Genomic DNA, 105,200 nt, shown 5'->3' on the forward strand with positions numbered 1-105,200 from the left:
CGGCTTTTTTATTGTTATTATTTATAATATTTCTCGTCGTCGTCGTCGTCGTCTGTGCGCATCACAGATACCGAGTTTTTTAAAGACAATAATAATAATAGTAATAATATTAGTAATAATAATAAAAAAAAAAAAAAACCATGACTTCCGGAGTGGCGGACGACGATCCGCTGCAGTCGCAGCGCTCTCCTTTGGCCACCGACGCGTGCAGCCAAAAGAAAATAAACGAAAACAATCGTCGGGTGAGTTGAATGGTTCAAAATATGGAAATTATAAAAATAATTATGAACACGTCGTGTTAAATACATTTCATAAATAAACCGTTATGTCACAGTGATGGGTTATATCACTTATATCGGTTGTTGTGTATAAAAAAAAAAAAATACGGTTTTTTTTCTACTTGGGAGACGATAAAGTTGTTTAGAATAATATTGAATTTTAAATATTTTTAAGACTTATAAATTGGTCATAGTAGTTAAGTATTAAAAAAAAAAAATAAATGTATTCTCAAGACGACGAATGCGAATATGCGATAAATATTATGCGATTTTACTACAATTAACTGCGAATCTGTCAATATAATTAATATTATGAGATATTCGAATAATAGCCAATAATAGCAATATTAATAAAAGTAATAATACCTAGCTACTAATAATTTTAATTGGTTACAACAACAATAATAATTATTATAGTCAATCGTAATTATTACTTTAGTATAAAGAAAATTGTTTTTCAAAACACATTTTTTTTTTATTATTAAATTATGTTTCAATTAAAATTACATCACTATTTTATTTCATGACTTTTTTATTTTAATTTTTTTATATTTATACGATATGTTTTACTATGTGGTTATAAACTATAAACGCCTTTTTTTTTTTACAATAATTGATATAATATTTTCAATGGTAGGCAATGAATTATATAAATTTGAATTAAATCTAATACTCAAAGGATCTATGTCATACCTTATACAATATTTAAATAATGAAACGGTCTCAAATTCAAAGAAAAACTTAAAAAGTCACTGTATTTTATATTAATTTATTGCATAAAAATAAAGTAATATCTACATTATTAATATTTTTTTAAAATTAATGTGTGGATTTTATATTTATGTTAATGTAAAAAATCACAATTTAAAATTATGTAAAATGTAAATACTTAATAGTTTATTAACATATTATTTGAAATTAAAAATATTTACTGAATTTAATTTTAATTAATATTAAATTTAATAACATGACTTATCAAATTATTTGAGGGTGACTAGGTTATTTGGGTGAAATAAGTAAATGTAAATAAATATTAAATCACTACTGTTATAAGAAATATAAGTTTTGATTTTCATATTTTATTTTTTGTAACGTAAAAATTAGATAGGTATAGGCAGCTTCTTATACATACGTGCCATTCGTTTTGTGGTTACAGTACACTTGTATATCGCAATCAACACTTAGAATTGAATTTTATTTATGCATATTAAGAAATAACAAACATATTTTTACTCTTTTTTCTTAACCGAATGATACAGGGTTCAATATGTCTTTTATCAAATTCTAAATATAACCATTCAAAATAGCCATTGATTAAATGAAAATAAACTTATAGTAACTATTTATTTTTTAGAGCAACAAACCAATAATGGAAAAGAAAAGAAGAGCAAGAATAAATAACTGTTTAAACGAATTAAAGACTTTGATCTTAGATGCGACTAAAAAAGATGTAAGTATAAATAAGAAAAAAATATGTATGTATATATATTAAATTGTTAATTGTATTTTATTTTATAGCCAGCTAGACATTCGAAATTGGAAAAAGCAGATATATTGGAAATGACTGTAAAACACTTGGAATCTATGCAAAGGCATAATGTAGCTTTAACTGCTGCCACAGAGTCTACAGTAGCCAATAAATTCAAAGCCGGATTTACAGAGTGTACAAATGAAGTAAACCGATTCCCTGGGCTTGAACCCCATGTTCGTAAACGTCTCATGCAGCACTTGAATACATACTTCAATAAAGAAAGTAGTAATAACAATCCCAAAATTCTCCCTACACCTCCAGAAAAATCAAATCTACAACTACACCTGGACTCTAACCAGAACGCTATATTATTGGGTACCACTGGTTCAGCTTGTGGAGTTCAATTAGTTCCTACAAGACTTTCCAATGGTGATATTGCTCTAGTTTTGCCTTCTAGATCTACTGAAACATCACCACCACCGCCCCTTTCTATGATTGCACCAACACCACCATCCACTCAATCTGATTCATCTGATACTGAGTCGCCTATGCCTGATAGACCTTTATCGTGCTATTCAATGGGTAGCACTGATAGTACAGATACATACAGTCAACCAGAACTTCCCCTTGCATTGGTTACCAAACACAGACGAGACGACGAACAGTCAGATCTAGAACAGCCCTGGCGACCGTGGTAGTAATAATTTATTTTCTGGTTTAACAGGATACTCTCATTAATTAAGTGTTTTTATTTTTAAATTCAAAATGTGTATGCATATTATTTGTATTCATTTACTTACATTGAAATATTTCTTTGTGCCATACATTCGAAATCGTGGAAATTGTTTATTAGAAGTAAAAGGCTGGTAGCGCATAACTATTTCATAAAACAGCTAACATTTATATTTTTGTTTTTACATCATAATTTGAAAAATCCAGTAAACAATTAATATTATTTTGTTAGGATTAAATTTAACGCTAAATTGTATAACAGTTGGTACCTCTATTTAGCAAGTTATTAAAACAAAACAGGGTTCGTGCAAATATTATATTAATATAAATTCAAGATCAAATATTAAAATTGCCGGGCATTAGTGCAACATATATTATCAATGTTAACGGTTAATTCTTATCCAATTATCGTACATGATTAATACATATTATAATAATTATATTTTTATTTTTTATGTTCAATTTTCTTTACATACCTACCTTGTACCTATAGTTACATGTGATTTATTTATCAATTATATTAAATGTTCATTCAACTTGTATTTATTTATATCATCTTATACATAGATTAAATAATTAGCTTAAAATTTTAATAATAAGAATGTAATATATTTATAAAAGTGTAAAGATTTTAAGTTAAATTACTTAAAATGCATAATCTATTTGTTTTTGTTAAATTATGTATGATTGTAATATCGTATTATGTATTATAAATCATAAATTTAAAAAAGTACCTATTCAACAATAATTGCATTGTCTTCCATTTGATTGTAACTTAATGGGCTTACCTGTTTTTTACATGTTACTTTATTTTAATATTGTGTTATTCAATTATATGAAATATATTGTAAGTATTTACTTGATGTTTAAGTAATACAATTATGTTATTAAATGAGAAAAACGTGCACATTTTTTCATTCTGATTATTAAGATGAAATATTAACACCCGTCATCCATTATCAATACATATAAAGGGCGCCAAATGCTTTAATAAATAAAATAAACCATTTATTCAAGTATAATAAACTAAGGTACGTTTAACATTATACCATTGTAACTATACTATAGTATGACAATATTTAATTAATAATTTTGAATGTCATGTTATGGATATTTACTATGTTTTACTAAATTTTAGTTAGTTTAATTAAATTTAATAATGTATATTAAATTGATAATAATGGAAAGCATTGCGTCGTAATTGACAACTTAATTATAACGAACCCAACAAACTTTTTTTTAAAGTGTTCCAATACTGATTTATAATGATCCTATAGACTGCTAAAGTCTATAGTTTTTACCTTGCAAACGATATTGACATACAGCCCTCCGTTAATTAATTAATATTCATTCAAACGGTAGGTACATAACAAGTGATTGTAAATTCGGCTCGAATAGATCCATTTAGTATATCACCTAGAAGACACCACAAAGAGGCGATTCTTAGTTCTTACTATCCTCTAAAAATTATTATGTTTTAATTTTATTTTCATATTATTATTTATAGTATGGAGTTCGTTATATAAATGTGAAATTGTAGTATAATAATTTAAATAAAATCTATATTTTAAGTAAAAAGCCATGAGTTTATCGTATTCTATCACCAATATTTCTTTATTTTTATATTTTTTAAATGTTATTTCTAAAAATTCCTTTTTTAAGTTTTTGAATTTTAAAATTTAAATGATGCATTTAGCATGTTTATTTTAATGCATATTTCTGTTTGTACTTCTTTTAATTTTGAAAAATAACAGAATATATAATTAGGATGAATTGAATTAAAATTTTAATTAAAATTCGCATGAAATAATTGGCATGTATTGTTGTTAATACGTTTCAACTGATGCACTGACCAACACATCAGGTAAAATTATAGCACTTCATCTATGTATGTATTAAATATTTATTGAATAAATAACCTACGAATTTAGTAACTCGATTATCATCCGGTTTTAATTCCATTAGGTTTAAAGTAAAAAAGTCTAAAACAATTTTCGGTTCTAAAAACACTAATCCATAACAATTAATCAACTATACGTATGCTTATTTCCGAATTTTATGTTTTGTAATTTATATTTAATCCATTTTGTTGTAAGTACATACCTACCTTCTTTTTTTCCTATTTAATTGACAGCAGAGAAGGCTCTGTTTGAAATATATACTACTCCTCTACTGCCATCATGTATTGATAAATACAATTTATATATACACTAATACACACAATATATAACATACAAATAACTAAAAAGTTACATCTCAAGCCAACCTATGTTCCCATTCTACTATTTACCCGAGGAGTGTTCAGTCATTTGGGGAGGCAACTCTTAAATTGCCTCTTACTTCAACCTTGACTAGCCTCTCTGCATAGTATGCCATCAACCATATCATAAACGAACTACTACATGGCACGCTTGAAGATTGTTGTATATACCTACACCTGCAAGCTAGTATTATGTGGAATTGGAATCCATATTTTTTAATGTTTGGCCAAACAAAATTACAAGCCCGATAGTTGGCTTTTTCAAAATTACTAATACATAGCCCTACATTTTTCACAAATATGTTTTAAAAATGAAATATATATATATCTATAGTTTTTCCGGCTAATAAACAAAAAATAAAAGCGGTATGTAATGACCGAGTTTATATGATCATATATTGTAAACATTTATTTAATAAACTTGGCATAGTATAAGATAGTTCCGTCAACGTATATTTTGATGTGCAAAGCATTCTTAAATTTTTATTGCAGCTAAAAATGATTATTGTTTTTTGTCCATCATTTCATTAATTAATAAAAATGTATATTTATATTTGTAACTATTCCATACTTTCTAATACCTCATGTACTTGATTGATTGATTTTGGTAGAACAGGAATTGACTTTCTTCTCGCGTTGTACATATTTATCTTAGTATATTGAATATCACTTACTTGTAAGTTGTAGATGTTGCGCATCAGGTACATTATTTACTGCACTACAAAAAATTTTATTTGACCTGGTGCAGGTATTTCACCACTTATAGGTTCGTGGTCATGATCGCCATTTTTATCTATAATATTATTACTTATTCCAAACTTTTTTTAATACACTTTCATATTTGCAGTTTATACATCGCCACTTTATTTCATCTAAAGCTAACGTACGATTTACTTTAGAATATTTAAAATTTTCCAAACTAACTGTAGGTGTTCCACGTTGTTTAAACACTAATGAAACATTGTTTCAAAATTCCAATACAAAAATCAAATCATTTGTCTCAATATTTAAATATATTTTACTTTCGTTAATAACGAATTGGTTACCATTAGATATAGTACGTTATTTATTATTTTCAGATTAAATTATGCCCCGTTTGTTATATATTATCGAGTTTACAGCAAAAAAAAATAATTTTGGAATCAGTTTATATTTGCTCTACAAAACAATACATATTTAAGTCTTATGTCCGATTCGTCCAAATGAACTACGCTCCTATATAATATAATATGATTTTAAAGAATTCGTCTGTATTGTTATGTTCTGATAACTATAAAATGTATATCAATACGTTATTTATATGCATAGCGTAGTACTGTCAATAAGGTATAACCAGTCTTATAAAGTACTTGAGTTGTCGAGCAAAGTATTCAAATACCTTTAGATTTTAAGTGGCGTGATGATAAATCATCGTGTAAAAATAATTATTCCGAATAGTTTGTCAGTCTATATAATACATTATATACAATGATATTTCACTTAAATATTTTAATGATATTATTCTTCTTCTATAGCTCTATCTCTTCACTCGACTATATGGAGAAGAGGGGACCACCCTTGTCCTACATCTACATATAGTACTTAGTTTCCCACCTTTAATTGACTCTCACCTACTATTTTTATTTTCTAGTTATTAATAATTTATTTTACAATACGTGCGGTTAATTTAACTATATTTACAAAAAATAAAAACAACAACTATCAAGTATTATATTATATAATTACAATAAATTAAAAATTTTATTAACTTATACAAAGTTTATAAATCAACATTTACCGATATGGTAACGCCCCATCATAGAATAATCACATGAATGAGTTCATTGTACATATAAACCAACTTAATATAAATAGTTTGAAAATTTCGTTGTATAGTAAGTAATTATTAATCTATAATAGGTATGTATCTAATTCTAAAAAGTTGAAATTTTGTAAATACTTATAATATTTTTAATATAATTATAATAATAACCATAAAACATATTTTCTTTTAATTACTTACTTAATCAAAACACTTCAACGCTATAAACCCTTCAGTTAAATAATTTTCATAATAACTGAGCTATATGCGAAATTAATCACCATGAAAAATATTTGTAGGTAAATGATTATTGTAACAAATGTGGTTTGTATAAGTTACTAAAACAGAATTATTAACCTAGCAACACAAATTTTAATGTAAAATTAATAATTATATTGAAATTATTAATTAATACCCACAAAATAATAATTATAATAATATTGCTATGAAAAAAAAAAAATGCATTATTATAATATTATAAAACCAGTGAACTAGTCCTTGTATCCAATTTTACATCTGAATCCTTCGATTATACATTCACAACCGTTTACTATTTGCAGATAATATGACAACATGGTATGAACGTACGATACTGTTTTGAGTTTTCCCAGTCATTCGGCTTACACCGGACACGCCAGACAGTTTAGTTACAAGAAATTGTCGTAAGTCTTCGTAAAGACGTTAACATGATTTCCTCTCGCTTTATGTTATTAATCATTTTTGTTTACGCCAAAGACACGATTGTTCGATCGAAACCATATGCAAAACCTAAGTCATCGTTCGGTAAGTTTTATTTATTTGAAAAAAATTATAGCTATCTATTGTTAATATTACTGAAGATTTCCTCGTTCATATTAAAATTCCTTTAATAGTTTTACAATTATTGGATAGTACTGATGTTCTATAGTCTTTTTGGCATCAATAAATAACTGAGTTACACCTTACCTCTCTTTTACTTATTATCTATAAGCAATCAATACAAGTGTGTTATTTTAAATATTTATTATAATTTTCAACTAGTCATTCATATTACATATTAAATATATATTTACATGTATATATATGTATATGTGTGAAACATGGATATTATGTAAATATGTAGATTCTCCATTTTTATATTAATACAATAGCTATACAATGCCATAACATAATATTTACTTAAATGGTTAAAAATAAGTTTAAAAAATACATATACATGTGTATATTATTACAGTAGATAATTCTATAATATTATTATATTATACACACGCAGGAATTCAAATTCCGATTTTATCACATCGTTATAGACAAATCTAAACTTATCTTTATTTACCTACATATTTATTTATTTATTTATTTATTTTTTTTTTATTCTTTGCTGGTATTGCAAATTACATAATTACATTTTCTTCACTGTTCTTAAATTTGTAGAATTTTTTAAAGAATACAGCCATACGATATATTATTATAAGTATATAATATTTTGCTATAAATATTTTTGTAAGGAAAATGTACAAATGTTTTCTATAAAAACTCTCCTGCGCCATTTCAGTTAAGGGAGAACAAACTTGTTCTTATTATTTCTTAAATGTCAACTTTTAAAATATTTTGTTCAAAATTAAAAATTTAGTTTAAGAAACATAACTCTTGTGAGGTCTTTTAAGAGATTTTTAGAGCACACACTTATTTTAATTTAAGAGGAAATATTTAATATTTTAGTGTGTTTACACGCATGTGATAATGTTTTATTTTATCGTTCAATGACGTTATATTATCTGTTTTACTATATATATTTGAATCTCAAGAATTATCATATTCATATCGAGTTCCATTCATATTTAAGTTCAATATATTACATTGTACACATTTCACATTAATATATCGTTTAAAAATTCAAAAATACAGTAGTATAGATTATTATTTTGCTATAAATAAAATTAAATATTTATTTATTTTTGAAATTATAAATATTATGTACGATGTGTCTATGCACTATGCATGCTTATTAAATTAATTATTTTTATAATAAGCTATCGTGATTGAATGTCACATTTTCATTTATATTAAATTAATAATAATACCACTTAGTTTTCACACTGTTGATAAGTTCTATATGGCATGATGTAATATGGTATTTTATATCTAATCGTTTTTTGTCTGGGTTTTAGATAAATCATAAACTATTTTCAGTTTTAATTTATAACTTAAAAGTATCACATTACAATTTTTAGATAATTTATGAATTGTTCACATATTTATTAAAAGGACTAAGTCGTACTCTGAACGTGTGTTGTCTCCCATCTTACTAACGCATAATACACCAAAATTAACGTTCAACAATCTTAATGCTATGTCGTTAGCTTAATTGACTGAGAGAATTAACCTATTACATACTTAAAAGTAAGAATATCATCTATGTATTCTCATGAGCATTTATCATTTGCCAATATTTAAATTGTTAAGCAAGATGTGAGTATTAAAGTAAGTAAACTATTATATTTTAAAAATTCCTGTAAGAAAAAACAGATAATATTTTCACCTTTAAGTTTGATAATAAGTCAATTCACTCTATATTATTAAACCGAATGACACAAAATTGGAACTACAGAACACACATTTTCTATGGTGCACATTCGTAAGATAGAGTCATTATAATTATTAAACATAATAGTTTTACTATTTATATAAAATGGTAATTTTAATTTTTACTCATCTAAATACGTTTTAGATATTCATAACTTGTTCCCTGAAATTTGTAAAAATGAATCTCTAAAAACAATAATAAATAATATTATTCACTTCATCAAATTTCGGAAAATTATAAAAATTTTAATAAATATAAAATAGTATAGTATTGAATTCGGTAATATTGGTATTAATATTAAAAGTATTTATACAAATAAAATCTAAAAAAAAAATCTTTTTAATTTCAGGAAATAAAAATTTTTAGTGAATAGTACAATTGTTAATATTACTGAAAATTTAAGTATTTAACTATACAATATATTAAATAGTGTACACTGAAGTTCTTTGAACTCGAAACATACCTATAGTGATTAGTGGGTTCCCCTTAATTCCATTTCCCGTGTGATTATCACATTTTGACAGCAGCAAGGTCGTCAAAATCGGTAGTCATTTACATTTCTTGATACGGTTCTATAATATCGCCTATGATTTTGCACCCATGACTGCATTAGGGGTCAATCGTTACATATCGATTGGCATAAGATTACGACATAGCCATATAGGTAGGTAGCTACCCACATCGGCATTGATGGGCGTTTCGCATCAATTGGTTCTATTTGATTTTCCAGATGATTATTTTGCGGACAAGGGACGACCTTTACAACAGACACGAGAATACGGTAAGTATAAATACTCCAAAAGACCACTTTATAACTATTAAAAATTTTAATGATCCTAGTCATGATTATCTTATAAATTACAATATTATGTCAGTAACTATACAAGCATATAAATTAAAAATATTTTTATGAATTAATACCTATACTGCTGCAGGCCACAGGGACATTATTCAATAAGTCATAAGTTATATACTTAGACGTTAGACAATTAGACTACACTTACACAGTTATGCTTTTACAGCTGTGTTTCGCTGTAAATATAATGTTACGTTTATTAACACATCAATTATATAAACGTCTACTAAGGATCATAATTTCAAACATACAATGTTTATGCAGTAAAACGTATGTCTTTAATCAAATAAAAGACTAGAACTGGTCTAGTCGTTTGTATGTTTATAGAAGCTCATATAAATATAATAAAATATTATTATTATTATTATTTAAGTATGTATTATATTATGTTATATTTAAATTAATTTTATACATTTCGTTTAAAAATAATATTATAATAATATAACCCATACACTTCTTACGGCCATCCCTATGCAACTTAAACTCAATGAAAATTAATGATACAGCATATTATTGCATGTACATTTTTAATTTTGTTTTTTAAATCGTTTCATAAAATTTGTCTATTTAAAAACAGAAACGATGCTCTTTGAAGATATCTATATAAGAGAGGTACTTACTAAGTATAGGGTATTCATATGTGGAACTACGCGATGGGACAACTGGGCCTTGGCCTTGATGAATCGCGTCCTGTATTAATGTATATAATACGAGTATATATATAATAATAAATGGACATAATAACATGTAATATTTTATAAAAAATAATAATGCACAATAATATCATATATAATATAAAATAATGTATTTGAAAATCAAAAAAACTATTCAAAATAAATATTATGATTTATTTCTTAGTACAACAATAATCAATTATAATTTAGCTGAAATTATTATCAGATGATTCAGAAATATCTAAAATTCTGAATATAGTATTTATTTTTATTTTGTTATCGCTTTTACTCAACTTAAATGGTCTTGGTTATAATGGTACAAGTACCAAGGTATACATGTTAAAACCAAGCTTTGTACCTCTATATGATACAGGGACGTCTAGCAATTTGATGTTTCCATATATGTTATGAATAGACCATGGAATAAAATATTAACATCGATAAAGCAATCAAATTTTTTTTTTTTAAATGATTCCATATGATCGTCGTTTAGTTTTATAAATATTTTTTGATCGTTTTAAAATATTTCTCTTTACTTCAATAATATTAAAATGTATTCATTATATAACTCTATAAAAATTATATTTCATTATTCGAATTTTAGTAATTTTTAAACTTAAACGATTTTTAAGTATAGAAATATAGAATACTATAAAAATATAACAACTTGTAAGTAATATGTTGAATCAAAGAAGTTTGATTTCTGACTTAAAACAGAGAAAATTATTAAATTGTAAGTACTCATATGTTATATGTATATATTATTAATTTTATTTTGAAACAAAACAATCATATAGATACTTAACACAAATGCATAAAAGTGTATGCAAATACACAAATAAGTTTAAAAAAAAAAAAAATATTAAGAATTTTTACCCCCTCTTGCCCACAATTTATAAGTACGTGTGTAAATTGATCAGGAAAAGTGGCCCAATCTAGTAAAAATCTCTGGTTTAGCCTATAAGGTTATTAATGAATATCACATCACATCATATCATATCACAATTCACAATACACAAATAATATAAGTAATAGGTATACAATATGTACACATATTAAGTTTTATTGTAGTATCTATTAGTAAAAAATAAATTTTATATCACTTAAATTCACTAATATGTATAAAGGTATACTGGTATACTCGTACATATTATATTCCTTCAATGATTAATAATTATTTTACTCAATTCGTAACACATTTATAACCTATGTAGATGCAAACTTTTGGATGAACCGAGGCATGTCCGACCTGGGGCGTCGGCTCAAACACCTAGAGAACCCGATCGTCGGTCGGGCAAAGAACATAGTGTTTTTCTTAGGCGACGGTATGTCTATAGCAACGGTGACCGCGGCCAGAGTACACATGGAACAGTTATCCGGCAAAGCGTTCCCTGACGGCAATGCTTCGTTGACGTTTGAAAACTTTCCGTACACTGGATTGGTCAGGGTATGGTATAATATTATATATTATATTATGTACTATGTGTATTATTATTCGTTCGTTTACGCTCGAACCCCCGAGGGAATAAAAAGGTGTGAATATAGTGGTAGCACAAATGTTGAGGACACGAGTCATTGGCATTAAAGGCGATATTATGATTATATACGTAAAACATGCGGGAGAAGAGTCTTTTTTGGACACGAAATCAAGCCTAAAACTACAAGTCTTTGACCTTAATTACATGAAAATTTCTGGATACCAAACTATGTTTCATCATAACGCTGTATTCTATTGAGTTCATAGTGTCGATAGCTAATAAAGCTAAATAAAAATAATAAGACCCTGCGATCGTATACATCTATGCCGAATGTACCTACTAACGATTAACTTATTCGTGGATTTAGTCGACATCCAACAAACAAATATATAATATTAACAATATAGAATGCCGAAATCATTTAATATACATTTCACTTGTACGATATAGATTATGTGTCATACCTGTTGTGATGGACTTCCATCTGAAGATTTTTAACATAATATATTTTACATGTGTACATTTCTGTTTTTCCATAAATCCATGTGTGTGTGTATGTATGTGTGTAAATACAGACATATTGTGTCGACAAACAAGTAGCCGATTCGGCATGCTCGTCGACTGCTTACATGACCGGTGTCAAGGCGAACTCTGGCACGTTAGGCGTATCGGGCGCCGTCAGAGAAAACGATTGCAAAGCGTCGTTAGATTCCAAAAACCAAGTCGATTCGATATTGCGATGGGCTCAGATGGCTGGCAAGTCAACTGGGATCGTCACTACTACGAGGTGAGTAAATCTGTTGTCTATGTTCTATGTAAGAACTCGTGCTATATCTCATTATGTACATGCATGCGTAAGACGTAAAAGTATTAAGTATACATATAATTGGATTCTATGAGCAGAATCGAAAAACGTTTAACAATAAAGCCACATCAAATTAATTTAGTTAGTTTATCTAAGAACATTTACTCTGAGGCTTAACTGTTTAGAGTTTTATAAAATATTTGTAATGTAAAAATTTAAGTACTTTTTTAAGGACATTAAGTTTTATATCAATTTAATAGCGCATACTAATGTAAAAATGTTTAGGCCCAGTGAACTACAAGTATATAACATATGACTATAGTAATACCAATAGAAACTATGTTATTATAAATCTATTAATAGTTGTGATATACATATATAACATAATACGTAATTGTCAATAAATCATGATGGTAAAAAGTTTAGATACATTTTCATAAATCAATAAATATTTTTTTAAATGTTAACTGTATAAGTCGTGTAGATTATAGTTTTTTTACTAATAAAATAATATTTGAGCTCATTAAGTTATAACAAACGTTTTTGAAGCAAATAAAAATACATTTTAATTTAATTATTCATTAATATTTTTTTTTTACATTCTCCTTATTTAATTGCATTTCTTTTTGCTAGTGCAAGACTCAGTCCAGTTTCAAGATGACTAAATTTTAAAATAAAGGTGGAATGAACATTTTTTTGACTATAGAACCAGGTATAAGACCACCCACCAGACGAAAAATACAATTATTACTATAATTATGCGGTCTACTCTGTTATTAGTACTATTATAAGCAATATAAGGTTATTACACGTGTTATTATTATTATTATTATTATTATTATTATTATTATATTACCTTTATTATATTATATATTAGCGGTCCATTAATGAGATAATATTATATAAACTCTTTATTATTGACCCATTCAAGATACATCTATATAAATGTTTATTATTTAATAATACTCCAACAATACAACATAATAATGAATGGGTTTATATTATAGTGCGTATATACACGCTCCACGACCCCCACGTGTACTATATAATACTTATATCGAATATAATTATTACCAGAAGCTATCTGATTTTGCAATTTCTGGATTTTATTTAATTAGCTTACTTTTTTTAAGTCGGAGAAGCGAAAAAAACAAATTTAAACCTGATACAGGTACATTATACATTAAATTGCTATTTAAGTATAATATTATACCTACTAAAAATACCATATTTTGTTAGATAACAGTAAGTTAGAAATTATAGATATGACCGTTTTTTCAATATTACTTAAAAATTTAAAGAAAACACTACCCAAAGACTTTGTCAGTAGTCTGATGAGTAACTTAATACGGTTTATATATTATAAACATCCGCTATTTACTGTTAAACCCTAAGGCAGCATATTTAGTAATCCACCAAACATGGTAATCCCCATTTTTCCTTTAGTAAAATTATGATATTTATAATTTTTAAGTATCTAATATATTTTATGAGGACTTTACTTTTAAATATTTACTTAAATTTTACAAATATACAATTTATAAGCATTCTGTGTACTTACTGACTTTTTTCAAATTAGAATTTTCCCTTTTCCATGCAAAAATGTTAATGAAATAATTTATTTTAAAAAACTTTATGATTCTAAATCTTAATTCAAACTTGTAGTTACCTACTGAATTAATAAAAATTGGTTGACATTTAAAAATAAGTTTATATTGCCGCAGGACGCTTCTTAAATTATATTAGTAATTTAAACATCTAAAAATGTGATCTTTATAGTGTATACGTAGAAGTACTTAACATTTAAAAAAATCTAAATTTAAGTAAATCAATTACTAAAAAAAAAAATGGAGATGAACACGCTTATACGGTGAATCACTCTGTGTATATATACATTTATGCATGATTGTTTGATAATTTTTTCCGGATGGACGATATAAAGACTTAATGATAATTATTTTGGTTTAGATTTAGTACCCTTCATTCACGATATCTATTGTTTTGTCGTCTTTAGAGTAACGCACGCGTCGCCGGCTGGCGGTTACGCTCATTCAGCGAACAGAGGTTGGGAAAGTAGCGCACCTGACGATTGTTTGGATATTGCTCAACAGTTGATCACTCAATCTCCCGGAATTGAGTTAGATGTACAAAGACAAAACGATTTTTTAGTCGGAATGAGGATTTTCCGATATTTTCAGTTATAATAATGTCTGAAACAATTTTTAGGTAATCTTGGGTGGAGGTCGACAAGAATTCTTACCGACAAATATGAACGGTAATCGAGAGGATGGCCGAGACTTGATCGCCGAGTGGAAAATGCACATGATGAAGAACCACCGAATGTACGAATATGTGAAAAACAAAACGGAACTGTCGGATGTGAATCTAAAAAACGTGGATAAACTGTTGGGTGACTAATAAATATATATAGTACATGCATACATAATATATATATTGTACGTTTATTACACATTAAATGTTAACTCAATAGTAACACATTCATTATTTTTACAAAATTTAGGATGCATAAAATTTTAAAATTGACTATTACATACTTTTATTTTTTTTCAATCTCATTTTCTCCTTGTTTATTTTTAAAACAACAATTTAAAAGATGTAGACTGCACTATATAAATATCGATATGCATATTTTATCATTTGAATTACACTGTTACCAATTCAACATGAATTATTGTAATTGAATAATAATAATTTAAGGTCTATTCTCCATGAGCCATATGTCTTACACGGGCACCAAAGAAATTGAAAGAGACGAGCCATCACTTAGCGAAATGACTATGGCGGCTATCGAAGTATTGCGGAAGAACAAAAACGGATACGTATTGTTCGTAGAGGGTGGCAGAATCGATCACGCACATCATCAGAATTTGGTAAGCACATTCGAAATTTCACGCGTGTAAAGTAGATATGTTTGTCCAAAACACACAGTATTTATAACGTCTAACCTAACCTGTCTTAGCTTATTATAAATTACTATAACGCTATATTAGCCGACTCTGGTCGGTTTTATTTTGCAAAAGTGAAACGCAAGATAAAATAGAATAATAATAAAAATAAGATCGTAAATAATCACAATTCGCAAGAATTAAATTTTAAAAGCTGTACGTTGATTGACGCTTTTTTTCATGTTGTTAGTAAAATATAGGTAAGTACTAACCACTAGGTACGTAAACACGTTTAAGTGTGCCTATATGGTTATACCCAAGAACAAACAACATATAATTTTTATAACATTATTTTTTTTATGAAAACAAAATCATATATTTATATCCAACCATGATAACTATTTTGTTTCCGTAGATAACTTATGTAGGGTGACCATACGTCCTGTTTTATATAGAATTATCCTTTATTTCAGCTTTATGTCCTGTTGTATTGATAATTTTTCTTTCAGGACGCTCTTTATCTTGTATTTTAAAGTCTATCCCGTATTAAACACGTTTTTTGACTTGCCCACTATTCATTTTTAACTTTTTAAATTAAAATAAATCATTTTTCACGATATTTTTGTTTGACATTATTGAATAAAATATAAGAATCTATACTTTTCAGTAGTATTTTAGATTCTTATTTTTACCATAATTATTGCTGAATCACATAGTTGTTGATGACATAAACCGTACGTATAATATAGTATTATATTTACCAACAAGCGCGACCGATCGCAGCTTCTTCTTTATAAAATGTTTATTATTATTATATTATTATTTTTTTATTTATAAATAAATATTTTATTAATTTAATTTAGATTTATTGATGATAAAATATGATATAATAACTTATAAGTTATAGCAATCTATAATGCTACTACTCAAAACCCAGCCCATGTACAACATTTTCTTACCCCTACTTCACACCCCTAGAAAAATTTTTTAGCACTGTCTCATGCACAGGCGTCATCTTATCGACAATCACACATATTTTGAAATGTTTGTATTACATTAGTCTCGTTACTACAATCTACATTTTTTTTTTTTTAAGTAAGATACCTACATGAATAAAATAAATTTTAAAAAGTATTAATTTAAATTAAATTATATTATTTTATGTTTTTCAAAATAATGTTTTTGTGTGCTTAAATTTTAATCTTTAATAATTTAAAAACATTATAATTATTATTTTTATCCTATTTTTAAATATGGTCCCCCTAAACTAATGGCAACCCTATATATTAAATGATTATTTTATCAAAAAACACTCATATAAAATAATAAGTGTTGTTTGTTAAAATAATCACTCTGTATAAAAAAAAATATTAAATTTTATTGAGCTGAAACGAAATTTACGAGTGAGCCAACATTTAGGAGTAAAATTCTGGGATACAAAATAGCCTATAACCTTCGAAAGATTTCCTACCAGAAACACAGAAAATAATACTTTCAAAATTAGACAGATAGATTTTAATATTACCCTGTATAAAACAATGCATTATTTCAGCTTTATACGTTATACATTGTACGAAGAAGTTTTATTTGTATACATGTATCACGTTAAACTATTCATTGTTTTTATTATCTCTGTCGATCTGTGTATTTGCTCAAACTTCTAAAATAAAAAAGAATACTAGGTATCTGAGTAGTTTGAAACAAAAATACAACACTATCTAAACGGTGTACCTACTATTAGGCACACATGGCATTAAGCGAGACGATTGCTTTTTCTCGGGCTGTGGATGTAGCCGACACTGTCACCGACCCAAAAGACACTTTGGTAGTGGTTACATCAGACCATTCGCACACGATGACTATAAATGGATATCCATCCAGGGTTGACAAGATCGTTGAGCGGGTGGAACGTGGCGACGAAAGTTATTCGATTTTGAGTTACGCCAACGGGCCGTCAGCCAAGTTCCACAAATACCAAAAACAGCCGTCCAAATACGGTAAGTGAAAATTTAATGTCGACGCAATCCGCAGCCGATATAATATATGCATAAGTGCCCCGCGCTTTTTATCCAATACGAATAACAGACATGTTTTTTTTCTCTTGCCACTCAACATATTCAAACTATGTAGGTAATAAATTCGATCTATACCCATCGTTGGTACCATTGTCCCTGGAAACACACGGCGGTGAAGACGTGGCCGTGTGGGCTCGAGGACCGTGGGCTCATCTGTTTGTCGGGAGCTTCGAACAGAACGTACTGCCTCTTATCATGTCATACGCGTCGTGCATAGGTCCCAGCAGAGGAAAGTGCTCAGATAGATGATAATGTATCCCTATGAATTATTATAAGCGATATTCTGCATTTTACAATAGGTATTAATATAAGCATGATTTTGTACATTACCGTTACCCGTTACTGTGATGTTTTTTTTAATTTTTGTACATATTTGTGCTCATTTTAAGCTGATAATTATCATTAAAATATTACTTTATAGCTTAACGTAATGTATTATTTATTTGTATTGACCTTTTTATCAATGATAATAAAAAATTAGATAGGGAACTACTTACAAAATTTAATTATTACTAATAATAATGCAATACAGTAGACGCCGCTTATAAGACTCACGAATATAAGGTTCAGTCGCTTATTAGACTCAAAATCGTCTGGAACGGTCCGGACGTATCCAAATACATAAAAAAAAAAATCGGTTTTAAGACTCAACACTTCGGTTATAAGACTCAAATTTCGTAAAATAAATAGTAGAAAATAAACTTTTTTGGTTATAATTTAGAAATAAATTGGTTTTGAAAAATGAAATAATATTCATGTTGATTATTTCTAGTTTCTGTTGGTACCTTATATATAACATATAATAATTTTTATCGCAGATAAAAGTTCACATTTATCGCAACGATAATTATAACGATTATAATTTTAGTTTTTTTTTATCGGGATTATTAAATTTATTCAATAATAAAGTATGTAATATGTAATATGTGTTAATGTATTAAAATCAAAGCAAAATATGTAGTAAAATAAAATTTATAAATACGTAATTAATTTTTTTTTTCCACTTTGCCTATAAGATTCATTCGGTTCTAAAACTCACTTTGTGCTGGTCCCAAAGTGAGTTTTATAAGCGGCGTCTACTGTTTAACTGTTTACAAAAATTAGCACAAGTTACATATTTATATTTATTAGGGTGTGAGGTTAGGTTAATCAAAATTATAATGAATCAAATAATGAAAAAATTAATTTTAAGTATTTTTAGTGCATTAAAATCCACGCCTTAATAATTTATTATATACTATGAATTAGTAAGCTATCTAAGAAAATAATTTCAAAAATAAATATACCACTTTAACTACAAATAATAAATTTATATTTATTAATATAAATTTGAATTAAATATAATTTCCATCTAAATATTAAAAATTATACATTAAAATAATTAAGTGCTTTAATTTTGCTACTGATTGAGAAATATATAAATGGATATAATGTGAACCCGTAGATAATATATATTTATAGCCATTATATAATACTTAAGATTGATTACTCAGAATCATCACCTAAATACTTTTTAAACCATAGAGCAGTGTTTATTGAACTATCCATATCTGCGGAAACAGTACTTAATGGATGGCAATCATTGTACATCAATACTCTACAATAAAAAAAAAAATTATGATAAACTAGAGCTAAATACAATTTTAACTAAACAGTAGAAAGTACTACTGTACTTATACTAGAATAAAATATTTACCTTGCTGTAACACCGTGCTTCTTAAGAAGATGATAATATGCCAGACCTTGAGAAGAGGGAACGCGTAAGTCTTTTTCACCAAGCAATAAAAGTGTAGGAGCTTGAACTTTGTGAGCATTTTTACATGGCGAACAATCTGCTAATTTCATTAAAATTTCTTTGGAATTTGCCAAACTATCTACTTCAGAGAAATTATAGCCAGCTTCAGTAATATCCCTGCAAAAATGTAATAATAAATAATTGCTTTCTTTTTTAAAAGTTAGAAGTGTGTAGCAAATGAAATTGTAAAAATGCCAGTTGATAAAAAATATTCTTACCAATCTGGTATATCAGAAGTAATAAAAAGTGACAGTAAATCAATACAAGGATTTCTCGTTGATACAGCTTTAAATATATTCTAAAATAAAACAAGCAACATGCTATAAATAACATACCAATCAGGAATATCTGTTGTGCCAAACATAGTTATAAGGTCTGTAACAGGATTCAGAGCACACACTGCTTTAAACGCAGACTGAAATAATATTATTTAAATATAAAATTATAACTGAAAGATATTTTCTTTGAACAAGAAATGTCAAATTAAATATTAATTGTTTCATGAGTATACAATATAAATATACAACTACTAAATATGTTGGTAGAAATATATACTCACTGGATACTGTCCACTTAAGTGAGTAACCAAAAAACCACCATGTGAACCACCAAATAACACCAATTTTCTATTTGACCATGAAGGATTAGATTGCACTGCATTATAGACATCTTTAACATCAGCATCACCTATGTTACCAAGTAATGATTCAACATAATCTTTACCGAGTCCTATTGATCCTCTGTAATTTATAAATAATACAGCAAAACCTAGAAACATTAATAAGCAGTTACTATAAACAAAAAAAAAAAAAAATTTAATTAAAATATTATTTAAATTTTTTATTACCTATTTGAATGAAGAATGCAGCATCAGCTATAAACGAGTCTAAAGACCCTGAATGAGGACCACCGTGAGGCCATACAATCAAAGGACAATTACTATTTTTTGGTCCATAGTAAATTGTAGTAGGTTTATCTATGAATTAAAGTAAATAATTATTTCAAATCTCTATAATTTATTTAGTTATTTAAGCCTTACTATGCAAAGTATAACCATGTTCAACAACAAAGTTGTCACTATTAGGTAGACTACGAGATGGTGAAATTTCATGAATAGAAATATTAGTATAGTCATACCCTTCAAGTGTAGAAGGTATTTTGATAGCAAATAATTGTCCAGGTTTATTAAGAGATGATTTATAACAAATTAAAACATCATTGCTAACATCTAATACACTAGCACATTCATGAAATGGTTTTGTAATTGGAAGATAATGGATATCTTTTGATTCTGGAATATTATTAAAATTTAGAATCTCAAAAATATTTTTATAATTTATAGATTGACTAATAAGTCAGTTAAACTATTACCAGTGTCAATAGCAAATGTATGTATCGAACCACCTTGAGGAGTGCTTAGCACAATAGTTTTATCATCATTCAGCCAACTTCTCCTTGGTATTGCTTGATTATACAAGCCATAGAATGACAGTTGTTCATTGTTGACTAGAAGTGTTTTATTGTCAAAGTCAACAACCGTAGTAATCTAAATATATAATAAATAATTGTATTTTTTCATAATATTAAACACAAGTTTTATAGAATTGGAAAATAAAATGTAAACAAAATAACCTCTTTTGTAGACCAATTACAACACATCAATTTAAAACATGAATGATGTGGACCATCTGCTAAGCGTTCTAACCATATAAGCTTTGTGCCACTCATATTAAATTTGGGACTTTTCACAGACAATTGATTTGAATTGGAACTCAATACATCTGAAATATTAAATAATGTAAAATAACAAGTAATAACTATAACAATTTTGAAAAAACCTATTTAGAGAGTTCTAAATGATTAACTTAGTGAAAAAATAAATGTATACTGTCATACCAACTACTACTTATAATAAATCTTCAATTATTTTCCATTATCTATAAAACCTTATAGTTATTAAGTAACATGACTAAATATATGTCAGCTATTGATTTATTTACATAAGTAAAGCAATCAAACTTTTTTAATATTTAAAATGAGATATTTTAGACATGAAGTATAAAATAAAACATAATTAAATAAATAACAATAACATTCATCAGTGCAGTATAAGTAAATAATTATACATTAAAATGATCATTTTTTTTTTCAAATATAAATAATATAAACTTACTATATTCGCCACTTAATGTAAGAGAAAATACATGACTAGGACGATTAGTACAGTAAATTAGACCCAATTTACGAGGTGTGATTGTATATCCAACTGCCACAACTCCTTTTCCATCAGGTGTCCATGTTGCAGTTGCAGGATTAACATCATTTGGAATATTTGGAAGAACATTAATACTATCTGTTTTTATATCACACACAACCAACACCGGAGTAATTTTTCCAACCAACTGTTCACCCCAATCTTGGCTCCAATCATATTCTTTACCCTACACATTTATCATTAAAATTAGATTTAAACATCTTAGACAGTTGTACAATTGTTGTCAGGTAGGTATACCGGCACAGTGTCATTGTTAACACCTTCTTTATCAGCAGATGCTTTAGATTTTTGTTTATAAAACGGTTCAGACTTGGGGACTTTTTTTTCAGCGATATAAACAATTTTTGTTTCATCGGGAGACCACTCTAAAGTTCCAAATTCAGCTAAAAAATAATAATCATGATACATAAAAAAACATTAAATTTAACCTATAATAATAAATTACCATCAGCATAAATTTTTCCATGCACATCTAAAGCGCTCAAATCATAATTTTTCACCAGAGAACAATCAGACCATACCTCTAAGTACTGTTGTTTGATTCCCTTTTCAGATTCCACTTCTCTGACCACACAAAAATACTTGTTTGATTTTGAGTGTGCACTTATCAACCTAAATGCATATAATTTATTTTATTTTTTAATTTTCTATTTTTTCATATATTTATGTATATTGTTACTATGATTTATGTGCAATTTATACTCGTTTGTTATATCAGTTGGTGGTGATGTTGAGGTATAAGTCTTAAAATCTGAAAAAACTGATTGCCTGAACCTAGTTTGTGCTTGTCTTTCCAAAACCCTTTGAACCCAAACAGACTGAACACTAACAGAAGTTTTTGAGCAATCAAGTATTCTAGCAGATAGTAATGCTGGAAATTGAGTTGCTATACGATACGCTGCTACAATTTTATCTAACTAAAATGTTACAAAATTAACAATGAAATTAATAACATTGACTTTTCGTAATATTTTAATTTCTTACTTGAGACATTTTTAAAAATATATTTCTATTTATTCGTAATAATTGAATAGTTCACTGATCAATAAATAAATCCGAATAAACTTCTAAGCGCTAACTACGCACAACCTCGACAGACGAGAATCGAATAGTTCAAACTTACGAAAATACGAAGTTTAAAGTTTTGAATTTTGAATTTTTGAGCACACAGCACAGTAAACAACCGTCAAAGTATCAACCGCAGTTTAAAATTTGAGGAGTTTGAACAATGAATACAAGCAAGTAATATGATAAGTATGGTTTTAACTTTTTAAGTGTTTGAACCAATGTTATAATTTGTAGATAAGAAGATGATTACAGAATGATTAGAGTTGCAATGAAACCATAGACCTTATATAATAGATAAGGTACTTTATAATTTATATAGATAAACCTTTATAAGGTGCCTTTATACTATTTTTTTATAATAGAATTTTACATCATGAGATACTCATAGAAAAGGTAGACTTTTAATAAGGAAGCAAAAACAGTGCTTTTATCACACATCCGCCATATTGCTGGTTAGAAAAAAAAACCACAGACTTTTATAGGTATTTTTTTTATAACGCAACGCATGGATATTAATTATATTTATATTTTAATAAAATTAATTATCAATTTTGTATATTATACTTACATACTGACTTTTATACTTCCTCTGTACAGACAAATCACAAAATTATTATTTTTTCCTTGTTATTACTGTTATTGGATAAAAAACAAAAAACTACAATATACATTATTTTTTTTTTTTTTAATTATAATTACATAATTTTTTTCTAATATTTGACAAACTTAGATGTTTACTTTAATAAAACGTATAACAACAATGAAATTATTAATATAATTAGTGCTGAATGCTGATGTTTAAAAATAATTTATGTAGTGAATAAACGCTTTTTACTAACATTACAAATCGTTTTTAAATTACTAGAGTGATGTAAACGTATTTTTATGTATTATTTTGAAATTAAGGTTACTAAATTTAATTTGTGGTTTTCTAAAAACATTATCATTTAAACAATTCAATTTTTTTTAAATATTACCAAAAATCAAAATACACAAATTTTACAACTAGAGTAATTTTGTTTTGCGTAAGTCTGATGTATTTAATTTACTAAGACTTAAAGTTAATTGAACTAAGGTATTTTCTATAAATTTAATTATTTGAATTATATTTAAAGAACTTTCAATTAATCCACCTCTATTTTTGTCATCAACTAATATAAAGTGAGAATATTTATGGTTATAATTATGTTCAGAGAATGTTTCCAACATGCTGTTAACACAAGTTTGACAATCAATTTTTTTAAATAACTCCATAGGTAAACATTTAACAATAAAACCTTATATATAATATAAAATTTTGTCTTTATAATATCATCTAATTTATTATTTAAACTAGGAAATAAATCTAATATTTCTTTTATTCCTTCTAAGTTTTTAGTTTTTCTTTTTGCTCAATGAATTTTAAACTCACTTTCCGAATTTATGTTGTCCATTGTTTTACAATTAGCAGCATAATGAAGATTTTAAGGAGTTTTTCAACGGTATTTGTTTCATTAGCAATGTTTAATACAAGGGCATTAGGATTTTTTATGATTTCCAAAACATTGTCTGACTTTTGAAAAAAAAATTTCTAGATGATCTTGTGAAAATTGTTATGTTAAGATGTAATTATACTTTATACTGATTACTATTAAAAAGATGATTTACTAAACTGCACATAGGCTTAACTGCTATCGCAAACCCTATTATGGAATTTAATATATATCTACACATACATCTTGAAAATATTTTATATAATTATAGTTTTTTATTTTTATTAATTATTATTATTAATATTAGTGTAGGTATAACTTGCATTCATTTTTGTTATTGCTATTATTATCTATATTTTTTTTACCATCTCCGTCCAACACCACTAATATAAACTCCATATTTTAGGTAAAAATGTATAACAATGTATTAAATCAAAAATTTTGTATTATGTAAAAATTTTAAAATTTATTTTTAAACATTGCGCCAACATCAGCAACATTTGCTGTCTACGTATACAGACGTATAGTGTGATATAGCCACGGAAACACCATCTGTTCGTTTATAGTCAGAACTATAGTGATAAATTGATTGGTTTATGTACTCTGGACTCTGATATTCAACATGATTTAAAATATTATTTTTATTAAATTATATACAGAATGATTCACCAAACAGTAAGCTTATCTCCATGTTTTTCCTTTAATGTTTAATTTATTCAAATTCTTATTAATGGAATTTTAAAGATAGGTACTCAAATACCATGTATTCAATTTATTGATATTTTAGGACTTTGAGTACTACTGAATGAGTAATAAGTAATAACTGTCTTGTGGCGATAAAAAATTTTGTTTTTAATATTTAAGCCCCATTTTTATTGTAAATTATACAGTGGATAATTTTATTAAACATTTAATATTATTAGGTACCTCGTTTAAAATTCGAACGAGTGTATGTATAATTCAGTTATTGAAATGTACTAAGCATAATAGTACTTAAAAATGGTTTTACAAACATTTAAAATAGATATAATAGGTAGGTAGGTATATTGAATCTTTTATCATTTAAAAAAATTATAAATGTCAATAGATTATTATTAATTATTCACATTTAAAATATCACCAAATTCCCCACATGATCATATCCTTCAAACGCATAATAATAGACCTACTATTCTTAGTGCACTAATTTAAAAAACTTAAAAACTGCTCGTCCAAATTTCGAATTTGATACGTCAACATATTTAGAGAAATTATTAGCTAAATAATTTAGTGATTTACACTAGAAAATAAGAATTTTCATTTAAAATGTAGAATTTAGTATCTCCAGAGGACTCAATTATTATTATAAACATGTCCTAATAGGTACCTATACTTAAAAAATCCAAGAATCAAATTTTAAATAATCATACTGCTGAAGAAAATAAAGTCAGCGAACGAGGTTGGTGCTAATCACTTCATACGATTATAATAATTATTTAGATAGTACCTAATGTCAATAAGACAATAACAACAATTTATGACGTATACAATAATTTAATAATACGCAATAAATTAATAATCGATTATCAAATACACACTTTTTCTAATTTGTATAGACACGTTATTACTTTCAGAGTTAAAAAGATATAGACCTGGTTTTTGAATTCCTGGTTGGTAGTTTTTCTTAACGTATTTATCTTTTATAAATATGTAATTGCCAATAGGAATAATTGGATCACCTTTCATAAACAGGAAAAGTGGCTGGTGGACGAAGAAGATAGTCAATTTTTTAGATGTTAAATGTAAAAATATTCAAACCGTTTTAAAATAATCAGGGCAAAAACACAAAATAAAAGCAAATTTACAATAAATAATTTCAACGATTTTGATTTTATTTTTTTTTAAGCTTTAACCAAACATTCATATTAGGATTAGCCATTAGGTAACGAATAAAAGACCTTGAAAAATTTTACAAAGTTCTTTGTAAGTTTTTATTAACCATAAATAAAAAATATATAAAATATATATTTTGGAGAATTTATAAGATTCTCAATAACAATGAAAGTAATTAAAAAATGATTTAATCTTCAAATATGTGAGGGTAATTTCTGATAAAAAAATTTAATCTATTTTGTACTTTTGAGAGATCAAAATAAAAATATTTAATACTTCACTAAATAATCGGAAAAAAACAAATAATTAAAAACCAAAAAAAAAAAATCAGAAATTTTTACATAAACCCAGTTTTTAACAAAATTTATTTTGCATAGTCACAGTGATACTTTCAAAATATTTAGATTAATTTTTAGCTATTCCCTATTTATTCACATACTAAAATATCAGTAATAATAGTCAATAATAATATCTATACTATATTAATATATATATTATTATTTATTATACAAATATAATTAGTGTAAGTATTATAAATATTATATTTTTTGCAAAATTTAATTCAACCGATCGTAGTATTTAGTAATATTAGCTTTCAGACCGTCTCAGTTCAGAATTGGTTTTCGTACAAAGGAGGATTTAGAGGAGGAGGGGTTCCCGCATATTTTTATTAAAAATTTCTAATAATTCACCGAGTAGCGAATTTTTGGTATAGGCTACCAGAACAAAAAATTAAATTATATTAAATTGTATTGTTATATACTTACCTAATCATTAAAAAATAATACATGCTAAATTGCTTATAATTTTTATATTACTTAATTATGTAATAAATCCAAAATTGAAAATACATGCACAATGCAAGACTAGTTTTATTAATTAAGTTTAATTAAGATTAAACGTAACCTATAATCAATGGCTTGGCCAACAATAATTTCAGAAAAAATTGCCTTTGAATTTTTTTTTAAATATGGGTTAGGGATAGTCAGATGGTCTATAGTCCTCTAATTGTAAGCATAATACGATACTCAATAGGTAGTCAATACTTATCTAAAATAAAAATAATTGTGTAAATTATATAAATTTATGTACCTAACCTCCCTTTATTTTTCGTGTTTATAATGGTGGGTGGGTCCTTACTCCTTGTTTCATTTTTCTTTGCCTCTGGAAAATTTTTAATTCATCATACCCCACTGCTTTAAATTAATCTGAATCATAACCTACGAAATATTACTCTGTAATTATAATATGACAAACAAAAAATATAAAAATGTAAGTTAAACATTATATTATTGTTTTAAGTATAAGGTTCCTATATTTTACAGTAGAATACAACACCACTGAAATAACATAAGTAAGTGCCTGTTCGTGGGGCCATAGCAACAAATAGTAACAACAAATATTTTACAAGTTTTCATCAGAAGCACATATAAGCATATAGCAATAACTTAACTACTAGTGCTAAGTATTATATTATACGTTAAATATATATAAGTATACCTAATAATATTAATAAATATTAATATGTCTTACAAGGACTTGTTTAGTAAGTACTTCATTAAAATGTTTATTATAAGTAGGCAGTAACTAATAATGATAATAACATAACAATTTATCTACTTCTCTAAAACGTTGGCCGTTACAATATACTTTTACAGAATTCACTGAAGTCATGAGATCATTAGGATATCATCAACAAATACCTATGGATAGCTTTCATAGTCCAAATTTTAGTTTAGTGTCTGACATTTTATTTTGGTTGGCTCAGCGTTTTGAACCTGACACTAATTTACCACAAGAAATTGAAACATCTGAACAGCGAGTTTATTTCATTCGTTCGATTGTAGAATTTTTTGTAAACATAGATTTAATTATATGCATAATTAAGACGGCCAACAAAACAAAATATTATTTTTATAGGTTCTTAAGACCAATATAAAGTTAAATGTAAAGAAACTGTATCAAGCTGATCGAAATGCAGTGGGTGAACTATTAAAAATAACTGATTTGCTTAACGATGCATTAAATAGAAAAAAAATTTACGAGGATGAAGGTTTTACCAAATTGGAAACTAACTTAACATACAAAGTATTGTATTTCAAATTTAATTTGAATAATTGATGAAGTTTATCATTAATATTATGTTAGGCCAATGAACTAAAAACGACAAGAGAATTGGCATCTAAAATTACTCAAAAAGGTGCCGAATTATTTCGTTCTTTAGAAGAAGAAAGCGAACTACGGCCAGTCAGAGATAGCCGAGTTAATGCCGCATTGGATATTAATGAAGTCGAACAAAGCCTTAAGACACTAATTCAGAAAACAAAAAAAGAAACTGAACATACTAGAGAGTTGATAAAAAACATATCAGCAACTGAAGCCAATCTGGATGCAAAAATTACAAAACGACGAGAAGATTTAGAAAGAAATTCAAAGAGACTTCAAACTTTGAAACAAGTGAGGTACGTGTTTAGGAAATATATGCACACAATTAATAATATAAAATATAAATATTCAATATTCTTTTAAGATCAATAATTGTTAAAAAATAATTTGTAGATTATAGATTATAGTATACGATACCTACCTAGCTATACTAAATATTTTGTTTAAAGGCCAGCATTCTTAGAAGAATTTGAAGATTTAGAATCTGAACTCAGAAACTTATATCAAGAATATATTACAAGACAAAGATGTATAAGTTACTTAGAACATCAACAAGAACAGGTTGCTCAGGCAGAATTAATACACATACAAGAACAACAAGTAAATTATATTTAATGGTGCCTAGGAGATTGAAATATGAGTTAATGTTTTTTTTTTTTTTTTTATTTACACAAGGAATTAGCAAAAAAGATTATTGAAAATAATAAACAAGATGATGATTTAAAATTATTGGAAGAAGTTAATAACGAACCATACAATAACCAATTTTTAGAAAATACAGCAGATATCAATATTAAAGGAAGAGGTAAGTATAATAAAATATTATACTCAATGTTGGTTAAAATATTCAAAACTTATCAACTGCTCATAATAAATAATAACAATAATAACATCTAATAATACTTGTAACAAAAATTAGATTAAATTATAAAATACCCTTTATATATTTAACTAAATTAAAATTAAAAATGTTCATATTATTCATAATAATATATTTTTTTCAATGTTTTGAGCAATTTTTAAAAATATATATAGTAAGGTAGATTAGTAAAATATTTAAAAAAAAAATGTTTATTTATATTTTTTAGTTAGTAGTGCAGCTACAAGTAGAAATCGGGGTATGTTTGGCCGCTTATCAGATAGTGAAACAGATTCTGATTTAATGTTGGATGATGAAGAAGATTCCAATATAATGGCATCTGATGGAGAACTATCAACTTCCAGAGCTGAAAAACTTGGAAGTATTCACAGTGATAGTGTCGATAGTAACAACTAATAAGATAGATGATTTAAAAATATATATTTGTTTTAATATTATAAATCTAAAATTTATAAGATACATATTTACTCGTATATATTATTTACAATCAACACGATGCTACTATGTCATATGTCATCATCTTCTAGTTCATAGTTTTTACTCTTTTTCAATTTTTAGAGTCAATAAACAATCCCAAAACAAACCATTAACCATAAACATTGAAATTCATTAAAATTATAGAAAAATAATTGTATTATATACAAGTTACTATTTGGTGTACATATTATTTGTTAATAGTATGATGATTTAAAAGTATCTTTTGAAATATATAACAACAGTTTTTGAAACTTTTCCTTTTATTATAAAAAAAAAAAAGTTAGAAATTGGTAATCTGGTAATATTGCTCCAGACTTATTGTATTTTTTATACAAGCACAACCATTTGTTTGATAATTGCTTTAGATTGACCATATTTATTTAAATAAAAAACAAAATAAACATTGAAAAAAAATTGTACTGGTAGTTTTATTTTTTTATTTTTAATGATATTTTGGAAGTAATGTTAACCAGTTTTAATGTTTTAATATGTGGTAAAGGTTGACTATTAGGGGGGTACAGACTCATAAGTTTAATATGCAAATAATAGGATAAAAAAGAGGCACAATCTTATTTCAGAGTGATGTATGATAATCCTAAATTACTTACCAATACTTATAAATACCTACATATATTAATTGAAAATAAGTACTTATGTACTTATTTAAAAAAATAAATATCAAATATTTCACGATTAATAAGGTATAATAATTTATTTAGTTAATTTATTTTTCAGAATCAATGTTTAAATATTTGATAAACCATAATGCCGCATTTATTAAACTATCCATGTCAGCGGTAACAGTACTTAATGGATGATAATCATTGTACATCAACACTCTGTAATAAAAATATAATAATAACCAAAAATATAAGTTAATCTATAGAAATTAATAAAGTAAGTTCACCTAGCTTTAACACCGTGCTTCTTAAGAAGATGGTAATAAGCCAGACCTTGAGAAGAGGGAACACGTAAGTCTTTTTCACCAAGCAATAAAAGTGTAGGAGCTTGAACTTTGTGAGCATTTTTACATGGCGAACAATCTGCTAATTTCAATAAAATTTCTTCAGAATTTGCCAAACTATCTACTTCAGAAAAATTATAGCCAGCTTCAGTAATAACCCTGCAACAAAAAAAAAACAAAAAAATAATAACTAATAAGTAATAAGTAATCATTTTTCTTTATTAAAAGTTTAAAGAATAATTAAAAAGTAATTAATATATTTTTAAATTAAAACTAAATAATAAGGCTTGCATGAAAAACTTTGCTACAAATTTATAAATACAAAAATACAACATACCAATCAGGAGTATCAGTTATCCCAAACATAGAAATCAAATCGGTAACAGGATTCAATGCACATATTGCTTTAAATGCAGACTGTAATTAAATTTTTTAATAAATTAAAATATAATTTAAAAGGTTTTTTATACATTTAAAACATATATCTTTTATAAGGGTTACATTAATATATAGCTCATTAATCACAGTACAAATTAGCACTTACTGGATATTGTCCACTTAAATGTGTAACCAAAAATCCACCGTGTGAACCACCAAATAACACCAATTCTCTATTAGACCACAAAGGGTTAGATTTTACTGCATTATAGATGTCTTTAACATCAGCATCACCTATTTTACCAAGTAATGATTCTACATAATCTTTACCTAATCCTGCCGATCCTCTAAAATTGACTAATAACACAGCAAAACCTAGTAATATCAATAACAAATAAATAGTAACTATAATAATAATAAAAGAAACTGTTATTAAAACATTATTTTAAATTGTCATTACCTATCTGAACAAAGAATGCAATATCCGCTCTAAAAGATTCTAAAGATGATAAATGAGGTCCACCATGAGGCCATATAATCAAAGGACAATTATTATTTTTTGGTCCATAGTAAATTGTAGTAGGTTTATCTATAAATTGAATTAAATACTTATTACAGATATTTGTAACTAATTTAATTACTTAACTTACTGTAAAGAGTATAACCATGGTCAACAACAAAGTTATCACAATTAGGGAGACTTCGAGATGGCGAAATTTCATGAATAGAAATATTAGTAAAATCATATCCTTCGAGTATAGAAGGTATTTTGATAGCAAATAGTTGTCCAGGTTTATTAAGCGATGATTTATAACAAATTAAAACATCATTGAGAACATCTATCACACTAACACTTTCATGAAACGGTTTGGTGATTGGAAGATAACGAATATATTTGGACTCTAAAAATAGTTAAAAATTAAGGTTTTATTTCAAAAATATTTATTTTTTAATATTATATTTTATTTATTAACAAATTAGGCTGAATAACTATTACCGGTGTCAATAGCGAATGTATGTATCGAACCACCTTGAGGAGTGCTCAATACAATAGTTTTATCATCATTCAACCAACTTCTGTTTGGTATTGCCTGATCATAAAGGCCATAGAATGGTAAATTTTCATTGTTAAATTGAAGTATTTTATTGTCAAAATCAACAACCGTATTAATCTAAATATATAATAAATAATTGTATTTATTCATACTATTAAGCACAATTCTTATAGAATTAAAAAATAAAATGTAAACAAAATAACCTCTTTTGTAGACCAATTACAACACATCAATTTAAAACATGAACTATGTGGTCCACCTGCTAAGCGTTCTAACCATACAAGCTTTGTACCATTCAAATTGAACCTAGGATATCTCACACACAATTGTTTTGAATCAGAACTCAACATATCTATTATAACACAATGAAAACTAGGTATTATTATCAGTAAAATATATATAATAGCTAATGTGAAAATACTTATAAATTTGGTTCTAATTACACTTTCTAATTTAAAACAAGTAAAAGAATTAATATTCTTCAACCAATCACTAACTACTGCATAAAATAATAATATTAACAGATAGAATTTTTAGATAGATTATAATAATTATTAACTTAATTTTATAATATTTTAACTTGACCATTAGAAACTACAGGTACTTTAAATGAAAGATTTTTAACTCACAATATATTATATAATAAAAAATTAAACTAAAAAAAAAATTGTATTCATCAATTTAGTAAATCTAGTAGCCTATATAGGAAGCTAAACAAATACAATTAATTAAAAAATAGTAATTTTTTTTTTTATATAAAATTTCAATAAAAAAATGTAATTTATTTGACATAATATAAATATAAATTTACTAACCATATTGTCCATCTAATGTGAGAGAAAACACATGACTAGGACTATTATTACAGTAAATTAAACCTAATTTACGAGGTGTGATTGAATGTCCAATTGCCACAACTCCTTTTCCATCAGGTGTCCATGTTGCAGTTGCAGGATTAACATCATTTGGAATATTTGGAAGAACATTAATACTATCTGTTTTTATATCACACACAACCAACACAGGAGTAATTTTTCCAACCAACTGTTCACCCCAATCTTGGCTCCAATCATATTCTTTACCCTACACATTCATCATTAAAATAAGATTTAAATATCTTAGACAGTTGTACATTTGTTGTCAGGTAGGTATACCGGCACAGTGTCATTGTTAACACCTTCTTTATCAGCAGATGCTTTAGATTTTTGTTTATAAAACGGTTCAGACTTGGGGACTTTTTTTTCAGCGATATAAACAATTTTTGTTTCATCGGGAGACCACTCTAAAGTTCCAAATTCAGCTAAAAAATAATAATCATGATACATAAAAAAACATTAAATTTAACCTATAATAATAAATTACCATCAGCATAAATTTTTCCGTGCACATCTAAAGCGCTCAAATCATAATTTTTCACCAGAGAACAATCAGACCATACCTCTAAGTACTGTTGTTTGATTCCCTTTTCAGATTCCACTTCTCTGACCACACAAAAATACTTGTTTGATTTTGAGTGTGCACTTATCAACCTAAATGCATATAATTTATTTTATTTTTTAATTTTCTATTTTTTCATATATTTATGTATATTGTTACTATGATTTATGTGCAATTTATACTCGTTTGTTATATCAGTTGGTGGTGATGTTGAGGTATAAGTCTTATAATCTGAAAAGACAGTTTGCCGGAACCTGATCTCTGCTTGCCTTTCCAAAACCTTTTGTGTCCAAACAGACTGAACACTAACAGAAGTTTTTGAGGAATCAAGTATTCTAGAAGATAATAATTCCGGATATTGTGCAGTCACGCAATATGATGCCACAATTTTGTCTAACTGGAAATTAGAATATCATTAATTTAACATTGATATTACATAATATGTACATATCTTTAGGTGTATTATATATTCTTACTTGAGCCATTACAAAAAAATTATATTTATTTTTGTATACTATAACTTATATTCCTATATTTAAAGTCGTACTATTTAAATAAGTAATGATTAGATACCCACTTATTTCACTGAACAATAATTTAATCTCAAATCTTAATAAACTGTTCTACTACCTAACTGATAAATATTTATAATCAATGTACAAGCTTAGTTTGGTCTCTGAACTTTAGTAGTTCAAAATGTTTGTACTTTGGATTTCATACCTATTCATTAAGTAGGTACCTATTACGTGAGTCTTTAGGTTTTCAATATCTAATTATTATATTTTTATCAAATAACCAATGATGAAAACAGTTAGAAGTTGAGTACTGAGTAGTAGATTTTCATAGTCCAGACAGTCTAAAGTTATATGACCAAGACTCAGATATTAAATTAAATTCATAACTAGGTAATTATTATTCTATTATTTCAAATGTGTTAATCGTGAATTAAGATTTTAGTTCGTGGTTTTATTTATGCTTTAAAACGACGCCTCAAATTTCAAATGATTTTTCTTATTAAAAAGATGTCGTTACTCAGGCATGTGTAAATGTATTAGGATTTACGACTTACAAGCGTACAAATGTAGAGTTGCTGAAGAGCAGTGCCGTGCCTAGCATTATTAGTACCAGGTGCCAAAAATTATTTTTAATGCTTTTATCCCTCTACCATATATGTATGTTTATAGGTACTAAGGTACCTTTAAAGAGATAACATAAGAAAAGGTCAGAGAAATTTGTTAGATTTACCTTTTTTTGCACATTTCTAACATCATAGATTAGTAATATAATATCTAAACTGTATACGTAGAATAAAAAATATTAATAGATAGATACCTAAGCCGGTATCATTTATTTACGAATCAAATTTGTTCGATTGCATAAAAAATAACTTATCTTCAAATAAATGCAAATAAAAAAATAATTTTGTATCTACTTCCGCAATGAATGGTGTGAACATTATCATAGATAGGTTCAAAGTAAAATTGTACAACTTGTTTCAGTCGAAATTCTATTATTAAATTATTAATTACATAAAATAACAATAATAATGCAGTATACATATATTTATAGTATATTATTGTTATTGACGATGAACAGGTATTTTTACATAATTGTTTACAAATTTACAATACATTTTAAAACGTTATCTCATCGTCGGTCAAAATAATGAATCGACACCGCCGATCAGGATGATATTATTATATTGAAACCGTTAAAAAATATAAATTAATATGGTTAACTTTCATATATCCTATCAGTAATATTACTTAGATTATAAAAAGGTGTTTTGGCGCCCGGTGCATACGCACCTCTCGCACCCCCCTAAGCACTGCTGAGCAACAAGTAACTTATGTTTAAAATAGAACTAATTTTGTCAGTTTCAGTATTGTATTATTGCCTACCGTGAATTTACCAATTATAAAATTTGAAAGTAAAAAGGAATAAAGTATAATAGGTACCTACCTAATCTTAATTTTTAATTGCCTTTTTTCTACGTGTTTAGCGAGTCACTATTATGGGCATGTTAAAAATTAACTCAATGTAGAAAAAATAATATATTGAGCGGAAACTGTCATGTATACTGCGTCACTGCATCAGCCTATAATATCACCAAATATATTTCGTGATGTCTTTTTAAGACTTATAGCTAATCAAATCATTTATTTTACTTTTAGATTTGTTTATAGATTAGACTATTCTATAATAAATGTTTTTAATATTACGGTACGTTAATAATTAATATACATAAATACATTTATACCTATGTTATAAAAATGTAAATAACTTGAAATTTAATATTATCTTTCTATAATTACCGTGAAACTGCAAAAACAGATTCATGAAATAAATTAAACTATTAATGTAATTGTGTATAGTAAAATTACTAAAATTCATAATAATGCAATATACCTACGTAAGTTGTAAGTTTCCACGAACAATGTTTTAAAATTTTAATGTAATAATTAACATCTTTATTTATTGTTTAAAAATGTAATTTTGACTAAAATTGAACTTAAAATACCTATACAAAATCGTTTTTATATTTTTTTAAGATTTTATAATTTCATTATAATCTATCTACCAATGGTGAATCTTACATTAAATTTTCAAGAATTTTGACACAATGAATAATTTTTTATTATATTTAATATTTATATATATGAAAAAACCTGAAAGAATGGAAAATCTTACATGCCTATAAACAGCTAGAAACGAGTTAAAAAATTGAAAATTTGATCAGATAATGAAAATGCTAATATAATCATTTTGCGAAATTTTAAGTATCTACTGTCTTTCGAATATGAAACATAAGAAAAACAAAAAACATTTGGAAAGAAATAGACAATAGTTAATAGTTATCAAGCGTGTGTTTTCTCATAAAAAAATAATTTGGCTTTCTGGTATTTTTTTTTTTTTTTTTTTAATATAGGTAAATAAATATGTAAGAACCTTGTATTCAATTTTCTAACATTTAAAGTTTTTATCCATTCATACATTTTTTCGTAACATTTATAAAAACAAAAAATTTAAAAGTTGAAAAATCCAATTGCCTGTAATTAACTCAAAATAGTCAAAATATTTTGAAAATTATACTACACTACTAAAGAAAAAGGATATTATAAATACTTGGTGAAAAATTCAAGTTTTTGTTTGTAGTTATTTGTTTTTGAATTACAAAAAAATAAAAATAAATAGTTTAATCAAAATTAGCGTAAAAATTTGTTTTTCCGATTATAAAAGAAAGTACTAGCAATTTTTAATTTTTATCTCTCTAAAGCACTTACTAGATCCAATTTTCTATCCAAATCCTTAAAGTTAAAAATCGAAGTATTTTGTCAATAGCTTTTCGTTTACTCGAAAACAACTCACATACACACATCATTGTAAAATCAATATATTTAACGTTCTGCTCAGAATCTAGAATGTAAAAGATAATACATTAACACATAACTACAAAAACTGAAATTTATTTTGACTACCTAGCTTTAAACTGTACCTGATTAATAAATAATGATATACCAATATATACCATAAGAAATCAAAACGCGAATAAGTGAATATCATTCACTTAATTGTAGATTTAAAAATCTTTATAGTGTAAACTTTCTGTTTATAAGAAATAAAATATAGGTAAAATTAATTGAATATGTACAGGTACTTCGTTCAAAATCGTTGTCAGATATCTAGGCACGGTTTTTAAATTCTCGACAAATGTCTAACAGGTTCTGCTTCCACACTACTACTACGTATTGATTACATATTACCTGTACGACATTATCAAATTGTATTTATTTTTTAATAAACTATTACTTGTCAGTCAATTTGGGGTATTTAAAACATTGAAAATCACTGTTAAACCGTTTTGACACTATCACCTACATGGACAGTGCATAGAGTTCTGTTGTACCTACAACATGTCAACATACAAGCATTAGTTTGTGATGGGCATATAAATGTGCAATGGATAATTATAAACATACATATTAATTGAAAGTTTGCAATTATTTTAATTTTGTTGAGTATTTTGAGTAATTTATTATTATAGGTTAAATTTAATGTTTTTTTATGTATCATGATTATTATTTTTTAGCTGAATTTGGAACTTTAGAGTGGTCTCCCGATGAAACAAAAATTGTTTATATTGTTACATCAAGTATTACATAAGTAATTACATGAGCACTATATAAAATATTTTTCTCATATTCTTAAAGCATAAGATTATAATATTATTGACGACATTCAATATTAGTTTATCGATTAGTAAAATAATAACTAATTAATATAAAAAAATTCAATAACTCAAAATTGCCTTCATGTTATATTATTAAAAAATAGATATTTATAACTTTATTATATACTTATATAGGTTTTAGGTTAATTTTTTTAATAAAAAAGTGAAGTAAAGTCATGTATTAAAACTTGATTTGGAAATATTTTAGTTAAGTTCTATAATTTTATTACAGTACTACATATTGATTACAAGTGATGGATTTTAGGTGGCATATTGACATGTATTAAAACAAATGCTGCTCTTCACCTAGATTTTCACACTGGATTTATCTCGCCACATATGATATTATATAAAGATGTAAGATTATTAATGATAATTATATTTTATAGCAAGAATTTAAAATGTAAGTAAATATTTTTAACATTAACTTTTTAAAATTTATCTTCATTCATAACTAACATAAGGAATTAATAAATAAGTTATTGAAAATAATTAGTTAATTTAAAACTATTGGAAGAAGTTAATAATAAATAATTTAACAAACAATATTTAGAAAATATTCCAGATATTAGTATTAAACGAAGCAGTGAGCATAATAAAATATTAAATTTAATATTGTTTAAAGTATTTAAAACTTACTAGTAGTATACAAAAAATCATACAATTTAATAGTATTTATCATGTAAGTTAAATTTAAGTATGAAATTTCTTTTTTATTTATTAAATTCAACTAAGAATATTCATATTAATGTATTTTTTTCCAATGTTTTGAGTAGGTTATATTAAAAATATATATGACTGGTAGATAAATAAAATATTTAACTGTACTTTTTTATTAGAAGTGTAATCATAAGTAAAACTTGTGATATGTTATGTCGCTTATCAGACAGTGAAACAAAATTTGATTTAATGCTGAATGAAGAACATTTTTGTAGAATGGCTTTGATGGAGAACTATTATCTTCTAGAGCTGAATACCTAATAAGTATTTAGAGACAGTGATAATATAGACGATTACAAAAAAATAACGAATTTTATTATTGTTAAATTAAAAATATGTACTAGACATATTATATTTATATTTTTTTCACAATCTGCACAACGTCTTCATCTTCAAGTATATGATCTTTTCCAACTTTTTGAGGTACATGCTTAACAGATGATCCCCAAACCAGAGCACTAAACAATTACATACATAATAAATTAATAGAAAAATAATTTTTAATGATGTTGACTTACTATTTAAATTCTTTGGCTATGGTACGATGAAGTTTATTACAAAAATCTTCAATACTTTTCCTTTCATTATGCAAAACAATTGGAGATCCGTAATCTGGTAACTGTCCTTTGGGCTTGGTGTAACTATATAATTATATACATAATAAATACATTTTTTATAAACAATATTATTATGTTTAATTATGTCAGATATTTGTCAAATATTGTTTTTAAAGTGAAGGAGCATAGTATAATATATTATTTATTTTAATCAAATAAATACATTTTCTCAATTAATGTTTGCTTTTATAATTTCTAAAATTATATTTATAGAAAAAAAATTTTTTTTTTTATATTTTAAATGGTAAACTAGAATTTATATTTAAGAATAGAATATTTTTGTTTAATTATTATACCAACGGTATAAATTTTTATATATTACTCACATCCTAACTAATTTCAAGTATTCCCACATTTTTTCTAAAAGGTCATCAAAATTCCATTTATGGTGAGCACTTATAGGCACTGTATGAGGTATCTTATAAATAATATCCAATTCTTCTATGCTTATTTGATCTATAATCAAACAAAAATAAAAATAATTACAAAATTTAATACTGTTTCAGTGATTTAATTGTTAATAAATCAATATTAAAGAAAAAAAAATACAAACCAATTTTGTTAAGTATATAAATACAAGGTAAATAAATACGGTTTCCTTCAACAACATCAATAAGATCATCAGACGTAGCATCATATCTAAGAGTAATATCAGCATTGTGAATTCTATACTCTGATAATATAGTTCTTACAGTGTCTAAATCCAATTCACTTTGTGGTACCTGTTAAATAATAAAAAAAATGCAAAATTTGAAATCTAAGTATAAATTGCTTTGAAAAATATCAATTACCATAGTTTGTAAATTTATTCCACCCTTATCCTTTCGACGATACACTATATTTGGAGGTGATTTGTTCAGTCTTAATCCAAATCCTTCCAATTCATGTTCAATTAATTTTTTATGTTTTAATGGTTTAAGAACATCCAAAACAATAAAAATTAATGAACATGTGCGAGCCACTGCAATTACTTGTCTTCCACGACCTTTACCATCCTTTGCACCTTCAATGATACCAGGTAAATCTAAAAGCTATCAATAAATATACGATAGAAGTCAATATTTTTCAAAATAGTCATGTATAGTATTATTAAATAAAACTATTTAAGTTTAAATAACACTCAATAAATTGACATTAATTTTTTTTAGTAAAAATTGATATTAATTTAATTGAATAAACATTTTTTAGTTTTTCAAAGAATAATTTTAAACATATTTATTTATTAATTACCATTAGAATACAGAATTTTATGTAAATACATAATTTTATTAAATGCAGATTCTTAATTTAAATTAAAAATAAGTATGTTTCATAATATCTTGAATAAAATACAATTTTTTATCTAACACATTTTTATGTAAATACATGTTTTTAAATATTTTACCAGTAAGTACACATTTTTATATACAGGTACAATGTAGACATATTAACAATAAACATTATTATGTTAGAAATTTTGTTCAGCTTGTAATAATAGAAGTCACAATGTTGTAATAAATAAGATAATATAGATTACAATTTTAGATATCACTATACTGCCGTCTGCCACATTAGTCAGACAGCTTAGTTTCTGGTAGATATACACACTAATATACAATTATTTTCATTTGTTTGATGTTAAGTGATTTTGTGTTAATTAAATTTCTATTTTGTATATATTATATTAATTCAATTTGTAATCATGTTGAAATCCCCACAAAAAAAGCAAGTTGCTTATTAATCATTTACTTTTAAAATTTCCTATTGAAACTTTAAAGTGACGGCCACACGTTACATTATGTAGCTTATGAAAAATTTGTTTTGTTTGTAATTCCTTTAGTAAGTTAGCATTTAAATAAACAACAAAGCATGAAGAAAATAAAAAAAAGAAAATTAAATTTACTAGGAGTTTTGTAACTTCAAAGTTAACATGTTACCATCTTTGAAAAGCAAGTAAATTTTTAATACTGCCACATATTAAGTCAGATATTCCATTAACTAAATAAAAATAGCTAACTTGCATTCGTCAAAAAAATTCCTTGTAATTATTTACAATGAAACACTTTGTATTGTGGTATTGAAAGGAGTCCTATTTGGGCCTCAGTTGATGAAACTACAGATGCTGATAATTGCTATGTGGCCAATACTACAATAAGAAAAGTGAGTAAGTAACCTTCCAAACCAATTTTTATAAGCCACAGGAAACTAAACAAGTAGAATCATTAAAAACTTGCAATATTTTTTGATGATACGATGAGTTTATGTAAAATACAAGAACATTTTTTTTATTCTTAACAGATAGTGTTCTGATTAAGTTTAAAATATTTTATCCAAAAATGTTAAATTTCATAAGTGCAGAGCATGAATTTCACCATATAGCTCAGAGTATAGTTTCTCTTAGTCAATGTATTAAACACAATTGCAAACAAAGTGTTTTTAAAAGCTCTTAGTAAAATACTAAAATTTAAGGAGTTATATTCTAATATTTATGAAATAAGTAGATTCTATCTTTTCTGCTCACATTATGTTCATTCTACAATAAAAATTAAAGTTTAAACTATTAATTACTTGGATTTTAGCTCCTTTATATTTAATACATCCAGGAACGGTGGTCAAAGTTGTAAACTCATATGCAGCAACTTCCGAATAAACGCCAGCTAAATTACTCAACAATGTTGATTTACCAACAGAAGGAAACCCTAAAGAGATAAATGTAATAAAATGTTCATCTATAAAATAATTATTTAATCTTACCTACAAAACCAATCCTAGCATCTCCAGTTTTAGCTACATCAAAACCTTCTCCAGTGCCTCCACCGCCACCTTTAGGAGTTATGAGTTCTCGTCGAAGTTTAGCAATACGAGCTTTTAGTAAACCTAAATGCCCAGCTGTTGCTTTGTTCTTTTGAGTTCTGGCCATCTAAATTACAATGTTGTTAATTTTGTTATATAGATTTAAAAAATTAGTTATGCTTACCTCAGCTTCGATGGCCGAAATCCTTTCTAGTATCGTCGACATATTTAAGAACTATTTCAATTTGGATGGAATTAAATATTTTCAAAATAAAAAGAAATATAAATGAATAATGTAATAACGACTAATGTATCAATATTTTATATTCTTATCCTGAAAAGGACTACCCCTGACTCTGAGTACCACATCCAAATTCCATACACACACAAGATTACAAGAATAGTAATGTATTATATTATATTAATATCCAAGTATCCAACTGGCAACTACCCGAGATTCGAGAATTGTCTAATTCAAGTATTGTACAATAACCTCAAATGATGATACATGGAAAGATCAATTTTTTTGGTTAAAGGCGCTTTATTTTTCTACCCACGATATAGTGATTATTTCTTATCAATATCTTTATATCATAACATAAATAAAGTCTATTATCAATATTGTATATATTTTGAATGAGACGACAATTTTTCTCTTAGTCCTTTGTATCAGCTGGAATAAATAAATAAAAACATTAAAAACTTTTTTAAATGCTCCAATAAAAATATAAAATAAATTGAAATTTTAATTAAATTCAGCATTTATATCATTTAATTTAATGTTAAAACAAAAAAAAAAAGATCAAATATAAAAGAATGTTTTGTGGTTACAGCGGTTAGTTATGGTTTATTATGTTTAATAACAATAGAATTGAAAATGTTATAAACCTAACAAATATTGATCTTATATCTATATCAAAAATATATTTCAATTCATGTTATTCCTACATTACTACAATTACAAATCCTAATTCGTCCCTGTTGCATTCGATATTTCCGTTTTCAAATTTCTATCAACCTATCAATTATCATAGATCATAATTCATAGACCATTGTGTCATAGTGAATAAGTGTAAGCCATAAGGCAATTTAAACAATTATTTTATTGGTTGCAATTATCAAGTGAAAAATTACGCCGACTTGTTTATTTGTATATTTTATCGTGGACTTTAGTGTTAACTTAATCTGAAAGTTACAAAATGGTACCATTCATTTATTTTGTATTTAAGTTTCTCGCTTTTATTAAATGAGGAATATTAATATAATTGTCATGTTGTATTTTATTACAGTCGCACACTATATTGTTGATCCAACCCGGTAACAAACCGGAAACAAGAACATATTCCGATTACGAGTCTGTTAACGATTGCATGGAAGGTAACGAAATGCTTTTTGCTTTGATGAATAAACATTTGATGTTTTATTGTTTTAGGGGTTTGTAAGATCTACGAAGAACATCTGAAGAAATTAAATCCAAAGTCTGTGTCTATTACATATGACATAACTCAGCTGTTTGAATTTGTTGACCATTTAGCAGATCTTTCATGTCTTGTGTATGTTAATTATATTCTATTACATTACAAGTTAAGTACTTCTACTAGTATAAATTTTAAATTATGTTTAGGTATCAAAAGAGTACCATGACATATGCTCCATATAACAAAGACTGGATAAAGGAAAAGATATATGTCCTACTCAGATGTCAAGCCAATCAACGTCAATAAACAGTATGAATTTAATGGAATGTTTTATTGAAATATTATGAGGCTGTTTTTTCCTTGTTGACCATTTAGTAGGTATAATTGTATAAATACACCCAACTATAAAGTAATAATGTAGGTTGACCATAAGCAGTATACAAGTTATTCATAGCGATTTAACAAATATTCATGATCCTCAGAACTTCCTTTACTTAATAAAAATAATATTTAAATATGTAATTTAATTTTTATTATTTGTGACTTTTCGTGTTAACTAATTTTGTTTAATGTTTTTCTTCAATCTCATTATAATAACAGTTTTGGAATATACCAAGAAATTGTTGTATGTACTATGTACCTAAATTGCTACAAGTTTTTTTTTTTATTAAACAAGAGAATATTACATGAATATTACATTGTATCGTTGAATTTATTTGAAAATTATTATTTTTCAATTTTAATACCTCGTGTTTAATATTTTTATAAACAGTGATTAGTAACTATAATTTGATAAAAAATAATTGATGTTAACAAATTCACAATACTATGGATAAATAATAGTATATCTTATTGGCTATTGTTATTCCAGATACTATTATAGAATTCTATAATCAAGGGTATTGGTTTTGAATAGCTATAGAATAAAAACTATTGAACTTACAGAAATAAAGTTTGTATTTTTCGATTCAGTAGTGTATTTAGTTATTTATGTTGTTTTAAAGATAACATTTTTAAAATGTAGAAAACTACTAGAATTGCCTACAAAAGTACATCACTACTAATGGCTGTTATCTTTAAAACTCAATGTAAAAAACTAAAAACACTACTGAATCGAAAAATATAAACTTTATTTTTGTAAGTTCAATGATTTTTATTCTATAGCCTTTCAAAACCGATAAATATCTAATTCCTCATTTTATAAATGATTAGGTTAATAGTTGAAGAAATTAATTTTAATATTATAACCCTTTAATTAATGACTCCATGTCAATAACAAATGGTATTGTATATAAATAAAATTTGAGTTGGAAGGTAGTAGAAAAAAGTGAATTTGTTGTACTAAAATACGTGACAAATTTGATGTTCTTATATTCTATTATAGTGAAAACGGTAATGCAAACCTTGAATCAAACTGTAAACTATCCAATAAGGAATTTTTCTACGATCCTGACATGTTCCTATAGTTTTATATAGATGTTAAACCTCAATAAAACGGAATGATTTTGTAGGTCTCATGCAAGTAAAACCTTTGCCTAAGCTGAAAATATGACACGTGTCACATTACGTTGAAATGAATATGTAATTTGTATTTTTGGTTATTGTATCTGCGATACAAACTTATCCCATATGTTTAACAGTGATACAGTTATGCACCAACAATCTACACTGAACAGTTTGCTTGTACATACAAAGTAACAGTCATTCAAATACGTATAAAAATGTCAAAGTAAACGTATCTATCATTAAATGTAAAATATCAACTTATCGATATAAGCAAAAAACGACATTCAGTAAAACAATTGTAAAAGCCTCATTGAGATAAAAAATCTACAACAGTTTGCTATTGAGTAATATAATATTTAATATATTGAGTATTGTAGTTTTATCTCCTGTAGTTAGTTTATTATAAATAGGTACCTGTGTTATTTGTAAATTTTATAAGTGCACAGTGTGAATGTGCAGATTATGCTAAAATTGCATTAAGAGACTTGATGGACTTTTCAACAGCTTATCTGTGTGAACAAACAAGCTTTTTCTACTTTAATTTTTTTTTTTTTTAATAAATATAGAAATAAACTCAATGTTGAGAGTGATTTAAGGCTAAAACTATCCAGTTTTAATTCAGATATTGACTATCATGGGGAACAAGCAATGTTAAAAATCACATTAAATTGTTTAATTTGTGATTAAATTAAATAAAGTTTTTTTTGAATAAACAATTATTTGTTAATTATTTTATTTTTAATAAATAATAAATATATATAATATGCATACGTTTATAGGTGTGCTATTAGTGGGGTCTCTAAGATTTTTTTAGAAAATCAGTGGTCTGCATAATTAAAAAGGTTGGGTACCACTACTCTAATAGGTTCATTTCTCTGTTGATTAGGAATCAGTTGCTCATGACAGTCTTATTTATATATACAGATTAATTGAATATTTTTTTAAAGATTTTCATTTAATAGAACAATTATTGAGATGATAAAAAAGATGTTAACAAATAGTTTTTTAAGTTTTCTTGGTTTGTATAAACTGTTTTTATAAATAATTTTGTAATCGCATAACTATTACTTATTACTTATTAGTATAACTGATACAAGTTATTACTACTAATCATACGTAATATTTATTACTGGTATACTTTTTTATCATTAAATTTCAATTTTGAAATATTTTATAACTAATAAGCTTACTTGTAGAAAATATTTTATTTTAAATCATTTAAGAAGACATAATTTCTTAAATGATGCTTGAATTCAGGCACAAATTCAAGGGGATGTGTGCTTCACACTCCCTGCCGTCTAAGTCATCAACAAAATACATTTTTATTATAAACAACATAATTTGTGTTATTTTTTAAAATAAAAATAATAATAATATTAATGGTGTTTTCCACTGTTGTTGTCACTTATTGCGATATTTGAAAAAAGTTAACATTAATTAATCAAATAGAAAATAGAAAGGTGTAACAATATTTATTTTTTTTTGAGTACCCCTGTTAAAATTTTTTTGGATCCGCATCTGCTTGTGCTGTTCATAAATCATCATATTTAATAACAACTTCATAAAAATTAACAGTAGTTAAAAATAAATTATATATACATAATTTTTAGATCATATTCATTAATTTACATATGATGTTTTTAGAACTGAGATTGATCAGATGATTCTTTTTGGCGTGTAATTAACTTGTAATAATATTTCTTTTTAGCTTTTAGTTCTTCGTGATTACCTTGCTCAACAATTTTACCATTGTGAACTACAGCAATAGAATCAGCTAATTGAATTGTAGAAAGACAATGAGTAATAATAATGCAAGTGCGATCTTTACGAACTGCCTCTAATATGTCTTGCATAATCTGGAAACATTAAATTGCGATAGAAATTATTATATTTAGTGCCTACTCTATATAATATATCAATTCACTACTTCATTTTCAGTATCCAATGCTGTTGTAACTTCATCTATTAAAAGTATTTTAGGATTCCTAATTAATGCACGTGCAATTGCTATTTGTTGTTTTTGTCCATCAGACAATTGACTTCCATTATCCTCAATCAGTGTTTTATAACCCTAAAAACAGAAATTTAATTTAAGATATAAAAATGAATTTCTTTCAAAATATTGACTATCGTTTACTTCAGCTAAAGTTTTTATAAAATTATGAATATTTGCTTTTTTTGCCACATCAATTATTTCATTTATGGAGACGTCTCTGTTGACTACACCATATGCTATATTATCTCTTATTGAACTGTTAAATAACATAGGCTTTTGAGTAACAATTCCAATATTTTGCCTTAAATGGCATAAATTCATTGTTCGTATATCATGATTATCAACTTCCTAAATAAAATTTGTACTTCAATAAATAGTACGTCTAGGTATCATAACTATTTTAATATTGATAATAATTTAGTATAAATTTAATAAATCATATAAATTATTATTTATAAATCAAACAACATACAATCATTCCTTTTGATGGATCATAGAACCGTTCAAGTAAAGATACTATAGTGCTTTTACCACATCCAGATTCACCAACTATTGCCAATGTCTTACCAGGTTCAACTATAAAGTTAATACCTTGCAATACATGTACATTGGGTTCGGAAGGATACTGAAATATGACATCTTTAAATTGGACTTTGCCTTTAATTGTCTGTATGGTAAATTAAATACATTAAATATAATATTATTGACATATTATGATAATTTTATTATGTAATATGGTTTTACTGGTTTGGATCCTGAAGTTGATAGAGGGTCAATTTCTGATTGTCTCCAAATTAGTTGAAAAATGAGTGATGCTGCATTCTTAGCTCTAGAACTCCCTTGCAGATAAGCTGACGTTTGACCAACAGAAGCAGCACAAAATGCTAATGCAAAAAACACCCTAAGAAATAAATTTAAATAGAGAAAGCAATAATATACATTTAACATGTATCTATTTCAGTATTACCTATAAATATCTGTAGCTGACATATCTCCAATTTCTACAAGATATGCTCCATATCTAAATGAAACTGAATACATTCCATATATAACGGCTTGAGAAACAGCATACATAATTGCAAATGAAAATGCTTGTTTTTTAGCAGTTTTAAATGGATCTATCAAACTACTTTCATACAGTGAAACAAACATTAACTCTTGTGCTAAACTTTGAACTGTTTTTATACTTGAAATAGTTTCAGATGAAATCTATAATTAGTTTATGAACTTTGTATGTAAGACAGATTCATAAAAATAAGGCCTTAAAAGTTAAATAAATTCAAAAATATATTTATTATACCATACACTATACAGGTACTATATATTACATGATTTGCATATTAGCTGGTATACTCAATCATAGTACCTTGTACTTATGTAAAATATTGATCTATAATTGATATAAAAGTTGTAATTACTAATTTTTTTACCTCGTTAGCTTTAGCCATAAATTCAAAATCTCGTTTTTGACTTTTTTGAACCATCATTAATTGTTTATAAGCAGCACCAGCAATTATTGGTACACCAATGACTAATACTATAGCAAATTTCCAGCCAAACACGAAAGAGATAATAATTGCAGATGACAGTGTTACAAATGCTGATATTATTTGAGCCACTCTTAAACTACCAGCCTAAAATAATAAAAATCTTAGATATTTTTAAATGTTTGTTTGTTAACTATACTTGCAGATTTCACGAGTGGAGCTTCTCTATCTAGTCTGTTGATAATAACACTAGGTGATGAACTTTTAAAATCAAACCAGAATACAGGTTGACGTAATACATTTTCAAACGCATATATTCTCATACGCATAATAAGCTTTTCACAAGCGTGGGTAAATCCAAAGGTCTTTAAAAAATAATTTATTAAAAACAATACCTATAGTAATATTGTAATTTTAACTTTTTACCTGCATCCACCATGCTAATCCAGATAGTAAAGCTAATATAATAAACATTTTAGACCAAAAAGCTGCTTCTTGTAATAGATCATTGCCTTTAAGTGTGAATGTCTTAAAAAAATAATAATAAATAATAATAATATAATTATTGGACTATTGATCAATTTTATACTAACAGCAAACACTTGGCCATAAAAAACAGAAAACACTGGCATTATGGCACCGGTTAAAACACAACCTATAAAACCCATCACTAACCATGGCCATTCTGGATAATTGAATCTAAGTATATCCACCGTACAAACATTTTCAATTTCAGGCTGAAATAATAATTTATAAAATATATGTATAATTATTTAATAAATCCTAATAATTTTTAAATATTTTAATTTTTCACATAGAAAATTATACAATCTGTACCTACTCTTATATGGCATAATAACCATAAGTGAATATGATAGAAATAAAAAACAATAGGTACTACTAATTATTAATAATCAAAGTATTTACAAGTAATTTTTACTTATATTTATAACACTAATATTATTTTGCATGAAAAGTACATGATTTGAAGACACCATCCAGCGATAGTACTTCGGCGGGAATATACATTTTCAAATATAAAGTTTATTTTACCTAGACAAAGTTGGACATTAATGTGTTGAAAAGTTTTAATGTTACAAGGAATGTAAATAAATAAAACTTTATACGCATTTCCATAGAAAATTTCAACCTTTCCAAACAAAATATTAATTTCAAATCTTTCAACAATAACATTACCTACTAGATAACCCAGTTCAGCATTTAAAAATATACTAATGTTATGATATATTAAAAAGTTACTTTCTTTAAACTTAACTTATAAGTTATAGGTTAAAAATTAGATTAACTTAACTTTAAAGAGTTAGAAAAATTAATGAACTTACCCAATTTTATACATTATTAAATACTAACATAAAATAAATACATAATTTTTAGTAAAAATTACCAAAATATTTTGTTTGTTAATGTATTGATAACCATTTTTAGAAGTCAAAGAAAATTCTGTATTTTGATTAAATTCTATATCTGATGTTTCCCATCTAATATAATATTTAGAATGAATTGATTATTAAAATCTTAAAGCTTATGTATGCAAAGTAGACTCTTACTGAGAATAATCATCAAATTGACTCATTGATCTTATTGAGGTACTTCCTTTGTAATTATTTGGACGATTATCACTTGATTCTAATTCACTATCTGTACTTCCCTATATATTTAAAACTGTTAGAAATTAATAATTTATTTTAAATTTTAACAAAAGTTACATACTTGTTCTAAATAGATGATACGTTTTACTTTACGTGAAGATATTTTTCTAGTAACATTTACAATAAAGCCATCACTATTTTCAGTAAAAAAATTATCTGTGACTACATTTTCAGGTTCAATAAATTTTTCTAAAACTGATGTCTTTCTTGTTGTTATGATTTCAGTATTATCACTATCAATTATAGCTTGATTTCTAAAATAAATTAATTAAAATTAAAAAAAAAAATAATTATAAACAATTTAAATTATTACTAATGTATTACTATTTATTACATACTCAATATTTTCATTGGCTACAGCATCATCAACTTTGGAATGAGATTTAAGTTCTGGATTCTAATTTAAAATTTAAGAAAAACAAGAATAATTGAGTTTCTAAGAAGTACAAAGTTAAATGCTTATATCTACTTGCCTATTGTATTTAATTAAACTTACTTTTAAACTAATTTGTTTGTTCTCAGGTTGACTTGTTGATGGTGTAACATATTCTACATTCATACTTTTATTATCTGATGTAGACTCATCTATTATATCTCCATCAGATTCTAAAGAATCCTCTCCATTACTTTTATTATTTTCTTGTTTCACTTGGGTGTTAAATAAATTTGTATATAGGCCATTCCTTGACATCAAAATGTCATGTGTCCCAGACTCTACTATATGTCCATCCTACACAATTAAATTTATAACAATAATTGTATCAACAAAATTTATAAATATTTATGTGATTTAGAGTTATACTTGTAAAACAAAAATAATATCAATATTTCGTAATGTGGACAGTCTATGAGTAAGAATAATAGTACTTCTATCTTGTTGAGCTTTATCCAAGGCTTCTTGTACAATTTCTTCACTTTGTGCATCTAGCCCTAAAGTAGCTTCGTCCAATAATAATATTTTTGGATCTTTGACTAAAGCTCTTGCAATATTAATTCTCTGTTTTTGATCACCGGAAAGTTGAAAACCTTTGTCCCCAATTAATGTATCATAACCCTGTACACATTTTATTTATATGTCCAGATTTTTCAAAAAGTAAGATTATTAGATTAATATAAACAATATTTAACCTTAGGTAATTTTATGATAAAACTATGGGCATTAGCTGTCATTGCAGCAGCTATAATATCTTGTCGAGTACAATCTGATTGACCATATCTGATGTTTTCAGCAATGGAAACACTAAATAATACTGGTGCTTGAGTTATAACTCCAATGTTTTGACGAAGCCAATGTACATTTAAATATTTTAAATCAAAATTATCCAACAATACCTAAAGAAAATAATTTATCATTATTACTTTAAATTATCATTATTACAAGGGCCTATTATAGTATGTTTTAGAGCACAAAATGTGCACTCTAGTTTTTCAATGTTTGCCTTAAAAAAATTAATTTCAGCTAAATAAAATAATATACTACTATACATAATATACATTTCTCTGTCTACTTTCAGTGGTAAGGGTTAAGTCCTAATTTTATTACTTTTTAGAAACTGGCTTATGCTAAAAAGAATACAATTGTCAATTTTACTTACTTGACCTTCTGTAGGATCATAGAAACGTAATAATAAACTTCCAATTGTACTTTTACCACTTCCATTAGAACCGACCAATGCTACAGTTTGCCCAGATTCAATTGTTAATGATAAGTTATTCAAAATCTTTATTTAAACAATTAACAATATTTTACTTTCTATTATTGTAGCAATTGTATCTATGATACAAATAGTATAGCTTACTGATGTAGAACATTTTGTTGGATAGGTAAAGTAAACATTTTTAAATTCAATTTTTCCTTGAATTTTATTAATTTTTTTTCCTTGTGATGAATAAGGATCAATTTTGGGTTTATTATCAATTATATCAAATATATTTGATGCTGCTCCAATAGCTATGCTTACTAAATTTATAAATGGTAAAGCATTTCCCACAGAAAAAGCTCCAGCCATTACACTAAAAAATACCTGAGGTACATTAATTATAGTATTAAAATTTAAATTATGTAATCATTTTTGAATCAGGTAGGTACCGTGAAAATGCTCCCAGGCGATGAAATTTTATTAACAATTAAATTAGATCCATACCAGAATCCTATTCCATATGCTGAATATATGATCACAAATATAGAACCCAACAATATTGAGAACACATAGTATTTTTTCATAACTAATTTTCGACCTTCTTCTATAGCTATCTTATATCTATAACATTGGTTTGTATTTATATTTTAACAAGAATATTTCTTTGACGTCATATTTAATCTACCTTTTAGATTCTCTAAGTTCTCCTCCAAATGCTGCTACTGTCCGGATATTTAATAAGACCTCTTTAGCTATACTTCCAGCAAAGCCATATTTGATTTGCTCTCTAACGGCTGTACTTGCTGAAACCTGTAACAAAATAAAATAAATTTTCATATAGCACTATTTTAGATCAAACATTTTACTATAGCTAGTGCTCCAGAAATGGCAACTAAAAATGGTGTGATACAAAGTATGACTGAAGTTAATCTCCAATTGACATAAATTCCAATTAGTATACCAGTGAAAAGAGTGCTTATGTATTGTGTAATCATACTGAATTTACTGCTAATACCTTCACGAAATTTTTCCAGATCGCTAAAAAATAAAAATACATTCTTATAGAACTAAATTTTGAATAAAAGTTAATAATTTTGAATAAAAATTATCACTCATAATTTCATACTCTGATAACTTTGTTGTTAAATCTCCATCATCACTTAAGTCATACCAACTAATTTCTTGTCTAAGGATTTGGCTATAAAATTCCTTATGCAATCGATGAACTTGTCTTTCACAAGCAATCTCCCAACAATAAGTCTAAAAAGGATAATTGTAGTAATTTATGATTTCATAATTAGTATTAGGAAGTACCTTCTATTATAAAAAATTTATAATTACTTTCAGTTCTTATTTAATATTTATAAACCAGGTACTTAATCAATTACACTAATTCTATAATTATTGAAATTTGTCTTACTTGTATGAATGCAGCAAGTAATACTATGCATCCTATATATAAGTAATATAAAGAATACTTAGTCATATAGTTATAAAATTCTTCAGGGCTTAACATGTCATAACTAGATTGACTTGGAATGTCTGTTGTTTGTCTAAAATTAAAAAATGTGTTGAAATAATAATAATAAAATTGATAAATAATTAATAAGTTATTATTGGTACCTTAATTCACTCACCTCGAATTAATTTCTGTAATAGTTTTAACAGTACTCATTCTTTCCATTTCAGACATAAAGAATGCTCCAAGTGTAGAACTTTCAACATTTAAAGGTGAATCCTAATAAGATTATAAGATATATTGTCCTGTGACTTGTGAGTTATTTTCAGTAGATATAGATAATATTGGTAAAACATAAAGATTATCTATACCAAGTAAAATGTACCTACATGGTATAAAAAATGGCCATAACCAATTACTTTCAATTATGAGATACCGCATTTCTCTATTGTTTACTAAAAAAAAAATCTTGAGTATTTTACTCCATTATTAAAATAAAATATTGTCATACTCTAATTAATTTAAATAGGTAGGTACTTTTCATCTTTTGGTCAAGATATTATTGTTAGTACGCCTATAGGTAAATATCAAATAACATATAAATAAAAAATAAAAACTATTGTGGTTAAATATAGAAAGTTATTACACTTTTAAAATTTAGACAATTTAGTATTACAATAAACAAATAATCGTTATTAAATTAAATTTTTTAATTATCGATATATTATTAGTAAAAAGAATATTATATAAATATATATATATAATCTTCCTTATAAAATATGCGATGATTAAAAAACAATTAAGTTATTTATGTCATAATTTCATAAAATATATGAAAAATCGATTACATACCTAATCTTTATACTTGGAGGAAAATAGATATCTATGATTCTAATTAAAAAACGTGTGAAGAAAAATTAAAAGTACCTAACTTGGGCATTTTTAGGGTTGCGGGGAAATGAAAAGTAGTAGAAAACGGTATCTCATTTTTTGATTAAAATGATCCAGCCCAAAAATATGTACTATACGTTTATAGCCACAATTTGGGATTCGATAGAATCTCTTTGGTAACAATGGTAACCATATTTTAGTAGGTACCTATTCTTAATAATTATTTTTATCAAATATAAAACTATCTTTAAAAATGTAAGCATATCTGAAAAACCTAAACAATACTATTCTTCTATATTAATTTAAAAAATACACACATTATTTTAGATGTCTTACTAATTTTATCAACTTAAGATTTTTATATATTACCATATTCTGTGATATTACGTACCGATGCTTGTTTGATAAATACATTGGTCATTTGACCAAATACCAATGCCAGGATAGGAAAGCTCGATCCATGAATGACCGAGCATAAGATGCCAATGGACATAAGTACCACATCAGCTTTGCTAGCATATCGAAACTAAAAAATTAACTTAAATCAGTTAAGTTAAAATTAATTAGTTAATAATTAATGTACAATAAAGTATTTAAATCTAAGAATTAAAAATTAAAATTAATATATAAGTAAATATATGTATAGTTATATAAAAGTTATAACTTTTAATATTATAATATTTGATGAATAATTTATGATTTGTATACCATATTATATTATTGTTGTGAGTTCTTAACTTTTGAGTTGAAATCACATCGTCATAAAAAGTATGAAGGTTTAAAGTATAAATAAATAAAATCTAAATATTTTGAAATTAGCATTGCGTATAATTAAATATATAAAATAAATAAAATTTTTGAGTTCCGACGAATAATATTTGAATAATAACAAAATAATTAATATAGTTTTTCATACTTAAAATATGTAATTTTGTTCAAATATCTGTAGTGAAGTTAAGAATTGTGATTGTTTATTTTTAAATTTTATTGTTCCATTATTAGTTACTTAAGCGGAACATTTTATTAAACTTTCAAATCATGGCTATAAAAATCGAAGATTTAATAAATTTTATATTACAAAATATTTAATTTGTAAATTTTTAGAATTTGAAGAATATTTTAAATATTTTTACTTGTATTTAAAAAAATGTTCTTATCTATATATTTTAAATATTTTTTTTATAGTTGTTAGAAATAACTTCTATAGGGTCTTGTATTCAATTTTCAAGAATTTTGACTCAACAAATAACCTTTTATCGTTATTAATTTTTTTTTCAAATTTCAAGTGCCTATACCTAAATAGTGCATAATCTATATAATTTAAATTTGCCGATTTAATGTTGTTATTTGACCTTTAAATTATTTAGCACCTCATGCCCGTATTTACCAGTCCATACCTGATGTTTTTATTAACATTTAAATAAAAAAAAAATTAAAAATTGAAAATGTCTCAAATAGCTCAAAAAAAAAAAAAAAAAAAATAAAAATATTTTGAGAAATATTCTATGTATAGGAATATTAACAATCTACGAAAATTTCAAGTATTTGATCTTATTTGTTTTTAATTAAACAAAATTAATTTTTACAAAAACTGATTTGAGAAAAAATTCTTCTTTTTTCTTAATAGTTGGTTTATTTTTCATGATTATTTTGAAAAATATTGAGAATTCTTGATTTTGACCTGTTTAAAATACAAACTAGATGCATTTTTTTTCATCCAAAATCACTTTTAAAGTTGAAATCAAACATTTGTTTCTTCTATTTATTGTGCATACAGACAAAAACCACACATTTTGTAAAATAAATACATTAATCTCCACTATAGGCGTAGGGTGGTCAAATTTTTTGGGAGGACTGTAACCATCTTAGGAGTACACATGTACTGACTCGAGGAAGGCTTCGTTTGCATTTGGGGAAGGGCTATTTTTCAAATTGGTGGGCTAAGCTCCCCAACTACGCCTATGATCTCCATTCAGAATCTAATTATCCAAAATATAATGTAGAGCTTCTTTTATGTATGTTTTTTTTTAATATAAGGGCTCTAGATAATATTCTCACCTTTTTCTAAAATTGAAAATAATGAATTCAATCAAGTATTAAAAATATTAGATTTAAATGAATCATTCGAAATGTAAAATGTATATGAATATGAATAATATGATGTATGACTGAAGCAATACAGGTGCCTACGAATTATGACATAACATCTAAACTCTTAACTGATTAACCGATAAAATTTAACGTTGATAGTCTAAAAATTAAACAACTAAAATAGTTTAATATTAGCTGTGCTGATTACAATAACAAGTAAATTTAAATTACGTAATAATTTTTACTATTATTAATATTTATTAATTAATACCTATATCAAGGTATATCATATGATATTTCTTGAATATATAATTTTAATGTAAAATATAATTAAACTCTATATCCGGCATAAAAATTTGATTATACGTTAGGTATGTTATACCTACATTCACGGACCTATTAGATCCATTATCTCAATACATCTTCTAACTTGATACTTGTATTATTAATTTCGAGGTTAGGAAGATCAAGTTGCATTTTGTATTATTGTCATGATAACCGGCGATGATTGTGTAGTTATATAGTTAATATATTATATATTATAATATAAACAAATTTCACTAAAACCCGTTTTTTAAATTCTTACTATACCTATTTGTGCGTGATCGGTGACCAGTGAGTGGAGAGGGCACAACACCACAACTGCATATACTGTCTTATAATGATGAGATTTGAAACATGAGTAGGAAGATTAAAATTCTGATAGTCTACATCTATATGTTTTTACTATCTTACATTTTTACATACTACATTACTAAGTACTCTAAAAACATAACTTGATCTAATTAAGTATATTATTATTAATATAAAACTAATGGATGAAAAAGAATTACAATTTTAGTAATTTAAGAATAAATCGTACATTTAAAAAGAGATATTTGAATTCTTGAAAACATTTTAAAATAATTAAAAAGTAGTTCAAATTTCAAAAAATATATTTTTTGTAAATGGATGATAATTACAATTTTTTTTTTTAAACATTTATTAAATTTGATTAGTACTTACCAAGCTACGAATAGTATGTTTTTTCTTTTCATTTTTTTCTACAGTTCTAAAACAATACAATTTATAAATACAAAAAGAATACACATGTATTTTATAAATTATTACTTGAAATGAGTATAATGATAAATTTGTGATATAAATAAATAAATTCAGTATGATCTAAAAATTGATCTACATATTTTGAATATTTCATTGCGTAAAATAAAATAAATAAATTTTAGATTTTTGGTTTTAGTTATTATTAGAATTATTTACGAGTTTAGCAACCTTATATTAAACTATTAACCCTTAGTTATAAAAATGTAATGTTTTACAACATTTTTAACTATAAAATAATTAATTGTAATTTAATCAAGCTATGTGGTTTATTTAGACATTCATTACAACAATACAATTTTTGAAATATAAAATATATGAATATAATTTATCAAAATCTTCAAATGTATAACAATTAATAACATACTATACGATTTTCAACTATCTTACGAGTCAGCGGCGTGTAGAACATTTTTTGTGTGTGAGGCCCCATGCATTTTTATTTTTACTACTACTACCACCGTTACAACCAATACAGTACCTCCTTTTAAAAATGTAATAAAATATTTTTAGGAATAATTTTTAAAGATGTGTCCAAGTATTTAAATCAATACGAATTACGAGCAATATATAAATATATAATCAAGACAAACGTTGTAATATATTTATATTTATAAATTTATTTGTATTATATTACATTGTAATATTGTATAACTATGCACGGGACTATGCATCATTTGAAAATTAATGCTTTTTTTAGTACTTCCGACGAATTTCCAAAAGCATTAATTGCAACGGTTTGTTATTTGTTAACATTTAATTATCTATTATGACAAGTCAGTCTCATATTATTCTCATAATCTCATGGCCATTGGCCTCACATCAGTATACCCCACTACCCACCCTTTTATGTCGAGGCACAGGCCTCAACAAATTATCTTCACCACGCCACTGTTACGAGTTGAGAAAGAGGAAATAAATGCCTAACTCTTACAGGCTACAGTATAAACCTTATCCATCCTTTAAATTTGTATATTAAAAGTTTTAATACAAACCTATATTTATATTTTATAACATTATTATTCTATTTAAAGGTTTATTAGATAAATAATAATGTACCTATAGATTATTTGTAAAATGTTTATTGTCTAATAGCAAACGTAGATATCAAAATATAAAATAGTTGTGGTTATACACAAACGTCACTTACAAATCACATCACATATATACACAATAATCTTTTTATTTTTAACCTTACATTTTATAGGTTATCACTTATCAGTTTTATTCTAAAGATCAAATACTAAACTATATAATATAATATATAATGCATATTGAAGCTAATACTGAGTACTGATATGTTAGTATGTTATTGTTAAGCAGTTATATCATTTATCTAATATCTGAAATAAACATGATTTTTAAAACAAAATTTCTATTATTATAATAGGAATAAATCTACAATAGTTTAATACGATTTGGCTAGTAAATTGTGATACTTTTAATTTATATTTGATATTGGTAGGGCCAGTAGGAAAGTAAACCAACTTGTTTTGGCTTCATTGGAGTCTTACTTACTCTTATAATTTATTCGTCAATATTCAATAATTGTTATCATAACCAAGAAAATTTTCAATTAAAAGATTAAAGTATTTAAAATTTTATTTCACTTATTTGTTGTACGGAAATGTTGTTTTGTAAAATAAAAATAGTTTTTTTATAATTCGATTAGTTTATTAGAAACGATACTATTATTAAGTATACCCACCTATACTTGCACAGATTTATATTGATTATATTATGAATATTTTTAAAATAAAATAAAACATAAAATTGGAAATTTTTTACCTTACGGCAAACAGAATTTGCTAAGTCATAACTCACATTACAGATTGAAGTACAATACAAAAAAAACATCAAACATTTACACGTATACATGGTATGAAATTATTTAACAAGACAAAAGTAAAACAATTGAAATGTATAGGTAGAGAAATGAATAGATGGGGTTTTTATTAGTTATTAGCGATCCTTATCGTACGCGCGGTTGAAAAGAAAATTTAACAAGTAATTTGAGGGAGAAAATGTCACATACATAGTCATATTACGTCACATTATGACATATTAAAAGGACATCACACTTGTATGTGATTTCTCTGTCTTGCAAACATTTAAGACAAGTAACAACAAATTAATGTTCAGCATTTCCAATTTTATCTTGTAACTTTTACCAATAAAATATATAGACATATTATCGATTTTAAGATTAAAATCACACACTTACATAATAAAATCTGTGTTTTCATTTAAATTTTAAGAAAATTATGATTATACAAGATATTACAATTTAAAAATTCCCGTATCTTGCTTAAAAATTAAAACATCGTTAAAAAACAAATAATATTCTTACCTTAAAGTTTGATAATAGGTCAAATCAATTCACTTTAATATTAAGGTTATTTCATATAATTGGAACTGCTAAAAACAAATTGTCTTAAGCTTAAGTTATATATGTTTATAAAACAAAGACATTAGTAAGTAAGCCAGGTAAGATATCATTTAATGGAATAATAAAAATCATTATAATAATAACATTGGTTATAAATTTAATAGTATTAATAGAAGGTACTTAATAATTTTTCTCAAAAATCTGCATTAGTGTTACTTCACTGGTAGACTAATATTTATGTTAGATCGAACTATCTGCCTAACTAGGTAATCAACACTATAGACTATAAGTTATAGGTACCTAGGTATTTTATAATTAGAATTATAGACAATATTATAATTAACTTACCCATATTTGGTATTCCTGTCTAGTTTATTAGCTGAAACTTTTAATAATCCGACAGTTTCTTCATTTTTTTTACCGAACATGGCAATTCAACTGAATAAAATTTAAATTTAAACCAAATAAAAAAAATTCACAAAATTCACACTCTTTTTTAAACGTTTAACACATAAATTATATTAATTTTAATAAAAATTAAATTATATAAGTATGTGGATAGGTCAATGCTAATTTTATTAAAAGTATAATTTACCCAATAAATAACAAGTAGGTACCTACTTATCTAATGAACGAATAATTGTGAACAGTAAGATGCGAACGACAAACGATGTGTCGTATCGTTGTCTGATGATAAACTGAGTTAGTATTCCTATTTCGATTATTCCAAGACTTGAACACACGTGTTATGGTAGATGGCATATGATGTTGTATAAGTATGTTCAACTTATAGTGTGATTGGTTACATTTTCTTTCATAGTTCCACTTCCTATATACCTAGCACCTATAACCTACTGACAACTCGTTCTTATGCTGGAATCAACAATATTCTATTTTATATTTAGTATATAATATTTTATTATATAATTTATTTGTTCATAAATTCAATCAGAATGATTGTAAATAAATATATATATATATATTATATACTACCATAATCCCATATTCCCTAATTACATACTAATATAAATTAGGTAATACATAGGTATCTTAGTATCTATAATATGTTTAAAATGTCAAAATGCCAGTATGTCAATAATGATAATTACATTTTGAATAATTATTTATTATTATAGTAATTTAGTGGTTATAAATTTATTGGTAACTTTTCCACTCAATTATTTCGAAGCAAGCATAAAAATATACCTTTAGACTATAATAAATAATAATAGTGAATGGCATATCTTTTATTCATAAATTATTAAATAGTATAAAAAAATTGTTCTGAAATACTTGAAAAAATAAATAGGGATGTTCCTGTTTTTATTACTCATTCTGCGACTTTTTTTTATGTACCTTTTTATTTTTAATTAAAAAGCTTTAATGAGCCTCTAAAATTTAGAGGATTAATTAGAGTCTAAATCCTCTATGTTAAAAGGGAATTCCTTGATTTTTGACTTTTATTTTGATAACTAAATTAAACTTTACTGTTTATGTCTAGGTTTTAAATAAGTAACTGAATTTAAAACTTAATTTTAATAAGCATTTTATAACAACTGTTATTTTCTGTTCATTTTGTAAATTATTTTGGCCCAAATAGACTATAATTAATAAAATAAATAAATAATTAAGAACCTGTTGTTGATATTGTCAACCATTAAAGTGTTAAGATATTAAATATTCGTGTGATAGCTGTCCAACTGTTTGCTTTTAATATTGTTTCAAAGAGCACATCAAATGGTCCATTCAATTCTCATAACGTAAACTTATCGTAAATATATTCATAAAGAAATCATGCAGAATATTACTACTGATGACTGATGTCAAGTCGAGAACTCCCCAGTTTGATAAACATAAAATATATTAGTTATATGCTAAACATCAACATTTTAACTACGAGCTGTGATGGTGATAGAGTTGAGCCCGTCGCAGTCTCGAACAACAGACTAAACAAAAACACCCTCCGCAAAATGCTCATCGCCAATTCTGTTAGCAAACTATGCGGAACCGCAGATGAAGCGTATGATTGTTATAGTAAATGCAGCAGTGAGGACTTCAACCGCAGAAGTTAAAATCCAATCACCTCGTCGTCATTGCAGCAGGTTTCAGATGAAACTAGCAAAGGCCCGTCGGAATAGGATGTGGGAGAAAAAAACAGCAAATACAGGGATCATGCCCATGGTATACAAAGCTAAAAATACACGACGTAAGACGTTCCTTTTGGAAATGAATAAAAAGGCATTTTCGCCGTTTATTATTCTGTGCAGTGTGCATAATGCAGCTTGTTACATATTGTTTACTTATAATTGTGCGGATTTATATATGCATTAAAAACCAAGCAAATATTATGCGCAAAAAAATCTTAAATATATGCATAAATATTTGCACTAAAAATAAAATACGCATAAAATACTTATTTTTTGATCAATAGTGAAATAATATAAATATTCAATCATGATTGTAATCGATATTTTCTTATGTAGGTATAAGTATTTTATTTCTCTGATTATTGATCTTAGGTCATAATTGGAAAAACCGTCTTTAACTAACAATTTATTTTGATATTAATCGAAATTATAAAAATATAATATTTTTTTTTCTTATAATAGACTGCAACAGTATATATTTAAAATATATTTAAAAAAAAAACATCAATATATGCACAAAAAAATGAAATAGGTATGTAGGTAATTAAAATTGAAAAATGTCAAAATATGTAAAATATGCTCTAAAAAGTTTCATTTTTTAAATCGTTGTGTCATGAAACAAATTTTGTGCTCATTTAGCATATATGATCAATCAGAATAAATATACAAATACATACAAATTCGCGCTTTACTTATAAGTTATAAGTAATTATGTTAGCTACCTACTAAAAATTGTGTTTGGAGTAAATAAACGTATTTAATGTATCGTCATTATTAATTAATATCAAAATACAATTGTAAAATTCATAACTTATAATAACTATAATAGGTAACTAATATTATATCGAATAATATTATAATTAATATTGTATACAATAATGTACAATAGTATAAATAGTATAATACACATGTTCTCGTAAAAATTAGTTTAACCTATATCGCGATTATTAAAAGATAAACCATAAATACATAGTAATTAAAATCTCCTAAGGAATATTATAGATAGGTTGATTAGAAACTGTCATAATATGCTCAGAATCGTTTATTGAATTTTCTTATGTAAATATGTAATTATTAAATAATTAATATGTATGATTAATCGATAATCCTTAAATTCATAAATAACAAATCCTTAATAAGTAGTCACCTATATAAATAACGATAGTTAAACTTGACACTTTCTTTATAACAGAGCTATAGATCCCCAAGTTATATTTATATGATTGCTTTGTATGAATAAGCAAATAAGATGGCAATTTTTTTAGATTACAATTTTATTTACATAACAAATTGGATCCCTGATATTGAAATAAATGATTTAAAAGTAGAATTTTTTTAATTTTCCAACCATAATTGGAATTAGAAGTGGACGATGGAAACGAAAACAGTAGGTGCGTAGGTAGGTACATAACAATCAGTGACATAGTGAACATAAGGTTGATATTATATGAATTATGAGATATTCTAATATTCCACCTAAGTATCCATTCAAAACATAATAAAGGCATTAACTGTTTTTATTTTTATTTGAAACTATACCTATATCTTACATATCGTTGTAAAATATTAGTTTATAACAAATTATTATCCGTTATTTATTACCCACCCACTAGCTCTCTACCCTTGGAAAAAACTTAGAGTTGGCCTTTTTTTTATTTTTCCTTTACCTTGTCACTGAGATTAATCTATATTTTAAGGTATAGATTCTTAGGATAAAAATTTTTTGACCAAACAAGTCCATGATCTTACACCCCCAGAAATCACGCATTCACGCCAATATATTGCAGTCAGTATTTATTTCAGATCTCCTAACCGCGGGGTGAGGGCGTATCATACATTTTCAAGGGGGTACAATGAGATAAGAGCAGGAGAGAAGTAAATTAAATTTAAATTACTTACAAAATTATTTTTGTAGTTTTTGTTCACATAATTAATGACAAACAAAATTTAACCTCTGTCATAATATTTATTTTATTTTACTATTAGTTGATGTAGTAAGTCTTACATTTTTCTGAGGTGTAAACATTTTTCTCCGAGGAAATAATAATCCCCGCGATCACTTCCTAAAATAAATATTGACAATATAAGTAATTGTATAAATTTACATTAAATTTCATAGTTATTTCATATAAATTGTTATTCCCGGTTGTTTAAATTGGCGGGATATTCAGACAAGCGATATCTAAGACCTCTTTGCTATCAGATGTTCATCATATCTTTGGTTTGTCCGTTACATTTTGTCACAACGGTGATTAAACAATACGACCAATGAGAACACGATAATTCGACAATCGATTGCATTCGGGATTTCGGAATAATAATAATATGCGTAATGCTATTTCTTTTTTCTAGTTCTTAAAATATATGCGTTTGGTGTTTACTTTTCTTGCTTTATTTGCAATTGTCGAGTCCTTAAATTGTTGCATCAAGCTGTATATTATTATTTTGAATTCTAGTCTGAAATTCGACTATAGTAAATTCACCTATTACTCTTAGTATTTATTTGTGTATGTTGTGATATTTTTAGTAAATTACGATTTATCAACGTGTTTTTTTTTCTTTTGGAATCGCAACATAACCGTCTATCTCACACTATTATTTGTATTATTGTTCTGCAGCCTTTGGTTTCATATTTTTATTAAACGATGGCTCAGAACGTTAATCCAAGACTCGAAGGAAGTTCGTCAAACTCTCCAAAACGTAGTGAAGATATGAATGACAGAATAGAATCGAATAAAGTCGTTCAAAGGTAATATTCATGATGTTAATTTAAAATTAACTATACTTAATACTCACCCTTTAATTTGATTTTGATAAATGTATTAATATTTATTTTTTTTTTTTAGATTACAAAAGGAATTAATGAGTTTAATGGTAAGTTAAATAATAGATTTTTTTTTATTATTGTTTTGTGTTCTCTGTGTACCTTGGTATACAATGTTTTTATCAAGAAACAAAAGTAACTTAATCTAAATGTATAATTGTATATCTATATATAATTTATTATATCGTATGAATTGTATGGAGTCCAGATTGAATAAATATTTGGAACTTCAAAAAATTATCTTAATATTTCTTAAATAACCACAATTCATATAGGTAAACATAGGTGTGGATAGACTTCTGTGTCAGGTATGGCTAAATTCAATCTGACCCCCCCCCCCCCCCCTCATGGTCACACAAGAAAAAATTTATAGGTGTTATAGTAGGTATATCTATGATTTTGTGATTTATTTTGTTATACATTTTTTTATGGCTTTAACACCTTATTACTTAGGCACAAATTACCCACCCACGTATACAAAAAGGCTCAAGTGAGGCTAAAGCCCAATCAGCTTTACCCATGTTCATGCCTATGTCGGTAAACTACAACACAAGTAAATCAATAAATTAACTATTTATAGGGAATAGTTATTATTATATGCATTTTAAAAAATAAAACTATTTAGTTTTATCTAGTAGGCCAGAACATAAAAAGCAAAAAAAAATATGCATTATAATTAGCATTTATTTTGTTTATAATGTGAATTTTGAACTTAAATTTTGTATGTTGAATTTAAAAATATAACACGGGTCAGATAAAAAATATTAGCGGGCCACTAGTTGCCCATCCCTGCTATATAGGACATTTAGGATCAATTCTTAATAATTTGGTAAAAAACTATCTTTAGTATTTTTATTATGCTACTTGTTACTCGTACCTTATATGAGTCACATAAATCCTCGAAGACTAGAGTATAGACTATTAGATTAATAGGTGTTTCACTATTTGCTATGCATTAATAAGTAGGTAAGTAACTAGATAATGGTAACAGGATATCTAGAACGTTAATATATTCAATTTTATATTTTCACACAGTAAATTGTAAATTGTTATTTAATTTTAAAGAGTAGAATCTACCTGTTTAACTTTGTAGTCTTCATAAATTTATGATTATTATTTAATAATTATGAGTATACAATACCTTAATATTTTAATTTTAATAAAATATGTTTAATTATAATTTTAACGGGATATGACTCATGTATTAGAAACTGATATTGGTCTTATGATCTGTTATTATAAATTAATTATATTATGATGGAATAATGGGTTTTCCATTGATCCTATTTTAAAATATTAATTACTATTAATTTATTTGAGTGTGCTAAATATTTACATTGTTGATTAGTAAATATTAAATAATCAGTTCTGAAGCCTTATTAGTAATTTTAAATAATTTAAATTACAACATTTTAGATGTCATGTGATGGATCAGTGTCAGCTTTTCCAGATGGTGATAATCTTTTTAGATGGGTTGCTACAATAGTTGGACCAAAAGATACTGTAAGTTTATATTTATTATTAAAAATGTAAAAAAGAAAATATCTTCAATATATCATGTATTTTTAATGTTTTTAGGTATATGAAAATTTAAAATACAAATTAAGCATGGAATTTCCCCGTGGCTATCCATATAAACCACCTACTGTTACATTTTTAACTCCTTGTTTTCATCCTAATGTAGACTTTGCAACTGGCTCCATATGCTTGGATATTTTAAAAGAAAAATGGTCTGCTATGTATGATGTTAAAGCAATTCTTATATCATTACAGTCTCTTCTTGGAGGTAAAAATTTTATTTTATCAATAAAGTACCTAATATTTTATTTATTATGTATAAATATGTAATATTTTATAAAGTAGAGTTTTTAAGAAGTTTTAACTCGTGTGTGTAATCTCCGTCTCATAAATTTAAAATTTAGTAAAAACAGATTCATGCAGGCAAAACAAAGGTTAAGGTTTTAAAAAAGAATTTTGAATCAATAGATCTTTTTGATTAATAACATAGTGATGATTAAAGAGAAGGAGGGTTTAGGTTAGCTCCCCCTCAAAAATAAAAAAAAAATTGAACATTTTTCAAAGTATTAAATAGGTAACAATGCAAAGTAAGATTTAAGCCTCCCCTAAAATTCAATAATGATTATAATATGGTTATTTAATTTTGACTACAGCCTGAGTGGTTTTTGTCAGCTTGACACAGTTTCTATTTGTTATACATTTATAAGATGGTGAAGTGTTCTCTTAAGTATAATGAGAAGTCATTTTGAATATAACATTATTAACAATTCTTAATATTGATATATTAGTGATAAGTGATTTAATAGCTAGTATATTATTCTACTTTATTTTACAATATTGTTTATTTATATTTAATCTTAGAATTTGATTAAGAAACTACTGAAATTAATTAAATAATTAAAATAATTCTATTTTAATTCTATTATACATAAATATCAGAAAGTATCATCTATTAGTTGCACTCTCGTGTGTTAATAGAAATATTGGCTTGTACATTTTGTTTCATATCATTTTTAATGTTCTTTTAATATTTTCTATATTTTCTACCTTTAAAGAACAACAGTCAACAGTTAATTATATTGTAAGATATATTATATTTATAATGTATTATAGCTTTCCATATTTTAAGTTCAATATTGATGAGGTTAATTTAAAAATAGTTTTAAGATGTTGAAAGATAAATATTAAATATATTATATTTGTATATATAAATTAAAATAGAAACTCAAATATTTATCACCCTCTCTGATTATTTTTAACTCTTATAATGTGTAGAGTTAAGTTAGTTATTGTTTTTTGTTAGTTTTTTCAAATCCCTGAACACTTAAAACACTTATAGTACATTTTTGTTTTAAATGCATATTAACTATTTTACAGAGCCAAATAATGAAAGCCCTTTAAATGTTAAAGCAGCCCAACTATGGCCAAGACAAGAAGTTTTTAAAGCAACTTTGTTAAGCACATACAAAGAGTCTGAATCAACCTAATAAATTGTGTAATATAGAACTAATTTAAACGACTAAATTGTTTATTGTTCAACTTATTTTTTTTTTATATTCTCTTAGATTATTACGGTAAACTACTTTAATCAGACGTCAGATAAATTTAATAATTTTCTGTAGTTTATTATACAATTTTATTCTCATATTATATTGCGCTTTGGTTTATATAAAAATATGTACTTTTTACTTAACTTATCCTTTTTCTTACTATATTAGATGTATAATCATATTCCTGCTTATTATTTAGCTGTGGATTAAAACTACTTTATATTTAATTTATGACATGTAGATTGGTTTTAAATTATTTTTATTATTCATACTCCTACTTTTTCTGTTATCAATGTGTAATATGTATTGTTTATTCTGGGTTCAATAAAACTAATTTTGGAATTTATTGAATATACATATTCAGATAAGTTAATAGTATACATTTTTGTCTAAAATATTTTCATGAATATTATAAATTAATTTAAAATGTTCATCAAAGTTTACCCTCAACATTTAAATGAATGAATGCTATTTTTTGAAATGAGCTTTTGTAATATAGTCAATGGTCATATTAAACTAATTTTTAAGCAATACAAATAAAGTAAATTTTTTACTTTAAAAAAAAAAATCATAAAATATCTTTTGTCTTATGTATACTGAATAAGTTTCATCTAATAGAATATATAAAAATAAGTCATGTATTAAAAGATAAGTTATTTATTGGCCATTTCCAAAATTACCAATCAGTTTTGGCCTTTTAAATGACTGATATAGTGCTCCCTTGTCTAAAAACGAAAGTCATTGATTTTATAATCATTTTTGATTTTTCTTCATCAATGATATCCATGAGACTAAAATAGCATGCATTCTTAGAAATTTCTTTTTTAAGAAGTGATTCAACTGTCCAGCCTTTAATTGGCACTATATTAAAATAGTTTTTACATTTAATAGTTATTTTCTGATTAAAAAATATCTTGCTAGGAAAGCTGTTGTTTTGACTTCTTTAAATTTTAAATAATGTAGAAACATCTATAATTTTCCTACTATGAATTTAATTGTAGATATTCCTGAGTGAATGTTGTTTATTCATTGGACTTTATTTCAGTAAAATTAAATTTTATAATTTCCATAGAACGTGTTCTATATAATATTTTTAGACATATTATGTATCAACATAAATTTGTTCAGTAATTTTTTTTCTCAAAGTTAAACCGACTTTAAAAATAAAATTTTTGTTATAATATGTGAGTACTTTTTCAATATCGATTGTCATTTATGTACAATCACATGTAAAATGTGTTTCGGTCTAACACATCAGTTATGAATCTGAATAGGCTGAATTAAACCGCTCAAAAACTACGGCAAAATATAGTTGTCGCTATGGGATGCTGAAAAGAGTGGAAAGTATTGGAAACCGAAAAATATTCCTATTTATGATTCTTCGGGTACTCAAAAAACGTCCAAGGACGTTAAACAGCGCGGCGATCTCATACAAGGTCCCTGGATGTTGCTGTGGGTAATGATTTTTACAGATGATACTGTGAAACTCTGCCCGGCGCGGCGCTTCGATTGAGTGGGGATATCGGTGTAGTGTGTGAACTCATCGTACAAGCCGCAAACCTGAGATTTCAGACTACAGTTAATTGAGTCGTTACTCGTTCGCGCTGTTGTCCGTTGGCTCAATTTCGACGTCTTGTACTATCGAGTACTCGTCGACTCTTTTCGTGATCGGAGCCGAAGACGCAACATGTGCTTTTGGCATTATCGATCGAGCAATTATTACGTCGTAAACAATAGCTTTTTTTGAAATAATAAAATCTACTTTAACCTCACCGAAGTAAGTACCTAATAGAAAATAGTAAATTTATTTTTCACCGTTTTTTTATGTTTATGCATTGGACTTAATTTATAATACACTAAACATTTGTCGCTATAGCTGGACTTTGTGTGATATAATTGTTGAGCTCGTCGCTATTATCATAGCCATTTAAATGTTATTTTTATTTTGTGTTGACACTAGGTATCGAGCTTGAGTTTTTCTAATATACGCTCTCACATATTATATACGTTTAATTTGTTGAAAAATGGAACACATTAAACACTCGCAGACCAACGGCTACTTGCCAAGTATGTATTAAAACGTTATTCATAAATTAATTATTGTTTATTTTTTACTAAAAAAAGAATAATAAACAAATAAAATTATATTTTTTAAAAAGGTACTTTCTTGCTAGTGGCAACTTTATTATATAATAATTATTTTCTTCTATATAAATAATTGGAACCAGAAATAATCAATAACGAATATTTGACAGAATGCATGAGTGTTGAATTCTGAGTTAAAAAGTATCTAGTCTACATCCTAATCTATATTGTTCATTGTAAAAATCTCTACCTATCTGTCAAAATCATTTAAGTTGTTAGTTTACTAATTTAGCCTAGTTTGGTATAGACACTTATATTTTATTTATTTGTGTAAATAGGTTAATAAAGAAATAATTAGAATTATAGAATAATAAAAAATGTAATATTATAGTTAATAAAAAGTACATTTGACTTAAAGAATTAAAATTGTGTATGGGTATTAATGTATTTACCTAGTTATAATATATATGTTACGGGTAAAGTATATAATTTGGGCATTTTCTCCAACGCCCGGGTTTTATATAAAATGGTCATTTTATATTGGGCAATATAGGTAATATGATATTTAATAGTAAATTATTGTCAAAATATTAGTGCCAGATTAAGCACTGATTATTATTTGTAGATTTGGATTAGCTAGTGTGTTTTTTCATTTATTCTTATCGGTTTTAAAGGAATGTTTTAAAAAGTTGAAAAATCCATTTATTTATAATAGTTAAGCAATTATTTTTAGAAACTGTACAAAAAAAAATCAGATACCTGGTAATTTTATAATAAATAAGTAATTTATTTATTTAATTGAATGCTATATCTAACTTAGCTATAATGTAACAGTTTAACATTTTTATTGAATATTACTATAAACTAAAAAAAAAAAAATAAATAAAATAATTGTTAATTTGATATCTATTAAAATTTATTATTTCATAATTTAGAGCAGTACATACATCAATATGCTTGAAAGTTCTTGGGTGTTTAAAATGTATATCATGAGTGAAACCGCTTATGATACTAAAGTAGGCTTTTTTGTGGCAATTATCTAAGACTGGGTAATGGGTGGGTGGATAACAAACAATAGATTTAATGTAATCAAAAGTTTTTAATATTAATATTTATTCTACTAAGTATTAAAAATTAAAAATTAAGATTTAAATTTTTAAGTGCATAAGTAATCAAATGGTAGTTTGTCTCTCGGGGGTTTGACAATTGTTTAGTATACTACTGAGTGAAACTCAACTATTATTTTTTATTACACTACTATCAAATTGATTAACTTATTTATTTTTTATTAACATAATTATTTAATAACTAAATCCTTGCATAACTTAAAATATATAAAAATAATGTTGTATAAGCCTATAACCTACCATAATTCCCACTGTTTCTGATATCACATTTACTTGTCGCATGAGGTAAAAGTTTATCCCATGATTATTTATTATTATTTTGTACTATAATAAATAATAATTAAACATTTTTATTATGATCTGATCAAAATTTAGTTTATTAACTGTTCTATTTATTTTTCTTTTATTTTAACTTTTTTTCAGAAACAATTGTTTATAGTTAAGTATGTTATTTTAAGCTATTGTTGTCGAATAATGAATTTTAAAGTAATGCAATTTTCTTCATATCAAGCAACACTTTTAGATTCTAAGTTATTGCTTTGCATAAGTAAAATAACATAATTGGTTTTATCAGTTTTGATATTTTAAAAACGCCAAAACTCATACTTAACTAAAGATAGAAATAAGATCATAAAGTGTTATGAACCTTATTTTATGAACATAAATCATACATGATAATTTTCATTTATAATTACTATTTTTTTTTAAATTTAATTTTATTGACAAAGATTAGACAATATTAATTATTTATAAGTTTCGTTGAAATAATCAATTTTATCTCAAAACAATAATTGTATGTTAAATTTAATAATTTCTACTTTAAACATATTATTTGGTATAACAGCATTATAATCACACTAAATTAATGATAAAAATAATAAAATATGAGACTTATTAAACCCTAAAAGTGTTAATTAAAAATCAAGTATTTACTAAAGTCTAAATCAACAGAATATTCTAATATTTGAATATTTGTAATTTTAATCAGATTTGTACCATAAATCATTATAATAATGTAAAATAAACTATAATAATTAATAATTATTTTTGAATTTATTTTTTTTATATACATTATTATTAAATTAATTTCTCTGTAATTAAAATATTTTGTTTTAGTTTTAATACTTTTAAAATTTTATTACCTAATGAAGTATGAGTTATATTTTATGGTTTAATAAAATTAACTATGTTTAATGTACCTATTATAGGTAATCTGAATTACATACATTCTATGATATTTTTAGAAATTATAGTAATACAAATTTTTTATTTAGTAAATGTTATAAATTTTAATGGTATTTATAAAATACATTTCAATAAAAATACTGTCTAATAATTTAATATGTATTATAATTTATAATAATCTAGGATTGTTAGACTTGTGATATTGCTCTTGTTGAATAAGCATATCAATTAATTTAAAATACTACTGTGACCTTAATAATATTTCTAATAATTATTACACGAAATCTTTCTTCTCTGATGTTATGTTATCGTATACCACCAATTATAAACTGTGCCTATTAATTCAAACCTTGAAGAGTGTTTGTGAACAGTATTTCATAATTTAGTTAAGGTGTCTTAATAATTTGCATCATAATTTGTTGAAACTTATCAATTTGTAGCATGCTTCTGTAATACATTTAAACGGGATAGATTACATATTAGTAAGTTACTTCTATTATAGTAGGTATCCATTTGAAATTTTTTTATAAGTATATAGCCTAGGTACTTCCACAGTTAATTTTTCATTTAAATTCAACACAAGAATTTAGAATTTATTATTTTGTATAATAATATGATGAATCACGATCACCATTCACCATATCAAATATATTTCCTATGTGGTTATATCTTTTTTCCTCGGCTTATACTGTTTGGTATATATATCTATTAATAATTAAAAGTCATTCCAATTGTGTATTTAAATGTTAATCCAAAATAGTAAAATCGGAACAAATTTTCACTGCACAGTGCACTCCTACTTCGTTTCGTTAAAAATAGACAGGAATTCTGGAGCCTCTCTGTGTAAACTATTATTATTATCATTTTTTTTTTTATTCTTTTAAGAATTTGCTAAGCTATCAATTTTCTGTCCAGCAATATTTCCCCTCAATTAATTTTTTCTTGTATTTATCATTTGTATAGATTTTTTCTATAATAATTAAATTATATTAAGCCGGACCCACAATATTGGTGTCTTAAGCATATTTTGAATAATTTAATCCTTCTTTTCTTTGACATATTTATAAATATCTACAATATCGGAGTAAATGCATAAATGCACCTACACAGTTGACGAATAATCGCCGACTACATATATACAAATACCGATTATATATACCGATATACAATATTATATAATATTAGGATAATGTAAAAATATTCTATTTAAATAGTATTGTGTTTATAGAACTATTTTTGGAATAAAATGTCCAATTATTAAATTAGGTGATGAATAACTACCATCATCTTTTATTGTATTCGTTAATTATCTATATAATAAAACTATTGTCTCTTAACATTTTGAACTTTTATATATTATTTATCATCGTAAATGGTGTAGTTGATACTAAACATCTAAACTAGGTTACATACATTATTTTGTGTGTAATTTCTTTAATGTATTATGGCTTAGAACGTAGATATTTTCTATTGTTAAATATTTTTAATTGTTATGATGTGTTCGTCTGCTCTTAACTAAAAATATTAGGATTCCTTGTTGTCTATAATGCGATGCAACATTAAAAATGTTTAATATTGTAGTTTAGTGTATTATACAATAAATTGACCTGTAGACTATTTTAGTATTATCTAATAATTTAAAATTAAGAACATTATATTTTTGAGCCTTTTATTTTTTAATGTTATACTATAAAAAAAAATATATATATACATATATATTATTTAGTTGTAAATATTAAACATATTACATAATATTAATTAGATGTAATTACTAATTAATATTGATTGTGTACTGATATACGAAATTTTTATTTAGCAACATACACTATTACTTTTAATGTATAATCTATAACGTATGCATATTAAGTTTTCTAAATTGTATAAGAATAATAGTCGCTAATAAGATGTTACTGCATTTTATTAACCCGTATTCTGTAGGTGTTTATTTACTTTTAAGAAATCTAAAAATATACACTTGGTATTTTTATGATAATTTTATTGTTGAATTCTTGAGTATTTTTTTTTAGACAATAAATATTATGTAATAGATAATATTATGTTCAAAATGGTAGATTTGTTTTGTTTGAGTACGTCATTTGAAAATCAATAAAACGTTTACATACTCGTACATAAGCATAAAATAAATATATATATTATTTATTTAAACTAGTCACGATATTTAGATACAAGGTCAATATTTAATAAGAAGATAAAAAGTAAATAAGTAAATCCAATATGTTATATATTACGTAGGGTTTAAGACTCTAAGGAAAAGGGACAAGTCAATTTGTGCACCTCATCTATCGTTTAAATCAAGGTTATTCTCTTTACCCTACCCCACTTCTAGTTTTTTTTTTGTTGTAGCGCTTCTATCAAATCAATTCATCAACCCTTGTATAGTCGTATATTGGCGTCATCAAAGTAGAGTTAACATTTTAAAATAAATAGTCGGGTCGTTATGGTATCATATTTTTCACATCAACAAACTTAATGCAATAATTTGTTGTTGTGACTTATGATGCATTATAGAATGTAATTTTATCATGTTAAGAAATACATTTTCGATATTTTTTCAGTTTTTGTTTAAAAGTAGATTTCTTTGTTATATTTTAATTTTATAAATAGTGTACAATTATTGAGTTACATTTGTAGTAGTTATCTTTAAAAGTTTTCAAGAGCCCTTGATATTTGTTTTTCAACTTATGATACCTATCTCATAGTTATAATAGCTAATTCATCGTCTATTGTATCATTTTTTTTTTTTTTAATTTTAATGTAATTTTGCAATATATCTGTAGGTATATCTAACATACAATATAATATAAACATAAATTATCAACTATGAATATTTTGTTTTCGTGACTAAAATAATTTTATCTTTATTTAAATATTAATAGGTGAATATTTTCATTTAGGAAGTTTAATAAATTATTATTTTTTTCAAATAAATTTAAAAAATATTAAAATCTTTAAAATATTTATTTTGAAAATAAGTTATAATTTATATTAGTTATATAAATAAATAAAAATTATTATATTGGTTTAAATTGTTTGAATTTCAGATGGGCATAATAACATAAATAATATAGAAAAAGTTGCAGCAGGCAAAAATATGAGTCCTGATTTAAATGGTTGTGATACAGGAGCTATGTTTGTGATGGAAGATGAAGATCATCAAACGGTTTTACTAAGTACACTTAACATGATGCGGAAAAGTCGAACATTTTGTGATGTTATACTAAATGTAAGTTAAATCATTGATTATGATTGTTTAAATTATCGGGCCTTTTTAAGTTTATTATACATTTAATTAAAATTTGAGTATTTTAGATTGACATAATTTATGCAAAAAAGAATAAATTATAAAATTAGACTAGTTAAAATTAAAAGATTGGCTTACTGAAAATTTGACATGGGAATTTTTATTTTCATTTTTATTGAATAAACTATTTTGTTAATTTGTGGGTTGGATGGGAAGTGTTGACTATTTTGAAACGTAGACCGACCACCATGAGTGTGTGTAGGTGGGCAATTGCGAGTTACATGGTCACCGTGCTGTGTTGGCCAGCTCGAGTCGATTTCTGATGGAGATGTTTAGCACTGATGATGAAGAAAAGAAAGGTTCACAACGAGAAGCAATAACAACATATACACTGAATGCCACTGGTCCACTCAGCGATTGTTCTGCTGTTGAGAAGCTCATCGAATACACCTACACATCTCGGTAACGCATTGTCGCTACCATTTATTTATCTAACTCTAACAGCATTACTTTCTTAATGTCTAAGTTAAAACATTAAAAAAACATGCAAATTTCTAGTGATCTAAATTATTTTATAAAAATGAATCATCAGTACTTATATTTTTGGTTTAATAACTTATTCTATTTTGATTCTTGGCAAAAATAAATATTAGATAGTACAAAACTATTTATAAAAGCTATAGTATTCCTATTCATTTTTTAAACCCTACAGTATAAAATATTGAATAGTCTTGTTACTAAATAATAAATAATTGTGTGCAATACATACAATTAGTGAGTAATCTATTCCTATAATCAGACTATACCAATGTGAATAAAAAACTTTTATTTTTATCTAAAATAAATTTTCTTTCTTTTTTATTATTTTATTTAGTTAAAAATATAAGTATCAAAATCATAAATACTTTGTGTTATTTTATTTTTTGATTTAAATAATAAACTTTCTTTTATTGATCTAAATAAATAATAATATTTAACCATTTGAAATATAAAGCCATGGGAGGGAGATGCATGTTTTAATACATTAATTAAATTATTTCTCTGAATTAAAATTATTTAAATGTTCTTATTTAATAACATAACTTTCCAATGCTATAAACAAATCTATGCTTGGGTATCTTTCACTGTCCTGTATTTAAAATTATGGTCGATGTTTATATTTTTTTTTCATTAAACTTTTTATAGTATTAAAAATAATATTAGGAATGTATTTTTATTTGATTGTTTGTTTTATTTTTCAGTCTGGAAGCAAATGTTTATCAAGTAAAATCAATATTTCAAGCAGCCTGCTACTTAAAAATGGACCGTATTGCAAAAGAATTATCTCGCTTCATGCTGAAATACTTAAGTGTCGATAATTGTATTGAAATACGTTCACTTCCTTGTATATCAACAAACATATCTTTTATTAACCAAGTGAACTCATTTATATCAGCACATGTAAGCTTAATAATACTAATAAAAAGAAAACTATAATTATTTTTATATCTCTAACTTAAAATTTTAGATGAAAGAAATTGCTGAAACTTCAGCTTTCCTTTCATTACCATGCATACAAATCGAAATTTTAAGCCAAACAAAACAAGAAATGTCTTTGAGTACAGGTGATTCTGTATCTCAGTTAGTGTTAGATTGGATTAAACGTTGTTATGATGAGAATGAACCAGCTACATTCTTTAATGGTCTTATGGAAAAAGTAAAATGTTAAAAACAAATAATTGTATTCATTTTAAATAAATGATTTGTTTGTTTAGACATATATGTTATACTTGGCGCTAGATAACATATTGCAGGATTGTTCGGAACTTCCATCTGGAGAGTTAAGTGATACTGAAATTGTACAGGATTATAAAAAACTATCCAAGAAATCAACATCTATTCCTAAGGTACATATAAATATTAAATATGTTATTTGTAAAAATAATTGTTATATTTGTATATTTTAGAATAGACGTAAAGGTCAAATACAACCAGCTAAATCAAGAGTTTTGATATGTAACCGTGAAATGCATGAACGAAGAGAAAGTTTTATTGATAGTGATTGGACTATACTTGGTGTTACTTGTGTTGGAGGTACCTATTTATTCTTGATTTTATAATCATTAAATCTTATTGTTATTTTTTTGTGTTTAGAACATACTTTTTCTGCTTTGGGTTCACTAAAAGGTCAATTATGTTCTTTGAGCATAAAATTAAAACTTAATATATCTATGTTATCAAATCCACCTTCTACTCAACCATCTCCATTGCATAGCCGAGCTGAATCCCAAGAATCATTGCCTGATCTATATTGTGCTTTAGCTCACATGACATCGGGGAAATGTGCTATTGGTTGTGCCAATCTTAACAACAGTCTATTAGTATGTGGAGGTTATGATCGAATTGAATGTATTAAGAACGTAGAGTCTTATGATCCCGAACAAAATGTTTGGGAAACTTTTGAACCCATGTGTGAAGCACGTGGGCGGTTTAATATAGCAGTATTGAATAACAAGGTATATGCAGTTGGAGGATGCAATGGAACAACTGAATTATCTACAGTTGAATGTTACGACATGATTAAAAAAAAGTGGATTCCTGTGACTTCTTTACCGCTTGCTCGATCAAACACTGGTAAATAACATTTAATGATGGACTTAAACTAATAACGTTTTAAAGCTATCTTTTCTATATTATGTTTATAATTTTTCAGGTGTTTGTGAACTAAATGGTAAAATATATTGCATTGGTGGATGGAACGGTCAAGTTGGAATTAAACAAAGTGATGTCTATGATCCAAACACAAATAAATGGACTAGTATTGCTCCATTGCAAACAGGTATGATTGACTAAAATATAGTTTTTAATTAAAAAAAAAAAACTAAAATAAATATTTAAACCAATTAGGAAGAAACCAAGCAGGTGTATGTGCAATGAATGGTAAAGTGTATGTTGTGGGTGGTTGTGATACTTGGAATTGTTTAAATACTGTTGAGTGTTATGATCCTGATACAAATTCTTGGTCATTTATTAAGCCTATTATTACACCTCGACGTGGTTGTGGACTTGCGCATATCAAAGGTTTACATTTTTTTATAAAGTTTACACTTACTAACAAAATTATATAATGACATATTTGTTATGTTTTTATAGGAAAATTATATGTTGTGGGTGGTTCTGACGGAACTCAATCACTAGATACAACTGAAATATATGATCCAAATGAAAAAATGTGGAGTCCAGGTCCGAACATGACTACACCTCGTGCAAATGTAGGAGTTGCTGTGGTTGGGAATAGACTGTATGCTGTTGGGGGATTTTCCGGTAAAAACTAATTCTTAGTTTCATCTATAATTTATTTATAATTATAATATAAATATTTATTTTTTAAGGTAAAAAATTCTTAAATAGTATTGAATTTTTGGATGAATCTATGGATGAATGGACCCGATTTAGTCCAAGAAATAATTGTTCGAAATCAGCATCTCCACTACCAACAACTGATACAGTCTGTACTTTTAATGATTGTGAATTATTAAATGGTGTCTCAGAGTAAAAAAAAAAGAAAATCATCTTTTTTATACATGCATACATATTATTTATTTTTCAATATTTTATATTTAAATAATATTTTTACAACGTTCACATTAAATTCTCTACCTGACCCTTCATTTGGGATATCTGGAAAAATTATATATAATATTCACTATCGATATTTTCTATTGAAAAAATAAATTATTTTCTTAATTTTTTTACAGATCAAATAATATATAATCTTTTGATTATACTTAATAAATCTATAAAATATAGTATTTAAATAATCATTATGTAAAACAATTACATTACATAAAAAAGAATTCAACAATTACTTAAATTAATTAATTAAAAGTTTTTAATCAATGAAAGTTGTTTTTAAATTCTATTCCAATGTCCCATTATTAATAATACCATGTGTAATCACATGGATATGCAATAATATGTAAATTCATGCCTGGTTAATGCCAATTTGTATTAGTCAAAAAAGTTATTACATTTTTTAATATGGAATCTATGAATAGTAAATAATGTATATGTGTGAGAGCGTGGAATAATTATGGACGTTTAGTTATAAGTAATTAATATATTTGAAAACTTCAGTTTCAACTATTGGCTATTTACCAAATATGAAATAAATAATAATAATAAACCAGAAATTTAAAAAATGAATTTATTTATACTATTTATGACCGAGGTACTTGTTTTAAGTAACAAATGTTGTATGATTTAATTCTTAATCTTGAAAATAATTTCTTAGGTAACAATCCTTCCTTATTTCAAGAAAAAAAATGTAAATCTTTTAAGGTTCATGTACGTTTTAAATGCTAGTGCTTTAAGAATGTACTAGGCATTTCATAATTTATTGTAATAGATTTAGAAAATACATTTATAATAAATTAAACACAAGTATTGTTATTAACTAAGTAACAAATAAAAAATAATCTCTGATTTATTAATTATTGGAAAACATCACTTGATTTAGTTCCTGAATGTATTTTATTATTTAAAAAATAGTTCGTTATAATTTATAAGCAATAATTATAAAACGGAATTTTCTTTGTTTAATGATTGTCAAACAATTGTACATTTTTATTTATTTGATTGTTTTTAAAAACTATAAAAATTGAGAATAAAATGAAATGTGTTTAATTATTATTCATCTGTTCTATTATGAAAATTATAAATATAAAAAATATAATTTAGCATTTTTCTTTGGTTTTTTGAAGGTAACATTAAGATAATATGCTACTTAATGAAGTTATCATACTTCGCCTAGAATTTTTATTGGTGCTGATTATTTACAAGAAACAAACTTATGCAAGTAATAAGTCAATAAAAATTCAACAATATAACTGATTTATAAACATCAAAAATACTCTGTATTGTGGTAACAGATTCTGGAATAGTTCATATTTTAAGTCTTACAAAGTGTTTAACTAATAACTTATAAATTTAAAAATAATATACTATTTGACGAAAAAATAAATAAAATATATGCTTATACATACATAAGTAATTTTAAGTTATACAAAAGTACTATTGCTATTATAAAATGTTGATACATTAAGAGATTGTTTTAGAACCATGGTTTGGATACACAAATGTAATATAAATTTAAATACAATGAATAATATTTGTTATATTTTAAAGATAAATATAATTCTGTAAAAGATGTATATTACTTAATTAGTTTATTTGTATATGTGTCAAAAAAATATGAGACTTGCTGCATTTACTAATAAAATATATTTTCGTGTGACATTTTGTTTGAGATCATAAATCGCACTTTTAAAATTTTATATTAAAGTATCTAATTAAGTAGTTAAAACTAAATTAATAAATATTAAAATAAAATTAATAGATAGAAAATAATAAATAACTAAGTAAATTAGACAGTGGTAATTAAAATTGTCAAGTTTCTATATAAATAAATAAATAAATATGATTTTAATACATTAAAATAACTGCACAAAATGTGTTAACATGTTTAAATAAATATAATATTAAGAACACTTTAGACAAAGATTTATAGCAAGAAAAATATATTGCTATGTATATTGTATGTACATAAAATAATATTTAAAATTAAGAACTACTGAACACGATTTTTTTTTTCCCCGAATAATTAGGAATAACAATATACTAACATTTTTTTTTTTTTTTTATGAAATTACTTCATACTTATTATAACTAATTGAATAAGACCATACAAATTATGTTTTAGTCAAAAACCAAATATGCCTTTATATGTGTATACATATAAGTATAATATATAAAATAAATATATTAAAATTAATTTTTTTTTTTTTTTTTTGTACATGATTAGGTATGCAATAACTTTTTTTTAATTTTTAAATACTGTTAGTCATGGTATGGGACTGATTGATTATAAAAACACATAAAGGCCACTGGGTAAGATGTGGCGACCAATTTTTGTCATACATCGTCTTCAATATCATTTTTATAAAATGTTATCGAAGCAATATGTTGATTTTGCATGACTTCAAACACCATATCTTGGTAACCATAGCAAAACGTTGATCCAAATGGATTGGTGGAGTTTTCAGACGATCCACGATTTAACACAACAGGTCTTTCACTATGTTTTAGTCTTTCAGATATCTCGTCCCATTTAGTAAATGTATTCACAATAATTGGTTTTGATTTTTTATCATACTTTTTACAATCATTAGACAGATTGTATTTTGATTTTTCTGAAGTTAAAGCAATGTAGAATTCACATCTATGATAACTGTATGAAAAAAAAGCCACCAATAGTTCATCACAAATATAATATTTTAAAATTTAAATACTTACATATTGAAATTATAATGACCAGGAAAATTGGTATGAACTATAAATTTCTTAATTTTGTGCGTTTTGGCATCAAAAAGAATATCCTGTGAATCATTTCCATAAATATTAAATTAATATTTTAAATTAAGTGTTATACTAGATAGATACTTACAAAACCCAAAGTAAAATAATTGAAAAAGTAATCTGATCTTCTAGGAACAGATATGTGTCTATGAACATTTGGTGAATGTATTTTCATTTTGTCCTCTGATTTATAAAAAATCTGTGAAGGGGTACCTAACATAGAGGTAACATCTTGACATGACATTCCAAAATAAATTTCACGATTATAAGTGACTTTTCGACCACGGTTTGAACCTAAATTAATCAGTTTATTTCAAATTAATGACTATTCAAATAATTAATAATTTTTGAACATTACCAGATCCTTCCAAGTATAATTGTATCATAAATCCTTTGGTATTTTTAAGATCTCTTTGTACCTCTAATCGTTCTAAGTAAGATAGCCCTTTGTAGCAAGACAAAGGATGTGATGGAATATTTAGAATATCTTGACCAGGAACTGGACTTCCAGAGAATATAATAACACGACTGACATTCGGAGATGTTCCACTAGCAAATTGTAATGATCCAAGTCCACACTGAGCGCTGCCAGCCTTAAAAATAAAATAATACTGTTAATAAAAGTATAAAAATTTATCATAATAGTTTAAAAATATTATAAATATACCTGAAATTTAGAATCCACATTAAAACAAAATGAAATTCCTCGAAAGTTTAATGTAAATGTTTGTTTTTCAGCATCAAAAACACCAGGATGAGTAGCACCAAAAGTATGTTCAACTTGTTGAATGGTGGGCATCACTTCTGGAGCATTAAACACCATACCACTATGGAATAATAAAAATAAATAAAATATAATGAAAGGGAATTAATTATGGTGTTTGTAAGTTGAACATAAATAATTATAATTATCGGGGTGCTGTTGAATACTTGCCAATATTTTAGTTTTATGTTTTTCAGGTTAACAATTTCAATCATCTGAAAAAATTATAACGCTAAATTGGCTAGTGTTATATTATTAAGACAAAATAGATTTGTTTACCTTTAAACGTTGAAATACAGGATGAAATATAAATCGAATACCATCTTGAGGAAGGTCTAATATGAGATCAATATCTAAAGGGTTCTGTAAAATTTTAAGAATATATTATAAAAGTTAAACTATAATATTAATAGAAAATTAGTTACCTTATCGCTATATAAAACTTGAACCCCTTTTATAATGCCAACTTGAGATTGAATTATTGCTACAGCTTGACAAAAATGCATACCTAATATCAAAAACATATTAAAATAGTTATTTTATCATCGTGTTTTAAAAATCTAATATACTTTTTTATTTTTTTATGATTTATTAATTGTTGAAATAAACCAGTGACTTAGTTATTAAAACCTATTGCATTTCAAATTTTTAAATAAAAACAAAATATTATAACTTAGAATGAAAAAAAAAATAATTATAGGCAGTTGTATCACTTGATTTAATTTGAATGCCAATAAAATATTAAAATATTAAATAAATCTTTTAAGAATTAAAATTAAAATAATATTATATAATAGGTACTCATCATTGGAAATGCAAGTACTTACTTTCTAGAAATTATTGAAAAATTTAATTTTCCAGTAGTAAATAGTAAACAAATACATTGTTTGACCAAACAATTTATAGCCTGATGTAATAATAAATACTTCTATGTCAACAAGTTATCATGCAATACCATGTAGATGTCTACACAGTCTTTTGTTCAGTAATAACCTTCTAAATGGTATCCTGTATTAAAACTTCATAACTTTGGAAAAATGAAACGCAACTGCAGGTATTGTTTTTAAAAATTACAATAAACCATAAACTCATTAACTAACTAACTGTCCCATGATCTGTGCGAAAATATCAACCCTGGACGGACTGAACGGTTTTAGAGGACTTTGTAGCGTTATCTGGACGAAACTAATACAATATCATTGTTAATACTCACCCAGGACGAACTCCCATTGTTCACATCCCAGAGATCTTTCGGGCACGACGTCTAGCGTTAACATTTTTCTCTCGCGACTAAATTACCTAATACTGTAGGTAAATAAAAAAATTCATAAACGCTATAACACTGTAATGTCAGCTACGACTGTGCTAAAAACGCGTCAGTCTCTGGGAGAGAGAGTTATGGCAATGGCATAGGCGCATAGCCGTCGATGTCCGTTCGTGGCCCAACAACAAAAATTAATTGTGAAAAAAAAAAAGAATTGTGCAAACCCGATTGGCCTTTGAACGACGAAACGATAATAATTTTTAATTACGACAGCGCGAAAATTCACGTTCACAAACCGAGCGTATATTTTACGGTTCTATCAAGTATAAATAAATCAGCTGCTGCTAACTGCGAAATAGCCTATTGGAGATTACTGAATAAGTAACAACCACCACTACACCACTACACCTCTGTGGTACTATTACGGCGGGGCATAATATATATATGTATATATATATACCATATACGTACTATATAATATTATACAACTCGGTCGCGTAATCATTCTATGTTTGTCGGTAATCAGCTGACGCGGAACATAAACACGGCGTAGATGTGCGGCTCAGTGGACGTACCAGCTACGGTTCGCGGAGGAGGGGGCCACGGTTGTAAATGTTGTTATTGTTACTCTGTGTTATTGTTTGTAATCAAGGTGTACTACTATAACAGTTGTCACTAATATTGTCAGTCGGCTACTATAAGATCAGTGTATAGTAGTAGATAGGTAGTACTACGACTATAATAATATTACAGTACACTCACTTTATCGTGTAATCATTATAAATTACAATCATCGTAATAAATGTATACATATCATATTAATATTTAATATTCACTTTGTTGCATTGCATTTTGTTATATAGCTTATATTAGTAATCACGACGTATGTGATGTGTTCCAGTGGGATGCACTGCGTCGCGGTCACAGCGAAGTAGTAGGTACCGCCTTATGATCTACTTTAAACTTTTCAAATTTAAACATATTTTATCGTGGGCGCAGACTCGCGGTCATCAGTTGTTTTGTAGTTCTGTTGTCAGGGTCGTCCTTCGTTCTAGGTCGGTCGCCACTCGTCCATTCATCAGTGAATGTTTCTATTGGTAAAACAGTTCCAAAAGTTCGACGCACAAGCGTGATCTGATGACTGACAGAAGGGTCTTAGGTATCTCATCATTCTCATCTATTTAGTATCACCAGTTTTTATATTAGCGTACCTACATGATTTATCCAATTTGTGGTAAATTTTTTCTTGCCATATGTTATATTATTATCAGTATTAATGTGCAAAGAGTATCTAATACCTATCAAATATTATGTGATGATTGAACAGTACGAGAGTGGGAGTTAATTTGCTCATCGTGATCACTGATCACAAACCGCCAGAATTTAAGTAGGTAGTGGGTACCGCTCTGCAGTCTGCAGTACCTACATTAAATAGGTTATTATTCTACGTGTGTTAAATTATTTAGTACTTATGTAATCAATCATACGAAATACCATTATAAAATGTACCTACTTGAAATATTGTCAAAATATTATTTTAAATTATTACCTAGTAAGTAGTAAGTAACATGGAAAATTGTACATGAATTGGGAATAAACAGATTGATCACTGTGTATTACCCTATTATTCTTATAGTCTTGTATTCGAAAAAGTTTTTTGAAAAAAATGTTGTTAGTTATAAATTATAATTGATTGAATGTGGAGATCGTTATGCAACGTTTCATTGGAAATATATAGTCATTACAATATGGCTTTAAAAAGTATGAGTGATGAATAGAAAAAATATATTTAAAAATATTTATAAATTAGCGTAATTTTAAGAAGAATGATTTCAATTGTGAATATTTTTTATCAAATTTTAAATATCTTGGTTTTATAAAAATATGTATTTACACAAAAATCTGTTCTCTAAATTAATGACTAAGAAAGACTCCAAGTCAAGATCTCCAGGATTCGTGGTCACAAAAAAAAAAAGACTGGATCGTTCACTACATTGGTTGGCCAAAAAGAGAAAAATCTGAAAACTAAATATAAGGACAGCAAAAATCTTAAAATTAGTGTTACTTACAAGCAAGCTATTAACCTAGCGGTAACGTATTTACGTATAATAAATAATAATCTTATCGTATTGGACAGGCGAATGTGCGTACGATGTAGATAATTGAAGGGTAGGCGGAAATAACGTGCTATGTAAATTTTTTCAATTTTCATGTTTTTGCGGAATAACGTGCTATGAAGCAATCTCGACATATTTTAATAATCAAGAAATTCCCAAAATGTTTTTATCGTACACAATCATCGTGTTTTAACTTAGAAACTGGCGATTAGTTGACTAATAAAACGTGCTATGTGCGTTAAACGTTTACTACGTTATTCACAGTAAGTCAACGCGACGTGAGACGTGTGGATATCACGATGACGATTGTGTTACCTATTTAACTATGACAAGTCTAAATAATTTATCTAGTAGTGATTTTAACCGTCCAAGTGGTGGACGAAAACGGAAAATCAATATGACAGATTGGAAAAATGTAAAAAACAAAACTTTTCGAAATAGGGGGAAAGACATACATCTCAGAGTAAAAAACTTGTACCAGGTAAAACATCTCCAACCGTGGTTAGTAAAAATGTTATGAATGTAGTAAAATAAACATAATGTAGAAAAATATTTTATACACATTTTTAAACATTGTAGGATCAAGTTTGTGACCCGAGTTCATGTCCTTGGCAACAATGACTTTAGCAAGAAAACTTGTATTATTTAATGAATCTTATAAGTTAACGTATGATGAACAATCAGCTTTTTTGTATAAGTGTATAAAAGTAAATGCTCCTATGAGAAGACGACCAGGAAAAACAGATGCTACATCACGACGATTTTGTTCATTTAAATATTACATAGATGATTTACAGGTATGCAAAAATACGCTTTTAAATACGTTTTGTATTACAATAGAAGACGTGTTATGACGTTACAAGATAAAATAAAATTAGGTATTATGACACCTAGGGATAACCGTGGAAAACATTTAAATAGACCTCATGCTATTGATGTCCCTGTATGAGATTTAATTAGACAACACATAAATAGTTTACCTCGTCAACCGTCTCATTACAGCCGTATCGCTACAGATAACCTGCAATGTTTGAGTTTAGACTTAAATTTTTGTGTAAGCTTTATCGATCTTTTAAAAATAAATATCCTGATAAAAATGCCAGTAAACATATCTATAGAAATATTTTTCGGACAGACTTTAAATTACGTTTCGGCTATCCGCGTTCAGAATGTTCAGATACATGCAAACAGTGTAATTTTTTTATAATAAATTAGTAGCAGTTGATACAGAGGAAGATAGAAAAAAAAATAGAAATTGATAGTAAGTTGCATCATTCTAAAGCTGAGCAATCGTATGATGCCCTTAAAAAAGATACAGATATCGGTAAACTCAATAGATCTATTGTTGTGTTTTGCGTTGATCTACAGCAAGTATAATTTTGCCCAAGCCCAACTCTTACACATTCTAACATGTTTTATCAGAGAAAACTTTCCAACTATAATTTAGCAATTCATAACGTAGGTAATAATGAAGTTTTTATGCATTTGTGGTATGAATGTATCGCTAAAAAATAGCTTCGTGTATTTTAAATTATATCGAGAATAATAATAATTATTTATTAAATTTATCTACATCGTGCATTACAGTATCATATCACGAACCAAATTTGAATATCACACTATCACACTTATTATCAGTTATCAGTTTATCATCTATAGTCTATTCAGCTTATTCAAAAGTCAAAACGACAATGTCGAATGGTTTGCGAAAAATTTTCGGTCGGCACCGGCTCCCCTTTGCCTCGACCGTTCTCACGAATTATTTGCGACAAACTAACGAACCACCGTGGACATCATTTTTTGTTAAATACACTTCGGTTGTCGACGACCAACGAGGCTGGTCGCACTTCAATTGGAAAACTGGTGACTCCAACTATCACGTTTTACGTTCCGGCTGTTTCCCGTACATAAAGTACCATTGCACCAAAAGGCCGTACCAAGATCTGCGAGTAGACGACAGATTGTTTAGAATTTTAAAAATTATCAACTTGGGTGAGCAACCGACAGTTTAAAGAACTAAGGGTATAGGTCCTAACATACGGTGTTTTTGAGATTTAAGATTAGGATTTGCAAATAATCTAATACGTTATTTCTTGAGAATAGACAATTTAATTAACAGTTTGAATATTAACACCATAATATTTACGTAATATATCAATATCAATGTTAAAGTTATTTTTAAAAATTTTAACTTATGATTTATATGAAAATAAATCAGAAGTCCAACAGGTTTTTATCCAATTTAAGCATTACTTTTGTGAAATTATTCATTGTGTTCTATTTAAACATCATAAATCATAAATCGTAATAAGCATAATACAATATCGTGGATTATGCTTAATGATTAGGTAACATTCATTGGTTAATGGTTATGACTTATGAGTAAGTTTTATATAAATTAATGTTTTGCCATTTTTATCCAATAAATTACCTTCATTCAAAATTGAAATTAAATTAATTATTTGAAGATAATGTTTATCAATTGGACTTAAATCACTAAATTATTTTACTGAAATTACAATAAATAATATCTTAATTCATATTAATTCCTCAGATATATTTTTTAATTTGCTTATTTAATACATTTTACTATTTAAAGATGAGTTGTGATCTTAAGTTTTTCTAGCAATCAACCATGAATTTAATATGCACTTATGCGTAACTAATTAATTCAAAATTTTGATTAAATATGTGCAACGTGTGTATTCTAGAAATTATTATTTGAAAATTAATCCATAATATTGATTTATGTACCTATAATATTTAATGTAATGGTTTTTGGACACTATTATTATTAAATAATGTAATTTTTTCAGGTATACCATTGCTTTTGTATGGTTTATCTGCTGTTTTTATGATTTCATATAAAGAAATAGTGAAGACACCTAAAGGAGATGTTTATATTTATTTTCTTTTAAAAGAAGACAAAGGTTCAACACATTAAAATATTTTCAAAATTAAATATAGGAGTAGTATGTTTTAGATGAAACTGAATTGAATTTTGTACATTTATAAATTATTTAGAGTTATTTAATCTAAAGTATTAAAAATATTATAATTAATGTTTATAAAATTATGTAAAATATCATAAAAAAAAATTAATTGTAATGAGATTATTATAGTTCTGTGTTGTTAAAAGTTACAATGTAATTTTAAAAATATCAAGTTAAAATGTATTCTTTCATATAAACATACCTTTAATGATATTACAAATAATATAAAATATTTATTCTCTGATAAACAATTTAAAGAAACTAAAAAAAAAAAATATATTAAGCTATTAAATTAAAAGAAAAAAACATTATAAATTTATTTGATAAAAATAAATTTCATGTATTTTTTAAAAATATATACCAATAACCAACAATATTTCTAACAATTCAAATACAGTATAACATTGTATAAACTATAAAGTATTAATAATATAATTCATAGTGCCTATGTTAATTTAATTGATAGCAATATATTACAAAGTTTTACTCAAACTTTGTTGTTTAAGACGCAACATTAAAAAATTTAATTATAATAAAACACCTATTACAATTATTTACTATAAAATTATTCTTTTTTGTAATAAATAAACTATTTTTACTATAAAAATGATAATTACAACAAAGTTTCATACTTATAAGTTAGGTAAACTAGTCAGGAAAACTATTTTAATCATTTTCTGGTACTATCATGGCACGTCCAGTTTCTTTAACAGTAGATTTGATGATATTTTTTGGACCAAACTCTTTCACACTTCTAGTGAATCGTAATCCATGGCCAACTGTTTCAAATGTGTCCTGAGTGACTTCACTAACATGATTGCCAAATCTATAAAATATGTTTTCAAATTAAAAAGCTTCTAACACTGTAATAATAATATATAATACATTAACAATTAGCTTACTTATGATTAACTATAAGCACTGTGTTGTTTGAAATACTTTTACCCAGCATTATTCCAGATTTTTCAAGTCCATCATAGACGATGCTTAAACCTTCAATAGCACCTGCTGTTATATCAAATACATTTGTCATTTTCTCGGAAGCTTCATTTTGGTTCATATTAGTAATACCCGTCAAAATCTTAGTTCCACCTTTATGAACATGTGGAGCTAGGAATTTTCCAACAACACATGATGCTGTACCTATTTTTCCAGCTGAATAAAAAGAACATGTTCATATTAATTTAAAATTAAATAACTTGATTTTATATCATATCATACCAACATAGCATGTTACATCTGCAGCAGTAGATGTCACATTTTTAGCAACTTTAACTCCTTTTTTCATGGGAGAGCAAACATATGTATCGCTTTGAGAAGGGTTAATATAGTTCAGTAAACCAGGAGTAGAGTTGTTCATGAAATTTGATGTTTTTTCAGCACCCTTCACTAATCCATTTGATAAAAAAGTAGCTCCTTTAACGATGTGTGATGAAATTTTGTGACCTTTTTGTCGGGCTGTTCCAGATTGTTTTCTCAATGATTTCTTAAGTATATCTTCTAATACATCTGTGAAAAGTTCCAAATTTTCTGGAAGAACTAACACACCAATAGCTGAATTTCTGTTTTCAATATCTGGAAATAAAAATGCTCCATATTCTGTTCGAAGACATGGTGAACTATTTGCGACAAGAGGATAGTAAATATCTTCAATACAAAGGAAATGCCGCTGTGTGCTTTCTGAATTTGTACCTAAGCAAAAAAGTTTTATTATATTCTTAAATAAGTTATAATATTTATAAAGTTGAATAAAATTTAATTATTTAGTTACCTTCAAGCATAAAAATTTTAACATTTGATTTCTCTGATGGCGATGTTACTTGACCATCATCAGCAATGAAAAATACTTGTGAATTGTCACAGCTAACTAATAGAATTGCCATTGAACTCTGCTCGATGTCAACACGTAAATCATTGAGCATAGCTGATAACTGGTTATATGAAACTGGAGGTTCTAATGTTTCAGAAGTATGAGATTGTCCTTCGTCAGAACGTGTAGCTTCTTGATATGATGGTGGACTTTGTAAAGGTCTACATTCTATAGCCATATTTGAACCACTATCTCTTTGCAACTCAACAATACGGCTTAAAATCTCTTTTCTGAAATAAACGTGTTAATACAGACTTACAATAAAATATAAATTACAATAACAGCAGGGCTGATGCTAAAAATTGCGAGGCCCCGTGCAAAATAATTTAAATAAAATAATATACAATTTATTTTTAATATATTATATTCTTTACTTTTTAGTTCAAATAAATTAAATAAATGTGTACAATAATATATATTTTAGACAAATTAGAAGAGCACAAGTGAGATACTTAGATCCCAAAATTATATTATCGGCATGACAACATTTGATGTAATCTACTTATACTCTTTGGTTCATCACTCTACTATCGATACAAAGAAAATGCCCATAAAGCCATAAATATTTATGGTGAACAAATACTATCAACCATAATATTATAAGTTTTATAATTTATTTATAAATTAATATTAATATGTTATTATGTTAATCACCAGTATTAACATAAATACAGTACATTAGTACTATTGTCTTGAATATTACTAAACTATTATTTCAACTGTAGTTTGTAAGACATAATATTATTGATAATAATGTAATCTTTTCTAAAGTATAATATTTTATCAGTTAATAATTTCTAATGATTTGTTTTTCTGGAGTAAGCTTCGCTTACTAGTGACCTCAGATTTGTACGGGGCCTTGTGCATGTACAGCGGTTGCACTGCCCTTGCATCAGCTCTACAGACTACAACATAACAGTGTACACTTACTTTTCAGTTTTCAAGTACTGTAGTATGTTTTCAACCTCTGTCCATTCAAGACTCAGGTCAGTTGGACGTGTCAGTGGAACTGAGAAGACATTATCAATGATATTAAGACACTGTTCGTACTCCAGCAAAGCCTACAAATGAACGATACCAGTAAGTATAGTTGGTATAGTTCAATAATATTTGAATAACGACGGACTCACCAAATTTGTTTTGCCTTGGGTTTCGAGACTTTTTGCTTCGCGTAGAATGTTGAAAAACTTGTCCGTGGCAGATTTCACGCGACCGTACAATTCGGCGGTTTCGCTTTGACCGGCCATATCTCCGAGAATCTGATTGTAAGATCAAGCACAAAGCAAAATTCAAAAAAAATCGGCGTCGAATGCAAATAAAATTTAAAAGCGTAAATTCGCGATAAATAATATTCAAGACGACTGTTTTCCAACTGTGATGATGTGAAATATGAAAGTGAAGTTATCCTAAATTAAATATTGTGAAATGTTTTGTAATGATTCAGACTGCGTTCTTTGACCTCGCTCTGACGGAAAACGCTGAAAATCGAAATTTAAAATATATGTTCTGATCAGTGATAACACGCGAATAACGACCAAACGTGTACATAATTCGTAGAACACTGAACACAGTAAACACTCATTGTTGTGATTGTAGTGAGATGACTATCAATGAATATTTAATGATGATATTATTTTTGTTGTATGACTCGTCATCTATGTCAATTTTACACGTTGGTAATAAAAAAAAAGTTGTTTTATCGTTAAAAACTCAACATATACTAATTAATAATAGTTATTAATATGTATTTTTAAGTTTATAACTACAGATATACATTCTACAGTTTAATAACATATAACTAATATAACTTAGTAACCATATAAACTTAGTAATGTAAAGATAAATCCATTCAATATTTATATATAGTGGTGGAACTAAAAGTTTGTTCACGTGGGATAGCGGGGCAGCATTTTTAAAAATAATATAAATCAATAAATTGATAATTAATTTATCATAATGAATTATAAATATAGGTACGTACTAATGACTAAAAGAGTTAAAATATAACGGAGTATATAGCCATATAGGTGTTTACTGTTCAGTATTAAATTAAAAATATTTGTACATAACAAAAATTATATTCATCTAAGACCTACAAGTGTCAGGTAATAAGTACTAATATTATGAACGCGTAGAATGTTGTTTTGTAAACATATCTATTGCGTCTTTTGGTTTCATAATGAATATTTAATAATGTTAACTAATTTAAATTATTATTTCCCATCGTCGTTCTTACTTCTTAATCTTGAATTAATTATTTTTAAAAACGAAAAAGTTACTTGTAAGGTTTACTTCACAATTTTAATAGTATAGTTGTATAGGTATTAAAAAATGATGGTTTAGGCGTTTAGGTACTAATAATTAATTGGAGTTTGGTAAATCCCGCACAAAATACGGCTAATAATTTGTTACATTGGTTTATTGATAAGTTCTAATTCCGCTTTATTTAGAACAGAAATTAAATTTGAACCGAGTTCGAAATACATTCGAAATTGTGTCCTCTCCGTCGCAAATATCGTCGACATGCGTTTGACGCGTTCACTCAAAATTATCGCCGTCATCGGACGCGATTGTTTGTAACACGCGTTGGGATAAGGCATACAATTAACGCTGTACCATTAATTATAATCAATGGCTGTACGTAACGATGTTCAACTCGTATAGCCATGTGCGATAAGTTCGTCGTGTGGTGACAATCGTCATTAAACATGTTGGAATTTATGATAGGTATCCAGGCAAAATTAATATTTGTCTATACATCTTACAAATGTCGATTGTAAAAACGTATTTGGGCACTAGAAATCTCGTCAAAATGTCGACTATACCCGGTTTGTAATTTAGGACCGGTTAACAGTTATTCAATGACGGTCCGCGGTTACTTTGTGCGGAAGCGTCGAACACGACGCGTATTTTGTGTTGGTCAATCGCCGGACGATACGGTCGCCACGTGATGAATAAAATAACGTCCCGGGGATTTTGCAACAGACATGTGACCTAGCGATTTTTATTCCGACATGAACTGGAAATAAATCATAACTTATTGTTTTCAACGGAGAGTTCGTAGCTAATTTACGTTCGTGCCCGTAAAAGAGTCGCTGCACCGCGATTTCGTGGGATCCGACAAAAGTTTCTACCACCGGCGTCACGCTAAACGGCAACGGCACTGAAAATCACCGACCGCACGGACTGATCCCAAAATAATTTTTTATACCTCCTCACATCCGTGAACGTCACGGGCGCAACCACCGGCTCTTCAACTTGTCAAAACCGTCATAGAGATATTCATAGCGACCGGTAGCGATTGACATGGGTGGGCCCCTCGATCGGACACCGGACTAATAATTAGATCTAAACCAAGGACCGAATTAAACGCCGAAGGTAAAGCTTTACCCACTGGCATTTTTCGACTGTCCATTATTGACGCGTATACATCGTCGCCTAATAATATATCGACCGGTGATGTGATATCGAATGACGAGGTCGGTCAACGCGATAGAAAAAGTATTGTCGTCATTTAATTATAGACAAAAAACGACTTTATTCGATAATATTAAGCCAATCGACAATAAATTATTCTTAGAAACAGTTAATAAATAATAATTCAAAATTAAACATCTTAGGATGAACAATAATAAAAATAGAAATAGCATCGTTCATTATACAATATCGGGCAATCGTGGCAGATTACTCGTGCTCCCTGATTGTATCAGGTTAAGATTTTATGATAAAAACACAAACATTTATGAATTTAAAAGACAATTATAATAATATTATTCAAACAAAAAAATAAAGTAGTAAAATTACCACTTAAAATTCAAAATATAAAAAACGAAATAAAGGAAACTTAAATAAAATACATATCACACGAAACATTAAACGAATTTGAACAATTATTTTTATTACTTAATGACAATTTGCAACGTTTCGACTACAGAATGCAGATACGAAGAAGTCACAGGCGATTTATTCAACGATGAATTAAGTGATCGCTTACGGCATCAACAAAGTTTGACAACGAATAGTGGTATCGCATAACATTTTCGTAAAATATTTTATTATATCGGTAATTTAATTTTACCAAAAAAAAAAAAAAGGTAAGTGGAATTGTAGTTTTTCAAAGGTTTTTTTTTTTATTTATTAAATTAATTGTGTTAATACCCTAGTGTTTTTACAACATTAATTATAAATTATAAATTACAACAGTATATACAATAATTACAGTACTTTTAATTTGGTTGGTTTATGGATTTAGTTCTGGTTCAGAATCTGGATTTGAGGTGTCAAGTAGGATGTTCTGTAGTAGTTGTGGTTTTAACCTTAGGTTGGAGGATCTTCTGCCAATTTCCTTAATAGGTAAAAACAATGGATATTATATTTAATTATAAAAAATTACCATGGTGAAAAAGCATCGTAGGTACAGTAACATATTTGATACATTACAAAACCTTAGAATATTTAGATTAGAACAACAAATTAAAATAGTAGCGTTTTCTAAAATATGCAATGGAAAATAGAGGAAAGAATGGCCTGTAATTTCTCGTACCTATGCTAAAGCTTATATTTTAATACAAATCCATAAAAATATCTATTTACGAAATAAGCATTCCAATCATTCGACAACACTGTCAACACTAAAAATAAAATTGTAATTATATTGTTTATAATTTTTTTTTTTTTTATTGTCAAAGGCTTAGTCAGATTGGGAATCATGAACACGTATTATTGTTGTTATGTCAAATGCTACGTAATTACATATTCACTGTTATTGTAACATAACGATAATATTATTGTATTTACATAGCAATTTTCGTCGGATGATGAACTTTTGAAGTTTATCCGTGCACAGGATCATACAACTCGTGTCCATGTCCTGTTTCACCAGCCGCTTGTGTTTCAGATATTCTTTAACAGTATTAGTCTTAACCTGCAAAATGATTTTTGATTAATAATTTAAAAGGTACACCATACCAGTAGAATAAATATGCCGATCCTGGCACCGCATCCTCATCCTCATCTTCGTCCCTCATCCCAACCTAACCTCTCCCTTGTTCAAACTTGAATCACCTGACACCTCTAAATAATACAGGTTCTGTTGAAATATTGAATTTTTCTAGTAGTTCCATAGGGTTGTTATCGAATGGTTTTATATAGTAACAATAACTCATAAGATCGTAATGATGTGTTATATTGGTATTTTTCATTTTATTGTTTTTTTTCAAGTATATATTCTAAATCTGCGTATATCGAGAAAGGATGTTTTTGAGTATGTTCCCAGTTTTCAAATTTCATAAAAGTGTGTGGAAGTGGCAATATAGGCAACAGAAGATTATTTGTTATACATTATAACTTATAATCATTAAGTCGTTGATGAGCGTTAACGCCGAAGTAAGTTTTAAAACATCGCTTACATATTGATATGGTGTGTCCATGTTGAGATGGTTGAGCACCGACTAATTTTGATAAATTTATAATACGACAATAATGTTGTTTTCTCGTTCCATCTCCAAATAATAACAAGTCACGGTGGTCATCTAATTCTTCTTCACATACTTTTACAGAAAATATTAAAGTTTGTTGGGAATTTGTTTTGAATTGGTTTTTGCGAGAAATGTTTTTAATGTCAATATTATTTTTATACGTAAGCTTCCCTTGTTTTATACCATATATATTAACTGATACTTCTGGATTTTTTTTTCAAATTTTCGAACATCATTTAGCGTAACGGGGAAATTAAATTTGAAAAATCGTAGATGTTTTCTATTTCAGTGTAATTAGATCCTATTCGAAAATTTTTTACGGGGTCGATGAGTTTGGCCAAGATGCTGTATTTAAAACATTTGTTGTCTGTATTTTTTACGTTGATTGTCGCTTTTTTCCTTTCTAAACATGCGGGTAGTGGTATATAAGAAACACCTTCCAATGGTGAGTATTTATTAATATTGATTAAAATACTATCAAATACTGAAGCAATTTCCTAACGAAAACAAACAACCTAACCTAACCTAACCTGGAGACGGCGGCGGTGGTGGGATGAGGGATGAGGATAAGGATGAGGATGCGGTGCTAGGATCGGCATATTTATTTTACTCATACCGTTGCCGATGTGTTCGTAATAAGTTATTCAAAATTTAGAGATTATAGCAAATAGCAATATTAAATCGGTAAAATGAAATAGAGCGGGGTTATAAAAAAATATATTTTAAAGTACAGTGGATTCAAATTTTAATTACATTTAATTTTGTGACGCTAATGTGCACAATATCATTATTTAATAATTGTTCACATTTTATTATATCCACCATTCAATATTGTTAACGGTTTGTGAAAACACTGTCAAAAATATAATCGTTTGAATAGTTATAATATGATAAATAGAATAGATAGGGTACTTTATAGTACTGTATTTTCAAATTCGTGAGTAGCACTGGTAGTGTATACGACGTTTTTAAAACTCAACAATTTAGCAATGCTATTTTCGACTGAAAAATCAATATTTTGGCTACTGGATATCATACACTTTAATGTATTTGCTATCAATTTTATAAATGTCGGACATCAAGTTTTTTTATAACAGACTCTAAGTCCTCCAATTCATATGAACCACTGTTGATAGTACCATTCTTTAGAACGCAAACAACTCAGTACGAAGTCCGTACACTACGAACTAAATGGGTATAATAGTGCGGTTTAATGACGAGTTGATAAGAACACTGCGCTCTAGCCGCAATTATTATGACTAACGACGAGAAAACCGGTGGCAATATACCGTGGCTAGAGCGCAGGGTAAAAACTAACTCTAACTAGTCATTACTACGGTAACATTGCTACGTATATATACGACTAAATCGTTAACATCAATTGTGAAGGCACACGAGGTAGTTGACGTCAACTCGGCCGTATGGCTACATATCTACTTTCCATGAAAGTAGACGTATACACCGGATGGGAAAATTATAGCTGACTCAATGGACCTGCTTACACACACACTCTCTCTCATTCTATTCCTTTAATTGTGTGTAAGTGTGTTCATACTGTAATCGGTCCATTGTGCTCGCCTCTCCCGGCCATCTTGACGGGGGTTCCGATGCACAGGATTCGGTTAATGAGCGTTCGACTACCTGTACCCGTACCCGCCTTCCGCCAAAATTTTTTCACTTTTTTCTACCCCTCTATTTTTTAGCCACCGTAACAAGTTACAATATTAAATTACAGTCGACGTTATTGTCGGCCCCACATCAGTGAAGCGATTCGAAACGCACAATTTGTTAAACTTTTTATACAGGTTAACACGATTAATCCGATTTGAAGCAACAAGTGGTTATTAGTACCAGTTAAGTTCGATAGTTGAAGGAAGATCCACTTGTTCTTGCACGCATTGCACATCGGCACGACGTGTCGACGCACGTAATTGTTAGTATATCGCGTACAATCAAATAATATTATTTCACTGTTGAGAGTTGATTCGATCTCTCTTCAAAAATCAATTCTACCAAACCTTTTACTGGCCTACCACAGGGCAGCTGTCTAAGCCTAATTCTACTCAGTCTTTAGCTGTCCGGTCACAAATGTCTCATTTATGCTGATGATTTAGTTCATTTTCTCTTCAAATAATCATTTTAACCTTGCTATTGATAATCACAACTCTATCCTCAAGGATCTAAATAATATTATAATCGAAGTGTCTTTCGACGTTGTCCCCAAAAAATGTAAATCAGTCATTTTCACACGACCCTGCAGAATGGGTGTAGAGTGTAGACCGTTTGGGTGAATCGATCCAAAATATAATCTGTTAGGGCGAATAAGTATATACCGTTTGGGCGAGGGTTTATTCAACTAAAAATATCGTTTGGGTGAGGATTATTAAAAATATTGGCATAGGTATTAATAATATTATTATATAGTTAGATAGTAATTAGTAATAGATAGTAATCTACATTCAAAAAATAATTTCATTCGCCCAAATGGTATAAATGATAATCGTCCAAACGGACTATTATTTTTTTATTCAAAATTATTACCTTCGCCCAAACGACCACCGCCCATTTAAAAAATCTCAATATATATCTTAATAATAAAATCGTCTCTTTTGTACCTAAAATTATCTATTTAGGTACTACTATAGACCCCAAACTTCGTTGGTTACCACATATCTAGGGCTGCTATATTTGGTTAGGGTATCGTCATGAACGTTCTAGAAACTCTAGGATGGAGTGTATAGAAATACTCAATCTTGAAATAAAAATTAGAGTTCTTTATTTTAAATAAATTATTTGTTTATTTATTAAGGTTACATAAAAAAAATATTTTTAATTTATTGCAAAAGTACTTGGATGACTATATTTTTCAGAAGAGTTTGCTTTTTTCAATAGTTTTTTCCCCTTTAACATATTGGTAGAACTCTGCGAAGTCATGTTATAATTAACGATCATAATTGATGATTCATTCATATTTGTATGTAATAAAGCGAAATTTTGCAATGCATAGTTTCAATCGGGGCATTTTAGTCTTTTGCCGGGACGTTGGGACAATGAGTTCAATATCGGTAATAGTTCTGATATATCAACCCTAATTAGTAGGTATATGATTACGTCCTCTTTTTGGCCGATAAAATATGAAAACCCATAGTATTACAACCAGGTTCTATGTTTGAAATCGAATTTTTTGCTTGCAAATTCACAAGACAAATATGCGCTGTATATGTTTACTTCAAACGATGGAAAAATATTATATAACAATTCACCGAGTTTCCGCTTAACGTTATCGTATACATCAGTGGTTCTCAACTTTTTTTTCGTTCCGTACCCCTAAGTTTAATATTTTACTAGATTGTACCCCTCATTATAATTTTTAAACTTTTTCACATAACTAGGTACTTTTAAAATATTTATATAAAAAAATAATGAAAAATTCTATGTTACATTTTATTCTCCATATTTTTTAGATAGGTTGACGGTTAAGTTTTAATTTGTGACACAAATTTTTATTTTTAATAATATATAATGAGTATTTTTGAAACGAATAGTTTTAAATAATAAGTTTAAAATTTTCCGCCTTTAGTTAATTTTTTTTCACGTACCTCAAGGGGTATGCGTACCCTTGGTTCAAAACCACTGGTATACATGATAAAATTTTTAAACAGAAGTGACCGCAGTTTGTAGTATTACGTTTTTGTTCTCTGATATAATTATAATTAATGGCACATCTGTGAAAATATTTTTGTACATATAATGGTGGTAGTAAATTTCCAAAACTTTCGTAATATTCTACTTTTATTACAATTTTTTTATACGCTACCCAATGCATTTCTGAAGAATTTGACGTATCCAAGCTGATAATCCCAGATTCTAAATGTTTAAGACGAACTGGTAACATACAAATATATCTCTAGTATAAGCACTCCGTTGAAATGAGGTATACTTTGAGCATATTTCATAAGTTGTAGTCATATAACGCTTTACTGGGTAACGTAAATATTAGTTTTTTGACGTTTTTACAGCCCTACCACTTTATGTAGTGCGAGATATAGGCGGGAACCAATTTTGTATGAATTGCTTTTATACGGTGTGAGATACAACCAGTGTTGAATTCAGACATTTTTTCCAGGGGGGGCAGTATGAGATGTGGAATTAATATAATACAAATTAACAAATTTTACTTTATTTACCTGATTAATATAATTGAACATAATTGAGCTTATAAAAACAATTGAAATTATTTAATATTTAAAAAATGTATAATTAATATTACTATTTAAAGCGTATGCGGCGTGTTTTCTTTGTTGCATATAAATCTATCACCTCGTCGACATATTCAATTGACGGATCTTCATCACCTTCTATACTTATTTTCATACAGTATTGAAGAGTATCTTGTCCCATTCGGTTGCGAAGATTTGTCATAATTCTATTCATCGCACTGAATGATCTTTCTACGGTAGGCGTTCCTATTGGAATACATAAAATGGATTCTGATAATTTTTTCAGATGTTCATAACCAATATTTGCTTCAAGAAGGTCAGTTATTGGATATCCGTTTGTTTTAACTTTCTGTGAAGCAACAAACATAAAAGACTTATAATCTGATAATACTCCATCTTTTTCATTTTCATTTAAAGAAAAACAATCACATAACTGTTCAATAATTTTTTCTGATGAATTTGAAAATGATTTGTAATCTTCGAATATTGCACACCCTTCGATAAGTGTTAAAGCTGTGTCATTAAATCGACGGTTCATTTCTTTGATTGTTTGTTCCAAAAACTGTGAAAGGCAAGATATTGTTTCTTTGAAATAATCGTCTTTTTTTTAGTGAATTAAGTTTACTTGAAATATCAGTAGCATTTTTAATGATGGTACTTTTATTCACTGAATCTTGTTTTAAACCTTCTAAAATTTTATTTAAGTGACATGTAGTACTTTTAATTAATGTTGGCAAAGCTGAAATACAAATTGTAGGACCTTGCAGTGTTAAACTTAAATTAGAGATTGCGCCTAATATTTCATCCAGTCCACACAAAAGTACTATAAAATTTTCTTCGCGGAGACTTAGTAAAATTCCACCGGCCAAAGATGCTAAATCTGCGCCATCTTGATGAATGTGTTCACAAGTAGTAGTTATAGCAATATATGACTGTTTAATTGCATGAACTATTTTATAATGACTTAACCACCGAATTTCAATAGCCTCAGGTATTTTTAATATTGGATCATTTAAAATCGCTTGTATTTTATGAAGCAGTTTTTCTCGTTTAGGAGATTGATGAAACAGTTTATAAATATCTTTCAATACATGGAACACACGTTTAATTTTAGGAAATTTGTTGCGCATACTAGTTAATGCAAGTGATAATACGTGAGCTCGACAGTGAATATATGGCACTTCTCTTCCAGCTTTATCGGATACAAATCTACGAACTCCACCTTTATTTCCGGACATGTTTGATGCCCCATCAAAACCACAAGCTATAATATTATCATAGGACAAATTATGCTTAGTTAACTCATTGCTTATTGCATCTATGATTGTTTGAGCTTTAGTATCAGATAAAGCAACAATATTAAGAAATCTCTCAACTGGTTGATTATTTTTAACGAAGCGAACACATATAGATAATTCAGATTTATTATTTATGTTTGTACTTTCATCGGCTAATAAAGAAAATTTTTTCCCGTATATTTCTTTGTCTAACTTAGCATCTAATATTTCTGAAGCACAACATAATAGCTCACTAGCTGTAGCTTTACTCGTGTATGTTGAGCGGTCACTATTTGCATTAATCCAATTTTGAAGTGAATCGCTGGTTTTCACAATTAATTGCTTAATTAATGGCTCATATTTAGTTGTATGAGCTATTTCTTCTTTCACTAAAAAATAAACAGATCGGAAAAGGTATGATAAATGTTTGCGGTTTATTTTACATTCTTCAGAATTTTGATTTAAAATTTGATTATATACAGGGTTTTTTAAAGCTACCAAAGCAAGTTTTTCTAGTTCTACACTACGAATATGTGACGCAGAATATGTATGTTTATTTAATTTTCCATCTTTTCCCAAAGCATTTTTATAGTTTTGGAATGGTGTTTTAACAAAAATTCCTCTTGAGCTAGCAAATAACGCTGAATCGTTGATTACATGTTTTTCACATAATTTACAAAAAGCACCAAATCTCTGATTATCAAAATAAAGCCAAGGATAATCTGCTTCCCATTTAGTGTTATACAATCGATTTACTTTACCTTGTTTCGATGAACTACTAGTTAATGTAACTGGGTTCTCTGGTAGGTTATCTAAAATAAAAATTATAAAAACATTAAATAATAAAATTAAATATTTCTAAGTAGAATGTAGATTATCCAAAATATATTTTACCTTCAGTTGAAGAGTTAGTTACAATATCTTGATTTATGTTAATAGAATCTGTTGAATCTACAATTTTGGTTTTTTTATTAGATGAAAAATAATCTTTGATTGATCGTTTTGACATTTTTAATTTTATAAACAAAAGAAGCGTATTTGCCACAAAACTATTACAATCACAAAATACAAAATAATAATAACTAGGTAATTTTTTCTACGTTAATATTGACTATAACAGAGACGCGTGATTTTTAAACTGCGAGGTGGTGTCTACCGTCTAACATTAGGATTAAGTAACCCAATAAATTAAATAACATTAATATAATATGTTCGCGCAAGTTATCGAGTGCGATAACTTCAAATAGATATTAATGCCGCCCTAATCGCGACTCCTCTCTTCTGGGGTCGATGGCCCTATTATGTGCTATTTTAAAATCGATTGCCCGACAGTAAAAACGAATTAGTAGGTCAACGGCCCTAACAATCACGTATCTTTACGGAATTATAACCGCCGTAAAGATTACGTATAGATATTGCCCTATCTTAGGTGATATAGGGTCATTGGTCACTAATTTCGAATAGCATATTTTTTGGTGTTGTCGGAGACACCGGCAAAAAGGAATAGTGTCTCCTCGGTGCGACGCCTTCGTGGTAACAAGTTGTCGGCACGTTGCCGCCTCAGACCGTCTTGTGAACAGTGTTTCCAATTATATTATTTTAACGGGCTGTGTAATATGCACCTAGACCATTCAAATTGTTTCATTAATAAATAAATCATTTATTTACTGACATTTAACCGGGGGGGGGGGGGAAAACAAAACTTCAGGGGGGGCAGTTGCCCTCCCTGATGTATACCTGGATTCAACACTGGATACAACCCATTACTCAAATGTGATAGCGGTTTTGTATTAAATTCATAAGTTGTCTTGAAAAAATTGGTAATACCACCAGTTAGAGTTCTCAAAGCTGATAAACTAGTGGAAATCAGTATGAACGGTAATACATTATATTTTTTTCGCTATTGCCATTATTTTTGGGACTTTAATCTTTTTGGTTTTGAATGCGTTTTGTGCAACAGCTATACATTTTTTTGCTCAATTTCAACAAGTTTTTTTTCACCAATTTTTTTCTTTATAATGTTTTTAGTAGTTCCTATGCTGCTTTAAAACCACATTCAGTATCTATTTTACATTATACTTTCATGGCTGTAGTCACGTCTCAAGCCACTGATTTTTCTTTTAAACAAGATTTTTTCGAATTGAACCTATCCCAGGTTCGTTGTTTTAGTATATGGTCAGCTTCGTTACGATCTATGATAGAGTTACTTCTGCCGCATGCGATATCGTGCTCTCTGCAAGCAGAGTCCACAGGATTTATATATACCGTTATCACCGCGAGCTAAACGTTTTTTTTTTTTTAATTTGTACCAGGTCTGCAATATTGGTAACCTACAAAGAAAAAAAAATTTTAATTATGATAAATAGTCTTAGAATTCGGTTGAGGGATAAGGGAACTTCTCGATATTGACCAGTCATAATATTGTAACACTATCGCGATCTTGACACATATAATTAAATATTTCAATACTATACCTAACTTTTTAATTTGTCCAGTATTTATTACGTATTTATTTACGATACTTGCTAGTTTCGGCCCATAGTGGGTTAAACACCAATAAAATTTAAAAAACTATTCTCTTATTGTGAGTTCTCTGAAATCGTAATTTTTTAGTTATTTATTTATAAGTCTCTGTAGCGCGAGGCATCCGAAGTAGCGGGGAATTTGGACAGATGCCCACCCCTTTCTACATCGTCCATTCGCAATGATGCTGGCTAAATTTGTAAGTCAACACAATTGATATTGTTGTTAAAACCCGCAACACCGTTACATCTATTTTCGTTCATATTGAAATGTTAGTACTTATCTTTGTTACTGTTCTGTGTGATCTAGAGAAGAGAGAACTGTCGTTTATTCGTTTTTCTCTCCTTTGTGTTGGCTTAAGCGCTAAACGCGTATGTTTATTAACGATAAGAATACCGTAGTACCAATAATCGAGTTTTTGCAAAGGTACCTAAAACAAACGGTTTGAATATTAAAGATTGTTTCAGTGATGAATCGATGTTAAAGTTATTTGTTATTTTACTAAAATGCTTACTTCAATCATTAAACCGTTTTTTCCTGTGTTCCACAGCTTGGAATTCCTGGTATCTATGATCTATGATGTCTACTAGTTGGTTCACAGAATAAACAGAACGGAATTATTTTTATTTAACGTGGACTTTTATGGGAGATGATAAAATCGTGTCCAACATTTTGTAAAATTAAATGTGCTGCCACGTACGGGGAAATTACCATTTTTCTTTATTTCGTGTAACACTGTTAATTCATTCAAATTTGCATTCAAAGTTCAAACCAATTATTGTTTTTTAAGAAATTAAATTTTTAGTTTCTACTTCCTATTAAAGTACTATTAAAGTATTTAGTTTATGTTCAACGTTGTGGGTAAATGAACAAAAT

At 26.8% G+C, this 105,200-nt stretch overlaps 14 protein-coding genes and 1 pseudogene across 23 annotated transcripts; 7 read left to right on the top strand and 8 right to left on the bottom strand.

Annotated features, from left to right (window-relative positions):
* Positions 1-6: 6 nt before the first annotated feature.
* On the top strand, positions 7-3,029 carry LOC112598854 (protein hairy). Its single transcript, XM_025345495.1, has 3 exons — positions 7-242; positions 1,633-1,728; positions 1,797-3,029. Exons 1-3 carry the CDS (start codon positions 141-143, stop codon positions 2,445-2,447), a joined length of 849 nt encoding a protein of 282 aa, XP_025201280.1. The 5' UTR covers positions 7-140; the 3' UTR covers positions 2,448-3,029.
* Positions 3,030-7,113: 4,084 nt separating this feature from the next.
* On the top strand, positions 7,114-18,287 carry LOC112599039 (membrane-bound alkaline phosphatase-like). Of its 3 annotated transcripts, none has more exons than XM_025345743.1 (9): positions 7,114-7,325; positions 9,836-9,886; positions 11,850-12,082; positions 12,689-12,900; positions 14,933-15,062; positions 15,145-15,328; positions 15,637-15,809; positions 17,566-17,821; positions 17,955-18,287. In XM_025345743.1, the coding sequence occupies exons 1-9, from the start codon at positions 7,229-7,231 to the stop codon at positions 18,146-18,148; spliced, it is 1,530 nt and encodes a 509-aa protein (XP_025201528.1). In that variant the 5' UTR covers positions 7,114-7,228; the 3' UTR covers positions 18,149-18,287. The 3 variants fall into 3 exon arrangements, with proteins under 3 accessions (XP_025201528.1, XP_025201530.1, XP_025201529.1); XM_025345745.1 differs by lacking the exon at positions 7,114-7,325 and adding an exon at positions 8,763-9,002; XM_025345744.1 differs by lacking the exon at positions 7,114-7,325 and adding an exon at positions 9,594-9,769.
* Positions 18,288-19,250: 963 nt separating this feature from the next.
* Positions 19,251-23,228, bottom strand: LOC112599127 (acylamino-acid-releasing enzyme-like). 2 transcript variants are annotated; one of them, XM_025345886.1, is made up of 13 exons: positions 22,954-23,228; positions 22,672-22,886; positions 22,415-22,581; positions 22,207-22,352; positions 21,868-22,135; positions 21,327-21,475; positions 21,066-21,240; positions 20,734-20,985; positions 20,542-20,670; positions 20,254-20,462; positions 19,913-19,992; positions 19,596-19,811; positions 19,251-19,496 (listed from the first exon to the last, which is right to left on the bottom strand). In XM_025345886.1, the coding sequence occupies exons 1-13, from the start codon at positions 22,960-22,962 to the stop codon at positions 19,385-19,387; spliced, it is 2,127 nt and encodes a 708-aa protein (XP_025201671.1). In that variant the 5' UTR covers positions 22,963-23,228; the 3' UTR covers positions 19,251-19,384. The 2 variants fall into 2 exon arrangements, with proteins under 2 accessions (XP_025201671.1, XP_025201670.1); XM_025345885.1 differs by lacking the exon at positions 19,913-19,992 and adding an exon at positions 20,030-20,109.
* Positions 23,229-24,042: 814 nt separating this feature from the next.
* LOC112599215 lies at positions 24,043-24,750 on the bottom strand (annotated as a pseudogene).
* A 2,906-nt stretch (positions 24,751-27,656) lies between these two features.
* LOC112599128 (clusterin-associated protein 1) lies at positions 27,657-30,010 on the top strand. 3 transcript variants are annotated; one of them, XM_025345890.1, is made up of 8 exons: positions 27,657-27,846; positions 27,918-27,927; positions 28,040-28,236; positions 28,302-28,469; positions 28,530-28,843; positions 28,997-29,147; positions 29,223-29,352; positions 29,636-30,010. In XM_025345890.1, the coding sequence occupies exons 3-8, from the start codon at positions 28,054-28,056 to the stop codon at positions 29,821-29,823; spliced, it is 1,134 nt and encodes a 377-aa protein (XP_025201675.1). In that variant the 5' UTR covers positions 27,657-27,846; positions 27,918-27,927; positions 28,040-28,053; the 3' UTR covers positions 29,824-30,010. The 3 variants fall into 3 exon arrangements, with proteins under 3 accessions (XP_025201675.1, XP_025201672.1, XP_025201674.1); XM_025345887.1 differs by lacking the exon at positions 27,657-27,846 and having other exon boundaries at positions 27,863-27,927; XM_025345889.1 differs by lacking the exon at positions 27,657-27,846 and having other exon boundaries at positions 27,863-27,927; positions 28,040-28,224.
* A 608-nt stretch (positions 30,011-30,618) lies between these two features.
* On the bottom strand, positions 30,619-34,247 carry LOC112599126 (acylamino-acid-releasing enzyme-like). The gene is made up of 13 exons (XM_025345884.1): positions 34,215-34,247; positions 33,921-34,135; positions 33,664-33,830; positions 33,456-33,601; positions 33,117-33,384; positions 32,505-32,653; positions 32,244-32,418; positions 31,897-32,148; positions 31,707-31,835; positions 31,413-31,621; positions 31,206-31,285; positions 30,812-31,027; positions 30,619-30,743 (listed from the first exon to the last, which is right to left on the bottom strand). Exons 1-13 carry the CDS (start codon positions 34,221-34,223, stop codon positions 30,629-30,631), a joined length of 2,130 nt encoding a protein of 709 aa, XP_025201669.1. The 5' UTR covers positions 34,224-34,247; the 3' UTR covers positions 30,619-30,628.
* A 4,532-nt stretch (positions 34,248-38,779) lies between these two features.
* On the bottom strand, positions 38,780-42,553 carry LOC112599130 (GTP-binding protein 128up). 2 transcript variants are annotated; one of them, XM_025345892.1, is made up of 9 exons: positions 42,263-42,553; positions 42,040-42,205; positions 41,854-41,984; positions 40,098-40,337; positions 39,860-40,028; positions 39,633-39,762; positions 39,208-39,330; positions 39,031-39,147; positions 38,780-38,946 (listed from the first exon to the last, which is right to left on the bottom strand). In XM_025345892.1, exons 1-8 carry the CDS (start codon positions 42,302-42,304, stop codon positions 39,045-39,047), a joined length of 1,104 nt encoding a protein of 367 aa, XP_025201677.1. In that variant the 5' UTR covers positions 42,305-42,553; the 3' UTR covers positions 38,780-38,946; positions 39,031-39,044. The 2 variants fall into 2 exon arrangements, with proteins under 2 accessions (XP_025201677.1, XP_025201676.1); XM_025345891.1 differs by having other exon boundaries at positions 38,780-39,147.
* A 458-nt stretch (positions 42,554-43,011) lies between these two features.
* On the top strand, positions 43,012-44,018 carry LOC112598864 (enhancer of rudimentary homolog). The gene is made up of 4 exons (XM_025345509.1): positions 43,012-43,280; positions 43,368-43,455; positions 43,511-43,631; positions 43,703-44,018. Exons 1-4 carry the CDS (start codon positions 43,278-43,280, stop codon positions 43,800-43,802), a joined length of 312 nt encoding a protein of 103 aa, XP_025201294.1. The 5' UTR covers positions 43,012-43,277; the 3' UTR covers positions 43,803-44,018.
* Positions 44,019-46,197: 2,179 nt separating this feature from the next.
* On the bottom strand, positions 46,198-60,432 carry LOC112598865 (multidrug resistance protein 1A-like). 3 transcript variants are annotated; one of them, XM_025345510.1, is made up of 29 exons: positions 60,348-60,428; positions 60,075-60,164; positions 57,242-57,287; positions 54,537-54,671; positions 53,433-53,533; positions 53,216-53,348; positions 52,922-53,055; positions 52,662-52,833; positions 52,481-52,605; positions 52,245-52,416; positions 51,955-52,179; positions 51,751-51,876; positions 51,284-51,487; positions 50,958-51,209; positions 50,652-50,885; positions 50,494-50,552; positions 50,217-50,409; positions 50,054-50,154; positions 49,891-49,984; positions 49,079-49,222; positions 48,912-49,013; positions 48,689-48,850; positions 48,429-48,632; positions 47,966-48,207; positions 47,743-47,899; positions 47,471-47,665; positions 47,140-47,346; positions 46,930-47,073; positions 46,198-46,858 (listed from the first exon to the last, which is right to left on the bottom strand). In XM_025345510.1, exons 2-29 carry the CDS (start codon positions 60,152-60,154, stop codon positions 46,643-46,645), a joined length of 4,359 nt encoding a protein of 1,452 aa, XP_025201295.1. In that variant the 5' UTR covers positions 60,155-60,164; positions 60,348-60,428; the 3' UTR covers positions 46,198-46,642. The 3 variants fall into 3 exon arrangements, with proteins under 3 accessions (XP_025201295.1, XP_025201296.1, XP_025201297.1); XM_025345511.1 differs by lacking the exons at positions 57,242-57,287; positions 60,348-60,428 and having other exon boundaries at positions 46,199-46,858; positions 60,075-60,162; XM_025345512.1 differs by lacking the exons at positions 46,198-46,858; positions 46,930-47,073; positions 47,140-47,346; positions 47,471-47,665 and having other exon boundaries at positions 47,747-47,882; positions 60,348-60,432.
* A 3,776-nt stretch (positions 60,433-64,208) lies between these two features.
* On the top strand, positions 64,209-67,996 carry LOC112598866 (probable ubiquitin-conjugating enzyme E2 C). The gene is made up of 6 exons (XM_025345514.1): positions 64,209-64,380; positions 64,492-64,622; positions 64,720-64,747; positions 66,114-66,200; positions 66,276-66,483; positions 67,593-67,996. The coding sequence occupies exons 2-6, from the start codon at positions 64,519-64,521 to the stop codon at positions 67,700-67,702; spliced, it is 537 nt and encodes a 178-aa protein (XP_025201299.1). The 5' UTR covers positions 64,209-64,380; positions 64,492-64,518; the 3' UTR covers positions 67,703-67,996.
* Positions 67,997-69,316: 1,320 nt separating this feature from the next.
* Positions 69,317-78,984, top strand: LOC112598867 (influenza virus NS1A-binding protein homolog). 2 transcript variants are annotated; one of them, XM_025345515.1, is made up of 13 exons: positions 69,317-69,542; positions 69,726-69,832; positions 75,225-75,406; positions 75,687-75,886; positions 76,666-76,864; positions 76,932-77,120; positions 77,179-77,310; positions 77,371-77,497; positions 77,558-78,037; positions 78,117-78,242; positions 78,311-78,484; positions 78,557-78,727; positions 78,796-78,984. In XM_025345515.1, the coding sequence occupies exons 2-13, from the start codon at positions 69,790-69,792 to the stop codon at positions 78,957-78,959; spliced, it is 2,187 nt and encodes a 728-aa protein (XP_025201300.1). In that variant the 5' UTR covers positions 69,317-69,542; positions 69,726-69,789; the 3' UTR covers positions 78,960-78,984. The 2 variants fall into 2 exon arrangements, with proteins under 2 accessions (XP_025201300.1, XP_025201301.1); XM_025345516.1 differs by lacking the exon at positions 69,726-69,832.
* Positions 78,985-81,265: 2,281 nt separating this feature from the next.
* LOC112598860 (UPF0183 protein CG7083) lies at positions 81,266-84,251 on the bottom strand. The gene is made up of 9 exons (XM_025345505.1): positions 83,797-84,251; positions 83,009-83,091; positions 82,863-82,946; positions 82,755-82,798; positions 82,488-82,647; positions 82,179-82,413; positions 81,909-82,114; positions 81,758-81,840; positions 81,266-81,692 (listed from the first exon to the last, which is right to left on the bottom strand). The coding sequence occupies exons 1-9, from the start codon at positions 83,858-83,860 to the stop codon at positions 81,377-81,379; spliced, it is 1,275 nt and encodes a 424-aa protein (XP_025201290.1). The 5' UTR covers positions 83,861-84,251; the 3' UTR covers positions 81,266-81,376.
* A 3,353-nt stretch (positions 84,252-87,604) lies between these two features.
* Positions 87,605-88,952, top strand: LOC112599060 (uncharacterized protein C15orf61 homolog). Its single transcript, XM_025345776.1, has 2 exons — positions 87,605-87,956; positions 88,781-88,952. The coding sequence occupies exons 1-2, from the start codon at positions 87,656-87,658 to the stop codon at positions 88,906-88,908; spliced, it is 429 nt and encodes a 142-aa protein (XP_025201561.1). The 5' UTR covers positions 87,605-87,655; the 3' UTR covers positions 88,909-88,952.
* Positions 88,953-89,563: 611 nt separating this feature from the next.
* Positions 89,564-92,397, bottom strand: LOC112598834 (protein spartin). The gene is made up of 6 exons (XM_025345467.1): positions 91,958-92,397; positions 91,758-91,888; positions 90,729-91,057; positions 90,179-90,649; positions 89,860-90,112; positions 89,564-89,783 (listed from the first exon to the last, which is right to left on the bottom strand). Exons 1-6 carry the CDS (start codon positions 92,072-92,074, stop codon positions 89,624-89,626), a joined length of 1,461 nt encoding a protein of 486 aa, XP_025201252.1. The 5' UTR covers positions 92,075-92,397; the 3' UTR covers positions 89,564-89,623.
* A 2,670-nt stretch (positions 92,398-95,067) lies between these two features.
* Positions 95,068-102,810, bottom strand: LOC112599216 (zinc finger protein 862-like). Its single transcript, XM_025346033.1, has 6 exons — positions 102,696-102,810; positions 101,183-102,613; positions 100,625-101,109; positions 95,625-95,751; positions 95,421-95,458; positions 95,068-95,172 (listed from the first exon to the last, which is right to left on the bottom strand). The coding sequence occupies exons 1-6, from the start codon at positions 102,808-102,810 to the stop codon at positions 95,068-95,070; spliced, it is 2,301 nt and encodes a 766-aa protein (XP_025201818.1).
* Between the last annotated feature and the right edge of the window lie 2,390 nt (positions 102,811-105,200).

This window comes from Melanaphis sacchari, unplaced genomic scaffold (assembly GCF_002803265.2).
Source record: "Melanaphis sacchari strain LSU unplaced genomic scaffold, SCAv2.0 Contig4_pilon_pilon, whole genome shotgun sequence".
Lineage (NCBI taxonomy): Eukaryota > Metazoa > Arthropoda > Insecta > Hemiptera > Aphididae > Melanaphis > Melanaphis sacchari.

What these genes read in the sequence shown, in the direction of transcription:
- LOC112598854 (XM_025345495.1), top strand. Translation starts at nt 141, where the DNA reads ATGACTTCCGGAGTGGCGGACGACGATCCGCTGCAGTCGCAGCGCTCT. An exon ending in TAAACGAAAACAATCGTCGG is followed by an intron (nt 243 to 1,632) that starts GTGAGTTGAATG and finishes TTTATTTTTTAG; the next exon opens with AGCAACAAACCAATAATGGA. An exon ending in TAGATGCGACTAAAAAAGAT is followed by an intron (nt 1,729 to 1,796) that starts GTAAGTATAAAT and finishes TTTATTTTATAG; the next exon opens with CCAGCTAGACATTCGAAATT.
- LOC112599039 (XM_025345743.1), top strand. Translation starts at nt 7,229, where the DNA reads ATGATTTCCTCTCGCTTTATGTTATTAATCATTTTTGTTTACGCCAAA. An exon ending in GGGATCGTCACTACTACGAG is followed by an intron (nt 12,901 to 14,932) that starts GTGAGTAAATCT and finishes TGTCGTCTTTAG; the next exon opens with AGTAACGCACGCGTCGCCGG. An exon ending in CTCCCGGAATTGAGTTAGAT is followed by an intron (nt 15,063 to 15,144) that starts GTACAAAGACAA and finishes AACAATTTTTAG; the next exon opens with GTAATCTTGGGTGGAGGTCG.
- LOC112599127 (XM_025345886.1), bottom strand. An exon ending in TTAACAATGACACTGTGCCG is followed by an intron (nt 22,136 to 22,206) that starts GTATACCTACCT and finishes ATAAATGTGTAG; the next exon opens with GGTAAAGAATATGATTGGAG. An exon ending in TGCATTCTTCATTCAAATAG is followed by an intron (nt 20,463 to 20,541) that starts GTAATAAAAAAT and finishes TAATGTTTCTAG; the next exon opens with GTTTTGCTGTATTATTTATA.
- LOC112599128 (XM_025345887.1), top strand. Translation starts at nt 27,906, where the DNA reads ATGTCTTACAAGGACTTGTTTA. An exon ending in AAACTAACTTAACATACAAA is followed by an intron (nt 28,470 to 28,529) that starts GTATTGTATTTC and finishes ATATTATGTTAG; the next exon opens with GCCAATGAACTAAAAACGAC. An exon ending in TACACATACAAGAACAACAA is followed by an intron (nt 29,148 to 29,222) that starts GTAAATTATATT and finishes TATTTACACAAG; the next exon opens with GAATTAGCAAAAAAGATTAT.
- LOC112599126 (XM_025345884.1), bottom strand. An exon ending in TTAACAATGACACTGTGCCG is followed by an intron (nt 33,385 to 33,455) that starts GTATACCTACCT and finishes ATGAATGTGTAG; the next exon opens with GGTAAAGAATATGATTGGAG. An exon ending in ATAACTGATACTCCTGATTG is followed by an intron (nt 31,028 to 31,205) that starts GTATGTTGTATT and finishes TTTTTGTTGCAG; the next exon opens with GGTTATTACTGAAGCTGGCT.
- LOC112599130 (XM_025345892.1), bottom strand. Translation starts at nt 42,304, where the DNA reads ATGTCGACGATACTAGAAAGGATTTCGGCCATCGAAGCTGAG. An exon ending in GAATAAATTTACAAACTATG is followed by an intron (nt 40,029 to 40,097) that starts GTAATTGATATT and finishes ATTATTTAACAG; the next exon opens with GTACCACAAAGTGAATTGGA. An exon ending in TTATATACTTAACAAAATTG is followed by an intron (nt 39,763 to 39,859) that starts GTTTGTATTTTT and finishes GTTTGATTATAG; the next exon opens with ATCAAATAAGCATAGAAGAA.
- LOC112598864 (XM_025345509.1), top strand. An exon ending in TGTTAACGATTGCATGGAAG is followed by an intron (nt 43,456 to 43,510) that starts GTAACGAAATGC and finishes TTATTGTTTTAG; the next exon opens with GGGTTTGTAAGATCTACGAA. An exon ending in GCAGATCTTTCATGTCTTGT is followed by an intron (nt 43,632 to 43,702) that starts GTATGTTAATTA and finishes AATTATGTTTAG; the next exon opens with GTATCAAAAGAGTACCATGA.
- LOC112598865 (XM_025345510.1), bottom strand. Translation starts at nt 60,154, where the DNA reads ATGTTCGGTAAAAAAAATGAAGAAACTGTCGGATTATTAAAAGTTTCA. An exon ending in ACAAACAAATTAGTTTAAAA is followed by an intron (nt 50,553 to 50,651) that starts GTAAGTTTAATT and finishes ATTTTAAATTAG; the next exon opens with AATCCAGAACTTAAATCTCA. An exon ending in TCAGCTACAGATATTTATAG is followed by an intron (nt 47,900 to 47,965) that starts GTAATACTGAAA and finishes TTTATTTCTTAG; the next exon opens with GGTGTTTTTTGCATTAGCAT.
- LOC112598866 (XM_025345514.1), top strand. Translation starts at nt 64,519, where the DNA reads ATGGCTCAGAACGTTAATCCAAGACTCGAAGGAAGTTCGTCAAACTCT. An exon ending in AGGAATTAATGAGTTTAATG is followed by an intron (nt 64,748 to 66,113) that starts GTAAGTTAAATA and finishes ACAACATTTTAG; the next exon opens with ATGTCATGTGATGGATCAGT. An exon ending in ATTACAGTCTCTTCTTGGAG is followed by an intron (nt 66,484 to 67,592) that starts GTAAAAATTTTA and finishes ACTATTTTACAG; the next exon opens with AGCCAAATAATGAAAGCCCT.
- LOC112598867 (XM_025345515.1), top strand. Translation starts at nt 69,790, where the DNA reads ATGGAACACATTAAACACTCGCAGACCAACGGCTACTTGCCAA. An exon ending in TATTGCTCCATTGCAAACAG is followed by an intron (nt 78,243 to 78,310) that starts GTATGATTGACT and finishes TAAACCAATTAG; the next exon opens with GAAGAAACCAAGCAGGTGTA. An exon ending in TGGACTTGCGCATATCAAAG is followed by an intron (nt 78,485 to 78,556) that starts GTTTACATTTTT and finishes ATGTTTTTATAG; the next exon opens with GAAAATTATATGTTGTGGGT.
- LOC112598860 (XM_025345505.1), bottom strand. Translation starts at nt 83,860, where the DNA reads ATGTTAACGCTAGACGTCGTGCCCGAAAGATCTCTGGGATGTGAACAA. An exon ending in ACAATGGGAGTTCGTCCTGG is followed by an intron (nt 83,092 to 83,796) that starts GTGAGTATTAAC and finishes TTTTGATATTAG; the next exon opens with GTATGCATTTTTGTCAAGCT. An exon ending in GGTCATTATAATTTCAATAT is followed by an intron (nt 81,693 to 81,757) that starts GTAAGTATTTAA and finishes TTTTTCATACAG; the next exon opens with TTATCATAGATGTGAATTCT.
- LOC112599060 (XM_025345776.1), top strand. Translation starts at nt 87,656, where the DNA reads ATGTCGAATGGTTTGCGAAAAATTTTCGGTCGGCACCGGCTCCCCTTT. An exon ending in TTTAAAAATTATCAACTTGG is followed by an intron (nt 87,957 to 88,780) that starts GTGAGCAACCGA and finishes TAATTTTTTCAG; the next exon opens with GTATACCATTGCTTTTGTAT.
- LOC112598834 (XM_025345467.1), bottom strand. Translation starts at nt 92,074, where the DNA reads ATGGCCGGTCAAAGCGAAACCGCCGAATTGTACGGTCGCGTGAAATCT. An exon ending in CCCAAGGCAAAACAAATTTG is followed by an intron (nt 91,889 to 91,957) that starts GTGAGTCCGTCG and finishes GTTCATTTGTAG; the next exon opens with GCTTTGCTGGAGTACGAACA. An exon ending in TAAAATTTTTATGCTTGAAG is followed by an intron (nt 90,650 to 90,728) that starts GTAACTAAATAA and finishes TTTTTTGCTTAG; the next exon opens with GTACAAATTCAGAAAGCACA.
- LOC112599216 (XM_025346033.1), bottom strand. Translation starts at nt 102,810, where the DNA reads ATGTCAAAACGATCAATCAAAGATTATTTTTCATCTAATAAAAAAACC. An exon ending in ACAAGATTCAGTGAATAAAA is followed by an intron (nt 101,110 to 101,182) that starts GTACCATCATTA and finishes ATTATTTCAAAG; the next exon opens with AAACAATATCTTGCCTTTCA. An exon ending in CATCCGACGAAAATTGCTAT is followed by an intron (nt 95,459 to 95,624) that starts GTAAATACAATA and finishes TTTTATTTTTAG; the next exon opens with TGTTGACAGTGTTGTCGAAT.